This window comes from Alternaria burnsii, assembly GCF_013036055.1.
Source record: "Alternaria burnsii strain CBS107.38 chromosome Unknown 697, whole genome shotgun sequence".
In the NCBI taxonomy this organism is placed as follows: Eukaryota; Fungi; Ascomycota; class Dothideomycetes; order Pleosporales; family Pleosporaceae; genus Alternaria; species Alternaria burnsii.
Window position 1 is genome coordinate 581,739 of NW_024066120.1, and position 115,217 is coordinate 696,955.

The 115,217-nt window shown below is 51.6% G+C and overlaps 37 protein-coding genes across 37 annotated transcripts in view; 22 read left to right on the top strand and 15 right to left on the bottom strand.

Annotated features, from left to right (window-relative positions):
• Positions 1 to 3,427, bottom strand: part of GT037_009014 (nuclear migration protein) — a gene marked incomplete at both ends in the record, with an annotated part of 4,013 nt that extends 586 nt beyond the window's left edge. Inside the window, 2 exons of the mRNA XM_038934061.1 lie at positions 1 to 277; positions 328 to 3,427. The exon at positions 1 to 277 is cut by the window's left edge and continues 586 nt beyond it. Of these exons, the coding sequence (XP_038783406.1) occupies positions 1 to 277; positions 328 to 3,427 (3,377 nt within the window). The remainder of the gene's footprint in view (positions 278 to 327) is intronic.
• A 2,778-nt stretch (positions 3,428 to 6,205) lies between these two features.
• On the top strand, positions 6,206 to 7,471 carry GT037_009015 (uncharacterized protein; the record flags this gene model as incomplete). Its single annotated transcript, XM_038934062.1, has 2 exons — positions 6,206 to 6,662; positions 6,753 to 7,471. 2 exons carry the CDS (start codon positions 6,206 to 6,208, stop codon positions 7,469 to 7,471), a joined length of 1,176 nt encoding a protein of 391 aa, XP_038783407.1.
• A 1,191-nt stretch (positions 7,472 to 8,662) lies between these two features.
• On the bottom strand, positions 8,663 to 10,001 carry GT037_009016 (uncharacterized protein; the record flags this gene model as incomplete). Its single annotated transcript, XM_038934063.1, has 2 exons — positions 8,663 to 8,703; positions 8,765 to 10,001. 2 exons carry the CDS (start codon positions 9,999 to 10,001, stop codon positions 8,663 to 8,665), a joined length of 1,278 nt encoding a protein of 425 aa, XP_038783408.1.
• Positions 10,002 to 11,145: 1,144 nt separating this feature from the next.
• On the top strand, positions 11,146 to 13,816 carry GT037_009017 (shmt-domain-containing protein; the record flags this gene model as incomplete). The annotated part of the gene is made up of 6 exons (XM_038934064.1): positions 11,146 to 11,286; positions 11,339 to 11,395; positions 11,458 to 11,551; positions 11,604 to 11,741; positions 11,791 to 12,896; positions 13,202 to 13,816. 6 exons carry the CDS (start codon positions 11,146 to 11,148, stop codon positions 13,814 to 13,816), a joined length of 2,151 nt encoding a protein of 716 aa, XP_038783409.1.
• A 149-nt stretch (positions 13,817 to 13,965) lies between these two features.
• GT037_009018 (mitotic spindle assembly checkpoint protein mad1) lies at positions 13,966 to 17,630 on the bottom strand (the record flags this gene model as incomplete). Its single annotated transcript, XM_038934065.1, has 3 exons — positions 13,966 to 16,142; positions 16,207 to 16,219; positions 16,548 to 17,630. 3 exons carry the CDS (start codon positions 17,628 to 17,630, stop codon positions 13,966 to 13,968), a joined length of 3,273 nt encoding a protein of 1,090 aa, XP_038783410.1.
• Positions 17,631 to 17,825: 195 nt separating this feature from the next.
• GT037_009019 (dna-directed rna polymerases i) lies at positions 17,826 to 18,638 on the top strand (the record flags this gene model as incomplete). The annotated part of the gene is made up of 3 exons (XM_038934066.1): positions 17,826 to 17,906; positions 17,963 to 18,045; positions 18,098 to 18,638. The coding sequence occupies 3 exons, from the start codon at positions 17,826 to 17,828 to the stop codon at positions 18,636 to 18,638; spliced, it is 705 nt and encodes a 234-aa protein (XP_038783411.1).
• A 1,140-nt stretch (positions 18,639 to 19,778) lies between these two features.
• On the bottom strand, positions 19,779 to 27,088 carry GT037_009020 (uncharacterized protein; the record flags this gene model as incomplete). Its single annotated transcript, XM_038934067.1, has 11 exons — positions 19,779 to 20,205; positions 20,257 to 20,715; positions 21,154 to 21,349; positions 23,300 to 23,541; positions 23,803 to 24,055; positions 24,149 to 24,458; positions 24,570 to 24,699; positions 24,755 to 24,781; positions 25,082 to 26,449; positions 26,786 to 26,816; positions 26,866 to 27,088. 11 exons carry the CDS (start codon positions 27,086 to 27,088, stop codon positions 19,779 to 19,781), a joined length of 3,666 nt encoding a protein of 1,221 aa, XP_038783412.1.
• Positions 27,089 to 27,606: 518 nt separating this feature from the next.
• GT037_009021 (uncharacterized protein) lies at positions 27,607 to 28,720 on the top strand (the record flags this gene model as incomplete). The annotated part of the gene is made up of 4 exons (XM_038934068.1): positions 27,607 to 27,711; positions 27,763 to 27,927; positions 27,987 to 28,065; positions 28,113 to 28,720. 4 exons carry the CDS (start codon positions 27,607 to 27,609, stop codon positions 28,718 to 28,720), a joined length of 957 nt encoding a protein of 318 aa, XP_038783413.1.
• Positions 28,721 to 29,138: 418 nt separating this feature from the next.
• Positions 29,139 to 31,724, top strand: GT037_009022 (vesicle-fusing atpase; the record flags this gene model as incomplete). Its single annotated transcript, XM_038934069.1, has 3 exons — positions 29,139 to 29,434; positions 29,488 to 31,339; positions 31,392 to 31,724. 3 exons carry the CDS (start codon positions 29,139 to 29,141, stop codon positions 31,722 to 31,724), a joined length of 2,481 nt encoding a protein of 826 aa, XP_038783414.1.
• Positions 31,725 to 33,471: 1,747 nt separating this feature from the next.
• Positions 33,472 to 34,166, bottom strand: GT037_009023 (uncharacterized protein; the record flags this gene model as incomplete). Its single annotated transcript, XM_038934070.1, has 3 exons — positions 33,472 to 33,556; positions 33,608 to 33,760; positions 33,838 to 34,166. 3 exons carry the CDS (start codon positions 34,164 to 34,166, stop codon positions 33,472 to 33,474), a joined length of 567 nt encoding a protein of 188 aa, XP_038783415.1.
• Positions 34,167 to 38,191: 4,025 nt separating this feature from the next.
• On the top strand, positions 38,192 to 39,811 carry GT037_009024 (cytochrome p450; the record flags this gene model as incomplete). The annotated part of the gene is made up of 1 exon (XM_038934071.1): positions 38,192 to 39,811. One exon carries the CDS (start codon positions 38,192 to 38,194, stop codon positions 39,809 to 39,811), a length of 1,620 nt encoding a protein of 539 aa, XP_038783416.1.
• Positions 39,812 to 40,088: 277 nt separating this feature from the next.
• On the bottom strand, positions 40,089 to 41,168 carry GT037_009025 (uncharacterized protein; the record flags this gene model as incomplete). Its single annotated transcript, XM_038934072.1, has 1 exon — positions 40,089 to 41,168. One exon carries the CDS (start codon positions 41,166 to 41,168, stop codon positions 40,089 to 40,091), a length of 1,080 nt encoding a protein of 359 aa, XP_038783417.1.
• Positions 41,169 to 42,319: 1,151 nt separating this feature from the next.
• Positions 42,320 to 42,916, top strand: GT037_009026 (uncharacterized protein; the record flags this gene model as incomplete). Its single annotated transcript, XM_038934073.1, has 1 exon — positions 42,320 to 42,916. One exon carries the CDS (start codon positions 42,320 to 42,322, stop codon positions 42,914 to 42,916), a length of 597 nt encoding a protein of 198 aa, XP_038783418.1.
• Positions 42,917 to 43,131: 215 nt separating this feature from the next.
• Positions 43,132 to 47,120, bottom strand: GT037_009027 (dead box helicase; the record flags this gene model as incomplete). The annotated part of the gene is made up of 5 exons (XM_038934074.1): positions 43,132 to 43,652; positions 43,703 to 43,783; positions 43,838 to 46,263; positions 46,311 to 46,842; positions 46,988 to 47,120. 5 exons carry the CDS (start codon positions 47,118 to 47,120, stop codon positions 43,132 to 43,134), a joined length of 3,693 nt encoding a protein of 1,230 aa, XP_038783419.1.
• A 2,158-nt stretch (positions 47,121 to 49,278) lies between these two features.
• GT037_009028 (uncharacterized protein) lies at positions 49,279 to 51,249 on the top strand (the record flags this gene model as incomplete). The annotated part of the gene is made up of 4 exons (XM_038934075.1): positions 49,279 to 50,293; positions 50,344 to 50,446; positions 50,500 to 51,019; positions 51,070 to 51,249. 4 exons carry the CDS (start codon positions 49,279 to 49,281, stop codon positions 51,247 to 51,249), a joined length of 1,818 nt encoding a protein of 605 aa, XP_038783420.1.
• A 1,261-nt stretch (positions 51,250 to 52,510) lies between these two features.
• Positions 52,511 to 54,091, top strand: GT037_009029 (iron reductase domain protein; the record flags this gene model as incomplete). Its single annotated transcript, XM_038934076.1, has 4 exons — positions 52,511 to 52,559; positions 52,637 to 52,864; positions 52,926 to 53,467; positions 53,522 to 54,091. 4 exons carry the CDS (start codon positions 52,511 to 52,513, stop codon positions 54,089 to 54,091), a joined length of 1,389 nt encoding a protein of 462 aa, XP_038783421.1.
• Positions 54,092 to 59,479: 5,388 nt separating this feature from the next.
• Positions 59,480 to 60,666, top strand: GT037_009030 (uncharacterized protein; the record flags this gene model as incomplete). Its single annotated transcript, XM_038934077.1, has 2 exons — positions 59,480 to 59,707; positions 59,758 to 60,666. The coding sequence occupies 2 exons, from the start codon at positions 59,480 to 59,482 to the stop codon at positions 60,664 to 60,666; spliced, it is 1,137 nt and encodes a 378-aa protein (XP_038783422.1).
• A 1,007-nt stretch (positions 60,667 to 61,673) lies between these two features.
• GT037_009031 (histone) lies at positions 61,674 to 62,262 on the top strand (the record flags this gene model as incomplete). Its single annotated transcript, XM_038934078.1, has 3 exons — positions 61,674 to 61,683; positions 61,908 to 62,045; positions 62,099 to 62,262. 3 exons carry the CDS (start codon positions 61,674 to 61,676, stop codon positions 62,260 to 62,262), a joined length of 312 nt encoding a protein of 103 aa, XP_038783423.1.
• A 256-nt stretch (positions 62,263 to 62,518) lies between these two features.
• On the bottom strand, positions 62,519 to 63,232 carry GT037_009032 (isochorismatase family protein; the record flags this gene model as incomplete). The annotated part of the gene is made up of 1 exon (XM_038934079.1): positions 62,519 to 63,232. One exon carries the CDS (start codon positions 63,230 to 63,232, stop codon positions 62,519 to 62,521), a length of 714 nt encoding a protein of 237 aa, XP_038783424.1.
• A 792-nt stretch (positions 63,233 to 64,024) lies between these two features.
• On the top strand, positions 64,025 to 65,709 carry GT037_009033 (gaba permease; the record flags this gene model as incomplete). The annotated part of the gene is made up of 4 exons (XM_038934080.1): positions 64,025 to 64,109; positions 64,161 to 64,353; positions 64,403 to 64,489; positions 64,539 to 65,709. 4 exons carry the CDS (start codon positions 64,025 to 64,027, stop codon positions 65,707 to 65,709), a joined length of 1,536 nt encoding a protein of 511 aa, XP_038783425.1.
• A 776-nt stretch (positions 65,710 to 66,485) lies between these two features.
• Positions 66,486 to 69,960, top strand: GT037_009034 (uncharacterized protein; the record flags this gene model as incomplete). The annotated part of the gene is made up of 2 exons (XM_038934081.1): positions 66,486 to 66,795; positions 67,340 to 69,960. 2 exons carry the CDS (start codon positions 66,486 to 66,488, stop codon positions 69,958 to 69,960), a joined length of 2,931 nt encoding a protein of 976 aa, XP_038783426.1.
• Positions 69,961 to 73,129: 3,169 nt separating this feature from the next.
• Positions 73,130 to 74,182, top strand: GT037_009035 (uncharacterized protein; the record flags this gene model as incomplete). The annotated part of the gene is made up of 5 exons (XM_038934082.1): positions 73,130 to 73,258; positions 73,317 to 73,361; positions 73,418 to 73,956; positions 74,011 to 74,057; positions 74,109 to 74,182. 5 exons carry the CDS (start codon positions 73,130 to 73,132, stop codon positions 74,180 to 74,182), a joined length of 834 nt encoding a protein of 277 aa, XP_038783427.1.
• A 1,614-nt stretch (positions 74,183 to 75,796) lies between these two features.
• GT037_009036 (uncharacterized protein) lies at positions 75,797 to 77,636 on the top strand (the record flags this gene model as incomplete). The annotated part of the gene is made up of 4 exons (XM_038934083.1): positions 75,797 to 76,122; positions 76,189 to 76,849; positions 76,920 to 77,488; positions 77,549 to 77,636. 4 exons carry the CDS (start codon positions 75,797 to 75,799, stop codon positions 77,634 to 77,636), a joined length of 1,644 nt encoding a protein of 547 aa, XP_038783428.1.
• Positions 77,637 to 77,845: 209 nt separating this feature from the next.
• Positions 77,846 to 80,438, bottom strand: GT037_009037 (sister chromatid cohesion protein eso1; the record flags this gene model as incomplete). Its single annotated transcript, XM_038934084.1, has 2 exons — positions 77,846 to 80,008; positions 80,409 to 80,438. The coding sequence occupies 2 exons, from the start codon at positions 80,436 to 80,438 to the stop codon at positions 77,846 to 77,848; spliced, it is 2,193 nt and encodes a 730-aa protein (XP_038783429.1).
• A 152-nt stretch (positions 80,439 to 80,590) lies between these two features.
• GT037_009038 (fungal specific transcription factor domain-containing protein) lies at positions 80,591 to 88,042 on the top strand (the record flags this gene model as incomplete). Its single annotated transcript, XM_038934085.1, has 12 exons — positions 80,591 to 80,723; positions 80,780 to 81,265; positions 81,319 to 81,368; positions 81,424 to 81,478; positions 84,473 to 84,623; positions 85,046 to 85,175; positions 85,228 to 85,249; positions 85,307 to 85,403; positions 85,457 to 86,357; positions 86,405 to 86,454; positions 86,615 to 87,378; positions 87,429 to 88,042. The coding sequence occupies 12 exons, from the start codon at positions 80,591 to 80,593 to the stop codon at positions 88,040 to 88,042; spliced, it is 3,453 nt and encodes a 1,150-aa protein (XP_038783430.1).
• Positions 82,128 to 84,570, bottom strand: GT037_009039 (n-terminal fungal transcription regulatory domain-containing protein; the record flags this gene model as incomplete). Its single annotated transcript, XM_038934086.1, has 6 exons — positions 82,128 to 82,788; positions 82,840 to 83,057; positions 83,171 to 83,300; positions 83,359 to 83,678; positions 83,736 to 84,428; positions 84,508 to 84,570. 6 exons carry the CDS (start codon positions 84,568 to 84,570, stop codon positions 82,128 to 82,130), a joined length of 2,085 nt encoding a protein of 694 aa, XP_038783431.1.
• A 311-nt stretch (positions 88,043 to 88,353) lies between the features above and the next one.
• GT037_009040 (uncharacterized protein) lies at positions 88,354 to 89,578 on the bottom strand (the record flags this gene model as incomplete). The annotated part of the gene is made up of 4 exons (XM_038934087.1): positions 88,354 to 88,868; positions 88,929 to 88,955; positions 89,022 to 89,457; positions 89,549 to 89,578. The coding sequence occupies 4 exons, from the start codon at positions 89,576 to 89,578 to the stop codon at positions 88,354 to 88,356; spliced, it is 1,008 nt and encodes a 335-aa protein (XP_038783432.1).
• Positions 89,579 to 90,509: 931 nt separating this feature from the next.
• GT037_009041 (glyoxylate reductase) lies at positions 90,510 to 91,614 on the top strand (the record flags this gene model as incomplete). The annotated part of the gene is made up of 3 exons (XM_038934088.1): positions 90,510 to 90,930; positions 90,978 to 91,459; positions 91,513 to 91,614. The coding sequence occupies 3 exons, from the start codon at positions 90,510 to 90,512 to the stop codon at positions 91,612 to 91,614; spliced, it is 1,005 nt and encodes a 334-aa protein (XP_038783433.1).
• A 1,046-nt stretch (positions 91,615 to 92,660) lies between these two features.
• GT037_009042 (mfs quinate transporter-like protein) lies at positions 92,661 to 94,422 on the top strand (the record flags this gene model as incomplete). The annotated part of the gene is made up of 4 exons (XM_038934089.1): positions 92,661 to 92,784; positions 92,835 to 93,196; positions 93,248 to 93,727; positions 93,781 to 94,422. The coding sequence occupies 4 exons, from the start codon at positions 92,661 to 92,663 to the stop codon at positions 94,420 to 94,422; spliced, it is 1,608 nt and encodes a 535-aa protein (XP_038783434.1).
• A 1,260-nt stretch (positions 94,423 to 95,682) lies between these two features.
• Positions 95,683 to 98,521, top strand: GT037_009043 (uncharacterized protein; the record flags this gene model as incomplete). Its single annotated transcript, XM_038934090.1, has 2 exons — positions 95,683 to 98,242; positions 98,292 to 98,521. The coding sequence occupies 2 exons, from the start codon at positions 95,683 to 95,685 to the stop codon at positions 98,519 to 98,521; spliced, it is 2,790 nt and encodes a 929-aa protein (XP_038783435.1).
• Positions 98,522 to 99,246: 725 nt separating this feature from the next.
• Positions 99,247 to 100,348, bottom strand: GT037_009044 (uncharacterized protein; the record flags this gene model as incomplete). Its single annotated transcript, XM_038934091.1, has 3 exons — positions 99,247 to 99,284; positions 99,585 to 99,936; positions 100,004 to 100,348. The coding sequence occupies 3 exons, from the start codon at positions 100,346 to 100,348 to the stop codon at positions 99,247 to 99,249; spliced, it is 735 nt and encodes a 244-aa protein (XP_038783436.1).
• An 820-nt stretch (positions 100,349 to 101,168) lies between these two features.
• GT037_009045 (heme-dependent catalase) lies at positions 101,169 to 103,110 on the top strand (the record flags this gene model as incomplete). The annotated part of the gene is made up of 4 exons (XM_038934092.1): positions 101,169 to 101,407; positions 101,462 to 101,627; positions 101,679 to 102,842; positions 102,895 to 103,110. The coding sequence occupies 4 exons, from the start codon at positions 101,169 to 101,171 to the stop codon at positions 103,108 to 103,110; spliced, it is 1,785 nt and encodes a 594-aa protein (XP_038783437.1).
• Positions 103,111 to 103,253: 143 nt separating this feature from the next.
• On the bottom strand, positions 103,254 to 105,369 carry GT037_009046 (cutinase transcription factor 1 alpha; the record flags this gene model as incomplete). The annotated part of the gene is made up of 2 exons (XM_038934093.1): positions 103,254 to 105,120; positions 105,176 to 105,369. The coding sequence occupies 2 exons, from the start codon at positions 105,367 to 105,369 to the stop codon at positions 103,254 to 103,256; spliced, it is 2,061 nt and encodes a 686-aa protein (XP_038783438.1).
• A 211-nt stretch (positions 105,370 to 105,580) lies between these two features.
• Positions 105,581 to 106,537, top strand: GT037_009047 (uncharacterized protein; the record flags this gene model as incomplete). The annotated part of the gene is made up of 1 exon (XM_038934094.1): positions 105,581 to 106,537. One exon carries the CDS (start codon positions 105,581 to 105,583, stop codon positions 106,535 to 106,537), a length of 957 nt encoding a protein of 318 aa, XP_038783439.1.
• Positions 106,538 to 106,696: 159 nt separating this feature from the next.
• GT037_009048 (zip-domain-containing protein) lies at positions 106,697 to 108,229 on the bottom strand (the record flags this gene model as incomplete). The annotated part of the gene is made up of 3 exons (XM_038934095.1): positions 106,697 to 107,861; positions 107,908 to 108,009; positions 108,066 to 108,229. 3 exons carry the CDS (start codon positions 108,227 to 108,229, stop codon positions 106,697 to 106,699), a joined length of 1,431 nt encoding a protein of 476 aa, XP_038783440.1.
• Positions 108,230 to 109,511: 1,282 nt separating this feature from the next.
• Positions 109,512 to 110,522, top strand: GT037_009049 (major allergen asp f 2 precursor; the record flags this gene model as incomplete). The annotated part of the gene is made up of 2 exons (XM_038934096.1): positions 109,512 to 109,914; positions 109,966 to 110,522. 2 exons carry the CDS (start codon positions 109,512 to 109,514, stop codon positions 110,520 to 110,522), a joined length of 960 nt encoding a protein of 319 aa, XP_038783441.1.
• A 1,025-nt stretch (positions 110,523 to 111,547) lies between these two features.
• GT037_009050 (uncharacterized protein) lies at positions 111,548 to 112,193 on the bottom strand (the record flags this gene model as incomplete). The annotated part of the gene is made up of 2 exons (XM_038934097.1): positions 111,548 to 111,790; positions 111,855 to 112,193. The coding sequence occupies 2 exons, from the start codon at positions 112,191 to 112,193 to the stop codon at positions 111,548 to 111,550; spliced, it is 582 nt and encodes a 193-aa protein (XP_038783442.1).
• Positions 112,194 to 115,217: the final 3,024 nt, after the last annotated feature.

Consider the following 115,217-nt stretch of genomic DNA (forward strand, 5'->3'; position numbering starts at 1 on the left):
TCCTGAACCCGGCTGCGGCGGAGTGTTGCGCCCTGCTGACGTTGTGGTTCATCGACTGGCGGTGGTACAGGTGGCAGAGATCCAAGATCTGGCATCGGTGCGCTCGAGTGAGCGAGGAAAGAAAGTGCTGTCAGCCACAGGTAGTGCCTTTCGCGTGTGGAGGTAGTGAACTTGAGTGCACGGGCAGGAGTAAGGATAAGAATGGAGCGGTTGAAGAGTGTTTCGTTCTTGGGAGGAGGGCAGTTGTCGGCGACATCGAGAACAGACTGGATGACGACTGAAGATTTGTTAGTATAGAAATATTTGTGACCAGTTTCAAAAACTCACGTTTGCGACCACTCTTCCCCATCAAGGCAGAGCCAGTGGTTGGCTGCTTACTACTCCACAAGATGGCTCTTTCGTATGGCGAGATCCAGACCCAGCGCTTATGCCTTACGCCATGGTTGGCCAATGAAGCCTCTTCTGCGGCGCGACTGACGTCTGCAGGCGTGTCAGGGCCACCAAACGCCTTCCTCTTACGAACGTATTTCCACATGAATTCTCCAATCATAGCTGCAGCAATGGCATCGACCACACTAGTGTGCGATACTGCGCTGTTGGTGGACCCGTTGGCGGACCCGTTGGCTGTGAAACCAGTTGCTGCAGTGGCTGTCGATAGTTGGTGTCGGTGGTGGAAGCCGCTCGCGCTCACAATGTCGCTGGGTAGCGGAGGAATTGAATCTGTGTCGGCGTTGCTTGGAGTCGCAGGCATTATGGGCGATCTGCTGCGAGAGCGTGCGCCCTTTGCTACGGGAGCAGCAGATCGTACCTTGCGTAGACTGTCTTTCCGCTGATGCTTCACGCCATACGGACGGCGGCCGGCATACGAGCCACTGTTGCGAGGGGTTGGGCTCTGCGAGCCTTCGCTCTTGCTCAATGGCTTGTTGCGCGAGCTGGATCGAGTAGGTACTGGGAAGGGTGGCTTGGGTATGTGATTACCAGAACCTAGACTTCCAATACTGGGGCTACGGGAGCGGCTGTGAGCTGCGGTACCACTCTGGATCATGGCAGATCGTCGGATGCTGGGCTGGCGACTGATCGAGTTGCGCTGTGCTTTGCCAACCCTCGAAGGCTTCTCCATCGAGCTACGCTTGGACGCTAATGAAACGCTATTAACAGAGTCAACAGATGGCCTGGACATGGGTGTGGTCTCTTTGTCTTCCGGAACCGGCGTGGGCGGGTTCACTGGTCGTCCACTCTTTGCATTACGTGACGACAGCATCGGAGTAGAGTACTGTAGGCTCCTGTAGTCATCGTCACTCAGATCAGCATCATCATCCTCTTCGTCAGATGATGGACCGTCGAACCCGGCGAACAGACTGCTTGTTCTGAAGGGTCGACTCAGTATGTCTGAATGAAGCTGGCGCGACAAAGGTCCATTGTCGTTGTTTCCGGGGTAACGATTCTCAATCTTCTTCTCACCGGCCTTCTCGAGACGAGTAATGAAATCTTGACGGGTTGTCGACTTGAGGGCAGAGTGTTCTGTATCGCTCGAAAAGTCCTTCTTGATAACCTTGCTGTCAGCCTCGGGAGTTCCAGGCTTGGAGGAGATCGCAGAAGGAAGGAGATGCGCAGGAAGCTTGATAGCTCTCTGATCGATTCTGATAGGTTCAGTCTGCATTGAAGTTGAGCGCATTGGAGCTACAAGATCGCCGCTTGTCTGAGTTGATATGGTCTTAGTGCCTGGAGGAAGGATAGGGGCTTTTGGCGATGAAGGAGCGGATGTAGGAGCATGGATGGCAATCGAAGGGATTGTGATCGGGGTCGGTAGCGGAGACTTCTTGGGCGTCTCAGCCACAGCCTCAGGCTCGACCATAGAGTCTGTTTGTGTGGCTGTAGACACAACCTCGGTCTGTACGACAGGTGACAGAGTTGCTTTTTCTGCAGGCATAGGAATCCTGGGAGTAGGCGGCGGGCTAAGCGGCTCAACGGTTTGTACCGAGCTTGACGTCGTAGTGCAAATTTCAGGACTGATTTGGCGTGATGGACTAGAAGCCAAGGGCACTGAAACACGCTTTCGGCTCTGGTTCGCCTCAATCTCAGCAGCGGTAGACGAGAATTCACCCGACTTCATCGGCACGGATGGCTCAATCGTCTGCGATGCCGCTTCGACCATGACAAGCTTCGTAGGCGAAGGCGGTGGCGATGGTTGTACGCCGGTGTCAACATAGATAGGACGTGTTGGCGGAAATACTAGAGTGATATCGCGAGGCGTGAGTGTTACAGATGACTGTACTGTTTCATACGACGACTTCCGCGGCTCGGTATCATCGGCTGTCATGACAGGGCTATCCCGGGTACCCTGTTGGGTATCATTACTCAACCCTAGGATGCGCTTTGCTTTTTCGTCTGGTAACATCGACATCCGGGATTCGCGAGCTCTTCTTGCCCGCATTTCATTTTCAGGGAAATCATCCGAATCGAGCTCTAGTTCGTCCAGCTCCTCCTCCTCTTCGTCGAATATAAGCTCGTCTGCTAGGCTCATACCATTGCCTCGGAAGTGTCCATCAGAGCTCATCAAAGACATCCGGTAGTTGCGTCCAATGCTCTTGTAACTGCTGCTGCTTCGATTCCTTGAATGGCGTGCAAGGCGAGTGGAGGGTCTTCGCCGAGGTGACGATTGTACGCTTCCTGCGTCACTCTCTGGTATGCCAGTATCCCGGCTTGGATCGTCTGCCTCGCTCTCGGCACCAGCGTCCTCATTGGCAGCCTCGTGTATAGCGATCTCATCCAAAAGCATCTTTAACCGGGTTTCAGACACATGAACACGTCGCTCCAGCATTCGTTTTTCCCCCGCCCACTCTTCTTTTTCCCGAGCCCACATATCGTGCACCTTGGTAGAGTCATCATCTTGGCTTCGTGTTCTCTTTTCTGCTGCTGCTAGCTTCTCCCGTAGATCGGCGTTGGTTTCCTTGAACTTGTCTCTTTCACCTGCAATCTCTTCTAGTGCAGCGAGCGTTTCGGTCTCAAAGTGCTGAAGCTGGCGTTTGGCTGTCTTGCTTTCCTTAGTGGTTGATGATAGCTGTTTTGCAAGAGTGTCGTTGTCGGTGCGCGCCGTATGCAGACTGGTTTCTAGATCGTCGATGAACTTATGTTTCGAATCTAGCTCCCGACGGAGGTTCAAGATCTCTGAAACCAGGTTCGCATGCAAGGTTGGAGTAAAGCGGCGTGGGTCCAACACCGAGATGTTCTCGTCGTTGGCAGCATCTTCGGAGCTAAAACTATGATCTGGCGGGAAAGGAGGCGGTGAACTAGGAATGTCGCTTCCTGGAGTGGTGTCATATCTCGACGTCGTCCGGGACAAGGAGCTGTATGGCGTTCCAACGGGTGTGGGAAGAGGGTGGTTGGTAAGGAAGGTCTCCTGATCCGAAAAGTAATCGGTAGACATGATATTGAGCGCGTAGCTTAGATGTCGGTTGGTTTATTACACACTCAAAGATTCAGAACCACAGTAAAGTGGTGCTGTATGTATATGGAATCTAACACATGCCTGTAACGCCATTAGCATTTGATCGAGATCGGGTCGGTTGCCGTCGGTGCTGTAATCAGGATTGTCTTCACGACCTCTTCGGCGGCGCGTCTTTACAACCAAGATGTACCATTGAGACAGTATCGACCTCCAGCATACGTGACGGTGAGCGACGTACCGGTCGAGCCCTTTGTACTACAATCGGGTATTGGAGTTCCAGCCACTTGAGAAAGGACGAGTCGTGGTATATAAAAGTATAAAGCGTCGGACCGTATTACGTGGGGCAAGTATATCGACGAGAAAGCAGCGTTCAGATGGTCTCTGTTCTGGAGCGAAGGTCAGTACGGTGTAACTTCAAGCAAGAGACGTCCAGAGACAGCAATCGAATCACGATTACAAATAGACACTTACAACCGAAGGAATGACGTTATGAGTTGGTGATGGTCGACAGATTCAGAAACGTTGCTCAATTCATTGATACATGCGATGCGAACGAGATGAAGAAAGCGACTAACGGCGCGGGCTAAAACACTTTTGATGGTAAGAAAAGAACTGTCAAGCAACGGGCAGTGGGCCCTACGAGAAAGATAGCCGTGTGTCGTCAACGGCACGGAGCGTAAGGAGGAGAGGGAGGGACAAGGCACAACTTGAGCATGAAATCGCTGTGATCGCCCATGCATCAGCTGGGATCCCGGAACGCAGGCACAAGTCCGCACAGTCCACTGGGGAGGCGGGACTATGCCCAAAGACACGAATAGGATTCATAGGATCAATCAAACCCCATCTGTGCCTGTTAAATTTGTTTCGATGTCCGAGTCCATTTGCTTATGCACGTCTCCGCACTAGCGAGCACAAGTATCCCTGCATGCAGCTGAGCCGAGGAACCCCTGTATTACGACCACACTATTGGCTCGAGCCCACCCGCCTTCCGCTTTTCAGGCAAGCTTCATTGGCTGTGCATTTAGGTCCAACGTTCCCTTAAATGCGTCCCGCGACGACGGCCAATGCCTTAGCGAGGTGAAGGAAATGACCCGACAAGGGGTAGGTGGTAACGAATGCGGGTGGTAACGGCGTTGATGAAGGGGGTGTGATGATACGCCTCAGCAGCATTAGTAGATGTGAGGCGCATGTTCTTACCATATCCTTGGGGGCAGCTGGCTTCAAACAGACGTCGCGGCCACGGTAATTTGCATAATGATTATTGTCGCCGTCCAAAGGTCCACAAAAGCCTCGCCCTATCAGTAACTCTGGACTACCTTTGGCGTTGATGATGAGCCGTGACTGGGAGTTTCAGCCTCTTGACCACGCCGCACACTTAGCCCACCGAGGAAAGCATTGGACAAAGTGGCACGATCATGTCCCGGCCCGAGCTATCAAACTCGCGATGGCGCCCAACGATCGGGTGCGCCGGTGCGAGGCCGTTGTGCTGTAGCCTGCAATTAGAACTTTGATCTTCATACTTTGATCCTGTTTCGGCCTGACAATTTTGGTGTCTCTGTGGTGTCTCTGTGGTGTCTCCGAGGTGTCTCGAAAAGGAGACATATGTCGACTGCCGAAAAGGTAGGCAAATGCATGAATGAGCAGCCTGATCCTGTACTGCCGAGTCAGGTGTGAGAAGAGGATTTCCTACTTCGAGACGAAAGGATTTATCCGTGCACTCTTGGCGGTGCAAAGGAGCCGAACTCGAGTCCAGATCGACGACGCAATTCTCCAAGCTAGAAATGCCAAATGACACCAGCCTCAGCATTCTTCTTTTGCAAGATTGTCTGATCACAATGCCAGAGCAGAGACGTGATGGCTATCAGTCATGACCCGCCAAGGCATCTAGGCGGAGATGTCGGTACATGTGAAAGTTGAGGATCCCAGCATCATCAAGGCCGTCCAGCTACCCCAACAAAATGAAGAGCCGAGTAGGCACCTACCATGACCGTTGACCAGGTTGAGCTTGTTGATTGATTTATCCCCCACAGACGGAATAGATACAGTTCGGAAGCGCGTTCGAGACGTGATGAAGTGACGTCCTGTTGAGCGCCTCATAATAAACAGACTTGCCAGGTGATGGAGATACTGGGGATCCATTATTCGTGAATCACATCGGGCAAAGTATCGATTCGGTATGCAGGCTGCGAGAATCACAAGGGCAATGTGATCCACCAGCGGAGAGTGGACCTGATGTGCGGGCAGCTGCAGGACGCTACACGAAGGTCTGGCAATCAGCAGAACATTCCATAATGCCCACTGATGCGCGACATAGCAGCTCACGATCCAACAGCCGACGATTGTATGCCTCGTCAGGTGTTGTTCGGTATTGCTCGGCGCTATTGAGGTGTTGTCGTCTCAGAAAAGCAAATAGGAGACTTGCGTCGTAATCGGCTACCGCTCCCTGAACCTTCGGCGTCGACGGAAAGCTTAGACGGTATAGCATGACGCGGAAGCGCCGGTGCCGGCCCATCTCACTTTAGCGTGCCCCTCTCGTTGTCTGCGCCATACCTCCTGGCTTTGCTGGGTTGCCGCGTTCTCAGTGGTTCATCTGCTCAGGTCGCTGGCAGCCAGTGATGGCCGAAATCGTGGGTCAGGGTTCGACAGCCCCGCCCAGGTCTGACTAAGCGACCATCACCGAAAATTCGACCATACAGTCATAACAAGCATATCGTGAAATTGCAGACAGCGCATATAGACGGATCGATACAGGCAAACATGGCGCAATCAGATCAGAATGGACCACAGGCGGTGTCCGCCGAACTACCGCCAGCGATGGCAGAGGTCAAGTCGCAGAGTGTGGACGACTTGATGAAAGAGATGAACCGCATGCCAATTTTCATGACAAGTTTAGATGAAACAGACGGCGAGGGAGGTGAGAACATGGCGCTGGAGGCGTTGAAAGCCATGGCGTACGAAGGAACCCGTGCCGAAATTGCTGAAAACTTCCGACAACAAGGCAATGAATGCGCACGGGCGAAGCAGTGGACAGACGCGAAAGAGTTCTACGACAAGGCGATAGCAGCGCTCAAAGGCCCACAAACCAACCCGGACCCCGATGCAGAAGGGCCAGATGTCATCCCTGTCGAGCTCGATGAGAAGGAGGAAGCGGAGAAGGAAAGAGTGATTGGCGAGGCCGTCTATGTCAACCGCGCATTATGCAATCTCGAGAAGAGTGAGTACGGGAACGAAGGCACGATCCACAAACATGCATGGCTGCCTCTTCACAACACCAGTTCGACTACAGAATGCTAACATGCAGCAGAGAACTACCGCTCCTGCATCCAAGACTGCATAGCGACACTCAAGATCAATCCTGCCAACATCAAGGCTTTTTACAGATCAGCCACTGCTGGTCTTGCACTAGACAAGTTGCAGGAAGCAGCCTGGGCCTGCGACCGAGGACTAGCTCTAGATGCTTCCAACGCCCCTCTCAAGGCCCTCAAAACCAAGATTGATGCTCGAAAGCAGTACATAGATTCCGTCGAAAAGGCACGCCGCGAACGAGAGGAGAAGGCTGCATCAGAGCGAGCAACAATGAAACTTGCATTGCGCAGCCGGAATATCTTGACGCGGAGCACGGAGAAGCCCCCAGATCTGGAAGACGCCACGGTCAGGCTGGAAAACAGCTTGGACCCCTCTTCAACACTCGCAGTACCGGTTATTCTGCTTTACCCAATGCACTCGCAATCGGATTTTATCAAGGCGTTCTCTGAGAAGGAGAAGCTAGATGAACATCTCGACTATATCTTCCCACTCCCATGGGATGAGCAACACGAGTACACAATCGACAATGTCGAATCATACATGGAGACCGCAGCGGGTGGTTTGATCAAAGTTGGAAAAAAGATGAGCCTAGGCAAGGTACTGGGAAGCGGGAAGCCGGAGATCGTCGACGGATTGGTGACGATAAGCGTGGTGCCGAAAGACAAGGCTGCTGGTTGGATAGAAGAGTTCAAGAAGCGAAAAGGGAAAACGGCATAAGTTGGCCAAGGGTCATGGCACAACAGCGCGTCTGACCCGACTGCTCCTCGGGCCGAACGATGACGATGTCTAGATGAATCGATGAATGAATGAACAAAAACACGCAAGCTACAGGCGCAACGCGTCCACAGCGCGCCTCACCCATCGCTCATTAGCAAGTTCGCAAAATCTCCGTATATGATCGCTGACGTATTCGCCGCACCGACCATTTCAACGTGCATCGCGTATCCTCACTGCATCACCCCGGCTGGGAAGCTCATCGGGTTAACTGGCTATATCACACCAGTCTTATGAACCTCGAACGCGGACTTGCTCAAATAGTACACAGAGGCTAAATAGGAATCAACATCCCTTCTGGTATTTGACCACCTGCCTGTCCAGATCGCGTTCCCGATGCCTGGTAACGGGACATATGCAAATGCGGCATTCAAGGTATATTGTCTGCATACAAAAGAAAACCTGGCAGCGGCTACGTGCAGCAACGTTTCACGTAGAAATTATTCCCGCTCCTACTTTCCAGGATGCATTTTGCCCTGCAGCTACCAGTACACATCGCGTACCAGGGAAAAGTCGTTCGCACGGCTCGCTTATGCATATGCAAGGTACACTCCGTGTCCTATGGTTCACACGTTGCGCGGCTGGCTGAACGATAACTGGTAGGGTGGGGGCTAGGGTCATACCATTTTAGCCGTTTGGCAATATTGGTGGCCTGGACGCATTCTATTGGTGGTAATATAGAGCAATGTCACTGAGGGGTTGGACCAATCACTATAGTTGTTGGGAACAGTTTTCATCTATTTTCTAAGACTTTTATGTTGGGAAAAACATTTGTGTGATGTGCTGCATGAAGTGGAACTATCATAAAAGCCAATACAAGGGTTGGCAATGTCATCCGTGAACGGTTAACAAACATGAACCCGGGTGTGAATTGTACAAGATCAGCCTTCAGCATAAATGATGGTCCTTAACGCCCAGTCTCTGTATGGCTTGCCCATTGAAGCAGGTGTGGGTGAACGCTAGATCTGTATGATGTATGTAGAAACATTCTGGTCTGAGAGATAAGCACCGGTAAAGTGCGGGTGGTGGAAAGTGAGAGAAGTTAGTAGCCGTCATCTCCAACAAAACTGTATCAGAAGGTACACATGATGACAGTCTACCGTGAATTGGACCAAGACAGCCGTGAGCGCTGAGCTACTCGTTCTCGTAAAGCTTCTTTTTGCGTGTCATCATGTCTAAATGTTGGGATTCAAAATCAGCTTGTATCTTCCATGCAGTCCGTACAGCGACACTTACCCTTCAGATTATTCCAAACGACGTGACTCATGTATTTTTCAGCACTTCGGTAATACCTCTCGCTTTTCCGCGACACCTCGTCTGCCTTGACCTGCTCCAAGTAGCCTAGGAACCTGACATCGGTGCGGCCCAGTTGTCGACGCCCACCAAAATACATCGAGATCTTACGGAGCTTGGCGTCCCGGAGAATTCGCAGACAGTTCATCAGGTAGTCATCGTTCAGATAGCGACGCTGCTCGTTGGAGGTGAGGTAGGGTGTATCTTTGGGGCGTGCATCATCGAAGATGAAATCGACATCGCGCAAGTATTGGATGTTCTCGGGTCCAATTGTTCTTAAGAAATGCAAAACATCCTGATAACCGATCTCTTTGGGTACCGGCTCCCAGTACGGTCCACGGGTATCGTAATGACGATGGAAAGAGAACGTGTTCTCACCATAGAGGATGGAACAGGCTTCGCTGTGCACTAGCTTACAGCTTCTGAGGAACTGAGCGGACTTGGTCAGGCTGTTTTTGGGATCAATGCTTCTCAAGGGGATTCTAAGCCTTGAATCTTTGTCCTTGCGGGCGAACAGATGGCGATATATAGTGTTTCGGAGCTCGCCTGGTAGATCTGTGAAGCCTCTGAGACGCACTGCAGTTGTTCTCACCTGCTCCGGGCTCACAGTACATAGCTTCTTCGACTTGCCTGGCTGCATCTCATGCAATTTGCCATGCTGGTTGATGTGTAGGAGGGTGCTATCAAGCTTAACGAAGAGTGGACCGTGAAAACCTAGCGGTACGTTGAACTGCAAGGTCATTGGTGGCTTCTTAGGGTCGTTTCGATGAAAGGCGCCGCCTTCTTCGTTGTCGGTCAGGTCATCAAGCTCTTGATTGTTGATGACAGGCTCTAGGTGAGGGGATGGAGGCGAGGGACTGCGTTTACGCTTCAGTGCGCCCTTCTTGTTCTTCTTTTTCTTGCCCGAAAGACTGAGTGGATCCATGTCGTCTTCGTCGTCTGGCTCGCTCAGCTCGCTCAACTCGCTGTCGGTCAAGGCGTCAAGCTCGGCCTCCTCAAAGTCGACGTAACCCGCGACCCTCTTGATCTTGCCCGCGCTTTTGCGAACAGGACGGCCTGTCTTTTGGTTGTATTGCGTTACCTTGGAAGGGCTGCCTAGTTCCGGGCTGGTATCGCGACTGTGAGGTGATGCTGATGACGCTGGAGGTGGTGGGTTCGATGTCTTGAGTTTGGGTGCCATGATGGAGTTTTTTGTATGCGAACAATCAGTTGTTGGCGGTGTAGTGAGTGCATGCGTGTAGAAGCAGAGGTTGCGGTCAGGATATGGTGTAGGTGAGTAGACGCGGGGTCGATAAACAGAGAAGCGCGTTCAAGGAAGTGACGGTCATTGCGACGCGCGCTTTCCTGGTTCAATGCTCCAGAGGCTATCACTAGTAGCCTTGGCGGCTAGTTGAAGGAGGAGGAGCGACAGTGTGCTCCATCTCAAAGCTCGTGAATTTCCATGACTACGAAAGGTCGAGCCACTTGTAGACTGTAACCAACATGCCGTTGACGGGACCTAGCTTCGCAAGCCCCAAGAGCTTCTGATGATCTGGTTGCAATCCAGGTTCCAAAAACGCCTCAGGTGGCCCTGTGTCGTGCTCTTATCGTGATGGACACATTGTCTGGGACGGAGTCACAGTACCTGGAGCGTGTGGATGCAGCCGCACCATCCCAGATCTATGTCGCAAGCCTTTGTATAGTACCTTCGGCTCGTTGTGGTGGCATCGTTCGCCTGTTCGTTCCGGATGCACAAAGGTCTTGTCAATTATAATCATGCTGGGATGTAGCTATGACGTTATAGAACGCCCTTCACGCAGAGCGACAAGAATGGTTTCTGACACTGACGATTACATTGGAATGCTACATACATGGCGACGGACTCCGACAGCGGCATTGAAGTAGAGACACTAACATTTCGTGTTCCATTCCAATGCGACGCTGGACAGAGCACAGAAACATCAACAGATGGTTCCTACGCAACGTAGCCGATCATAGATTTTTTCGTCCCCCTAGGTGGTGGGTGCCGGGGCGTGTCAACAGCTCCCACGTCGGCCAGCTTGCGCCAGCCAAGTGAGGATGCAGCTGAGTTGAAAGCATTCATATCATCTCGGGTTTAGTTACGTGAAGAAAAGAAGAGAGGTCGCGCGACGGAAGCGTTCATATTTTACCGCCGGAGAACGGAGAATCGGCGCCGAGGCCATGACCCCTGCAATGCCGCCGTAGCTCCGTGATTAAGCGGGCGCATCGTTTCGTTGCCTCATTGAGACTACGAGTCCGGCTGGCATCAAGTACGTTTATAAGGTCGCGTCACGCTTCTGCCCTGCCTACCAGACTGAGAGACTATGGCGAACCTCAGAGCAGCCTGCAGAGCGCCTTTGCGCCAGCTCACTTCCCGCTCCACAGCTTCAATTGCCACCAACCATGCAAGAATACAGAGGCAACAATGGCGGGGCTATGCGACGAGTATGGATGCACAGCAGAAGGTATGCTTCGCCATGACAGAAATTCACGACTGGCAATGCTAACAAGTCCTAGATCCTCTCCCAGGATCTTGAGCAGGCCGATCCTACCGTCTACCAGATCATCAACAGGGTTCGTTACCACATGTTGAAGCTGTACATGCGAAGACGAAGCTCACGATACTTTTATTGCAGGAGAAGAACCGCCAGAAGCACTTCATAAACCTGATTCCTTCTGAAAACTTCACATCACAAGCTGTGCTCGATGCGCTCGGCAGTGTTATGCAAAGTGCGTTCTGCGTATTCTCACACCACAATTCTAAGCTGACATGGCACAATAGACAAGTACTCGGAAGGATACCCGGGCGCGCGATACTACGGAGGAAACGAGCACATTGACGAGGCCGAGCGTCTATGCCAGCAGAGAGCGCTCAAGGCATTTGGTTTGAGCCCGGATGAGTGGGGTGTCAACGTCCAGCGTGAGTCAGTCGACAAAAATGCTACCATCGCCCTCTAACACAACTCTAGCCCTCTCCGGATCGCCCGCAAACCTCTACGCCTACTCCGCCGTTCTCAACACCCACGACCGTATCCTCAGTCTCGACCTTCCCCATGGCGGCCACCTGTCGCATGGTTACCAAACACCTACCAAGAAGATCTCCGCCGTGTCCAAATACTACGAAACCCTCCCATACAGGCTCGATGAGAAGACCGGTATCATTGACTACGCAAAGATGTCGGAATTGGCACATCTGTACAGGCCCAAGGTCATCGTTGCGGGTACATCGGCATACAGTCGGTTGATCGAGTACGAGCGCATGCGAAAGCTGGCAGACGACGTTGGCGCGTACCTTCTCTCTGATATGGCTCACATCTCAGGTCTGGTTGCCGCCGGCGTCATCCCTTCTCCATTCCCCCACTCCGATATCGTCACAACTACAACACACAAGTCGCTTCGAGGCCCGCGAGGTGCCATGATCTTCTACCGCAAGGGTGTACGGAAGGTCGACAAGAAGGGCAACAAGGAGATGTATGATTTGGAAGGCCCAATCAACGCATCTGTGTTCCCAGGCCACCAGGGAGGACCTCACAATCACACCATCACTGCTTTGGCTGTAGCCCTGCAGCAAGCCTCAACCAAAGAGTTCAAGGACTACCAGCAGCAGGTTTTGGACAACGCCAAGGCTCTTGCTCAGCGTCTTGGTGACTCCAAGGAGAACGGCGGTCTCGGCTACAACATCGTTTCAGGCGGCACTGACAACCATCTTGTCCTTGTCGACCTCAAGGACCGCGGCGTAGATGGCGCACGAGTCGAGCGTGTTCTGGAGCTCGTCGGCGTCGCATCGAACAAGAACACTGTTCCTGGCGACAAGTCTGCCATGAAGCCCGGTGGTATTCGTCTTGGAACTCCCGCCATGACGACTCGTGGCTTCCAGACCGAAGACTTTAAGCGTGTGGCCGACGTCGTGCACCGCGCGGTTGGTATCACCCAGAAGTTGGACAAGGATGCTAAGAAGAAGGCCGAAGACACTGGTCGCAAGAACCCCACCAGCGTGGCTGCATTCAAGGAGTACGTTGGCGAGGGTGAGGACATCACCGAGATCATCGAGCTCAAGAAGGAGGTTGAAGATTGGGTATCTACGTTCGCCCTGCCGTGGGACAAGGCACAATGATGACGAACAATATAATGAAAATATATGCGCTGTAGCGGGGTTTTGGCGTTGGAGGTGAAGGGGAAATTCCATGTACATATGATAGGCTTCTTTCCACTGCTAAAGGACAATAGCATGTTTGCCTCCACCCCAATTCATGCTCACCATCGTTCCATGTCCATTTGCAAGTTTCTTTTTGTCTGTTGGATATCGGATTTCCAACACGATGCTGTTCCCTTTCTCCTTTGTCTTTGTTGGTCCTCTCACTGCTCTATACACACCCTCAGTCATTACCAACACCGTTCATCACGGCGAAGCAGACGCAGCTCGACATGCTATGGGGAAGAGATTGCATCATTACGGTTGTGCGCACTATTGTCACGCTCCATCTCTTCGCCAACTACACCGGAGCCGCATTGGTGCTCGCCCAGAACATCACCGTCACGTACACCTCTACGCTCACTTTACCCGTCTTTGAATGCCTTACTCATCTACCAACCACTACGACTTCGGCAGTATCACCAAGAATGTTTATCGCTACGACACAACCTATCTCGACAACCATCGCAGTACTATGCCAAACCGCTCCACTTACACCAGTTTCCTCACCTCCGCCATCCACAACCACAACAGAGCCGACTTGCCTTTCTGATATCGAAATATCCATTTACAGCACACCGAGATACCCTTTGGGGATTCAACCTGCGACTATATCACTCCTGTGTTATGATTTCGTTGTCATTGCGGCGTTTGCGTGGTGTTGGGTTATGGGCCGGTTTTGGTGGTGGAAGAAAATCGATAGGAGGGATGTGCAGACGGCAAGAGAGACGGAGGAATGGAGACGAACGCTAGTGGTGAACGAGGAGTTTGAGAGAGAGATGCGGAGGTTGGGCATGGTATGATCTTGGGAAAAAAATGAGAATTGGACACACGGACGGATGAAATCTGTTTTGAAGAGCTCTCCACCTTGTTTGTGAGCTATCCATTGCTGCAGAAATTGTTCATTACATCCGTATCCACCAGATTCATTATGTACCACAACTCTTCCTAGCTAGCCATGCATCGTCTGCCCACCCGGCCCCCTCTCCCAAAACTCCAATGTCAGCGCGCTAAGGAAACATGGTATCTCCTTCCTCCCCTCGACCCAATACACGATCTGATCGCGTATCTCGCCTGCAAACTCACTTTGCTCTCCACCAGAGACCTTCATCGTCCCGTTCTCCCCATCAAATACTATGCTGTTCTCCCCTTCCTCATCGGCAGGCTTGAACATACTGGTGACCTTGACCCGTCCGTTAGGCATAAAGTCCAGCTTCCAGCCCAGAATGGATGCAACAGCTTCTCTGAACTCGAGGGATTTCGCTGTCCAAATTTGCTTTAGACGTACAATCTTCTTAGACGAAGAAGCGAGTTGAGCTTTCAGTTCTTCGAGCTCGTCCCTAGCCGCATCGAGTGTGGCTAGAGGGACCGTGGATGGTGGTGTCTTTTGGTTGTCGAGCTGGTCGAGGAGCTGAGCGTTGGCTTCGCGGAGGTTGCGTACGGTGCTTAGTTTGAGGGCTTCCGCGTCGGCGGTAGGGTTGGATTTTAGCTCTAGGACTCGTGTTCGAGAAGACTCCTTTAGCTTCTTAAGCTGTGAGTGCTGAGCTTTGTATTCGGCCTCGACAAGCTTCATCTTCTTCTGCAGCGCGCTGAGGTCATCTTGTAACTGGCGGTTCTTTCGGCGCAGCTCGCCTACGCGTTCTTCGTTCTCATCCGTATCAAGAGCGCGCTTTTGGCCTGTTGTGGCAGCAACAGGCTTCTCTAGGCTGTTGAACTCTTTTTGTAAAGTATCAACCTCTTTACGGTATTGGTCGACAAGATCTTCTAGCTCCTTTATTCGTTCAGTCTTTGCAGCGTCAAATGTGTCAGGCTGCATCTCGCGCTCTTCGTCGTCGAAAGCTTTGACTTGGGCACGTAGGAAGTCGACTTCTTTAGTCGCTAACGCCTTGTGTCGTTCAAGCCTGGCTCGTACCTTTGCGTCGGCACCATTCGACGCGGCAGTGTTTCCAGCTGCCTTGAGCTGCTGAATCCCGGCCTGTAATTTGGCCTTCTCCTCTTCGAGTGCTTGTATGTTGGCCTCTTTGACGATGAGCTCGGGCTTGATCTCGCCAAGTTTGTTGATGAGATCAGTCCTTTCTATGCGCTCTTGGATGAAAGCTCGTGCAAGGTCTTGAGGTGTTTCAAAGAGCACTTCGCCGTGTATCTCTGCTTCTGCCTCGAGGTACGACGTCCACGAATGGCGCTCTTCTTCTAGAACCTGCTTTCTCAGCTCAGCCTCTCCCAGTTGCCGTTCCAAGTCATCCATCGTGCGCAGCTTCGCCTGTAGTGACCTCTTCTCCTCCTCGACTACCTCAATCGCCTTGTGTTGTTTCCGATACTGCTTAAGCTCGGTATTCTGCTCCCTCGTCAGGGTCTCGAGCTTCTTAATGTGTGCGACCTGGTCAGAAAGCTCCCTCTTGATAACTGCCAGTGTCTCGGCATCTCCCGTAATTGCTTTGAGGCGCAACACCTCGGCCTCCATCTGACCGACTTCCTCCTCCTTCTGCGCGAGCTTCTTCTGTGCCATTTGCAAAGCGTTGACCTTGGCTTGTAGATCTGCCTGCACCTCCTCGACACTTTCCTTGAGCGCCTTGTGTTCCGTTTTTAGCGTGTTATATTGGTGCTCATTCTGCCGTTGCGATGTCGACAACTCCTCTTTGACCTCATCGTATTCTTCTTGTAGCGACTGCGCTCTTTCTTGACACTCGCGCAGTCGCCTTTCCAGCGCCTGTCGCTCGTTGGCAGCTCGTGTTTGTACCTCAGCCATTTCCTTGGTCAGCGCATCGTATTTCTTCGCGGTAAGAGTGTTGGATGCCTCGACCTGCTGCGCTTTACGAAAGTCGGCGTCGGCACGGTTTTGGGCATCGCGGAGTTCTTGCGCATGTTCCAACTTCATCATTTCCTTCTCCTGTTTCGCTGTTTCGAGCTCGTATCGCAGGGTATTGAGTTGGGCGCGGAGATCCTCATTGATGGGGTCCGAGGGCACAACCGTGTGCGGCGCATTCTGCGAGGCTCGCAATGTGGTTCGGAACGTTTCGCGGAGAGGTTCTCGTTTGGCGGTGGTAGGCGCAGGTGTCGGCTCCTCTTCCTCGCCAGTGAGGAAGTTGAAGGACGGCTGTGTGGTGTTGCGCACTGCCATGGTGGCAGCGACTCCGTGTTGTTTTGTTTGTTATGGAGAAACTGAGTTGGGGGCGTGTGCAATCGTTGTCAGTACGCTGAGGCAGCGACTATGCCATTGTGTATCGTTGAGTGATTTCTGCTTCTTCCAGCAGTGGCGTCGAGTTCGGGCGAGTGGTGGGTGAATAAACGTTGTTCTTGTTGTCGCAAGCATCGTGTCTGGGGTTCAAGGCGCCGCCCGGACAAAGCCGCCTTGGGCCTAGCGTGTGAGGTGCATTCGGCGCGCAGGCACGTGGCTTTCACTTTACACAGGTCATGTCACAACTCTCGAGTATGCTGCAGACATAGGCTCCTTGGTCGTTCTCAGAGACAGGGTGATTATTAATACGCTCATAGCTGCATCTCAAGTGAAGATTCTACCGATTCCTACTCCCTTACATCCGCCCAAGCCTTCGCAAAGACATCGCTTTCGCCGTCTCTCCAGCCCCATGCGACGCAGTAATGCCGGAGTAACATTTCCAGTTCCTCCAGCTCGTCCAGGAATTCCAAACCAGCGATGCGCTCCTTCTCCTCATCGCTAATCCATCTTCGCCAGATAGTGTTAGTATCTGCGACCTTGGCTCCGTTTGTCAAGCCATAGCCCTGCAAGCGTGCGCGTTGGTCGCCCAACTCGGGATACGCCGTCAATGTGTGCAAGTGGATGTTTCGGCTTTGGAGGTTCGAGATCATGGTCCGACCAAAGGCATCTTGGGGTAGGATAGGCTCGTAGAGTATGAGAGAGGCGGGCGTTGCAGGGTGTAGGTAATGCGTCAATAATGATGACACTATCGATTTTACTGTCGAAGGCTGCAGGTAAACCAGGCACATCTCGGACAGAACCAATGTAGGTATGCTCGGGTCCAGATTTGGTATTTGAGGTAGGGGCGTCTCTTCTGACGAACTTGCCAGAGACCGTAAATCAAGCGCATGAAGGTTGTACGTATCGGAATAGTACGAGGCCAAAGTTGATGGCATGTGTAATAGCTTCTGATGCAGTAGCGGTTGCTTCTGTATGGCGGCTATCTTGGCCTGTGTGTTGGTAGGAAAGTCGATCTCATGGTATACGAGGCGCGTCTGAGGGTATAGGTCGAGAAGGCGGAAGAATCGCGTGTCAGTGCCAGCACCGAGGGAGACGATCTGCTTCGCCGACGACGGGTGGGTAGTGAGGAACTTGGCGATTAAGAGGTCGATGGCCGAGGTGCGAACATAAGTGCCCCGGTTGAGCAACGGCAGTTTCCTTGCCGTCTGCTGTGTCGCAAACAGCTTCGCATACGGGTCGTGAAGATAACCAAGCTCTACACAGCTCATCCTGCTCCCCGCCGCATCTTGATCGGTAGCCTTGACGGCGTTGTCGAGAACTTGTGCCCGTCTCTCGCTACAAGTACCAAGACCGCCTCTTCCACGTCCTCTGCCTCGTGATGATCCGCCACGGCCTTGTCCGAGAAGTGTTCGTAGGTTGGGGATTTCGTTTGAAGAGGCCATGTTCAGGTTCGAGATGGGCGGAATTGGTGGGGGTCCAGCTCCAGGTTCCGCGCTAGCGCTGCATGCCAAGCCGACGCCCGGCCTGCCCTTTGGGACTTCTGGAGATTTCTTTGACGCGACCGACTTCACTCACCTGTTGCGCCGACACCCCAGCCCTGCACCCTTACTCCACAATCAACGTTAGCGACGGCAAACATGGAAGGCGAAAAGTACGGCGCGTCTCTTATCCGCCTGTGGAGGGTCTGGCGGACAACCAAGGAGATGATGAACGACCGGGTGGGTTGCGCATGCGCTTTGGAACACCATGGACTGCGCGCTGACTGTACACAAAGGGCTACATGATTGTCGAAGACGACATGACCATGTCGCTCGAAGAGTTCGCCAGGAAATATGCGCGCGAGGACGGCGAGCCTGAGTATGCGCCAAATCATGCCCATCTCCAGGCCCCAGTACTGACCTTTTACCAGCCGCTCGCGCCTCAACTTCTCCTGCCAGCCCTCCGAAGATATGCTCGCAAAGTACACCGACGCCCCGACAAAGAAGAACCCGAACCCCCAGCCCAATATCGGTACCATCTGGATCGAGTTCAACGCAGACGAGAACGTCGGAATGAAGCAACTGCGCGACTACATGTCCCATCTTGTCAACGGTTCCTTCCACTCCGGCATCATGGTCACCGTAAAGCCCATGACAGGTATGGCCATTCGACTCCTGCGCGGCGCGACAAGCATCACCGATGGTCCCAAGGGCGGTGTAGAAGTTTTTGTTGAGCAAGATTTGCTCGTCAACATCACAAAGCACGAGTTGGTGCCCAAGCATGTCCTGCTGAGCGACGAGGAGAAGCAGCAACTGCTTCAGCGATACCGTTTGAAGCAGACACAGCTGCCTAGAATCCAGTCCACCGACCCGGTCGCCAAGTACCTAGGCCTGAGGAGAGGCTCTGTTGTCAAGATTATCCGAAAATCCGAGACAGCCGGTCGATACGCCAGTTACCGATGGGTCATATAAGCGTTCGGGGCATGGACAAGATGCAGTGCAACAGGAGAGTATTGTTTGCGTACAGCGTAATGTGCAAGCTAAAGCGCGCATGCGTAATTCCTCCAACCGTGCATAGGCACTCAGATTGGAGCAGGCATCGAGACTGATGTAGCATTCGGCGAGGCGTTTGGCGATGGAAAAGGACTTGGTTTTTGACACATCACTTTTGTACTATCTGAGAAGAGCGGCGAGGACGCGCGAATCAAAGTTCAAAGTCTTCAGCTTGACCAAGTGCAATACCCTACGGCGACTCGAGCTCGTGAACTGACAACCAGAAATGCAATAGCACATGCGGCACACACGCATACACCCTGTATCCTCCCATGCCACCAATAAAACAAATGAACCACAAAATTACACCCTACCCATCCATGTCGCCCGTACCGTCTCGCCGAACCACGCTACAGCTGCATATTTCGAACCCTTGGGTCACCTACGAATTATACCCACTCCAACCTTCCCATCCAAGTAACTCTCTTCAAAAACCATGGAAAGCTGTAACCCAGCATTGCCCTGATCGGTCAGATACACCCATCATCCATTCAAAGAAGCAATATCCTATTCGGGCATCTGCTAACTAGAAACACGGTTAACGCGGGGCGCTTAAGTACCTTTGTACCGTTCCTTCACCGTTCAGCGGAGTGCGGCATGTGGAGCCGACTTGGCTTGGCAGTGGTTCGAGAGGGGTATGTGGTGTTGAACTGGTCGGAGAGCTGGTAATGGTGATGATGATGGGCGGAATTACCGGTGAGCCCTGGTGGGGGTTGGTAGTGGTGCTTATTCTAAGCAGAGTGGGCTGGGGCTGAGATACTAATCTAGTTCGTATGCAACATGCCAGATTAGGTAGTTGGTAGTGCTGGAATGTCAATTGTGCTTGTCTCGAATACATCACTATGACAGTATGAGTGTGATTGTTATAGACAAAGATGCATTGTGCCCGACTGCGGGTATCATGCTAACTACACTATGCGCCTTGACTATGCGGAAAACAGTAATCGTACACGAGACCAAGACATCGACAAGGTATATAACATGAAAGCCGAATGCGGAAATGATTAATGACGAAATTGAAAGATGAATCGCAGTCGACAAGCCTGCTGTATGTCTGCCTTAGGACTCGTCGTCTTCCTGCTCAAATGTCTCAGAGAAGTTGATCAGGGAGGTGAGCCTATCCGGTGACTCCTCAATACCCAGGATCTCTCGCTTGGCCTTGTCAGCTAACCACGTATGCGGTATTAGCATGATGTCGCCCTTGTTATTCCTGGCGAGTCGTGTTTTTTCTTTCTTCGTAGATAATGGCTCTAATGACTTGGTCGTAGAATCTGTGGCAGTGAGGGCATCACTCCGTCTAAGGCGATGCTCAAGGATATCAACATCGATCGTCCGTAGCGCAACCACATGGTATATGTGCACTTTCTTCTTCTGGCCATAACGGCGACTTCGGGCGATCGCCTGCGCCATGGCAGAATCGTAGTCATATTGTGTCTTTGCTAGGAAGGGTGACACGAATACGACGTGGTTGGCGATTGTAAGATTGCTGCGAAAGGTCAGTAAGAGGAGAGTGTCTAGAGAAACAAAGAGGACCTACACGCCAGCTGCAGATTCACTCCCAAGATTGAGTATGATAAGCTTCTTTCTTGTCTTTGGATCTTTGTTTGTTTTAAACTCCTCCATGAGCTTAGCTGAGGCAGTGAGTCGACCTCGACCTGGCGAGTGGTACGAAACGTCGTAGTGATCGAACACAGTTTCGAGAATGCTAACAATCTCTTCGTTCGGCGCAAAGATAATGCCCTGGTCGGAAGCCGGCATTCGACAAACAATTTGAACTATAGCCTCGAGTTTATTTCCATAGCCTTGCCCAGTGTCCTCACTTTCGTTCGAACCGAGATCGGCCATTCGGATGAGGTTGCCCTCGCTCGCATAAGAATTGCAGCCAAGATGAACGCAGGTCTCGTCATTAGTCCGTAGTTCAAGACACTCTTTGCATGCAGTATGTCCGCAGTATGGTATAGAGAAGAGCATTTGAAGATCGACAGTGCCTTTGCAACTAGAAGAACTGCAGCGAAGAGGCTGAGTCTTATCAAGGGCTGCAAGTTGTAGATAATCGCGGATAGATACGACAAACCGTTTTAATCTCGTCCTATGCGCGAGTTCAAGAGAAATTTCGCGGAGTTGCGAGAGCTGCTGTTTAATCATTCGCTCGCGTTAAACCTTCGATGTCTCTTCAAGAGCAGTAGTACCTCTCCTTGGCGTCTTCTAGGCTGTTCCCAACATCGCGCGAACACGTTGGCTGGATTCATCATCTCCAAGCCAATTGTACTGCGTGACGTCCTTCTTGTAATGGCCATACAGCTCCTTAATGCCCGATTCGGTGTTTGAAACCTGTTTCATTAAGCCCTCAAACTCAGATAGCAGTCTCAACAGTTCTTTCTCAGTGCTGCGGAGCTAACGCGAGCGCTTCTCAATCAAGACTTCGAGCGCTGACCTGCCCTCTTCAGTCTCAAAGAGCAACGCACACCTTAGCAGCGCTTCTTCAGCACTTGCAGAGCCCTCTAGGCTGTCATTCAGCCTGCTGCTCCTGTCTGAACCTGACTTCTTGTTAAGCTTCTTAATCTGCATCTTTTGGGAGATAAGGTATTGCGAGAGCTCCAGATAGAGCGCGTGGTAAGCGACATCTAGATCTACAGGCAAGAGCTTTTCTGAGCATTAAATATGGCGGAGCTCGGCTTTATTCTGTCTCATAAAGTTGTCGAGAAAATCTTGTGCGCGTTGATGCCTGCCTTCATGCCACTGTCGTAACATAACTTCGGTTTGCGACAAGAAGCTCTCAACATCTGTCTAGTCCAGTCTCGATATCTTTTCCGCCGAAGTCGTGACAGTGCCGTCACCACAGAAATATCGACCAAGCTTGACACCAAGAAAGGACGCCAATTGATTAACATCAGAGAAGTTGGCCAAGGTTGGTGTTCCCGAGAGGCACCAGCGTTTGTGTGCAGCTATTTTCTTAATACTCGTGGCCACAAAGTTACTCCCAATCTTGTTGTTGTCGTTAAGGTAATGGTACTCATCAACAATGATCCGGTTGAACTGAAAGAGATGCAACAGTGGCGCCAAGTTTGACGAGCTATCTGCTTCAGATTTGGCTTTCGTCTTGACTCTTTTTGAAGGTCGTGACGGCAGCTGAGTGCTGAACGACTCATATGCAGCACCATGGAGAATCTTAACAGGTAGTGTCGCTTGGAATTCAGGCTTCAGTAGCCGCTCGTCCAGGAGTTGCCCCGTCAGCTTTTTGAAATGCTTGTAGTCATAACGCTAGTACACTGCTAACTAACTTGGGATCTCGCTAACTGCTTTATCTAGCCAGCAACTAAATGCACGGCGATTGGTCTTGAGAGGCTCAGGCAAGGCCGTGAATTTTGCCAGTTCCGAAATATAACCTTCCTCAGAGAATAGCGTCCAAGAAACGATGACAATCCTGCTTTATAGGAAATCTTCGATGGTAAGACTCTTCAGCTAACTGTAGTTCTCTATGATAAGGACGTTATAGTCGTCAAATTCCTCTGAACCCAGGAATTCTTGAAGCTCTGTGCTCCATTGATGAGTAATATGTGGAGGACAAACGACTAACGTCGCAGCGGAGTCAAAACGTTGGGGTTGTTCAGCTGCCAAGGGTTGGTTGCGCTTAATAAGTTCCTCAGGTGTGACCTGATAGAATTCACTCTAGATAAGTCCTATACTCGCAACAGTCTTGCCGAAGGAAGGTTGATCAGCCAACACACCACCTCGAACGATCTTCTCTGTCTTAACCTGAGCTTCTGCTCTCCAACCCAAACCTAGAAAAACAGACTCTTCTGTCTCACAGATAGTTATTGGTCTTCCTATCTCTTGCTCTGCCATCCATGCAACAGACTTCTTCTGTGCACCACGTAGGTACCCTAGTAGCTTAAATAGGGCATCACGAATGTCGTTCGAATTGCTTTGCAACCAGAATTTCGGAAATAGCTGCGAAGGTAAATCAGCGTAATCCGTGATTAGCCTCCAGGAAGTGATTGCAGGATCCACCTCGGGAAGTCTCCCTTAAGCACGATGGACCAAAGACATGATATTGACGCCCACCCGAATTCGTGTTCCTGATGCATCACTTGAAGCCTCTAGTTGGACTATAGCAGGGCGTTGCTTAATAGCACGTTCGAATGTGGCAGCGGCTCGACGATCCTCGTGTGCCGTCGCTACACCGTTTTCAACGTTCCAAAGTATCTCTGGATAGATTGGCGCGCAAGAGCACTCGCCCTGCCAGTCCAAGTGCACTGCTTGCCAAGATAGGCATTGCGGCAGCGTCTTGGCACTCTCCAATACCCATAAGTAGTCTGCGAAAGTTTAGACGGACAGTTCGTCGTAGAGAAAGACGTCTAAGCAGACAAGCGTTTGTAAGCAATCTAGCACAACACTATCAACCAGACGTCCTGCTTCAAGAAAGTCCGCGTGCAAAGATACAGCCGCTAGTACTAGTGTCATCATAGCAGGAGTCCAAACGTCAAGAGCTGTGGTTGCGATGGCGTGTATACGCCCGTCCTCCATATGCCATGGTCGCCAGGATGGATGTACGCGAGCAAGGGAACTACGGCTCTCACCATAGTGTTTGCGGGTATGGTCACGACTGAATACGAAGCTGTCGTGCTCTGGCCGGCCAATGGGGTCGGGGTCGAGAAACATGTACATGTCGTTTACTGACATTGATCGCTTGTATAAACTTGTAAAAGCAGTTCCGCAATGTGGTAGGTGCTTATAATCGCCGACAATGGCCGTCAGACCGTCGCTTTCAATCTTGATTCTCTTTGGCACGGTTTCTTCTTTGTAATCCGAGAGGCCAAGTCTGCTCCTGCATAAGCTAATCTTCTTAGACGAGCCGCTCATATCAACGACGAGATCCTTGGTAGAGGGTATGCGCACTCTCTATTTAATGTTGAGAAGTGAATCTGCAACGGTAGCTTGCGCGATTGGATTACTGAGGAACTTCCGCAAGGTACTGTTCCTAGGAAGATGTGTTGGACACTTGACAAATAAGGACTACTGTATATGGTTACCTACCACTAGCTCAACTGTAGCCTGGTGAGAGCTGTAGGTGATCTTCTACTGGTTGTAGTCTCTGGAGAATTCGCCGATGCAGAAATACTGAGAGCCTAGCTGCGCTTCCGAAACGGTAGCTAGATACTCATCTAGTACTGGGTCCTTCGAACCTAGCTTGGAAGCCAGACGACCGATGTTAGGAAAAACGTTGAACTTTAACCGTGAAGGTATAAGTTGTCTCCATCGCCTGATGAATTCGTCGGGTGGCGTTGTTCGGTGACTGGCTGGTACGATTGTCCTGTAGACGTGCTTAGGGTTACCTGCGCATGATGAGCAGGCTAAGTGTCCGCACGCTGAGCAGATCTGAATTGCGGACTTGCTTATAGCCTGTTTGCCTTCGCAATTATACATACGCGCACTCGACTTGGCTTCTTGCTGGAGCTTGACAAGGTTGAGATCCTCGTAAGTGCTAGGCTGAACGAAAGTACGCTTTAGCATGCTAGGCTCCGTGATCATGTTACTGCCAGGTGGAGCAGATAATGTTTTGTCTCCTGACTTTGCCTGATATGGGCGGAAAGCTTTGCATCCAACAATAAGAGCAGAGATAAGAGAGGCCCTGATTACTGTCGTGGACATGGCATTGCCGGCAAGATTCTGCAAGTCCTTTTGGGTTTCGTTGGCGAAAAGCAACCTATTAAGAGGCATCCCCTGGAGCATTAAAAGCTGGCTACTGTTAAGGGCATGTTGCCAGTTGCTCGCAAAGTCCTGTCCACCTAGGGTAATACACAGCACGATTCCCAAATCTGCTTTAAACCAATCCACGTTCTAGCTAACGTCCCACAACGCCATCTTGTAAAGAGAATCGTAGCCTTTCGCTGCAGCTTCCAGATGAGCAATGTCTATCGCATCGTGTACTCTTGAGGACTGCGAGATATAAAACTTCCTGTCCGCGAAGTCAGGGGGTCTGTACAACTATTAGTCTGGGTGTCATTGACGACAGCAGGATTACATGAACTTACAGAACGGTGCCGTTATCGCTGCGTCGACTAATAGGACTTAGTATTCCCAGCCTCTTCTCTGAGCGAATGTAATCATTTCGTAGTTTGCATAGAGCCCAATCTAGCTCATTCTTCAATAAGCTGTAACCGCTTAACTCTTTCAGCGATTCTAGGAGGAACGCTTCGTATGGAGAACTGCACTGTCTCTCCAAATTTTGCATCAAGTCTTTCCACTGGCTTGTTGCGCTCTTGACACCTTTTCCGAAGAGAGTACGCTCGATTGCCATCATATACATACGCTCTCTGGTTTGAGGTAGGTAGTAGTTTTTCGTGTCGCAATAAATCCACTAGGCTTCGTATCCGATTCTGTCGAATCTGCGCACAACGTCGTCCCATGTCTTCTTCTCGTTCTTAACGTTCTCAAGCAACACTATGCTTGGGCGGAAGCGATCCGTGTAAGCATACATTCCCTGGAATGTGTCGCCTGACTCGCCACCATCATCCAACGTCTTTCCCCTATTGTTCAATCTTAAAAGGTCTTTGCAGACAAAGCCTGCAACAAGGATGTCTACATCTGTTGGAATATCCACTTCTGCGCCATATGCTGTTACTGCTGTGGTGGCGGACTCGCGAATGAAATCACGGACATCTCTGAACAACCGTTCTGGGGCAAAGTTTCTCTCTATGTAGCCCTGCTTGAATACTTCAATTTCGGCAGAGAACTCTTGCTGAATTTGCATCCGAGTATGACCTATTGCCACCAAAGCTTTCGAGATCTCGTCAAGCGCAAGCAAAGGAGATTCTGTGCCAGAACACATTGTGGCAACCCTGATGGGTCTTTCTCCCAGACTTTCCAAGGCTTCGCCAAGACCAAGTTGCACAGCTTTGGCAGTCATGTCAGACATGCACTCCCCAATGCTGGAAAGTGGCGGAAGGCTTAGGTCGATGCCCTTGCCGGCTCGAGTAGATTCGCCAAGCTTGTGCTGTCTGCGTGGTTTCGGTTTGGGGTCGTCATCTTCAATAACGATGCTCTCTTCATCCAGCATGATGTCTAGCGACCCAACGTCGCTTATGGCTGATGCTTCGTCTTCGTCTTCGTCTTCGGAAGAGACAACCTCAATGTCGGCTTCGCTCTCTTCGTCCGTTGCGGGGGACACGTAAACATCGGATTCGGATTCATCTTCAGCTGTGAGGTCCACCGGGTCATCGGGGAACTGCTCAACGTAAGATACCCTTGGCCGAGCTCTGATGGAGCGTCCACCAAGACGAAGGCTCGATGTGCCGCTGCCTTTGCTTTGATCGATATCGGCTTCCTCCGTTAGAAGATCTTCACCAGATACTGTGTCAAGCTCGAGATCATCCCTTAATCTGAGATCATTCGAAGTTATAGGCGAAGGTAGTCCATCGTCGACATCTTGTGTGTGGCCGTTTGCGTCTACAAGTTGCTCTGATGTCCTCGTGCTTTCGCGCAAACTTGACCCTGCTGGGCTTGACCTCGGGCTAGCAACTTGAGTATACTCATTAGGTTTGCTGTCAGGCAAAAGCTTTCTGCGCTTCAGTCTAGCCGTGCCGCTGCGTATAGTGCTGCGTTTGGGCTTCGCGTACACATTTTCTGTAGTGTGCTGTGCGTCATCGTAGTTGGTATGCCTGGTCTTTCGACCTCTGGTGGGATTCTCTGGGGTGACGTCTCCAGATTGTGGAGTGATGACGCTTCGCCTGCATGAGTTGTCAGGCCGCTTCTTGTTCTTCTCGGGTAGTTTGCGACAAAGGTGCGCGGTTTTGTTTCGCGTGCAAGTATCGCAAGGGTTTCCTCCATTGCATGCTTTGAAACCTCGAATTGTGCAGCGTGGACAACGAGCTGCGATCGCTGCCGATTCCTGAGGCGTAGGCAGTCGACACTTTTTCCTTCTGTCCCGTATACAGCGTGTACACAAATCTTCTCCTTCTTCCTTACGACATTCGTATGCCGCATTGCCTCCGCGGGTAAGGCAAAAGTAGCAGCAGTCTTGAGGAATGACTAAGTCGGGACCATCGTTTATCTCGGGGAGTGACGTCGGATTGTTGGGCGCAGGAATCGAATTATCTACGCTGGGTCAGCTCTTGAAGTGGTAATGGTAAGATGAACGGCATACCATTGACAGGCTGGGCTCTGCATGTGCTACGTGTGCTACGTGTGCTGCGGACTTGATTGCCTCGCGTCTGAGTCTCAGTCAATGCAGTGCACTCGGTCTGCCCTGTCCGAGTTTTTGTGCGACGCGTGAGGACCTCAGTGGTGACGACATCCCACTCAGGCGCATCGCGTGCAGGCGAGAGTTCAGCCACGCGCTTGCGTTTACGCGACTTCTCGGGTTCCATGCTGAGAGAATGTGGGTGCGAGACGCAAAATTCAGCATGGAGACAACAAGAAGTAAGGCTATATAATAGTGAGGTTGCTGAGCATGCTCACGGCATGCAATTCAGGGTGGGGTGCATCGAGTTTCATGCGGCATGTTGTAGCCCTGGACATGGCAGGTACGTAGCGCGACGCGTCCCGCGCTGGTGGAGCGAAAGCACGTGTTAGCCTCCACCACGGCATATACCCCGCATGCCGTCTCTCACCATTGAGCGATATGCCCTAGGAAAGACGGCTATGATTCAGATTGATAATTTGGCGAGTGAAGGTACAGAAGGCTTGTACGACACTATTTGGAGTACGTGTAGTCATAGCGGATAGGCTACCATGTTGGGAAAGGTGATATTCCATGCAGCGATGTCGCAGCTTGTATTCTCGCCGTCTTGGTATGGTACTTGTCTCGTCCTCTGCAGCAAGATCAAAAAGAAACATACAAATCATCAGGTTTCTCCCACCTCACGACTGTTAACGAAGGAGCATCATGTCTAATCAGGCGGCCAACACTTTTGAGGACCTCACAGGTGTCTCAACTTCCTCATTCAGCAATCCCTACGACGCACTGATCGCGGCATGCGAAGACGATCCGGTAAGATGCTTCTGTACTCTGTATTCGCACTTACTGAGCACGATTTTGCAGACGCGAATCCAAGAAAAGTATGAGCTGCATCGCACCACGAGGAACCAGCAGCAAAAGGCGAAGATGCTCGACGCCAACTTTCAAGGCGTCAACATAGATCCAATTCTGTTAAGAGTCCATGATACCACTGTCGAGCCTGGATACAAAGACCCCCGCAACTGCTTTGTGAGAACCCCAATATACGAGCCGGATGTGAGACAGAAACTGACTCTGTACGCGAACAGGTCTTTTGGGGAAGACCGACACAGCAAGTCAAGGATATGATCAACCGAGTGCAACAGGAATTGCTGACGGTGGCACCTAGTATGTAATATGTCGTTGTTGTCAAAGTCAAATTCTAATACGAACAGATCTTTGGCTCATGCCACGGGATAACCTCCACATCACGGCATTGGAAATAACGCATTCGAAGACGGCACCAGAGATTCAGAAGCTAGTAGATGGGGTACGAGATAAGATACCTGCCATAACTGACTTTACCCACGACCATCGTACGCGCCTTATCAAACCGCTCATCGGGTACGACGCTTCAGCCATAGCATTGAGCTTTGTACCTGCAGCCAGCGAAGGTCTACATTCGGGTCGCACACCAGAGGACGACAAATTCACTTACCATCATCTCCGCCGGGACCTCTTCTCCATGTGCCGTGATGCAGGCCTTCAAGTTGAGTCACGGTACGTTGTGCCCTCAAGCCATCTCACCATTGGCCGCTTTATCCATACCAAGGACTTTGAAGACGGGACTGGCTCGCCTGATGCCCAAAAGACAAAAGCTTTGATCGATAAGATCGAAGAGATTAATGCTTGGCTTGAAAAAGAGTATTGGCCCGAACACAACGAAGGTAAGATACCTACGGGTGGAGAGTTCAACGTGGGACAAGAAACAGGTCTGCACTGCAGGACAGGTACTTTGTGGTATGGCGGGGGCGAGGTAGTGCATATTGGGAAAGGCTATTGAGCGGCAAACATCAGTTCAACAATTAATCTGAATCTTCATCATGGATCGTGGAGATATTGCAATCAGTGTGCATGGTCACCCCTTGGCAGTGGCGGCAGGTGCGGAGCGGCGGGGATGACGTGTGGCTTGTGGCTTGGTCCAAGCGCGTTCCTGAAGCTCCCCACGCGGCATCTCAGACCCTGACGGTCAAGTTGTATCACGCTTGTTTCTGCTTTGGCTTGCTTAGTGGCGGCATTTGGACCGGACAGATCATCGAATAGTTATTGCAGCGAGAGCGGACCAAACTCGTCCCCATACTGCAGCCTAGACACGTTTGCGACCCCGTGAGGCCTCATTACTTCTGCCTCTTCCAAGACCATACGTGGCATACATCACTCCCTACACTCTCGAATTCGAAAGCGACTCCCAGCCGTCAAACATGTTCAACCGCGACCGACTCCCAGGCCTTCCTGGAAGCTCCCCTCGGCCAGCACCACGCAACGACGGTTACGGACGGCCACCGCAACAGCAACCACCTCAAGGGCCTCCGCGCGGACAAGACACAAGAATGGGCGGCTACGATGACCGACAACCACAAGCCTATGGTGCTCCACCACCAGGTGGACAGCGTATGCCTGCAAGAGGCCCACCAGGAGGCGGCGGAGGGGCCGGGCCTGCAAGACAGTTACGGCCCATCAAGAGCCCAGGAGGCAATGCCTATGCCTTTGGCAACATGTAAGTACAGTCCACAATCACCCCATTCCAAAGCCTCTGCTGACACGTCAAAGTGTTGCAGTCTCGCCTCAAGACTTCCCACCAAACCCCGACGGCTCCGATGTCTACATCCTCGTCAACGGAAACTTCGCCCTCTCTGCTCGGCCTACACAAGGATGCAACCCAGGCGAGATTGGTCTCACGGATGCACAACGAACATGGGCTAGCATATCACTTGGGCCTCAGGAGCTTGTCATGGCAGCACCTTACGACCACTTTGCTCAGAGCGGCGGAAAGTCATACCTGGGCGCAGTTGATGTCGAAGTCGGATTTGCAGGGAGGAAGACCACTGAGACGCCGTATGACCAGGACGAGCTCGCTACCATGCTCAAGAAGAGTTTCGAGAACCAGATCCTTGCGCCAGGCCAGCAACTCTTGATGGATATCAAGAGTATACCACTCAGGCTATCCATACGAACTGTCACACTTGCCGATCTGTCCATGGAGAAGGACGACACCAACGCGCCCTCCCTCACCGACCCGCGTGCTCGTGGAATCCTCACCAGACATACTCAGGTCGACTTCTTCAAGGACGCTCGAACAGACATTAAACTAAAAGCATCAGCGCGACGCGCAGCGGCAAACTCCATCATCCAGCCAGGTTTCAAGTTCGAAGATATGGGTATCGGTGGCTTGGATAAAGAGTTTGGTGCCATCTTTCGACGAGCTTTCGCCTCCCGTATTCTGCCTCCGGGCATTCGCGAGAGAATGGGTATCGATCACGTACGCGGTATGCTTCTATATGGACCCCCTGGTACTGGTAAAACTTTGATTGCTAGGCAAATCGGAAAGATGCTGAACGCCCGGGAGCCCAAGGTCATCAATGGCCCTGAAGTACTAAACAAGTACGTCGGAGCTTCGGAAGAAAACATCCGAAAAATGTTCGCCGATGCAGAGAAAGAACAAAAGGAGAAGGGCGATGAGAGTGGCCTTCATATCATCATCTTCGACGAACTTGACGCTGTCTGTAAGCAGAGAGGTTCTGGTGCAGGCAGCGGTACTGGCGTAGGCGACAGTGTTGTCAACCAGCTGCTATCCAAGCTCGATGGTGTCGATCAGCTGCACAACATCCTACTCATTGGTATGACGAACCGCATGGACATGATCGATGAGGCCCTCTTGCGTCCCGGTCGTCTCGAGGTGCATCTGGAGATTTCCCTGCCTGATGAGTCTGGTCGAGCCCAGATCCTCAAGATCCACACTGCGAAGATGCGCAAGAACGACGTTCTTGCGCCCGATGTCGATGTCGAAGAGTTGGCTAAGCTGACGAAGAACTTTTCTGGTGCTGAAATCAATGGTTTGGTCAGGGCTGCCACATCATACGCCTCCAATCGACATATCAAAGACGGCACCACTGTTAAGGCAGACGTGGAAGACATCAAAGTTATGCGACAAGATTTCATGACGGCACTCGATGACGTCAAACCGCTTTTCGGTGTCGCTGAAGAGGAACTCAGCAAGCGACTACGACACGGTATCATCCACTACTCGTCATTCATCAATGATATCCTGGAGGACGGACGCCTGTATATCAATCAAGTCAGGAAACCAGAATCATCGCCGCTACTCTCTGTTGCACTACACGGACCACCAGGTTCTGGAAAGACAGCTTTGGCTGCCAAAATGGCCATTGATTCAGGCTACCCGTTCATCAAGTTGATTTCAGCTGAAGATATGATTGGCTACAGTGAAATGCAAAAGGTTGGGCAGCTCGACAAGGTGTTCCGAGATGCATACAAGAGTCCATTGAGCGTTATCGTCATTGACTCAATTGAGCTTTTGTTGGATTGGGTACCAATTGGTCCCAGGTTCAGTAACACGGTTCTGGCTGCTTTGAAGGTCCTGCTTGGCAAGGAGCCACCAAAGGTATGCAGAATCCCTGTATCACATCATCCATGAAATCCTCTAACAGACCTAGGACCGTCGCTTACTTATTTTCGCGACAACAACCGAACGATCGGTACTTACACAGCTCGATCTCTTCGCCAGATTCGATGCCGAAATCGCAGTCCCGAACGTGAACACACAAAAGGAGCTCGCCAATGTCCTGCAAGAATCCGGTGCCTTCTCTGATTCCGATCAACAGCGTGCCATCAGTGAGATACAGGAGATGACAGGTAACACTGAAATCGGGGTCGGTATCAAGAAGATCCTCACCGGTATTGAGACCGCGAAGCAAGACCAGGATGTACCTGGCCGTTTCGCTCGCGTCATGTCTCGTGCTATTGCTGCGAACCGGGGTTCGATTTAGGCTGGCAAGGGTTCAAAATCAACGAACTACTTGTCGGACCATCAGAATTGAATTAGCTAGACTACCTGTAGATGTCTTTTGCAACAACTGTGATGACAGCATTTGTTGTGGAAACATAGAGTAATTATTGAGAAAAGATATCACACCGAAATGTCGTCCTCTGATAACTCTGTTAAACTTGCACTCAATCTCACCTCAAAGTCTGTACACCACTCGCCTCACTTCTACTCGTATCCCTGCTCACTCGCATCAAAAGCAACATTTCCAGTTCTCGTCCGGAATCTAACTCATTCCACAACATGTCTTCGTCTCCTCATACTGCTGCACAACTGTTGGTCGCTTGTCAGGCCGCTTTTCAATAACCTCACATCTGACACCCGTCGGTGCCCTTGGTCTCACAACGCAGCAGGCAGACACTGCTTCATCATGTCAGATCCCTGCAGTGGAGTCAATTACGCGTTTGCTTCGGAGCTCGCCGCTGCTTTCCTTTTCTTCTCCCGAGTCGTACTTGGGCCGCCTTGCTTCCGATTAGGCGGATGCGAGATGGTACGTGGCGTTTGGGCGGGGGTAGATGCACGACATACTGTGGCTTAGGGATGTACGGCATGAGCTTGCATCATTGGCAAGTTATGAGAATGATGGGCTGAGATGTACAGTAGGGGTTTCAGGTTGAAACTCTAAACTGGTCTTCTTCGTTGGTCGGGGTGTGGCTTGCTTATGGGGGAACAGTGGGGGAACTTGTCTTCGGGGTTAGTGCAGTTATGTTCAATGCAGGTAACTTGCGGAGATACATGTTTCATGTTTCAGTTGGCCCGGCGAGAATTGACGCCCACTGGCTAGGTTTAAGGATGAACCGTCACATGATGTTGCCACTACATTGGGACACGGAGCGGGCTTGTGCAATCAGTTGGCTTACGAGTGGACCTTGCGGATCCACTATAATGGCACGTTCAGGCTGAATGAGAACCAGAATGGCTTTATATCTCCTAAGCTGCGACTCGGTTAAAATATACAGCATTCATGTGCTTGTGGGTGGACCGCTGCGCTGGGAGATGGCCGCAACGGTCATACAAGCCGTTACATCAACATGTGAGTAATAATAGAGAAGTCACACCAAAGAGCCCCTTGCAAAAAAGACTATTCCTTCTCCAGCCTCATGGTATAGTACTATCATGACGTCGACCCAAAAGCAGTCCAATTCCCAAACCAAGGAGACGAAAGGAGAACACCCAGCCGGATCCAACGCCCCAGTACTACCCGTCAAGTTCCACCGTCTATTCGTCAACGTTTGACGAATGAAGATGCTTACCAGCTTGCAGTTCGCCTCCGGCCCATCGACGGCTGACAAGGGATCACGCCAGTGCCGCACTATCAGGTCCCGCAAGTCGATTGACTGCCGCCATTCGTTCGCTAGCTATCGACAAGCGCGTAGCACTTGCATCAGGCAGCGGGCCGGACCGCGTCACATTTGCTGGAAAAAGTAAAATGCCGGCGTGTGGGTTTCGCTAAAGCAGCGAGGCCGAGAGTGGAGCGGAGTGGAGCAGGAAACCGTGAACGACAGTTCGTAACTTGACGCGTACCACATTGTTTGTGGTAACGTCGTGATATATAACAGAAACAGAAAAATCTGTAGAGTCCAGAAAGTTGTAAAATAACCGTGTGCCGCCCGAATCTTTGTAGAAACCGAAAGTTGTATGTTTGAATCATCCACAGAGGCCGTAAGGCACTTTTGTAAGAATCCGTGGTACTAGTAGTCCACTGGTGCTGGGTATTTGCCTTGTGCAGTGCGGAATTGATCTGGATATTTGCGTGCCGCACGCTCGTTGAGTGAGCTATCGAATATGTTAGTTTTACTGTTCACTCTAGAATCGCACTATTCTTACTCTACTCGCTTCTGTGTCCATTGCAAATCTCTCTGCACTTCTTTCGCAGCTTTCATGCCATCGGCAAAGTTCATGCGAGCACCGGCCAATCTGCGCTGAGCAAGTTGCTGTAGTTCAAGGAGTTCTCGGTGTTTAGCGTTGAGTTCACCAGATCTGGTTGTCATGTCAGCTCTGCAAACACGGTCGAAACCTTTTGATCGGCCTCGCAGCAGGGGGGCCTTTGAACATACGTTTGCGCCTGTCTCGCCAAGCTGCGATCTAGCGGCATCGGATTGAATGAGCCGTTCACACGGCTGCCCATGTAATCGAGGAGATCCACGCTGGCGGCGCCGCTAGTTGACTCGTAATCACTGGCAGATCCGGCGTAGTTGCTGGAAGTTGCTGATGGTTCGTATGATGGAACTCCAGATGTTGTGACACTATCGTTGGCCTCAGGTGGTGACCCTGCCACACGTCCGTAGCCATGCTGTTGCTGCGGATAGAAGAAGCCTGGCTTCTGTGGCATGCTGATTGGGTAAGAGGACTGGGGGTATTGGTAGAAAGAGTGGGTAGAAGCCATTCTGAATATTGGTTGTATTCAAGATAGGTGTTAAAGGGTACTGAGTGGTGTGCTAGCACGAAGCTCAAATGTTTTGATGTTTTGAGTGATTGCTAGGAGCACTGAGGCTTGTAATGCTTAGACAAGGGGCAAACGTGATGTAGCGTAACGATATTTAGAGAGGTGAGTGAAAGAGAAACAGAAGAGAATCTCGTTGAGCCTGTGAAAAGGCCTCTTTTTATACCATTCAGCCATAGACATGCTAGGAGCATGCTGATCAACGGGGACTGGCTTTGACCCCTTCATGCCGACTCAGGCTCCTAACCCCGCCCTGGTGGTGATAAAGGTGCATAGTCTTACGTCCATTGACGTCTCTTTCCGCTAGAGCCGGTCTTGAAAGCGTCATCTAGACTGGGCTGGATGAATGCTCTTGGCCGTAGGCCGCAGCCGATCAACGATGCCTCGGAGCGATACTGGATACTCAAAGTGCCAATTGGTCGGGACAAGAGACTAGTGAATAAAAGCTCAGCTCGTATCAGTATAGAAGGTTCAGCGGAGCGAATTGGCGTGCAATGGCAAACGGTTACGACTGTAGAAGCAGTGCCGTCAATGACCGGCATCAGCGCGTGCTAAAGGCAGCGAGGCAGAGTAAGCGCAGCAGACGCGGACACCAATGTCATGCAAAAGCAGCGCCGGTGGAGCTATGTACATGCATGGGTAGTCTGCCGGACGGACATGCTAAGTGTTGTCAAGTTGATGCGCTGGCTCGACAGCTGCCAGCGCTTTTGAGCATGCAATCTGGAACGGGATGCGGAGGATCAGATAGTGCATGACACCAGTGGCGGGAATTGTTTGCACGAGATTGTAGGAGAAAGATTGCGCGCGCCGACATGCAGCGCAATGGGAGGACGACATTTCCTGGACTTTGTCATGGTCACGGCCATGGAAGGTCGTGGAGGAATATTCGGGTCCTAGCAGCGCCCCGCCTGCTCGTGCCCCTCCTTGGGTCGGTGCGTCATCCTTGCGAGCAGCAACAAAGACAGGCCCTTTCACCGGCAATTGGCTGCGGACGCGAAGACAACGCCTGGCTGCAGTACAGACTTGGCTCTTTGATGCCTGAAGCCGATGTGCAATCCCTGCACTGCGTAACCACGCACGACACCTCACACGCATCCGTAGACGTTCCAATTACAATTCCACCATAAGGTAAGAGCATGTGTAGTGGCGGTGAAGGATTTTGTCTAGCTCCATCTGATGACATGTGGTCATCGCGGTATGCCACTAACGCCCTTGCATATACTGCCCAACGTCCTCTTGGTGTGGCGGCTTGCACTATGCAGCCATTCCTGGTAAGCTACCTCCTCCACAGCTCCACCTCATGATCGCAGAAGCTCATCGAAGGTCTCAGTGTCAATGATATGCGCACGAGGCATTATGTCGAGGTCATGGTAAGCTTGTGCTCAAAGAGACGGTTACATTGGCGCTTCAATTGCGCTTTGCGATCCGATCCGGTGCTACAACTGTCAAAGGCAGCCATGTGAGCTACGCATGGTAGCTACTCCGAGTCACTGTCGTACAGAGTGCTCAGTATCTGACCTAGCCACGGACTAAATCTTCGCCAATGGAGCAATGCCGTGGTTTTTGGACCACTCCCATGCAGGAACTATGCGCCGAACTTAGTATGCGACATCGGTAATACTGTATTACTAGCATAGATGCGCTACCAGGATAGTCTTCAGGAAGCGCGACCCGTCGTTCGGGTCATGTTAGGCACAATGTTTGGGTGGCTAGCTTACTGTATGGCAGTTCGACGATCGTATCCATGCGTATGAATTGGCGCTCGCCTATGTCCACTGCATATGGATAAGCTCACATCTGACAGCGGGAGCCACTTGAGGTCGGTCGCAGTGGTAGAAGCCTGTCTATCGGGGAATTGACGCACGTTCGGGCGCGGGTCTCTCCGCATAGCCGGGCGTCACTTCTGATGTACCTCGTCAAAGAATCGAAGTTCAATCTTCTCACAATCAAACTCGATTACAAGAGTCATTAAACCATATGTCTTTTCATGACATCTTCACACTTCTCTGTAAGGCCCTACTACAGGTATATATATGAAATGCCATACTGGCAAGCTACGTTCCTCTATCCAGACAAAAGGAAATGCTTACTACTGGCCCAGATTTGCTGCCCATACGTCTAAAATTTGCAGTCAGTTTAAGTCTCTTCTGAGGCGTATACCAGAAACCCTGCGGCTGGATCATCTATCAGAGCCTCCACTTCGATACCACGCCGCTTTAGTTTGCTGCTATTACCTCCAGTGTAGCACTTAACCATAGGACGACACTCAGCATGGAGCTCAACCTCGCACAGCTTTGAGGAGTCGCTGTGTTGATGACATGTAAAGAAAATACTACATTGGACATCTCAGATATTGCTGATCGTCCCATCAACATGAGCAATGGGTGGTTCTTCCTACGCTGGTAAATGGGTATAGTATACCCTGTGATGGATATTAGTTTGGTTGTGGTTACACGGGTCTCGGGTATAGGTTGGATCAGGGTAAACTCTAGCGTGGGTATAGGTTTGGTTGGGCTGGTAGGAGTGTGGATATAGGGTTCCATCTGGGTTAGCTATAATTACACGTGATAGTTGCTTTAGACACAGGTGTATATACTTGGGTATACTTGGGTATACTTGGGTATACTATACCCAGCCCCAACCCAATCTATACCCATGCTAGAGTCTAAAATCACGGGTTAATGGCTGTGGTTGAATTAGGGTCTTACAAATCCTACCCAACCACAACCCAACCCTTACCCGTTTACCAGCGTAGAGCTCCTTCCAGAGTGGGATGCAAGATATTGCCCGCCTGTTCTTCTGGTAAACGTAGAAATCCGCCTGCAAGCAAGAAATCGGGAATTTCGTAGTGATATAGCTTGGTAAAGTTGCTGTAATCTGAATCGTCAAGGAGCTCAGCGTAGACTCAGTTCTCACAATACTTTATTGACAGGTTCAATACCAGACGTCGTAGTGTGATTGTTGAGCCCGAGAGCTGCTTCCTAACCTTATCATGTAGGGAGTAATCTACAGTATCGCCTTAGTACGTTCAACTTCAAGACACCACGGTGTACTTTCTTAGATATGAGCGTGACCTTAGTAGACTCGCGTAACTATAGTGTCTAGGGAACCGGTTCTCTAGATTCGAAGATCTCTAGGTCAGGCGTCTGCTTTAGGATCGATGCGAATATTGCACATTCATGGACCTTCAATTGTACGGGGTGAGATAAGCAAGACTCATTTGGAAACAACAGCGACCTTTGAGTTTGTAATATCCATAGGAGTTGACCTAGTTTCCGTTACGATGAACAGGACGAATTCGAAACGTCAGTAACATGGTTGTCTCGATAGCTCTTTCGATGCCATGGTCATGAATGATTTAGCGGAATCGCCCTTCACGATGACGGATACGCGTCCCGCATTCTCGAAGGCGGGCACCTTGGAGGTTACCGACGGCGTTCTGTGTGGCGCAGAAAATGATACCATGCGCTTTAGTAGTGACAAGTCAATCAGAATCAGCGCACAGAGACGGCGTGCGTAGGTGTAAAGTTGCGGGTGCAATCGCAATCCTCCTCTCTTGTCCCGGACCTTCCCCGCAACGCGCTAGTCCGGGTAAATTACCCCGAGCGCGACATGTCATCACTGTCTCTCGCCAGCAATCATGACTTTGAACTAATACCGTTTCGAAGATTCTCCAAGGCAGGCTTAGTTCCATTCTCATAACGATGCATGAGTGGAGAGAGCAGGCCGACCGCTAGATGGTGGGGCGGCTCTTTGGCATGATGAAGGGATGAGTGAACGAATAAGCACCCCGCATCCTCCTCCCGCCATGGATCGCGGAGCAACAGTAGCGAGCAAGTACAACTGCCGAGCATCACGTTGGAAGCTGTAGAAGCGCTCAAGTCCGATGTCGCGAGTACATATCGCCCTCCAAGTGCTCGACAGCCCTGGATAGCATCAACGTCTATCCTCTGCGCACCCTTGTTGACATGGCGCTAGATTCTCTCCTTCACCTACCACCCTACTTGTGGCTTTCTATCGCCCTCGCGGTACCCCTCGCGACGCTTCTCCACGATGTCTGGGTGTGGCTCCGAATGCCTCCAGGTCCCACGCCTCTTCCATTCCTCGGCAACAAACTCCAACTCCCAAGATCAAAGCCCTGGATCCATTTCCAGGAGTGGTCCAAGAAATACGGTCCCATTTTCACGATATGGATCGGCCGCAAGCCTACTGTCGTCATATCCGACCCCAACATCGCTGTCGAGTTGATGGAGAAGCGGAGCACAAAGTACTCGTCGCGTCCGCGTATGGTGGCTATGGGCGAGATACTGTGGGACAATGCTAGTATACTCGTACAGCCATATGGCAAAGAATGGAGTGTGCGGAGGAAGCTGCTACATCAGGCTTTGACACCCAGGGCGCTGAGGTTGTACAAGCCCGTTCAGACGGCAGAGGCATCGCGGCTTTGCCAGCAGCTCCTCGATAGCCCGGCCAACTGGGAGAAACTCCTCGAACGATTTACGTCCAGCATCGTTTTCTGTGTCGCATACGGACACCGCATCGATTCGCTCAATGCCAACGTCATCCACCAGCGCTTCAAGTTCATGCATGTCGCCGCATCGCTGAACGTGCCTGGAAAGTACCTCGTCGAGTCCTTCCCCATCTTGAAGCATGTCCCAGATGCTCTGGCGCCTTGGAAGGCTGATATAAAAGCGCGTGGTCGCGAGGAAGCAGCTGCGAACATGGCCTTGGTCGATGTCGTACGCTCGGATCTTGCGAGAGCAAAGGCCCAAGGTGACGATATCCCAGATTCACTATGCAAGCTCCTGCTCGAATTACGAGAGACGGAGCATATCCCCTTGTCGGATCGCAATTTCTCCTACATCCCAGCATCGCTTTTCGGCGCTGGGTCTGATACTACGGCCTCGACTCTCTGCACTGCCTTCCTAGCGTTTGTCACGCATCCCGAGACCCTACACGCCGCCCATCGCGAATTAGACACCATCATCGGCACTGGCCGTAGTCCTACGTTTGAGGACGAAACGAACCTGCCATATATTCGCGCTCTGGTAAAAGAAGTTCTTCGCTGGCGTCCTGTTGCCGTTCTCGGAGGTACACCCCACGCCTCCACAGAGGATGATCGTTACGAAGGATACTATATTCCTTCTGGCACCACTGTTCTAGGAAACTCATGGGCTATAAACCTCAACGAGGAGTACTATCCGAATCCACACCTCTTCGATCCCACACGCTTCCTCGATGAGGCGCTTGTGGAACGCTCCAAAGCACCAACACCGCTCACGGGCAAGCCCCATCCAGCGAAATCAGGTCACTCGTCGTTTGGCTGGGGAAGGCGCATTTGCCCTGGTGCCAGTCTTGCGGAGAACAGTCTGTACATCGCGCTAGCGAAGATTCTGTGGGCCTTTGATATTCAGCCCAAAGCAGGGGTGAAGTATGATACTTTTGCCTATACCGAGGGCTTCAACATACGGCCTCGGAAGTTTGAATGTGAAATCAGAGTTAGGACTGAGGCGCACAAGCGAGTACTGATGGATGATCTGAAGGAGGCTGAGAGTGTGTTGGAGAAATTCACGCCTTTCCAAGAGTAGTTGAGTATGCATGATGAAGCAATATACCTATTGAAGAGAAATCGAGTTCCTTGATTGATGAGATCGTCTTTCATCGTAACGTCATATCTATCTCTATCTAAGCTACATATCCAGACGTAGCGAAGCGCGACGAAAACGCGCCGCGTCTTTTGTTCGTTCATCCAGTACATCCTAATCTGAACATCCAAAATCTAGGAGTTCCAAAGACCTAAACGCCATCGCCATGCAAATAACCATTGTTGCCGCAATATCCAAAACTAATCTCTCTTGTCACTTATTAGGCTCCAAAGATAACAGCGACACCGACTGCCAAAACCACAGCCAGTAAGCTTCCCCTCTCTCTGACTCCAGCACCAGTACTTTGCACCAACGCCTCTGTGCTGAGACTCTTTCTGCCCTGTGCGCCACTCACGCCGTTGGCGCGATCTACACTCGCAATCGCAGGTCCGACGTTAAAGAAGTCCACCATGACAAAACTGGCCGGCTTTCCATAGATACCCTCGCACTCTTGTATCGATTCGCCTAAGCTTCCAAAGCCGGTCTCCGCATTGGTGACATTGGCATAGGTCTCATTAGGAGATTGGATACCAAAGAGCTGCGTCTCATACAAGAAGTGGTTTTGCAGGAACATGCGACCAGACTCTAGAGCTGTAGAGGGGTTTCCAGCAACGGCTTCCGGGCGCGATGGGTTACAGGAGTAATTTGAGGGAGAGACGTTTTCGTAGTCATTTTCGAACATGTACACGAATTCGTCCATGAGGTATGGGTAGTCTGACGAGGGGTTCGAGAGGCTGGCGACGAAAGACATCAAGCGGGTGTTGTTGCCGATTAGTGTGTCGAGCGTGGGCCATGTTTGCGGTGTGGTTGTCAAGCTTGGAGGCGAGTAGGCGATTTTGTCGAGTCCTGACGAGGAAAAGACTCCGCCGAGGTCTGCGGGGGAGGCGTTGTCGGAGTTTACGAGGAGGAGGGTTACGACGTCGTTTGTGTTGGCGTCCATCCAGGTTTTTATTTCACTGAGCCAGCTTTCCAGAGTTCCAGCGTCGAGTAGGTCGCAGCTGCTGTGGCAGAGATGCCATGCATCGTTGCCGGTGCCGTTGGCTTTGTGGACCTGTCCTGAGAGAAGGCGCACGCCAGCATCGAGTTGTGTTGTTGTGTTGTAGTAGTGGTTTCCAGATGTAGAGAACGATGTCTCTTTATTCCTTAGGAATGGAGAATTGTGCGCACCCAGGTATGTGATGTTGTTGTATGGGCGGGTACATAGGTCGGGCGAGTTGTTGCAAGCGTTTTGTGCGGAGGCGGGTGCGTATAGCAAGGGCAAAAGAGCCGAAGCTTGGAGTAGTATGCTTCTTGAAAACATGTTGGTGTGTGCGTTGAGTGTGTAGGATACGTCTCGAACAGTCAGCTTAGCTGCGCTTTTCCGTGGTCGTGGTCGTCGTCAAATGGAGGTCGTCAGCCGTGTACTGAAGAACAATCAAGCAATCTATGCAATATCCCCAAACAATGTCAAAGGAACAATGTCGTTCAATGATGTAAACCCGTTGGGAAAAGCAAAAGTAGTTACTCTACAATCATCAGGACTGGGGATCACAATGCTATTATACTATTACGCAGCAGTCGTCTCAGCCTAGCCACCCAAGCCTGTATACGGTAATCATGGAAACAGGTGGTGACTGGGCGCAGGAAAAAAGTGGCGCGCTACCAACCATCAAACTGCCACAAAGAGTGGAGCCTGGCAAGCACTTCGCAAACGGTGTTCTCGTACTCACTGCACAGCCCACGAAGCGACGTGGACAAACTGGTGCAAGAGTTTCAGGCCTCGTCAGCCCCCGGCCAACCGAGAGCCGCCGCGACGCAGTCGAAACATGGATTACGATGCATTAACTGGCAACATCGGCTTCTAGGAAAACCGCAGATGGTGGGACAGACAGTCGAATTTCGCTGGCCATGGACAGGGCGTTACGCGTCGGAGGCGGGCAGGCGGGAAAGGTGATGTCAGGTTATTCGATTTTTGATGGACCCTGGGGTGCTGAGGCGAAGTTCGGAAGTAGGTAGGACGATCTATTGTTGGAGTGGCGGGATACGGCTGGTGGCTTGGCACGTGCCCCCGGTTGCGTTGGCTCCCGGTAGCGTCGATCTGTTAGCCCTGTCGCGTTGTCGAGTGCTGATGAGAGACGCGGTGGTGATGGAAATGATGATGTGTTAAGTGTAGATGGGATCTACAGCTGATCAAAAGCAAATATGAAGCATATAGTAGCTTCCAAGTACCCGTCTCCAGACGACTGACATCGCGACAGCTTTGCGACTCTCTTGACAAACGTCAGACCGCTCCCCCAGCCACGTCGAAAATTCGTTGTCCGTCCAACCTCATCAACACCCATCGTCAACAATTGTCAATCGTCATCATCATCTAATACCCACAAAAATCTCTCCAGATTCCACGCGTCCATCTCCACACATACATCACCAAGCACCAACCGCCCTTACTCCACCAAACAAAGTCATCTCACCATGGTAACCCTCCGCGCTCCATCGTCTCTGCCGTCCACCGAACCCTCCCCCTCGCTCGCACCGCCCACCTTGTCATGGCTCTCAGGCTCCTGGAATGTAACCCACTCCACGCTGCCCATGTGGAAGAAATCGCGCAACGTGCGCATCACATACACTCCCATTCCCTCCACACAGCCCGCTCAGATCGACGACGTAGTCACGTACCAATCTCTTGGCGCTAAGAAAATTAAGACTGTGCATGGAGTTGACAAGCCGTTTGATGTACCAAATACAGCCTCAGCGTCCGGTACAGAGGCCGGAGAAGTGGCGAGTCTCGGCTACAACTGGCGGGGCAAGGGGTGGTTGGTGATTGCAACGAGCAAATGGGAGATACTAGGCTATGGCGACGAGGAGGGCACTGACAACAGTTGGGTCGTGACGTACTTTGCAAAGACGTTGTTTACCCCTGCGGGCGTAGACTTCTATTCACGGAAAGGCAACTTGACGCCACAGACGATTGAAAGTATCAAGGCCGGACTTGCGGGGCTTGGTGGTGATGTCGCAAAGTTGGCAGGTGAAGTGTTCGAGGTCCAGATGGACGGGGACAGGAAAGATTGAGCATAGCAAAGATGTTGAGCGATCTGAAGATTTAGCTATATACCCCGGACACGAGTCCTTTGCGCTAGAGTTGCTATGCATACCTTCTACCAACGCCCTGTATCGATGCATCTTCTCCTAGTTCACGTCGATATGATTGCACATAACTATCCACCGGTACGTTTCAAGCACGAACGTACTAATCACACCAAAACTCCATTGTTGCGTATAGTCATTCAATCTAAAAGGTTGACGTAGGGCTTCGCAGCATTTGCATATGACCGCGGCGTTTGGGGATGACTCTCTGGAACAAATGGTTCGACGTCAAGATCAAGGAGCAAGTCCGTGTTTTTGGAAACAGTTGCATCCTTTTCTGGCAACAGCTCAATCAGATTTCTGTCTGTAGTCTCGGTCACAGGAGTAGATGCTCGATGTGCATAGTATAGGGTTTCCTCCTGCATCTTCGCGTATGCACGTGCATCATCTTCCTGTACACCACCACCATTAGCGTAGACATCCCACTGTACCGTAGTGCAGTCTGATAGACCCGGGGTCATCATGCGTTGAGTGGGCGCATAGGTCTGGACACTACGTTTAGAGGATCCAGGGCCGGGTAACGTGTCTTCGAGCATCAAGCTTCGCGTGTTTGGCCGGGCTCCGCGAAACGGTGCCGCCCCGTTTACTGGTTTCAAAGTCGATTTGACGCCACCACTGCGACGGTCGCACATATGACACTTGCACGGGTCGCAACACTCCGCTAAAGATTGTCAATAAGGGGTCTTGCTTGCATTTGAAGGCAACACGTACCGATACAAGGATGACCACAAGTCTCAAGGCGCCTGGAACATTTCTGCGTGCAGTTGATCCTGTGATGTTCAAAGGGATGACCTAGTAAGCGATTTAGTATGCGCCTCCATATCGTTCGTATGTTGGCACACTTACATGGGTATGGGCAGCGATGTCCGCACGGCAACGACCCTTGGCACTTGATGTCACATCCACCCTTGATAAGTTCAAAGTCTTCGGGCTCTTCGCACCATATCTTGCGTCCATGGTTGCTGCATTCGAGCGGGAACTGATAACCTATCCGCCGCTCTTGGCCTGTCGTCACCCTGACCTTCTTATTCCTCCACATTATCTCAATGACTGAAGCCCAAGTACCGCTTTCACACGCAAGAAGCTCTGCATTTCCGAAGATGTAGAAGCCTCGTTTGGCTCGGGAGAGGGCGACACACGCGCGGTTCTCAGAGTTCAGGAACCCTATGGAATGTTTGTGGTTTGATCGTACCAAAGAAAGTAGGACGATATCGTTCTCCTCGCCTTGGTAGCTGTCCACGGTTACTACCTGGATATCATGCACTCCGCCACGTAGATTCGGATGCGCTCGGAGCCTCCGCATGATCTCCTTGCGCTGACCGTTGTAGAAGGTCAATACCGTAATTTTGGTAGCATCGACACCGTTCAGAACCAAGTAGTCGAAAAATTGGACTATCATATGTGCTTCCATCGGGTTCAGCGCCGACATGTAAGTATCGCGGGTCTCTTGCCAGTCGTGACAAAAGAAGAAACTGTTGTTTCCACCCATGCCTTCGACTGGCGGGCGGTTACTAAGATCCTTTACACTCTTGTGGTCCTTGAGTGTGTCCTGATAGATGGGATATAACAGTCGTCGTATCTCAGGTATCATACGACGTTGTCGGGTAAGCGTATCGAAGGCGACGTCATTACAGACTAAACGCTCGAAGAGTGACAAATTCAGGAAGTATGGTTTGTCTTCAAAGGCACGCACCTGAGTGTGAGGGCGCAGCTGTTGGTGATCACCGACCAAGACGAGGTGCTCGAGACTAGGGAAACAAGCAGCGGTGACAGGAGCCTCGAGTGTTTCTGCCGCTTCTTCTACAACACAAATCCGAGGTCGGAGAGCGCAGAGTAGAGCACGATACTTTGCGAGACCGGTCGTTGTGCAGCCGATGATGCGTGCCTTGCTGAGAACACGTACATCTTCTTCCCACATACCCACCTTGCGCTGTATAACTGCTTCTTGATAAAGTTTCGCGAGCCTGCGGATTTCGATAAGGATGAGTTTCTTGGCTTGGCGCTTGAAGTAGTTGTAGATCGTACCGCGATCAGCGACACGAATTATGTATAAGTCATCCGTTTTTCGTAAGACATCTTCGATGTCGGCGTTGCTCAGCAGATTCCCTGTACCCTTCCAGTTGTCGCTGAGTTGAATCAGTGGTCCGGGTAATGCCTCGATATCATCGTCATCCTGAGCCACGGCTTCCGCCTCAAGCTCTTTCAGTTGTTCGACCTCGAAGTCGTCTTCTTCATATCCCCAGTCGAACTGTTCTGGACCGATTGGCCGATCACATGGAGCGAGACATCTACCCAGCCATTGTTCCATTAGAATCCCTGGACTATCAGAGGGTGAAACCCCCATTGTGCATTGTGATTCCATCTCCAGTGATTCGGCTTGATCCTGGGTGATCAGTCCAAGACTTCGTAGGAGCTTGTGATCAAGCAGCACTTTGTTGACTTCCAAAGGCGCAAGCAGAACCTGAAGCTGAGTAGTCAACTTCCTTATCGCAATAGTGGCTTGCGCCTTCTGACTGCCAGGCTGCTTTTGTCGAGGTAGTTCTGAGCGAACTTCGAATAATGTTCGTTTCTTGATTTCCTTGTCCTTGCTTCTGCCTCCCAAGCGAATGTAATTGGGTTCAAATTGTGACGTATGGCGGAGCAATTGATCAAGAGCGTGGTTGGTCTGAGCTGTAACAATGATAGGCGCATCCTCTTTGTGCAAATTGTTGCAGGCAATTTGGAGTGCTACAACAGACACAAACGTCTTTCCTGTTCCTGGAGGTCCTTGTATAATGGCCAATTCGCTTGTTAGTATACGCTTCAATGCCCTGCTCTGAGAGTTGTCGAGCGAGTGCGAGGAAGCTGTGGGCCAGTCCTCCAGTACATTTACGTCCTCGTAATCTCCACCCTCCTCGATACTTACAAGCGAGCTCAGATTGACGTAAGGATTGTGTTTGATGTAGGCCGGAGGGTCTACCTCTTTCTGAACGTGGACCAGGTACTTGGACATCGGAAATGGTTCCCTCATCAAGTGTTGTAGAGCGAGCAGTGTATGTTTGGATGCTTCGAAAAAGCTGCTCCGACACTCTACCATAATCCACTTGCGCATAGGATCTATTTCCTGGTCCTCTGGACGCGCAAAGAAGAGATCAATCTCAGGTGGGTTCTGCTCTAGTGCGGAGAGAGGGCGAGCCGCAACTATAGCGAGCACGCATTGGGTCTGGAATGCATCGTCGGTAGGGGATAAGGCAACAAGAGTGCCAGTGATCAGCCTCTTCGACTGCTCCCATCTAGATTCGTTAGTTAGAGTTAAAACTGTATCCACACCTTGGCTTACCGGATGTACTTCTTGACCCGGCCGAGGGAGAAGGCGACCCGCGTTGCTAAGCCTCGTGGTGAAAAGACGAGTGACGTGATGTACACTGGATCATAGACTCCAATGCTCTGGTTGTTGTACTCCGCTTCATTCTTGAATGGATCGGCACGAACCTCGTCGATAGCTTCACGGAGCGGTCGAACAGTATCTTCACGTAGAAGCTCGTACTTGGTCCTCAAATAGTCTTCATTGTCATCGTATGCGCCTTCGGGTTTATGTGGACGAATTCTCTCGTCAACCTCAATGAGCGCCTCGTCGTTCTTAGATTCGGATTTTTCGCACAGAACCTCCGAAGGGTTCGGGATCTCTGGCATATGCAGCCATGCCCCTCCAGTGACAGGTTTCTTAGCTAGTTCGAAGTACTCTCTGATGTCGTTGTTGGCGCGGAATGGTTCAGACATGGGGATATCATCGTGTGGAAAAGAGACATTCTTGGAGGCGTTGAAGGGCATGCTGCGGAAGCGCTCTGTAAGATTGGCATTGAGTTCTCCATCTGCCAAAAGATCAGCCATTTTCATAACGATTACTACTAATCCAAGTGAAGATAGAAACTCCGCAACTCCGCAAATAAAGGATATGGGGCTTCTTTGCTACGGCAAGATACCATGGGCTAATGCGAGACACAAGACAAGCCTTACATTCACAATCCAATTGCTCTAGGCTCTCATATGTATTGTTGAACGGTGGTGGTTGTGAGCCTCTGTGAGAAGCCGTGCCGGCGCCTGCCCGCTTGTTGGCCCGGTTTGGTTTGTTGCGAGGGCCTCGCGCCATGTTTGTCTTGCGATTGTATCTAACGTTTAGAAGTGATATGTGCTGAGACAAGTAGTGATGGGAGATGAGAGAACACAGAAAGAATTTTCGTCGTGGCTCGCGAGGTGAAGTTCGCGCAGTGAGTTGTAAACACGCAGTCACCGTGAGGAAGGAGTGGTCTAGCCACGGCAAACGGATCACTCGACCAATCAAGCAATTACTGCGACGCGCACAAGTCGAGACAAATAGGACTGTGAAATGTGATAGAGACAACTAAATGTTACTGTAGAGGTGATGCCATCAATGGGGCTAGGGACTCGCTGTGTATGCCTGAGTAAAGTAATGAGAACATTTTGGAGAATCAGATGAACTGAAATAGAATGAGACTGGAGGTGAGACATCGAAGCTTTGAAGTCACGACGAGAATAGCAAGACAACCAAGGCTCGACCTTGCATCTTGTTCAAGAACTCGACGTGCTTGCAGCTTTCCACTCAGTTGCCAATCTTACAAGCGTGTTTGCCTTCCAGCGACGCGATTGTATCTGCCATAGTTGCTAGAAATATCGAATACTGTAAATAAACAAATGGACTTGCACTTGACATGCAAAAGTCGCAGGAGATGGAGAGAAAGGGCGAACTAACGGACTCTGCTGTAGTACTTCTGAGGAATGACGCAAAGGAGACGGCCGTATATGAGTAGCAAATTCCAAGCGCAGATCAACATGAAGCAATTTCGATCGACCCATGAGGGGGTAGTGGTGATAAGAAGTCAGAAGGCGTTGGGTTTTTGATGGGTGGAAGCTCGTGTTCTTAGCGTAACTGTCTCGTGGCAGCCACCACCTGGGCACCAGGCGCCTGGACGTGGGAACTGTTAGTGTAGCCTACGCACATGCATGTGGGACTTTAAGAACTACTAAAAGTTCCGAACATTATAAAACAAGCAGTAAGATGCGAAGATGATATGCGAAAGTTTCAATGCTTTTCTTTTTTGGAGGGTTGTCGCAATACCGCAGGAAAGCCCCACGTGGCACTACCCGTCCGCATCGCTAGGCTCTTCCTCTCGTCGCCTCTCGCGATGTGGCGCTGAATATTGCCTTGTAAGTCTTGCAGATTTAATTTTTGCTTATTGGCTATGACCAGAATGTCTTCGAATGCCATCGCTTGCTGGGGAAATTGCAGTCCAAGGTAGTATGCCCGAACAACGTCATCTTGCATGGGGTGCTGGGCAAGAGACGGATCTTACCAGGGGCAGCCAGCACGAGAATCAAGTCACAAGCCGAAGGTTTTTGATGCTGCGCGTGAGATGTTTACATACTGAAGGGGTATCCACGAGAAGAAGCTGATGCCGAGATAAGAAGATTTGCAATGTGGTACGAGCGGGTCGTCTCGCGCCGTCGCACACGCTGTTGGGCATGAAGATCTGATGAGATTCACCAACGACAGAGTGTCGAGCGCGCCGATCAGGCTGCCCCAGCTGGGTCCAAGTTGCGTAGTAATAGTGCTCCCGCAGCTGTCGTTCGATCAGGTAGCGACTCCATGTGGCCGCCTGAGCTGTACCTGACTCCGACCTTGAATTTGGGTAAGTTTCAGCCTGGGGTCGCGAAGATCCAGGATTAATCGGCGCGTCTGCGTCTGGGGCTGTACTGTGGTAAGACTGGCACAAGCAGCCCCAGAGAGCCTCGTGGAGATAGTTCTGAGCGTGCCCAGTGACACATGACAGAAGGACAGATGTCGAGCAGCCTGGCCAGCCACGTCCACTCTGGAGCCAAATCGAGTCGTCAAACTCACCGGCAGTAGGGTTGCATGCGATTGCTTCTGCGAACTGGGCCAGAGGTGCAGCGGCTTTGGCGGCCATTGGGCAGGAAGGATCCTGGTGATCAGGGTGGGTGGTTTAGTGCAGCGTGAAGGTTACGTCATTGCAAAAGAGCGAGACAGCGCCCGACCTTGGTCCTGCTACCAACCCCACTACTCTCGCCGGGGAGTCAACTGGGCCAGCCTTCTCGATAACGTCAGGCCACGGCACAAGTTCATTCTTCGCTACCTTGATAACCCTTCTTCTTTCCTCTTCGTGTACTTTGCCCGTGCCCTTTCTTCCACCCCATCTGCTGTCTCCTGAGAGCGGCCCATCACCCCACTACCATTCCCCCCATCGTCGCTCACTTGTCGCTTAGCCGCACAAATGTCGCGACGCTACCCAACCGCTGAGCTGTACGAGGAGCGTGAGCGCGATTTCTACCGCAATGGAAACCGCAGCGAGCGCAACTATGAGGAGCTCGACCTCGAGCTGCGGCGTGGCGTAGGCCCTGACCCGCGCCGCAGCGCCCCCGACTTCTTCCGCGAGGACTACAACCGCCCGACTGCCGGGCCCATGGTGCTGAGAGGCCGTGACGAGGACAGCTTCTCCCGCGCAGGACCCCGCAGCAGCCGTGGTGGTTTCGACGACGATGTGCGCTCAACTCGAAGCCGTCCCCCGCCTCCGCCCTCTGCTATGCGGGGCATGGAGCGTGACGACATCAGCATCCGCCATAGCGAGGCTCCAACACGCCGCGGCCGGGACGAAATCGACGAGACAGACATTACAATCAAGCGCCGCGAGCAGTCTCGAGGCCCGCCCGAGCGCGATGACATCGTCTTCCGCCGTGGTGACGGTCCCCCAGTCCGGTCCGTCAGCCGACCTGCCCCGCGTCAGGTGGATGACGACGACGTGCGCTTCCGGGGCCGCGGTGGAAACGACATCGACTTCCACGCTTCTCGCAGCGAAGTCAGCCGCCACGGCAGGGACGTCTCTGCTGAGCGAGGCTCCATCCGCTTCCAGGAGCGGGACGGCAACTTTGAGATTCGCGCCAACCGCCGAGAGTTCAGCCGCGATGGCAGGGATACAAGCAGAGAGAGGAGCTCCTTGACCATCAGAGGTCGCGAGCGGAGTCTTCCTCCCCCAGCACGCAACCGCGGCGACCTGGTCGCTAGGGAGCGCGAGGAGTTTGTCATCCGTCGCCCACGCGCCGAGTCTCCACCTGCGAACAACCGAGAAGTCATAAGAGACGAAATCATCATCAGACGCAAGGAGGAACGAGCACCCACTCCCTCTCCCTCTCCATCCCCGCCTCCTCCACCACCACCGCCAGCCCCTGAGCCAGAGATCCGTCCTCCCATCATCCAGGAGATCATCACACATCACAGACACATTGACCATGGTGAGCGATCTGGCTGAAAGCATCTGCAACCAATACTGACAGTCGTACAGGTGTCGTCAGGGCGCGTTCGCCAACACCCCCTCCCCCACCTGCGCCACCGTCTCCTCCCCCTCCACTAAACGAGACCCTCGAGATCGAGATCAATCGACGAGAGTGAGTACCCACTTTAGATGCCATCTACACAACGCAATCTGACAAATCTCCAGGAGCCACAGCCGTGGACGTGGCAGGAGCAACTTCGAGGAGCTCGATATTGATATCAACTTCAACCGCGACCAGGTACGTCACCGCGAGCGGTCGTTTAGTCCCCCAAGGCGTGTGCACACAGCCCCTATGCCCGATTCGGACTTTGATTTGGAAGCCGATTTCTACAATCGCAAAGCACTTGAGCGCGCCTACCCGGGTGAAGCTTGGAATGGAGTAACCAAAGACTGGTCCATCATCGACGTGCCGCCCGGCACCAGTCGCGTGCGCATGGATGGCATCGGTGGTGCTGCCCAAGAGATCACCTGGCAGCGCTACAATGGCGTTCGCAGATCAAAGTTCATCAGCGGTGACGACGAACATACCACTGACATTTACAACCAGGGATCGGTGAAACAAAAGAAGAAGGACATGTGGACCGAGATCACAAAGGACCTGGTGATTCGTGAAGCCATCGACTCAATGGGCTATTCGTGCGAGGAGACCGACGACTTCTTCTACGTCATGGAATACCTGCGATACGTAAGTTTATGACCATGCTCGCCATATGCAGTTTGCTGACCCTCATCCAGGAGGACGTGTTGCACCTCGTGGAGATTTCTGATGAGATTCGTCGCAAGCGCAAGAGTCGCATCCGGGAGATTGAGATTGAGCGCAAATCAATTCACGACTCTCGCCCGGCGTCAGCCTACGACGACCGGTTCTACGAGCATGAGGTATCGTTTGACAGCCGTCGCAGCCGATATCGTTAGATTCTGGATGTGAACGAGAATCTTCGTACAGTTTTCATTTGATGCCGGACCTGCGGGTTGGACTCGAGGGTCCTTCAGAGAAGTCTTGCATCATCATCATCGAGCCTGCGACAACCCGCATCATTCCATCTCGTTGGGCAGATTTTTCGGTTCGACCAGCATGTTCTGATGCGTCTTTGCATCCCCGACCAACGCTCACGGGCTTCCAGCGCGCTTGTCGGAGAAAGTCTCAACACGACACGAACCGACTCACAAGATCTCTACGACCTGCAACGAGGATACGGCCTGTAGCACTAACGAATATGACGATTATGACTAGCATACCCGGAGCGAGTGAGGAAGAGGCGGTTTTTGCAGTTTTTCTTTGATGCTTGTTCGGATGTGGGAATTGATCAAAGTGGCAGGTGTTGGGGAGGTACATAATTCTCTTTTTTCTGCTGTTCCCAATCAAATTCATGAGTTCATTGGCGTTCACTGTGTGATCTGATACTTGCAAACTATCGATAAACTCTATTCTGGTGCGCTGTGGGGTTGAAGAAAACTGCTTTTAGTGATGGCAGTGTGCATGCAGCAAAAGCAAGGACGCATACGAGGTCAGACCACAAGTTCATTGAAACCCTTGCCCTTTCAACCCACTGCCATTGTAATCGCTTCTCTGCGACATCCGAATTCAACGTTATGTAATGTTTCTCCAAGTATCCATCTGTCTCTCATTGTGTCCTATATACAGCACGAAAACGCCTGTGTACTAAAAATACTAACGACGCCGATTACCCCGCTTGGCACGTCCCCCCTGTCTTTACGGGCGCTTCCACGACTGTTACACGACACGCAAACACGATGAAACCCCTGTCGCGAGCGCGCCATCTCCCTAAGCGCCCACTCCACATGCTCAATCTCACTTGGTCTCGCCCTGCTGACTGGCTCAGTGCCCATAGGTACTTTCCAAGATAAGACATTTTAAGTTGACTTTGCCGCAAGGCGAGTGGTTGGATGCGGTGATGGGGTCGCTTTTTTGGCTGTTTCATGTGAGCGATGGGGTAGCATGCGGTATGGCGTGGTTGAGTGACGTTTGTACGCAGAGTATAAGGTCCCGAAGGGAGGCGTTGGGCTAGTTGTTAATGCTGTGATACTTTGAAACTGGAGCTGGAGCTGTTGTTACCTTCCCTCTTTGTTTTTCTTTGGTTTGCTTTGGAACTGAAGTGTCCTGTCGATCTTTGCGCGCTTTTGAGGATTGCCAGGTACTGATCTTGTGTTTGCGATGATGGATGTGAAGCAAATGTTTGGCGCAGTGATTGCGTTGCTAGCCTGTAAGTCGTTGTTCAAGTAGCCTCAGCTGCAATACAATTGCGGGTCTGTCAACGCGTGTTGCTAACTTATCTCTCAGTCTTCCCAGCGCTCATATCATGTCAAAACACAACAACAAACGCCACAACCGCATCAACCTTCTACCTAGATCGAACGGAAACTCAATTCTCAATCAACATCGCAGATGACTCGGACGACATCTTTATCTACTATGCTAGTCCGGCATATTCGTGGGTCGGCGTTGGACTCGGTGAGAAGATGGAAGGAAGTCTGATGTTCATCATGTACCCCAATGCGAAGAATGATAGTACGCACTACTCCATACTGACGTCAAGTCAAGTCGCAAGATGGATATTAACAGGTACCAGACGTAACAATTTCACCGCGCATCGGCTCCAAGACTTCCGAGCCAACATTTAACTCCTCGATATCTCTTACTGTCCTACCAGGAACCCGGATCGACGACGATATGCTCATCTTGAGAGCGCGGTGTGGTAACTGTCGTTCCTTCATCGACACTGAGGCGACAGCCCACCCGATGATTTTCGCCTTTGGTCAAGCACAAAACCTGCAATCCAACTCGCCCTCTGCGAACCTCAAACGACATATCCGCTTTGGTCACTTCACCATGGACATGACGGCGGCAACAGGTGCGGGCGGTGTGCCAGTTAAGAGCAATGCGCTAAATGGTGTGAGCATGGTGGGTGAGATGACAAGAGACCATGATAGAGCGAATCTTGCACACGCTGTAATCGGATGTCTCGCGCTTTTTATACTCTGGCCGCTCAACATGCTCATCGTGTGCTTGTTCAAGAACATCAAGGTACACGTTATACTCAGCGTCATCATCATGATCTTCCTGATCGTGAGCTACACATTGGGTGGGATCACCAGTGCAGAGTACAACCGCGTAAGTTCTCTGTGACCATCAAGATTGGCATCTCCATACTAACGCAACCCAAAGTCAAAAGCTTTCAACACACCTCACCAAATCCTCGCATTCACATGTCTCCTCCCTCTCCTCTTAACCAGTGCCCTCCCATCTCTGAAGCCCTACCTCCCCCGCCTCCAAAAGGCTGTCCACACGCCACTCGTTTCGACCTCTTTTCTCCTGCTCGTCCTAACCGGCGGCCTGGGTCTCCATCTCTCTGGCCAGACCCGCCCGATAATCCTCGTCTACACTGCTGTATCCATCGCCGTTTGCGTGTTCATCTTCTTACTGCAGTCGTGCATTCGGAAACGTGGATCTGCGTACTCACGCGCTGTAAAACGACAAGATCGCGGCTCGGGAGAAGAGAGCGATGAGATGGTTATGCTGGGTAAGATGGAGGAGGTGCCTGGATATGGGAATTTGCCATATGGGTATGGTGCAAGTCAAAGTGGAAGTCGGGAGTTTGGTGCGGATGGCCAAACACAACCGCAGCAGCATCAGAGGAACCAAAGTCGCACGCACTATGGTGGCGGGACGATGCCGGGTCCACAGTACTTGCTCAACATGCATCCGGGAGTACCGGTGCAGGTTAGTCGAATGTAAGTGTAGCGATGCTTAGGCCTCATGATGTTACGATCAGCATGGCGTTTGGTTAGTTACAGTGTCTGGGCTTTTGTACATTAGATCTTTGTTGTTTTAGGACGTCTTAAAGCGAGAGATACCATGGGGGTGTTGAGTAGGCATTTTTGGAGTTGACTAGCTACGTTTTGTCTGCAATTGCATTATCGACATATCTTTTGACGATGTCATTCGAAACCTGCTGGCTATCACGTCCGAGCCGAATGCTATGTCCTTGATGTAGCTTTTCCAGCTTTGCGTTTGGATTAAAGAAGGTCTTGAAAAGCCCAGTCTGTGTTCATTAGTCACGAATACCACCAAAGTTCCCTGCGGTACGAGCCCAGACCACCCCACACAGATATATATTAGGGGTCTCTGCAAGCACCCTTCCCATTTCTTCTTCCTGTTATCACACTACTGGCATCGAAACCCATCTTCCATCTCAATCACACGACCAAAAACTACTAATATCCATCATCTTCACGACCGTGCCGACTATAACAACGTCACCACTTCGAGCACTTCGAAATCCAGGTGAACATAAAGCATACCATTATTGCTTGTGATGTCCCTTGGGACCCTGACTTCGGTTCAACCCTCTCTACGTTGTGACCGACTTCTTCTGCGCCGATCCGCTAAAGCAACACCTCTTCTACCGTGAGAGCGCAATAGGTTGAAAGCAACATGTCTTCGTCTATCTTTTACAAGGCACGTAGCTCGCTTGCCAGAAGAGTAGCACCTGTCACCCTGTTGGAAGCATTGAAGTTTAGTCAAGCAATTGAACAGCCGCTTCGTTCTGCGCTACCCCTAACACGGTATTTACACAGTCAAATACCGGCGAACGAACCTTCCAATTGCACTCGTCGTCCGCAACGAAGACGAGAAGCAATGACTCGGTTGCGACGGTTACCAGGCTACGGAACGAAAGCGCACAACGGGCGATATGAACTCGACAACTCCCGTATACGACCAGTCGCTAGATGCAGGCATTGTCGAGAGCAGAGAGCCGATACGACCAACACAAGCCACTGCAAGGAGAGATTTCATCCAGTATGGGCCGGACTTCTAGGAGCCATTCTCATCGTGGAGAGTCTGAATCCAAATTCTCGTCCCATGTACACATCAACGGAAAGATTGTTCGACTGGCTCGGGTTGAATAGGTCGAATGAGCATGAAGCACAAGAAGACCATACAAAGTCAAATTCGTTCCACCATTGTTTGTCCGGGCTCCCTCACTGCGCCTACTGCGATGAGCATATAATACCGGTCGACAATGGGGCGAGAAGTATTCGCGATGGACGCGAATCAGATGAATCGGTGGCTAAGGATGCTAGCGAAGGACATGAAGCGGCCACTCCAATCGACAAGGCAGGCTCGGGGCTCCCTAGTTTATCTACCATTCGTCTTAGATGGGTTTATTGGCCAACTTCAGAAGACTAAAAAACGAGCTGTTTGTGTCAAATGATCGATAAATTCACGTAAAAATCCATGAATTAAGAAGCCATAAGTGTTAAATTGTAGGTTGGTGCCGCAGAAATCTGATGGGACAGCCTGGACTAAATACCGTACAAAATCTTATACAAAGGGGTCCGAGATGACCCATATGGCGTTTTATCTATTTGACACACCCCCTCTAGAGTTGAACTAAGCGTAGCGAGTGAGACTCCAGAATAGGAAATGTTGATACGCCGTGAAAGAGTGACTGTTTAATACTCTCTATAAAATAACATCTTTGCGAGCGCTTTCAGACACCGTTGCACATTGTTTAACACGGTCCAATAATGCGCGTACTTGACAAACTTCGCGACAGTCGCGCCATTGTTCTGTGTACTAACACTAGCTGCTATGCTGTTGCCTGATCTTACTTCGCTCACTCCTTTGGCCATCAACTAGTTCGCTCAAGTGTCATTATACGGCTGCTTCATTCATGCCTTCGAACGTCACACGCCATTCGAATGTTATTCTACGGTTACTTCATGTATGCCTTTGATATCACACTCACTACTGCGGTGCCATTTTATGGCTGCTATTCTACAGCTGCTTAGTCCATATTCTCATTCACGCCCTCAATTTTGGAACACGGAGCAATGCTCCAGCCTTGCCAACCATATCATCGAAGCTCGGTAACTCGACAACAACGACAAGACGTACAACTTTAAGCCACCTCCTCTCATCAGAGAATGGAACTCCGAGTTTGCTCGTTGCTACAACTCTGATTCCACCGGCTTCATCAACTTAAGACTTGTTTCATCATGAGGCACGGAGCGGCCCTCCGAATTCTCGGTGCTGGCCTTGCCAGTCATCTCAGTGAAAAGTCTTTGTCAAACTTGACGTCAGCTCCCTTGGACGTCTTGAAAGCCGCAATGATACCCAGCTTCTTTCGTGACGAGCCCGCGGGCCATCCTCGTCATCACTCCGCCATCTTCTTACCTGCTCTTGTCCTTTTCGAACTCGTTTTCCTGGATCACCTTCCGTCCCGGTAGCAGCTCGACGAGCTTCCAGGTCTCGTTGGCCTGGAGTGAACTTGCCTCGTCTTTCATGGCCTGTCAACTAACGCACTCGAGTAAGACATCACGGCTACTTCGACCAGAGCCTCGCTCACAACGTCGCCGAGATCTTTCTCACTTCTAGGTCTTATCAAGCAATCCTCATGCGGTACGATACTCGGCGGCTCCATCTGCACCTTTGATCTCTCTCACCTAAACTCCTCGAACATCGTGCCCTAGGGCTGCTCCATTCACGCCTTCGGTCTTGCCACTACAAATTCTTGGGGTACGACCTACAGCAGCTTCGTATATGACTTAGATCTTGTTCAGTCAAATTTCTTGGGTGCCATCGCGGCCGTTCAGTTCATGTGTCAAAATTGGGCCAGGAGAGGACACTTTGCACCTTTAGGTGATGTGAGGGCCATGTTGGTCTTGGGAAATGCGCAAAGAGCTTGTTGAGGCATCGGAGCATGAGACCTCGAAGTATTGAGGAGACATGGAGGCACGGAGGCATTGTTGATACTTTGGTACTTGGGGAACTGGATGTTTGGATTTTTAGGTACTTGAGTGCTTGGTCATGCTGTTGGATGCTGTCAAAGGTTACTGGATGTTCTTGAAGCTTGAATGCTCTCTTTAGTGGATGATATCATGGCTCGTGTGCCTATTTGAAGATAATAATCGTTGAGCTTGAGTAGATATACCTTACAGCCACAAAAAATAATGTGACAGTGTATAGATGACTTGTATTCAAAGCGTACGCAACATCGTTCACTTTCGACCCGGATGTCAAAAATAGAACTTTAACCGCGCAAGGGACCAAAAGCTAAAGATCAACATCCAAGTACTTTTATTAACCGGCAAAGAAGTAGCGATTACCTCAAATCGCCGGTTCTCGTCCTCGACCACTATGTATATCACTTTATACGTCGCTCTCACGTGACTACACGTGGGATGCTAACCTTCGCTGCCTTCGACCTCCGAATCTACGGCCACCGGTGTCAGGACGTGGCAAAGCTTTATATAGGGTCTAGTTGTGAGAGCAACTGGACTTTGTCCTTTTGCTCAACTTCGGACACATTTTGTGTTCTGAAGACTAGCCACGAAACTACCTGGAAGTATAAGTACGCAAGTAGTTACGAAGAAATCGATGTCTACTACGAGAAGACGAGACAAGAGGAATGGAGTTGGACCACTCGCACTATCCCAAACAGTCCTTCCAAAACCGATCCTCCACCCAATCATACGCACACTGATTTGACAAGACCACTGAAGCTTGAATAGGCAACACGAACGGGCAAATCTTTGCCAATCCATTAATTTCGCGAGCTTATGACCTGGGGCGAACACACAGGTCAAACGATCATGTCAAACAACCCGGATCAGACGACACACATCAGTGAAATTAGTACAGATGACAGCCTAAATCTGACTCTCGGGATCCAATGGCCCAAAATTAGGCCACCGATACTCTGGAGTCGCTCAAAGAAGAACATCCAGTAATCTGGTCTAATTTCAGGCAACTTGAGAAACGGTCAAATAGTCAAGGAAGCATATCTCGATTGCTAGGGTTACCTACCGCATATATTGTAGGGCATTGTTAGTCTTGTTGACATTACCAGATGCAACAACTATAGACCCAGAAGTATCTCAAGCCATCTTTGCTCGCTTGCTCCCCACAGAACTCGATCTTCTTATACCCAGCTTTGTCTCGCCACGAGCCTTTTACCATCTCCTCAAATGTGACCTCCTCATTCGCGCTGGATAGTCTGTTGTGAGCTTAGGCAATGTTTATTTGTACAACGCTGCCATAGTTTTCCTTTGCACCGAGTTTCTATTATATTGTATTAAGACCATTAAGCTGTTTTGAAGTATCGAGAACCGCTTTTTTTTTTGAGATTCTGTATATTGAAATGACTGGTATGATGTTAAGTAGTAATCTTTATCTGAGTGATTTCGATCCGTAAAAGTTTTGAACGAGCAACTCATTTTCCGCGGCATATGCCACCCTTTTCGTAGGGCGTTGTCTTCGGTGGTGAGTCTGTATAGTGCAGCAAGTATCCACCCAGATGTATTCGTACCCGTGCTCGAGGGCTTTTCGACATGATTTTATGATCTTCTGGTAGCCATGACTGTTTTTTAGATAGTGATCATCCCTCAATGATGGGTCCGTGAACTGCTGCAGTGTGACTTCATCAGAGCTCCAGGTATGGGATAGAATGGCATATTCTGGTAAATGAGAATCGTCCATAAAGCTACATAGCTCAAGCCGACTGGTATGGATGAGTCGCATTATTACGGGCGCTGCGAGTCAGAAAGATGAAGGTAACCGTACATATGGGGTGTGTTGTGATGAGGTTGCGATGAAGACCCGAGGCTGCTGATGCCTAGCGAGGTTCTTGAGGGATCATAGACGCCCGTTGGGGCTATGCTTACATCCATCGCTGTAAGCCCCCAAAACATCAACATTGCCGTTGTGCGCTGTAGATTAAGCGAGGGTCGCCAGAAGATGCTGCATGCGACATCTTGCTCTGTGTGTAAATGACAATGACTGGGGACGACTGTCGGAGAAGCTCCGGTACAGCATTAATCCATGCGTACACTGTGCAGAAAGCCGCAGTGCGAACTTTTGCAATTGGAAGAACACTCTGCCAACAGGCTAGCTTTATTGGTCGACTTGTCTGATTCAACGATGGTTTCACGAAGTGCGTGCGACACATTGACAGCTAAACTTCAGGGTCCGGCCCATTCACGTGACAGATGACGCGGCGGCAATCGTAATGCATGGGCTGAGGCATCGCCTTCCTTTGTTTCGTCCACCTCTAAACTCTGTACCTGCAACATCTCTTCGTTTCCAATCACCTAGCTTTCTTCCTGAATACAACCTACAATGTCTCCTAGCAAGTTGGGCGTTTTTGCCCATTTGGCGCTGGCCGCCAGCGCCGTGCTCATCCCTTCTACCATGACAACTGCGGAAGAGCTCGGGGACGACCACGCTTTTGAATCTCTCGCCATCAACCCCAGCCAGCGATCTGTTGCGCTAGAATGTCCTGGTTGCGCCTTTGCGACATATGATGGAGAAACTCTTAAATGGAAGGCTGACGCTGGAAATGCCTTTGTAAGTAGTCGGCCATATGCATCACAGCCTTGTATGCTAACAGTCAACAGCGCCTAGACTTCGACGTTGGACCTCAGGGCAACGCCCTAAACCTGGACAACTCTCAACTATACCCGCCATCGTTTGGCTTCGCTTCTGAGCCCTACCATGTTGTACAAGTTGACCCTACCTCCGGGGACGGCCTGCGCCTACGCATCACCAGCTACGAGTTCCGCTACGATGGTGCGGAGACCATCTCAGAGGAGGGCACCGAGCTTCTGCCAATGACCTTCCAAATCACCTCGGTCGAAGGCACCGCTGTCAACCCTCCCGCGCTCCAGATCAACGTGCTGAAGAACTCCGAAGGCCGCCTTATGATCGCATCCTTCAACGAGGCCGAGTCTAGCCCGGCTACACCATCAGACAAGGAGTGCAATGAGTGGCCGCTCTACTGCAAGTGGAAGAAGATTATGGCAGACCGCATCGAGCAGATCAAGGACATGCGCAAGCCCCGCCCCGGCTGCCACAAGCGACCCCACCCTGGTGCCCGTCCCAATAACCCCATGGAGCATGAGACCATGGTTGGCAAGCCTCCGCACCGCTTCCGCCCTGGCAAGCCTCACCCGCACCACCGTCCTCACCACATGAGCCACCACGGCCACCATGGCCACCACCACCGCTTCCCCATGTTCGTTCGTCGCGCCTTCTTCACTATCTTCGTCCCCATTCTCATTGGTATCTTCGCTGGTACCCTTACATACCTTGTGGGCATGGCCCTTGGATGTCTCATTGCCATCACTGTCGCCAAGTTCCGTGGCCAACGCTACCAGCCGATTGCTCTTGACGAGGAAGATGTAGAGGATGCGGAAGAGCACGGAGAGAAGGAGGAATATGCTGAGCTCCCTGCATACGACGCCCCTCCTGTATACGAGGAGGCTACCGTTGAGGAGACTGCGAAGGAGGCCGATGAGTCAAAGTAAGATGCGCTGTAGCCTTGGACAACGGTATAAGTGGCGAGTGGATATGGTCATGTCACGCCTTGGACTCGATGAATAGCTTGCAAGATGACGCTCGTTTATGGTCAGTATTGATTAGCTAGCACGCGCAATGAATTTCTTTGTGTACTCGACTTTCAGAGAATAAGTGCATACTGTTCGAAGTGATATATACTGCTATCTCTATCCATGATCCTCTTGCCTAGATCCACACGTCACATGCTTATAACCTTGTCTTGCTCTTTCCAATCCACGTGAACGTCTAAGCAGGACAAGCTGGCAACTATGCCCAAGACGCAGATCTAAAGTTATTGTTCTGTGAATAGGCATTTGGTTCTTGATTCAACGAGGTCGCGGAACATGTCAGATATAAGCCGTGTCGTTGCTGGTTGAGGGTGGCTGGCGCAGAGTTCATGTACACGGTGAACGCGTCGTGCAGGCGGAGAGTGATGGCGTTAATGATGCTGCTGCACGCGCGAAGCAGTAGATGTAAGCAAAAGAGCGGGTAATCATGCCAGGATCCTTTTTGGTCAATTTCGAGAGACTGCAGCACTCTCCAGCCGCGTGCAGTCGGACTGCGACAAAGTCGATGTTGGTGTTGTAGTCGCGTCGGCAATGCGCGATTGAAGTTGGCGCACGGACCCAGGCCCGACTATTGCAGCAGCCAGACGGGCGCGCCTGCCCTGCAAAGCTCAGCGCTCATTTCGAAGTGCTGCTTTCCACGCTTTTGATTTTCCCCCCAAATGTGAAGGCAAGGCGTCTGATTTCATGTTCTCGCGCGCCCCACCCGGGCTTAGCGCCACTTTGTGTGATCTGGAGGCAGCCGCGCCCGCCTCCCTTTGTCTATATAACCGGCTCGCCCACGTCTTTGGGGTTTTCCCTTTCTTCTCTTTTCGCAACCCCCAGCTTTTATCTTCATCCAACCACTGACGCTGCATCAACGCGTCTATTACCAACACCCATCACCTCCATCTCACTAACTTCTTAGCAACATGACTGGACGTAAGTACATCTCTGTTACTCTTTCCCTGCCCTTGCATCCATGTTATTGTCGTTGCTGCCGCTGCTGCACATGGCGGTGAGGCGCGCTTGGTGTTGAGGCTCAACGCGTCGCCCCACTAATGTGCCGCGCATCACGACAACGTCTACCACAACCACTCTTACATCTTGACCATGTCACTCGTCTACCATCAACACAGGACAAACATGCTAACGTACCTCTCTAGGCGGCAAAGGTGGCAAGGGTCTCGGCAAGGGTGGCGCCAAGCGTCACCGCAAGATTCTTCGTGACAACATCCAGGGTATCACCAAGCCCGCCATCCGTCGTCTCGCTCGTCGTGGTGGTGTCAAGCGTATTTCAGCCAGTAAGCATTCCCAACATCGTCGCTGTCCAGGACATATCCTAACATGACTGCAGTGATCTACGAAGAGACCCGTGGTGTCCTCAAGACTTTCCTCGAGAGCGTAATCCGTGACGCTGTCACCTACACTGAGCACGCCAAGCGCAAGACCGTCACCTCCCTCGACGTTGTCTACGCTCTCAAGCGCCAGGGCCGTACCCTCTACGGTTTCGGTGGTTAAACATCTTGTCTTCTCATTACGACACATCGGCACCCGACATCGACGCCATCTTGGAGATTCTTGGTCGAGGGCAGGCCGCATGGGTCACACATTGTTTATGGATATGATCTGGTCACGGCTATCGGTCTTCACGGCGTTCTGTTCATGGGTGGGTTGGAAATGATCAATATGAAGCTTCGATCTTCATTCGGCTAGTTTAGTCAATGCATACATATTCATGCACATCGCTGTCCAAATACCTTGTTGTCAAGTCGATTCAAGCTGCGCCGTCCTGACCTTGCGCCCAACTTGTCACTGCCTGTTCTACTTCGGTGCAGCTTCCCGTGACCCCGAATAGCCCTCCTTCAACCTTGATACTCTCCAGACTCCACCTTTTCAACTCTTCACTAACACTCTCTACCCCATCCTCCACAACCAGTACATCATACCCCCTATCGCTCGCCTCCCTCACAGTACTACTAACACATGCATCTGCCGTAACCCCGCAGACTACTAAATTACTGACACCTTTTGCTCTCAACATGAGATCAAGTTCCGTATGCGCAAACGCACTCCGCCCAGGCTTATCAACAACCAATTCTCCCTCCAAAGGCTTCAGATCCTCAACGATCTCATGCCCTTCCTGACCTCGTATCAGAAGACGGCCCAACGGACCTTGACTCCCTATTTCCGCACTGTTGACCCGACTGCGGTGCGCTTCCCTACTACTCACCGTTGCTAGCGAAGCATTGTGGCCCTCCCGTGTGTGTATGATAGGGAAGCCTGCGCGCCGGAACGTAGATAGCAGGGAGACGATGCGGGGAATCAATGGCTCGAAACGTGTGAGGGAGTAGCCTTGGGAGGAGAGGTAGCCGCCGGGTGAGAGAAAGTCGCGTTGCATATCTATGATTATGAGGGCGGTCGATGTGGGGTGTAGGGAAGAGTTGTGTGGCCAAGCGTATGGTTTCGTGGTGGAGATTTGAGTTGCCATGTTCTTAATAGTAGCGACTCGACGTTGTAGTGTGAGGATGTTTTATGGTGTTGTATCATGGGTGTTCGGACAGCAACCATGTCCGCATTCAAGTGTTTTGGCACATGCGTCGCCTCTTCAAGTAATCTCAACATGGAGTCTCCGCGCAGTTCTCCATTACGTTCATATACATGGTAATATTCAAGCTTCCGCGAACACGCTTGATCCTATCGCTTCGGGTCGTGGTATCCGCTTTCGGGATCAGCAGGTACGCATCTCCACTCCAGGAGTACCTGTTACCGCCTTCTTGCCAATACAACCCCGACGTCGTTGTTCCTGAAGCTTCTGCATTGTGTTCGAAAGACTGGAACTTTGAGCCAAGGGTAACGAAACGACTCAATTTCCCGGCCTTTTACACATCGTACATCGACCTACTTATCTCCATTCCATGCACCCCACTTCTAGCCGCACCCCGGTTTCTTACAGTTCCGCTTTCGCTTGCTATCTCGGCCAATCCACTTCACACGCCCGATCCGCGATAAGACATGTGGGAGATGCATGACGGCTGCCCGAATTGGAAGCACAGCCTAAGAAAAATCGCCGTTATCTGGGTGACGCAGGGCTCGGCCGTCGATGGGCCCTGTCGTCGAACGGCTGTGGGAAGATGGGTTGACGCGATACCAGTAAAGGTATATCTAAACGGAAGGACGGCGCTTTGAAAAGCTTCTTGTCATTTGTTTGGAGATATCTGCATGCTCATAAGTGTGTTTGCTCCTTCTTCGTTTTGGTCTTCGGGACATCGAACTGGTAGACATGGCCATCAGTCCAGAAGAGAAGAAGGTCGTCGACGAGACCAACAGCGACGATGATGTGCTCGCACAACTGGGTTATACCCAAGGTAGGCTTTGTTAATACGACAGCTTTGATTATCTACTGACGTGGTTTTCAGAGCTCAAGCGCAGTTTCGGCCTACTTGGCATGGTTGGCTTCTCGTTCAGTATTGTAACTTCGTGGACTGCACTTTCCGGTGTTCTCATCATTGGTGTTGAGAGTGGAGGTCCACCAGTTATGATATGGGGCTGGCTATGTGTCTGCCTAGTCACACTTGCTGTCGCATACTCGATGGCTGAGATGTGTAGCGCGTATGAACATCGACTTCTCACTGCAGGGCTTGGCTGACCGTTTCCCAAGGTATCCTGTTGCTGGTGGACAATATAGTTGGGTGGCTATCTTAGCTCCGACGCGATGGGCTCGCTCAATGAGCTATCTTTGTGGGTGGTGAGTATCATCACTGCACGCGGTCTTCAATGATAGGCTAATGTGACAGGTTCATGCTTATCGGCATAATATGCATGGGCGCTGTCAACAACTTCGTCGCTACAAATTTCATCCTAGGCGTGGCCCAACTCAACTATGGGTTTACGATAGAACGCTGGCACACAGTTCTTGTCGCGTACCTCATCACCTTCATCGCGGCAGCGTCTAACATCTATCTGCCCCACATCCTCAACAAACTCTCAAAAGCGATCTTCATCTGGAATCTCATGTCTTTCGTCGTCTGTCTAATTACCATACTGGCTACAAACGACCACAAGCAATCAGCAAGCTACGTTTTCAGCGATTTTCAAAACTTTACCGGATGGAATGCGCCGTATGCTACATGCTTGGGTCTACTCCAGTCAGCGTTCGGAATGTGCTGTTACGATGCGCCTTCGCACATGACTGAGGAGATCAAGAACGCCCGGAAACAAGCTCCTCGGGCGATAGTCATGTCGGTTTACATTGGCTTCTTCACTGGTTTCGTCTGGCTGATTGCGCTATGCTTTTGCATTGGCGATCTTGAAGCAACAGGTGCCACTCCAACTGGAGTGCCTGTTATTGAGATCATCTTCAACAGTACAGGCAATGTGGCAGGAACATCTACATTGGCCTCTATGATTGCCATCATCGCTACAGTATGCGCAAACTCGCTCATGGCAGAAGGATCAAGAGCCGTGTATGCATTCGCACGAGACAACGGACTTCCGTTTTCGAACGTACTGAGCAAGATCTCGACAAGATCGGTACCGGTATACGCCATCCTGTTGACAGCCATCGTACAAATGGCGTTCAATTCCATCTACTTCGGTACAACGACTGGCTTCAATACCATCATCGCCATCGCTACGCAGGGGTTTTATTTGTCGTACTTGATGCCTCTTCTCTCCCGCATTCTCGCGCACTTCTCCGGGAAAAAGACTCGTCTCGAAGGCCCATACTCTCTTGGACGCTGGGGAATTGTGCTTAACATTATCGGGTTCTTGTACCTGGCATTCATCTGTGTTGTATCCAACCTACCCAGCGTCACACCTGTGACAAGCGAGAACATGAATTACACGTCTGCGGCAACAGGGGTGGTCATGTTTATCAGTTTGATTTTCTGGATCATGACAGGGAGGAAGAAGTTTACTGGACCGGATGATGGGAGTTTGCTGGATGTGGGTAGCCATGTTGCTTAGCTTTTGGGAAGCGTTGTATTGTCTCCATTCTCTTCCGGAAAGAGAATGGTTGATGGAAGAATGTATCTAAAAGTACTTTTGATTCGCTCTTGCTACCTAGGTACTGTGACATTGTGGCTCGACTTTCCCCTCAAGCAAGCCCAGGGCACATTCCTTCCGTCGTCGGGCCAATGGCATGAGACACGATATCAGTAAGGACAGCCAGAAAAGCCACCATTCATGCAACTCTCTAGTAAAAGAGTCTAAAACCTTGCCTCTGTGTACGGTACATATGCAGGGCTGGATCTCGCTACCGCGTTGCGGTCAGCCCAGATCCACACGCACCTGCATTCGGCACCATTTGATGTCGAGGATCTGACTCTACCTAGTCACTCAAACCCTGATATCGACATGAATCAATGCAAGCCTTTCTTTTGATACCATTCAAGTGTCTCGGAGAATCTGTACCCCGCACAGTCCACGATTGCGTCCTAGCGATCAAGTCTCACGACACAGGCAGTTACACGATGGCCAAAAGCAAAAATGCTTGCAAACGCGAAAGGCAAAAGCGCCGTCACGAGATGTCTAGACAAAGGTTCCGCATAAACGACGCATTCGAATGGAGGACACTCCGGAAGTCAGCAAGGCATCAGATCGCACGAGATTGCGCAACGCGGCTATGGATCTATCCTTGGATCACAGCTCCGACAGGCCGCTTCAAACGTCACTATCCAGAAGCCAGTCTTCTTGGTCTCCCTACAGAGCTTCGTCAAAACATACTCTACAAAGCCTTCGATATGACGGAGCTGAGCGACATGGTCAAGCGACCGGGGAAGAAGGGAAAGAAACTGGCTGCTCAGACCAAAGCGGTAGAGTGTGAGCTGAGACAGCGACGAGAGAAATCACTGGGTATACGCATGTCACAGTTTGAGAGCGACTCCATCACGATGCTACATCGTCGCATTGGCGACTTCTGCTGTGTGTCGCTCCTCATACAAACAGACATGGAGTATGTGGGGAAGCTATGGAAGAGAGATCTCGACAAGCAGCACGGATGGCAGTTCCAGGCACCGCTTAGACCACTGAAAGACCCTGCGGTGGGCGACAGTAGGGGACGCTTGATATATCAAACAGGAATGACCCGCAATTCGAAACGACTAGAAGGAAAAGTAGTCAAAGTAAAGAGACGTGGAAAGCACGCTGGACGGCCTCCGAAGTGTTGGAGGTGTGAGGAAAGGCACTTTGATGGCGATCTAGTCTGTCCGATGGCCAGATACAATCCGGAGCAATGGCAGCAGCTGTCGAAGAAGATGGGAGGCTGGAGGAGTGCGATACAGCCATGTTCCCTTTTCCGAGCGACGAAAATATTGTTTGCTGACGACTAGGAACCTGAAGCATTAGAATAGAAGTTGGAGAGTCATTCTGAGGACTGCACCATGCCAGAATGTCTTGTAAAACCAATTTGTGGTTGAGTGTAGCCATCGATCCCCATACACCAGGAGAAAGGTTCTGTCTGCAGCTTTGCTTCCGTCTCTCTCTTTCTCATCAAATTCTTTACTCACATCTAATCTTCGCTCCTCTAACCCAATCACAAAGGCACTTTCAAAATGCTCCCAAAAATGGTCTTTAGCGCTAGCGCCAAGTTTCATAGCTTCGGCATTGAAAGACCCTACGACACTTTGCCCGCTGAGCGGTCGACGTCTGGCGCTGGCGCCAAAAGGAGCGTGTCTTCTCGCAGGGCCGGAGGCTGGGGATGGCGCTAGTGCCGGAAGCGGTGACTTGGCGTTTGCGACAACAAAGCAAGTACCCACGCTTAAAGAGTCTGATTTGTCGCGACGGGTGGAGCAGGTGAGCAACAACATGTCTGAGAGGGGAGAAACTGCGAGTAATCAATCAGAGCAGGTTCTCAGGGAGCGCTGTGCCGCTCTCCAGCAGCAGCTCAACGAAGAGTACGATCGAGCTGGGAATCTGGAGCAGAAGAACGACAAACTCAAAGATGAGAACGCCCGCTACAAGAACGAGTTCGAAAAACTCAAGCGCGAACGAGAAGACACGGAATACGCGCTCAAGAAGAGCGAAGAGACACTCGTGGAAGAGCAGAGCACCATCAAGACTCTCGAGGCGCGCAATGTCAAGCTCGACCACGACCTCGCGCTCAAGGAAGCTGCCCTCAAAGACAAAGACAACCAAAACGCCAATCTCTTCGCCGATTACCAACAGCTTTATGCCAATTACAACGACAAGCTCGGCGAGCTCGATGACATACGCGTCAAACTCCTAGAGAAAAAGTTGGAGTTCGACGATCTGCAGGATCAATGGTCAACGGACCAGAAACGGATCGCGGATCTGGAGGCGGCTATACAAGAACACGAGGACTCCAACCTGGTCGCCGAGCTCGAGAACGACATCGCTGGACTCCACGCCATACAGGAGCAGGACTCCAGGACTATCATTGTCAAAGATGAGCGTATTAGTCACTTGGAGGGCTTGCTTCAGAAGGAGCAGCAGCGCACCCTTCACCACGCCGACGAAGCTGCTCGAACGGCCGCTGCCTCTCCAGTCGACGACCAAAGGCATATCGGCAGCTTGGGAGGCACACTCGAAGATGAATTTTCTAGCCTGATGCTCGACGAGAGCGACTTTATCGACTGCGAGCCCAGCGAATACGAGCTTGAGATACAGTCACTCTCTGCCGTGTACGTAGCTGCCAGTGTCACGCCTGTTGCTGCACGTGTACCTGAGAGCCAGATTGATATAAGCCAGGCCGCCAGCGTGGAGCCTCGCAACCCAGCCCCCGCACCGCCATGCTCTATCGTTGTCAACAAGGCTGGCAGCACTGAGCCCGTGGCTGTCAAGACGTCCATACACGCCATTGCTGTAAGCAATGCCGCCAGTGTGGAACCCCGCGATCCAATGCCAGTGCCGCCGTCCACCATCGACGTCAGCGAGGCCGCCAGCACCGCGCCTAAAGCCGTGAGGGTGCCCGAACAAACAACCGGATTCTACACGACCTTGAGCACTTCGCCTATCGAGCCGCCTCGTGTTGAACTCTCCTTATGCGACGTGCAAGATATTGTCAGCTTTGCGCCTGACCAGCCTGCTATTGCGCCTTTGAACTACTCCCTCCAGAACGTGGCCAGCACTGAGCCTGTCGAGCCTGCTCGCGTTCCCCTCTCCATTGTCGATGTTAATCATATCGCGAGCTATGCGCCTGACCAGCCTGCTGGTGTGCCTCTGGATTACTCCCTTCAGAACGCAGCAAGCACCGAGCCTATCGAGCCCCCTCGCGCTCATCTCTCCATGGTTGATGTCCATGACATCGCTAGCTATGCGCCCAAACAGCCCGCTGGTACGCTTCTGCGCCTGCATGAACAGAAATCAGTCAGTACTGAGCCCATTGAGCCAGCTCGCGATACCCTCGCTTTCGACGACGTGTACGACGTTGCGAGCTTCGCGCCCAAACGGCCTGCGTCTGTTGCCTCCACAATTTCCAGACACGAGATTGCCGACTTTGCGCCGAAAGAGCCTAGCCTTCCACTGCTCACTGTGGACGTGACTGAAGCTGCTAGCACGCGTCCGATTGCCCGTCAGATCACCAGCGCTGAATTTTCTACCCAAACCGACGCGCCTGTTACTACCAACAACTTCTCCACCCAGACCGATGCGCCCACAACCACCGAATCGCCCGCCCAGACCGACGCACCTGCGCTCACGAGCCAGCTCCTGACTCACACGGCTCTCGCAACGACCCCAATCGAACCGAGCACCCAGATTACGACTGCCAAGCCCAACAACCATATCACTCCCGTTATGGTCACTCGCGAAATCAAACCTGTCGAGCAGACTCTTCCCGAGCCCGAACCAGAGCGTCCCAATACTATGACCGAAGCTCAGGCGCATACAAACAATGACCCTGCCGAAGAACGTGTAATAGGCAAGACAACCCTTGTCATGGCTCCGCGGGCTAAAAGGGCTCGATTCGCAGGCTGGATTCCCATTTTGTCCACTGTGCTTTTCGCAGTCTGGTCACTCATTCTCCAAGCCGAGCTAGCTACCTGGAAGAACGCGAACGGAGTCGGTTTCGGTGGTGGCCATGGTAACGTGGCTAGCCGCAGTGGTGCTCACGGCAATGGTCGTGACCTCTTTGGTGACATTCCCATCGGCATGAACATTGGCAATTCATGGGTGTCGGAGCAGATTGCGCAACGCATGTCTGTGGCCATGTCATTCCTCGAAGATTGGGTTGGAATTGTCAACGAGCCCATGTATTGAGCCTGCCGGTCACTGCGCACACTTCCCATAACGACTTGCTCCTACAACGCACATTGACGACACTGCTGAACACGCCACGAACCTTGATTGGCCTTACACATCTTCTAACGACATTTACGACGTTGCGGCAAAATCACGTCTCGGCACCTACCACGATTCATTTAAACTGTTCACCTATGACGACGTTTACTCTTCTGCTTCTCTCACCTTTTAATCGCTTCACGAAATTGCATGACCCAGAACAAAATACCCATTTCTTCTTTCTTATGATACCTATGCTGGGACACGGCATCTACGACGGCGTTTTGTTTAGGCCTTGGCCTGTCGTTTCAGCGAGATGTACACCTTATACCCCCCAGATACCCCTTGATTTTGTCTTCTTATGGCGAGCCGCGAGTCGCCAACGATTGTGGACATGTAACTTCCTGATACGGATCATGATCTGTTTATCAAATCTATTGAAGGCTTGGTTGAGCTGTCGGCAGTTGGCCTCGAGACGAGAGATACGATACGATTACGACTTCAGATAGCACGTTAGACATCTATGAAAGACCTTTACGCCCAACGGGAATGTCCAAGCTGATCTCCATGCGAAGCCTGATTACGCGTCTCTGGAAGCCTTGAAGACAATGACCTCCGCAAGCCATTACTGGAGGACAGTGAACACGATGCATTTATTTAGGAAGAGTGCCCGAGGCTGGAAGGAGACACGGTTGCTTGTTCCATCCATCAGAGCCCAATACCGCGGCATTGTATCAGGCAGTGTTATAGCGTTCGAATGAGCCTTTGATATTCGTAATCGGTCACCTGAACAGAGTGAGATCGTCGTTGACCCGGAGGTATCCTAGCGGTGTCGCGGGAATCGCGTGATGCGCGGTTCTATAGGTGTGGATTTGATATTGATATTGGTATTGTACCTGCGCTATACTACATGGCAATCACTATACCCTTCGCTGCCATTAATGTAACACGTGGAAGTCGACAGAGGCGTATTCGATGCGTAGAACGACCGTAGACACGACCACCCCCACGCGCCCATATCTTCGAGAGCAGTTCCCGGGACCATTCGGGCCGCTCGCGACAAGAGCGGAAGCATCAGCGCCCAAGGTCAATGTCAACTGCACGGCCAAGCAGCGGCAGAATGCATCCTTGGGTCCGAGATGGCCGGACTGGGATGCTCTGTCATTTTTGGGGACGACAAGAGAAGTGCTGTTTGAAGTTGTGAGGTATGGTACCCCAGGTGGCTGGGATGCCACGATGGCATCGGGGCTCAACTGGTGGGTCGGGCACCCTGACGGATGCGGATGCAACGGAGAAGAAAAGAAGGTGCGGGTACCTGGTTCCACATGGGGAATGTCAACAAGCAAAAAGAAATGTTCAGATGAAACCCTTTGTGAGGAGTGTCTGAGGCTATGACGATCGTGGGAGATGGGGTTACCGCCTGACCCAAAGCTCCTTCTCTTTTCGCCTGAAGTTCTCGACCACGACTACAAATGCCGCCAAGTTTAAAGTTTACTCTGACGGCAACTTATGGAAATGACAGAGACGGTCGACGGCAATGAAGATATAGAGTTCGGTCGCGATGAGCGCTGCAGAATCGGGTGTGTCCTGGCTTGGGCAGCACGACAGGCTGCGTGTGATCAAGGGCTGCGCATCATTGTACGTCGCAGCAATGTGGTGACACGAAAACACGTGCCGTGCTGGCGGACCGCGGACCTGATGGGTGCCTGACGAAGATTGTGCTGGAGCGGTAGGTCTGGATTTTCGACTAATGAGAACCAGCCACGACGAGGAAGCACGAGGAATGGATCGTTAGTGTGCGGTAGAGGGAAGACTTCCTATAGGCGACTACGTTTGAAGTTTCTGCAAGCTCGAGGATAGGGCCTGTACATAGTTCAGTGTGCGAAGGCGATGATGCTGTGAAGAAGGATGTGCAGAGAGATGTGTGTGGGCGGTCGCATCGTGCACGCTGGGCTCGGCCGCTCTCATGAGTTGGCGGTGCCCGGGACTGGCGGGTGTGGTTTGCACCACGGCGGCATCGAGTCGGTGAAGCCTGTCTGGACCGAAGCAATGCGTCAGGCTGTGGCCTCACAACGTCACAGCTGGCCGAAGCGAAGGACCAGGGACAAGTCTTGGTTGTTGTTGGGGTGAGATGATGCAGGGCTCACCGGCGGGCAGGTAAGAAATGTCTGTAAAAATGCCAGCGGCTAGCCCCGAAAGTCTCTCCACCACGGGCGAACCTTGAAAACACCTGGGCGCTGCCCTTTTGTCTTTAATTCGCCCAATCACGAGCAAAATCGCGTTCCGTAAAGAATAATCAGCGTGCTGACAAGCGACGATGCCCGTTTGCACCACAGGTGCTAGAGCTGAGAAGGGTCAGGCTGGTCTCGGGCATCTTCGCAGTTGATGCCCAAGCGACGCCACCTGAGGGCTGCCCAGGTCGTCTCCACACTGTGCGAATCGCACCAGAAGCTCGAGCTATGGAGACGTTTGGCCCATCCGAATAATTAGATCGGCTGCCGACGGTACGCCGCTCTTTTCGTCTTCTTTTCTCTTCCTCTTGCTGCTTTCCCATCGCATCTCGACGAAACCGGCCTTCCTCTATCCCGCCAAACCAGCGTCACAAGCCTGCCGCCAGTGTGCTGCCCAACCGCTTGACCTGCGTCTTGCATCTACCGCCAGTCGCGCCATCGGCCAATCACACCCCGCACCCACTGCAAGCCATTCTTCTTCAGTTGCGGCTCTGAACGAGACACATCCATAACGAGCACTTCAACAAGTACTCTTCCCGTCGCCCGTACCCTGAGCATTGCCTGTCAGAGTGTGCATATTGCTTCGAGCGTAGTCCCCTCTACTTCCGAGTACCTGCTGTGATCGCCCCCACCAGGAAGCTGCATTCAGCCACGCCGTCAAGGTCCACTTGTCACAGGCCAGACCCCCCAAGGAGCCGGTATATTGGTCAAAACCCCGCTTCTGCGTCCTGCGTCTCTGAACATCTCTCTTCTGGAATCTCTCTGGACACCATAGACCTCGGACACCCACCTGTTTTGCCCGTAACCTTGGTGCCTAGAGCCCCTCCATCTTAGCTCCCATAGCTTGGCCCCATTTCTGGCATTGACATCACTGTCATCTTTCTTTTCGTCCCCTTTCCACACGCCTCTCAGTAACCATGTCGCGCGCAAATCAGTGGTTTGTGCCTGGCGATGGAATCGCGAGAGAAGTCATCACGGCCGACATCCAGCGCTACTTGGGCCCAGATGCGCTCGTCAGGCCTGGCACAGGCACCGGAGAGTACCAGGTCCGCACTTATTTTCTATGTTCAACGCCACCTCTACGGAAGACTAACTCTCACATAGGGCCAGCCAGGCTACTGGATAACCGCTTATCGAACTCTTACATCGGTATGTTGAGTCGCCATCGGACCGTGGTCGCGCACAAGGCTAACCCTTCTCCCTAGCAAATGATACAGGATTTGAAAATGGATTCACAACGTTGGCAACAGGAACGCCAGCCAGGCGAAATTGGACGTGGAGGTAGCCATAGTCCTCAAGTGCGCACTACTAAACCAGGGGGCCCTAACGCTTCATTAGTGGCTTATCAGGATTCCCGTACACATGCTGCTCGTCAGCATTGGGGTCCGACGAAACCGTACGAACACGGCTCGTCTCATGCGGCGGCGGATCCCTATGATCAGCCTCCTCGCCAGTCGTCAACGTCGTCTAGAGCGACGACGTATGCGTCTTCAGGCTATGGTAGCAGTGATCCCCATTACACCACGACTCCCACATCCGTGTATGGAAGCTCGCATCCAGGATACCAGACTTCACCTGCTTCTGCTGCACCCAGGACTCAGCCAGCGGATCCATACTCATCTTACCAGCAGCCCAGTGGAAGAGATTACCCTGCGCAATCTGCTTATTCCTCTTACCCAGCGCAGACTCCAGACCCATATGGACGCCAGCCGGCTACCCAGACGACTCCATACTCTAATCCAAGGTATTTTGGTTACTATGACGAACCCTATTTGGTCTATCGCTAAGCCCCAGTTAGTGCCGCAGCAGCCGCTCCTGGCTACTACATTGCCTCGGATGGTCGTCGTAAGTGATTTGGGTCGTTGCGCTACTCCACAACTGACATGTCTTGTGTAGAATATCCCTTATCGCAACAGCCACAATCATCGCGCAATCCACAGTCCGGCACCTCTAGGTACAGTACGAGATAGAGTACATCTCCGTCTTACGGCCTTGTTATTGTTCCTGCGTCGATATATCGCGCCCGGAGATACCCTTTCTTTCCAAGCTACTGGATGGTGCTCTGGAGTCTGGCCAGCCTAATTTTTTAATGGATCCATCTTCTACCATCCGGGTACCGTAAGGAGTTTGCCATTACCAAAAGCATCCGGATAGACATTTGTTTCCTTAGGATCTCAAGCCATGGACCTATACCTCTTCCAGCCCGGTTGAGCAGCCCAAAGGAACATTTACTTTCCGGTTTTCCTTTTGTGTCTGATGTTATGTACGTTAATTGGGAAATTGGGTTTCATTTCTCATTCTCCTCATACGACTGGATCTTTGCTCTGCGGGATGCGGAACCAATTATTGCCATGGATCTTATAGCCTCTATCGGGACATTCATTCCGCTTCTGGCTATCACTATCATGCAAATGCATCAATTTCCGGATTCTGCTTTTCTTGCTATGTATATACCTACGACACGGACGTTGCTCCACGAAGTCGATGTTTACGAATGAACGGTTATCTGCGCATGCACAGCATGCGTAGAAGGAAACATCACTGTGTTCGCCTATGCGATTTTGATCACGTACCGGGTTGCGACCAGACGCTTCTCGGTCCCACTCAATACACTAACGCTTCAGTTTCGTCTTCTTCGATGTGCTATCTCTAGCCTCGCGGTGAAGCCACCACTGTCGCTCATTGTGTCCAGGCTTCTTCGAATTGATTCTCAGCTTGCTTGTTACAACATGCCCAACGCCACAATGACTTGCATTTGCCGTGATGATCTCTCGTTCAGCCTCTACCCGCCGATCGACACGATCATCAGTACGCTACGGCAATCCTCTTGCGCCATTTCCTGTTTATTCCCACATGACTGTTGCAGATCTCATGCCGACAGCCGGACTGTGCCTGTCGATGTTATGCAGTGTGTTACAAGTGAAGTCTGCTCAAGTCTGTCTGTACTCACGTGAGTTAGCGCATATGCTCAGGCTGATGGTCATGTTCGTATCTTCTGAAACACAAGGCCGTGGTCGAAAACCTATGACTTGCGCGGGCTCATGAAGCCTCGTCACGTCTAGAGTCAAAGGCAGTCGTGCAGCCTCGCAGGGTGTTACGATTCATCACGTTCAGCAGGTGAAGCGGCTCGGCCCTTCTGTTACCACATGGTTAGATCTCTGAAAGCTAGTCGCGCAATCTAGGAGACACGGAACCGTTTAATCTACTCGTTAGAACGAGCTGTGCAAGCCACATCGCGGCAGCGACCGCGACTTGAAAGCTTGGTTAGTCATGCTGTTTTGTCACATCTGTGGCCACATCTGTGACCACGAGTCATAGCCTCGCCTTCCACATTGGCATCTGAATCCCGCAGTTTCCCCCGCTAGCAACACAATTATCCGGCCCTAACACAACCGCGATAGAACAACAAGGCCGAAGTCACCGTTATCTCGCAGTAGCATATGCCGAAGCCCTCGGCTTTCATGTAAACACAGCGGAGAAACTACCGTAATGCTACGCTTGGCCCGCAATCACTGCAGCTGCATCATGGCCAGCGTCATGTCGCGTGCCAAACTCTCTACCTTCTGCTCTTCGCGACATCCAGCATGATTGGAATCTCAAGGCTCTGGGTGGCTTCGGCGCTCCTGGCTGAACATGCATTTGCTCGTGGTAGTCTAGTCCTACGCAATGATACGGAAACGTATGCGACGGGCCTGTTACATGAGTCGATGGATTGGATGGACATGTATTACGATAATGAAAGAGCATATCTGTTCAGCTTGGATGCTGCTGCTCTGACACACGAGACCAGAGCGAGCGTTTGGTATGCAGCTGGCTTGTTGGCGCGCAACGAAGCCGATGACGTTGAGCAGGCAGTACGGATCGTGAAGAATGTCATCGGAGGGCAATTCAAAAACGAAAGTCAACAATGGTGAGTTTTGCAGCAAAAGAGATCATCCAGCTCCTCTTCTAGATGCCGTTGCTAACATAACTGAAGGTTTGGCGACTACCAAAAATATCCAGAGGAGCCAGCCGTAGGTACAGAACAATACCCAGCTGAGATCTACAACTCGTGGGATCCCAACTGGCGCGGCTTCATTGGCACGACTTTCGTCGTCATGCTAGAGGAATTTTCTCATCTACTCCCCCAAGATGTCCAAGACTACATGATGGAAAGCTTGTTCAACACCACCATCGGAGACAGTTACCGCGTTGGCGGCGTCGACGACGATAATCTGTACCCGGCTTACAGCAACCCCTCCATCATGCGCGCCTTCGTCTCTGGCTACGTCGGTCGCCGCGCCAACGACTCCAATATGACGATCGCAGGCGAGAACTACGCGAAAGAAATTATCGACCTGTTTGTCCGAGACAACACACTTTCCGAGTTCAATTCTGGAACCTACGCTGGTGTTTCGCTGTTTGCGCTTACGCTTTGGGCGAAGTATATGCCAAACGACAGTCTGATGGGCGAGTATGGACCAAGAATGCTTCGCGATACCTGGTCCGTACTGGGAGAATTGTATCATGCGGACATGAAGAACGTGGCTGGGCCGTGGGATCGCGCATATGGGTTCGACATGAACAAGTATCTGAGTATCTTAGCGCTGCAAATGTGGACGCTTGTGGGCAAGGAGATGGCACCTATTAACAAGAAGGTATGCATGAAGCATCATTTCCATTTCCATTTCTATTTTCCTTCTACCGTATCTCCTAACACCCTTCTAGCCGTACGCCATGGGCCATAAGGATGACTTCGCGATTGGCCCCCTAATTGCTATTCTGGCGCCCTACCATAACACGCTAGTTCCAAACGCCACGCTCTCATCTCTGTCCAAGTTTCCAGGCACACATACTGTTAGGACCTCCGCATTCTCTCCACCGTACGACTATGAGCCGCGAAATATCACGGCTTACCTCTCCCCTGATCTGACCATCGGTGCTGAATCCTTCAACGAAACTGTCGTCGGTGGCCCGGCTAAAAACCAGAACTCTTTCAATCCAGCAGTCGTGCAGTGGAAGAGGCAGGACGGTAGTGTGGGCTGGATGAGTTTGTATGCTCAGAGTTTGGCTTTGGATGTGGCGGTTGAAGAGGGAAGCTTGCAACTTGAGTATCCGGTGGGGAATGCATCAAGTGCGTTTTCATTCTTGGTGGGAACGAACGGCTGGGATGGTAAGAGGGATGTGGCAGGTTGGGCGGATGTAGAGGGTGTTCAAGTCAATGTTACCGGATCTGTGGATCTAGAACCCGATGTTACATTCAATGGGCTGTTTGGCGGAGCTGGTGAGGTTATCAAGTAAGTTCTATCAGGACTACCGTCCACACAGAGAGAAGGCTATATGCTAACCTAACACAGCGACTTTGAGTTTTGGAACTTCACGTATAGGATGCCAGAAGGGAGCGAGGAGATGCCGTGGGTAAGGCTGAACTTTGAGGTTGTGTAGTCAATCCAGTCGAATGACCAATATAAGCGTGCTCATTTGGTCAGTAAATGTAGTAGCATATGACCACTCATATGATGCGCATGTGTCAACGACGTCTCTTTAAGCTGGATGACGGCAGAATTATGTACAAGTTCTCGACGTATGAAACATTGATGCTCAAATAGTAGGTATCATCATAAACGTTGACGTATCATAAACACCCACAACTATCAACTTCCTTTCCCAAAAGCTAGCTTCGCCTGGCCCTTCTCAATCGCTTCTCCTCTTCCACTTCCCGGTGGTCGTCCCCGCCCTCTGGAAGGCTTCGATCCGCCCACACCTTTTCTTGCAGAGAGCGTAGGGAGATTTCTCTCTTCATGCCGCATCTCCTTTGACAGATCGAGCGCAAAGTGGTAGTCTTCATGTTCGGGCTTGTCCGCCAGCGGAAGGTGGAGATTACAACGAGAACAGAAATAGTTGTCGATAGATTTTTGCTGGGCTATAGGTCTGGAACGAGGGACTGGTGTTACCGGGTCGTGGTTCTGTGGTGGCGGTGGAGGAGAGGGAGAAGCAGGCTGAGGTTGAGCTGAGGGCGGTGTTCCTAGGGCATAAAGATCCATATCCGAGCTTTGGCGCTCCAGCGTCGGTGTTGAAGGTCGGTCTAATTCATGACTTCGTTGTGCGCGGGATGGATCGTGATCTTCCCCTGTCTCTTCTGCCTCGTCCCCACTTCCATCTCGCGTGGACTCGCTATGTGCTTTCCAAAGGACTGCCCTCGCTTCATCAAAATCTTTCTTCTTCTCGTCCCTTGGGCCGAAGAAGTTGGCAATATTTCCTTTTGTCCTTCTTCGCTTTGCTGGAGGTTCGCCTCCACCAGTCATAGCTCTACCAGTCGACATCATGGCCTTTGCTTCCTCACCCCGAACTAGAAAACCACCGATGCCTTTGTTGTTCGTGATACCATCTTCGAAGCCTCCGACGCTCAAGGAGAGATTAGCACATGGCCAGGCTCTCCCATCAACGACTACTTGAGCCAATAGATTTTTGGCGAGATCGAATAGTATGGTTTCTGATAGTGGTTTGCCCTGGGGTATCGGTGCTTGTCGACTCCGCGTTTGCGCACCTTGGCGGTGGTGCAGGTTGATGCTCTTGGGTCTTCTCTTGTTCTCCAGCACACCCTCTTCTACGCATCGTGAGAATATGTCGGCCACGAAGATGCGCAGCCACCTCACGCCCTGCTCGAATGAGTTGATAGCGGGTCTGAAGGATTTTGCCGAAAGCATGCTTTTGATCTGAGTACGCGGATTGACCTCGCTATTATCTTCACCTCTAATGATGGAGTATATCCAACTGCCTGTGTCATCACCTAGCTTCTTCAATTGATCCATTGGCTGTTGCACAAGGTCCTTGACTTTATCCGTACCAAACATTGCGACGACCTCATCTCCTAGTTTACCTCCTAGCATTCGGATTTTGGTAAACTTTATATCGGAAAGAAAGTGCTCGATAGCGCGGTTCCGGATAACAGTCTGTTGATTCGGTTTCTTATACCCTGATCCTAGTTTTGACAGCATCTTGTTCCTTGCGACTCCCCCAGAGCACGTATAACCCAGTGTTTGTTTGATCTGTTTCCTCACATCTCGTACAATCTCGGATGCGATGACCATGCACACGTCATCCCAATCTGGATCCCTATCTTCTCCGTCTTCTTCACCTGTCTCAACAAGCGCGTCAGCCGCCCAATCCAAGACGGTTGTAGGTACTTTGGGCAGTCGTTCTGACGAGTCATCGTATGGCGGGGGTCCTCTCAATTCAGGATATCTCTCCAGCAATATCGTGTACACTTGGGCACTCAGATCCATGAAGACCTCGTCGATACTTGCTTTCTCTACGCGTTGTTCCTTTTCTGGTAAAGCATCCTTTATGCATTTCAAGATCTTGCGACTCTCCATGCGATACGGGTCCAGGCTGACCTTGTGCGTTGCCATGTCCTTGAAGCTATTTTCATGGTATGCCCATTTCTCGTCGCCCTCCTTCCATGTCGCGACATGTTGTAGTATCAGGTCGGGGCATTGCTTCAACGCTTCCGTCGAAGTGACATGTCGGCTTAGTCCAAATGCGCGTGCGGGGTAGTTGATTGCTATAAGGCCCTGCCATTGCTGGACTGCGAGGGGCTTGGAGGGATCGATGCCAAGGCGGACGGTTTCGCATTGCGCGTAGAAGGCATCGAGGTCGACGTGCGCGATGACGCGGAGGGGTGTCTGCGGGTTGTACGTCTTGAGCTGGTGCAGCTGCTTGTACGTAAACGCGGACTTGGGTATGCGACGCGGCGAGGTTATCGAGAATTGCGACGAAAGGAAGTCGGGCGATGGTGACGACATGGCGGATGACGACTCACATCAGATGAATGAGGCAATCTTTGACAAGGGCAATGTGCATCCTGAATAGAGGAATGCGATGCAGACGCGACATCCAGAAGGCGCGTGTTCCCGCGGTCCCGTGCATGCGCGTCATTCATCCGCGACATCGCGCTAGCCGAATCGGACTCACTGTGTTAATCAAACGGTGCCTGAAGATCAAGCCAGGGCGCGGTTGAGGAACAGGGTTGGATTCCAATGATTGGCCGCGGAACTGCATCTCGAAGGATAGCCGCAAAACAACGAGTAGCATGTACGCACACGCGTGCTTTCATTGCTACGATGCACACATCACACTGACGACAGTGAAGACTTGATGTTTCTGAACATAACCCACAATCCTGCGAGACGCTTTTGACATGTTGCACTGCCATACCAAGACTGTTTCCAGAGTCATTGACGTCATGGTGAGCCCTTGATCCAATAGGAACATGCGGCTCAGTCTTCGTGGCAGCAAAAGGGCGAACAGCTAGGGCATTTCTTTTGATCTTGCTGTCTTTTGTCTCTTGAGAACTCCTCTAATTCACCACCAAAAAAGTTGCCGTTATGATTGCAAAAATGGACCAAATCAATGGACATGCGGAATGTGGGGAAGACGACAGGGTACCTGTCTACTCGATCCACAACGTACCCATCACCGAAGAAAGGAAGCCATATATCAGTAGCAAAAACTCTCGTCTACAACACGCAGGTACGAATAAGCGTGTTGCGCTATTGCTACTACGCCATTGTACTAATTGCAAATAGCGGTTGCGCGCGCAAATCTCGCCCCGTCGGAAGAATCGCCTGAAGGCAGTACGCAAGACGACTGGGCAAAGAAGCATTCGCATCAAACAGTCCTGCAACAACACTGCGACTTCTTCGACCGAGATCATGATGGTATTCTCTGGCCACAAGACACTTTCGTCGGTTTCTACCGCCTAGGCTGCGGGCTTTTCTTCTCGGCTTTCGCCGTCTTGGTCATCCATATCAACTTTTCGTATCCCACGTGTTCAGGATGGCTTCCGGATCCTTTCTTCCGTCTGTTCTTGCACAATGTGCATAGAGCGAGACACGGCAGTGATACGGGCACCTACGATGCAGAAGGAAGGTTCATCCCTTCGAAGTTCGAAGAAATTTTTACCAAATATGCCGATGGGCGAGACTATTTGACCGTGGGAGACTTGGTCAATGTGTTGAAGGGGCAGAGGAATATCAATGATCCGATCGGAATGTGCGGCTTCATCTTCGAATGTAAGCTTTGTCCGTTCTTGAGCGGCGTGAGAGAAAATGTTAACCTTGGATAGGGACTGCAACGTACATCACGCTTTGGCCTGAAGACGGTCGGATGATGAAGGTATGTAACACATCGGATCATCTATTGGTTTGATCTCGATACTAACAACGACAAGGAGGATATTCGTGCAGTATACGATGGCAGCATATTTCAACGAATAGCTGACAAGCGTGAAAGAAAATTGGCAATGAAGAAGAAAAGCCAATAGGGGGAAGGGAGATGCCCGCAAGATTGAAGATAGTGCTGAATCAAACCTTCATTACAGACATGGCTCGCTTGCGACACCCTGTGATTGCGACGTATATAATAGAACCCGGATTCGCATCCGGAAATAGCCAGTCTCCAGACCCTTTCCTACGGAGAGTTGGGCTCTTGCGCTGCACATGCAGAGATATCATCGATACGCCTATACAGCTATTTTGAGACTGCAGTTCGCTACAATTCTCTCGATTCGAATTAACAAGATAGGGTTGAACAGCGGAGCAAAGGTTTTGTGACGGATACCGGTTTTGTACTTGCGTATACGAACATACTGTTGGCTCCGGTGTTCGATCCGGCTGCGTGCAGAGTGCATGTAAGAGTTTGCCACGATAATCTAAAAGACCAGTCGCGGGCAAGGCCGCCCATGATGACTGCTAACCAGGAAGTGGATTTCTCGGGTTAAGAACAAAGTTCAAGCGGTTCTCGAACGTGTGGCAATGAGCAGATACAACAAGAGCGTATTGGCGTACCAAGACACTGACAGCCAAAGTCATAACTGGCATTATGAATAGTATATTGTGTACTGTATTTGATGCTGATTATGTATGCTATCTAATCTTATCTGAGCGGTGGGAATACGATGCTTCGCCACGTCCTCGATGTTCTGTCTTGCGGAGTTGGTTCGGCGGTGTCGTTAGGGAGCTTGAGGTCACCCATGGACTGCAACAGCCCATTGAGACGTCGGTCAGTAGGATCAGAGATAATTGACTTCACATTCACAGGGTACTCGCTATGCACGTGCTCTAGCACCGACTTTTCCCTCTTGTTTTCGCCCTCGATGCGTGCCCAGTCCTTGAGCAACTTCACATCAATAGGGTTCATCTTATCTTGTAGGATGTGGAATACGAGTTCGGATAGAAAAAAGTTTCGGCCTTGATCGCGCAAGCCCTTAGCGCACAATATGAGTGTGGCTCTGGTGGCTTTCATTATGGGCGGAAAATACTCTTGCTGCGCCTCCGGAGTACGCAGGCGCTCTATCGAGTCAAAGCCCAGCTGAACGAGGATTGGGAGTAGAAAGATATAATATGCTTCGAAGCCGTGGCGGTGGTAAAACATGTGAAAAAGCGTTTGAAGACTCGCTTTGGAGGCGGCATACAACCGTGCTGGGCTGAAACTGGCATCAATCTCGAATGCTCCTCTATTGTGCGTTTGGTCGAGAGGGGTCCCGTGCTGCAGGAACGGCTGAAAAGTCAAATTTACAAGGTTATGAAACTGCATACTGTGACACAAAGGTTAGTTATTCTCCCGTGCAAGAGAAGTCAAATCTTACTGTAGGAGAATTTGTGATGGCATGGCAATATTGTGAGACTGCAGCGGCTCTGGCAGATCACAGAACCATTGGACCAGCATGGTGTGATAACGGCCGGCCTGCTGAAGGCTGAGATGGTTCTGTCCTTCGCCTTCTGAAAGAGCCTTTCCAGCTATGTTATTCATGATGCATCTCAGCTTGATGAGCGCCAGGAAAGTCTGACCCAGACAGATGGGGGTCTAGTAGTTCGTTAACAGGACTGAAAGGGCAACATGGGGTATATCTTCAGGGTAAACTTCAAGTGATGAGTACAACTCAAGGGAAACTAGCTCCTTTGGAGATTACGACATACCAGATGTGTTACAAGAGGGTATTTGACCCAAATTTCGCCAAAGAAATTCTGTGCGTCTCGATAGTCGGGCAAGCCATCCTCAGGCGGGATTCGGGACAGTGGGGGCTTCATGAGGTAAAAGCAAGAGAACCTGAACCTTTATCAGAGAACATCACGAGGGGAAGAAAAGGGGTCGGGTAAGTCTATACGCTTGCTGAGAAAAAATGCCCCATGCTGTAAGGGTCCTTGAAACGCGATCCTTTTCGGTTTTGTATTCCGCGACCTTAGCAAATAACTCTAGTCTATCTGCAAGCTCTAGCGCGTATGTCCATGTCGTCCAACCCATCTCATCCATACCATTGGCAAAATGAATTCGGCCTAGGATGGTCGCTGCCTGGGCGGATGTGAGGTTATACACTTGCTGCGATTTTTGCAGCTCCCACAGTCGTCTGGTCTCAGCCAAGCACCGACAGCTGTAGGTGTTGGGGTTCCAGAACTCAGATCTCTGCTTGAGCGAACCCGCTCCGAGCTGTTCCACATGTTAACTCGCAGTCAAGAAGAAAGAGGAGACGAAGGTGGAACATACGCAGGCTATGGTGAGAATGGCATTGACAAGAAGCGGTGAACAGTAATCATTTCTTCCAGTGGCCATGTCGTCGAGGAAGTGATCTTTGTGGAAGCAGGGCCAGAGAGGATACTCGTACAGGAAATAGTCCTCGAGAAGGCGGGTAAGAAAGACGTCGTCATGACTGATCGGTGTCCATCTAGAGGGCTTCAGGGACTCTGGGGACATTCGAGGATCATATATGCGGGCGCCGGGATAGGGCACGTGGTAGATGGCGTGGTATGTATGCTCTTGGATTTCGGTGCTGTGGTGGGCAGTGTCGTGCGACAGGGCTTTGTACAGCCTTGAGGTCAGATACGGGTTGTCTGTGCTGTCAAACAGTGGCATCATGTCAGCAAGATAGGGCAGGGTGAATTGGTAAGTCGTATCCGGGACCAGCATGAGCTGGAGGCGGAGGCTGCCATACTCGAGGAAGCGTAGAACCGCATGCACGTCGGTGCCGCGACGAAGTAGGCCAAGTATCTCATGGGCGATAGGCCGGGGCTGGGTGCGCAGGTGGGCAAAGATGCGCTGGTGTGCACGGCTGGCGTCCGTAGAATGCACCTGGCCATGGTGTCTGCGTCTGGTAGCGACGGGCCGGACCGGAGGCTGAGTGTAGTTGCATGGAGTGTGTCGCTTCTGACACTCTGAGCATTGGGGACGTTCGGTCGAACACTGAACATGTTAGATTATGTGCAGGTCCAAGTACGTTTTATCAGGTAGCTCGCGCAAGATCAGCAAAGGCCTTACCTACTTTTGTGATGCGGCCGTGACAAGCTTCGCAAGCTCCTGTGCCCACAATATGCTGCAGGCTCATGGCAGGACGCCGCCGAAGAAAGGCCGCGCGCTGGCTGCGAGGACTGAGGAGGGGTAAGTTCCAATCCATGGACAGTGGCTCGCCTGCCAGACACGAGTGGCTTTGCGTTCTGCAATCTGTTGCTATATGTGGTGTGGTCCAGCGCTCTCGGAGTTCTATTCTCTCGCCTACGAGCCTGCTTACTTGTACTCAGCATGACGTCGCCATCTTGCCGCTGGGTAGCCCACGGCCTAAAGGACCGCACCTAATCAGCGCCTTCCTCGACCCGGAAACTACTCAGCAGTCCCATATATGTCGTCGCATAGAGACGTCTGGCACTGCAATGCTGCGTTCCGTCACCACGACACATTTCCCTAGTCCTTCTCTTGTTCCATCAGGCTGATACCGTGTCCGTGCGCGACGTTGGTGTCTTGCACGTGCTCTGCATCTCCTCTCTAACAACACCATAACTGCAAGCAGAGGAAATGAACCACAGCCGCTATCCGCCCGAGGGCCCCAAGTCCGGGGTGCCAAAGGTGGCTATCCCGAGAATACCTGGCCAGAATTATCAGATCCCGCCGTCCACACGAACCCCTCGAGCCCGCAGCGAAGTCGTGAGCAAAGCCGTAAGTAAAAGCCTTTGACTATTTCGATTGGGCCGGGACTGACTTCCGCTAGTGCACTCAGTGTCGCAAACGAAGTGGGCCTGAACTCTTATCTATATCTCGCTCAGCTCCGGCTTGCTGACCATACCCAGAGATCAAATGTTCTGGTGCTCGTCCGCGTTGTGACAATTGTGACAAGCACCACCATAGTTGTCACTACGATCTAGAGCGCAAGGACCGCCTCAAAGGGTCTGTCCATGTCATTGCCAATCTGCTCTACCTTTTTGTCTGACAAGTAAAAGAGCGCAGCGTAAATCGCACGCATTGACCGAGCTCTTGCTCGATCTCAGCGGCCAGCTCGACGAGGCGAGCCAGAAGAAGATTGAGGAAACATTGGCATCCTTCGAAGATGACACGCCTCCTCCTCCGCCAACTCCTGCGCTATCACGTGGTAAGCGGGCAAGGAGAGCTTCATCATCTCATGCCAATGGCGACGCTCGAAGTACCATCTCTGCAGAGGGCGGAGAAGCTCATGTCTCCGCTTCTGTCGGCTCCAACGAAGACCTAGATTTTGTCCAAGAGGACATTTTGCGCACCGAAGACGCAGACAACACGGGCTACATGGGGCGCAACTCGCAAGTCCAATGGCTCCGAGCCCTTGAAACCAAGATCGAACATCCCGAACGCGAGTCCTCTGGTTTGCCATATGGGCCGCCTGGGGTCGAGGGAGATGCTTTCAATCAGCGTGCTAAAGCACTTCGTGAGCGTCAAGAGCACGGCGACAACCGGCAATCCCCCGACAACGACCAATTCCTTGGCTACTACTTCTATCTTGACAAATCCAACATCGACATCGATATTGGTGACCCACATGTCATACCTTTTGCTGATACGGCCGATCGTCTTTTCGACTACTATAAAGCGGTCGTACGTAGCCCATTCCCAATCCTAGATGACATTTTCGAACATCAGCTGCACGTGTTTTTCACGAGAGATCGAGGTGCTACATTGGCCGTATGCCCAAAGTGGAAAGCTGTTATGAACCTCGTTTTCGCCATCGGTGCACGCTACTCACACCTTGTCGGTGCAGAGTGGCGGGCCGACGACCACGACCATTTAGTGTATATGTGGAGAGCAGTACATCTTTTGCAGCTCCAGTCCCTCAACACATTAGTCGCGCAACCAGATCAAACAATGATACAGGTAGGCTCCTTTCGGGATCATAATGAGTAACTCTGATATCAGTCCAGGCGTTCGGACTTCTCTCTCTGTACTATCTGACGATTGGACATGTCAGCAGGTACGTCTCACTACGACCACACAGAGAAACTCACCCTCAAGGTATTCGATCTGTTTTGAAATCAAAAACGACGACGTAACATACAGCGAATACCTTTAGGGTGCGCATAAAAGCCCAGTCAACTATGCGACATATGTGCGTGCTGACGATGAGGTTACAGGGCTTGGTACATGATCGGTATCGCTATCCGCCATGCACAAGCTGCAGGTCTGCACCTGAGACACGAGGATCCTTCCATATCTCCTAAGAGGAGGAAGACCCTAGCTCAGCTTTGGTGGTCGCTTTACTCCATTGAATGTGTCCTTACTTCGATAACAGGACGTCCTCGCACTGTAAGTGCCATAGACTGTACAGTACCGCCACCGGGCGCGAAAGGAACTGAAATGGAGACACCTTTACGTGAAAATGCGATGTCATCTACAGGAAGTCGAGTCTCCGAATCTTCTGCTGGTGGGACCACACCCAACGCAAGTGTGGATCCATTCGATGTAGCCTACATTAGGCTCGACATTCTTATGGACAAAATCCTGTCTGGTCTATACTCCGCGCGGAAGTCTGCCAAGTCTTGGAAGGCTGCGCAGAAGGAGATCGCCTCGCTATCTGACGAATTGGAAACCTGGGCTTTGCGTTCCCTGTCTCGAGATCCAGCCGCAGCAAATGCCGATGCGTCAGGGTACGATCTGAATCGAGAGCAGCTGCTACTGTATTTATACTACCACAGCGCTAAGATCTGCATCACTCGGCCCTGTCTGTGCCGGCTGGATTTGCGCATAAAGGGGCAGAGCGAAGAGTCAATTCGATTCAACCAGAAAACTGCGGAGGCCTGCATAGGCGCAGCCCTGAATATTACGTCCACATTGCCAGATCCCCCAAACCCTGCGTGGTATTACGAGAACGGTCCGTGGTGGTGTGCTGTTCATATGAGTAAGTCTGTCCGATCCATAGTCATCGACATGGCTAATCATCATGCGTAGTCATGCAAGCCCTTACGGTCCTACTTCTTGAGCTGTCGCTGGACGGTGTCCACTTGACAGTCGAAAAATCACATGTCACATCCTGCATCGACAAGCTTATACGATGGCTGAGTGCGATGAAATCGGTCGACGCAGTCAGCGAGAGCGCATACAACGTTGTCGCTAGAGTATTGAATAAGCAGAGCAAACAAGAAGCGGCCCATCGGCAACTACCTCAGCCACAGCCAACTGATCAGCATCAACAACAACGCCAGGCACAAGACACGATCCTGGAGTTGCAGCAGCAATATCAGTGGTACAGTCAACCTCTTGCATTGCAACAGTCGGGTGTCGTATGGCAGACCACTGATGCATTCAATAGCAACGACTTTTACTCGCAATCCAACACAGGCAACTTCTATTCCAACAATGTCTCCGGAAGTGAACACTTGAACGATTCCAACGCTGACTTAATGGATTTCGATCAGCCACTTAATATGTTCTATAGAAATCCTTACGAGGCGACTTTCGATCAATGGGAATGGGACCCGGCGGCGTTCGAGGATCCCGATCTAGGGCAGCAGCGAGGCCCGAGCGGGGACCAAGGCGGTTATCAAGGGTACGGTGGTAGCTAATTGGAGTTGTACGTTGCGTACGTACAGAAGCATAGTGTAAAAGAGATACGGACATGGGCCGCTTGATAGCGGTCATCCCAAGCGATAAATAGATAGATAGCGGCATTGCTGATCAATCAGCACCAGCAGTCTCACTTTACGCTTGAAAAACATGAAAAAATACACCACAAAGTATGCGAAAGCTTTCTCTACGAGATTTGTTTTTGCTCCTAATCCTAATCGATATCGTCCCACTTTGTTGTCTCCTTCTATAGCACAGAAATGCTGATGATATCACAAGCCTGAACCACATGATGACAGTAGTGTACAGTTCAAATGTCGCAAGCCTCCACGTTGAACATACCCTGGACAACTTGGCACTCTTTTCCATATTGCTCCAGCGCATCCCTTGCTGCGTCCTCCACCTGCATGGTTTTTACACCAACAATCTCGTTCTGAAAAGCCTGGCCAAGATGCTTCACATCGTCCTCGCCTCCGTAGAACTGATTAGATATCGCTAGTCCCTTCATTGCTTTGCCCATTTGCGCTTTTCCCTCTTCTTGCTCACCACCTTCCTTCCACTTCTCCAGCACGACCAATGCATGCCTATGAATCTTCTCAACATCAACATGTTCAACGCTGAATACCGCATCGAGAAGCTTTTCCAGGGTGTGCAGCAGCATGTTTTGCGTGAGGTGGGGGAAGGGATAGATGAGAATGGGCCGGTTGACGATAGGAAGAGGGTTGCGGAGCATGTTGCCAGCTGCGAGGCCGATTGTTGAAAGAGGGGTCCAGTATAAGGGTTCGTTTCCAGTACCGTAGATACGAGCGTGGCGGTTGGGTATGTCTGGTACGGAAGGTGAGTTGATTGGACTAGTGAGTTAGATAGATGAATAGGATGGCTTACCGAAGCCTGCAGGTCCCTTCATGAGCCCTGTAATAGATGGTTTAGTATTATTCTTACAGAAAGCAAGGCCTCTATGCCCAGAGGAAAACCTACACATATCGAAGAACGGCCCTCCATTCAAGCTGGACCACGCCATCTTCTTTTCCCTACCCAATTCCTCTAGATACTCCCGAATCCTGCACTTGGAGCCTACAAAAGCTTCCGGCAATCTTGTAAACTCCTTACGTGTGATATCTCCAACAAATTCATTGGCGAAGAAGAATTTGACGCCTGCAGCAACCGCAGCGTCGATGATGAGCTTGGATGGTTCGTAGTGCGTAGCACTGCCCGTGACGCAATTCACTACTGCGTCTTGGCCCTGAAATGCGGCTTGTAGGGAGGAGAAGGAAGTGTAATCTACAGTTCGGTGGGTGATGGCCGTAGAAGGTGGTGTGTAAGACGATGTTGAGCGCGTGATGGCTGTGATGGTGAATCGGGCTCCGTCTTTGAGGAGTTCGGTGATGATGGTGTTGCCCACGTTTCCTCCTGCCTGTTTTTGCGCTAACGTTAGCTTTGAACGGCTTGCAGGTCGTCTGGGTACACTGGGGTGAAGGATAGTTCAGATAGGTAAGTAGACATACCCCGAGAATTGCTACGTGCTTGAGCTCCATGTTCAATGTTCCGTTTGTGATGAGTGTTTTCCGGATGTAAGATATGAATTGCTACCAATGAACTTGAATACTACATTATCATGGAACGAGGTGAGCTTATATGCTCACTGAGGATAGGACTGAAGTGCTCGCCCATCAGGCGCTCCAACAGTGTTCCACGCATACACGCATCTCCTGTTTTGTGAGTTTCTGCTCCTCGCTTGCAGCCAGGCTGGAGTAGGCAGCGCATGTCCATGCCTGCCTTGCTGCCTAACGTACTGGAAGGCGTTCGGTGTGAGTCTGGAAGCTGCATCTATTTCGGCTCGGGAGATGATGGATCGCCGATGCGCCGAGACGACGCTTACACCCTTCGGTCATGGCCGCTGGGCTCGAGGTTAGTATGCTCACGTGATTTGTCGGCGTTTGAACTTTTGTATGGTCTTGTGCGTCAGATGCCGAGGTCACGGGTTTGGGCTCCTTTCGACCTGCAAAGCTGAAAGAGCCTACGAAAACAACATGTGTTTCTGGGGGAGCAGAGTGAATCCTCTATGCGCTCTAGATATAGTTCTGTTTAGCTGACTGTCTTGATGATTGGGAGCTTTTATTTGACCTGGGAAATGACGATGGCGGGGCAGCCGAGGCGGCTATGGTGGGGTTGCATCATCGCCATGCACGATGTTCGTAGTAGCACAGTTCTTGAAACGCCGTGAGATAGCAAACTGCCATGCTGTCAATTGAGCGAGGTAAATTACCACGCTTAAAATCTCCATAGTACAAAGTTCGGTCCGAAATAGACCGGTCGGAGCAGTGGATCTGGGCAGCGCGCAATAAAAGGTTACCAAATGCCGCTGCGCTCGAGACAACATTACCCGGCAACTCCTTCTCCTTGACCCCTCCATCCTTTCAAAGTACTCGATTACATCGTCACCACTTTCACAAACATACATTTACCATGTCGCAACGAGCGGCACTTCTCATCGGCAAACTGTCACATGCCCAGAAAGAATGGCAGCAATGTTCAGAGGTAGCCTCGAAGCTGCACGAGTACCCCGATGGCAACCGCGAAGACTTCCTCTCAAAATGCAAGAGTGGTGAATTCGACGGTATATACGCCCTTTACCGAAGCAACGACTCGAATCCGATTACCGGAGACTTCAACGCGGAATTGCTTGACGCTCTGCCTAAGAGTTTGAAGTATGTCTGCCACAACGGCGCAGGATACAATAACATCGACGTCGCAGCCTGCACAAAGAGAGGAATATCGGTATCAAGCACACCGATAGCGGTCAACGACGCGACTGCAGACGTTGCCATCTGGCTCATGCTGGGCGCGCTCCGAAACATCAAGCAGTCCTACATGGCAGTAAACAATGGTTTGTAAGCTTAAAGTTGTTCAAATCAAAGCTGACACTCCTGGTAGGCAAGTGGCGCGGCAACTTCTCCCTCGGTCACGACCCCAAGAACAAGACACTCGGCATCCTAGGCATGGGTGGTATCGGCTCAGCGGTCGCACATCGCGCAAAAGCATTCGGCATGAAGATACAATACCACAACCGTCACCAGCTACCAGCTAGCGAAGAGAGCGGTGCAAAGTACGTGACTTTTGATGAGCTACTCAAGACATCCGATGTCCTCAGCCTGAACTTGGCGCTCAACCCTTCGACCACACACATCATTGGCAAGGAGCAATTCAACGCGATGAAGGATGGTGTGATCATCGTGAACACTGCACGAGGTGCATTGATTGACGAGGCAGCTTTGGTCGACGCGCTGAAGAGCGGCAAGGTCTGGACATGTGGACTGGATGTGTTTGAGGAGGAGCCGAAGATTCATCCCGGGCTACTGGAATGCGAGAACGCGGTACTGCTGCCTCATGTTGGAACGGCTACATACGAAACACAGGTAAGCCGCGCTGTCTAGTGAAGTGAGAGCGACTAAGAGCTAACTATTCCTAGCGCGACATGGAGATATTGGTTTTGGACAACTTGAAGTCGGCTATTAAGAGCGACAAGCTGTTAACGCAAGTACCTGAACAGAAGGGCAAAGCGAACCTATAGTTGATGATTGACGGATCCTACTTCACGATTAGAGACACTTGTATTCCAACCCGAGTAATGAAGAGAATAACAATATCAGCACGCCTGTAGCCTGCCTATCACCTCATGCGTCTACTTTGTTGCACTCGAGTGATATTTTCACGACCATATAGAGTGCTACTGATACTACTTTTATAACTGTTCTAACGATCGTACGTCGGCTTGTGGAGATCACGGCAAGTAGTGTCGGAGCTGACGAGCTGGCTTCGGCATATGGACACTTGGTCGCTAGGCCAATGAGAAGCCTATCGCAATTCCAATCGCCTAGCTCCCGTGCGGAGGCAAGATGCGGAGGTGAAGAATCTGGGGTCGGTCTTTGAACGGAATGTGGAGAACAGAACAAAAAGGGTGATTTGAAGGTCGAGTCGGTCTTTGTATTGCAGTGCATCGCATATCCAAGACAAGGTCGGCTGCTGTTCTAGTGTTCACATGCACAAAATAAGCTGATGCACAAGGAGCGCTAAGCAAGTGCCTAGCCTGCCACCCGGCATCTTCGCCCCCTGGGCATCCATCTCACACACATTCCTGCAAACGCTGCATCCGCACTGTACAGCCAGCGATTCATTCTACTTCTTGGCCATGCAAACTTTTGACTCGTCTCCATAGATACTGCAGACGAAGGAAGCACACAAAAGTCTCAACACAATAACGGCGACGGCGTTTGAATGGAGGGATAATTACCATCCGCTATGCCGACCCACTAGCTATGGGGCTCTCCGCCTGTAACTGGCACGTCTGGAGTCCCCACGAACGAATCCCCACGTCATATCCCCGACGTCGCGTTGCACTATGCCGACAGCCAAGGCAACTGGTCGCCTTTTGCCAGCGGGTTTTGGTCGGGGTTCGCTAACTGGGCTCTGCGAGGCAGGATAAACTGACGATATATATTCGGATGTTTGCCGCAGTGTTTGGTTGATCGACATCACCGACTTTGAACGTTCGTCGTGTCGCATCACGTCGCATTCGCCTGTGCATCTTCTCCGCGACATCTGATCCACGTTGCCATCATGGCGAAGCTCAACATGTCCGAGGTGTGGGCCGACATCAAGACGTATCGTCGAGCCTACCTGCTCACCGCTGTGGCATCCTTTGGTGGAATGCTGTTTGGTTGGGACACAGGTCTCATCGGAGGTGTGTTGCTGCACGTGCATATGGAATGACCGTCGCTAACCGCATTGCAGGTGTCTTGACAATGGATGCATTCCAGCACTCATTCAACCTCGACAAGGACAGCAAAAACTTTGCCAATCTACAGGGAAACATTGTTTCTGTTCTCCAGGCAGGATGTTTCTTCGGCGCCATGGCCAGTTTCTACGTTTCCGACACCTTTGGTCGTAAATGGGCGCTCATCACGGCGGATATCATTTTCATCATTGGATCTTTGATTCAGACCCTGTGCGGGATTGGTACGACAAGCCTTGCCCAGCTCTACGTTGGACGTGTGATTGGCGGTTTCGGCGTTGGCTTGATTTCAGCCGTCGTCCCGACGTACATTGGAGAAAACGCGCCCAGGGCGATCCGAGGACGCTGCATTGGGTGCATGGTATGTGTTGTCTACACCGCTTGATTGCATCAGTCGACTGACGTGGAGCAGCAACTTTTCAACGTGACTGGTATATGTCTGTCCTTTTTCGTCAACTACGGCATCTCCCTCGACATTACTAGCCCTACGGACTCGACTAAATGGCGCGTGCCATTTGCCCTGCAGATGCTCCCTGGCGCTTTCCTGCTTGTAGGCATGCTCTTCATGAACGAGTCTCCGCGCTGGCTTGTAGAGAAAAACAAGCTAAGCCAAGCCGCTAAAGCTCTGGCTCATGTCCGCGGCAAGAGCGTCGAAGACGCAGAGGTAACACAGGAGTTGGATGAGATTATCGCAGACTTCAACGGTCACGAGAAGATGCCGATGGTTGCTCAACTCAAGGCTGCCTGCTCGAACAAGAAGATGCTGTACCGCTCGAGCTTTGTTGTTATCCTCATGTTCTGGCAACAGTGGACGGGAACAAATTCGATCAACTATTATGCTCCTCAGATCTTCAAGCAAATTGGCCTTACTGGTAACTCGTCCGGACTATTCGTAAGTAGAGTGTAAAGAGCGCATGCATGCATCACGAGCTAACGTGCAACTAGGCAACTGGAGTTTATGGTATCGTCAAGATCGTCGTGACAGCGATTGGCCTGATGGCATTTACTGAGCAGCTGGGACGCAAATGGTCGTTGATCCTCGGATCGATTGGCCAAGCGTTTGCGATGTACTACATTGGTGTCAACCAAGCAGTCCACCCACCCACAGGCGAACTTGATGGCAACGCAATCTTTGCCATCATCTGCGTCTATCTCTTTGTTGTCTTCTATTCATTCGGCTGGGGCCCGATCCCGTTTGTGCTGGCGTCCGAGTGCAGTCCCAACCACGTGCGGTCTCTGCTCATGGCGGCCTCGCTGATGACACAATGGCTCTTCAACTTTGTAATCGCAAAGATTACGCCCCTGATGCTGGACAACATTACGTACGGAACGTTTCTTCTGTTCGGGTCGCTATGCATTGTCATGGGTATCTGGACGGTGTTCTGCGTGCCTGAAACCAAGGGGGTGCGGTTGGAGTCTGTGGGAGAGTTGTTCGAGGGCAGCATTATCAGGGGTTGTATTCGGGATACCATCCCAAGCAAGTCGCGGGCGAAGCAGCTCAGACATCATCACGCGACGGACGATGCCGACTCGACCAAAAGCGGCGTTGGCAAGGCTGCGAGGGTGGAGCAGATCGAGGATGTGTAGAGCATCGGAGAGAGGAGGCGAAGGCAAAAAGCAACAGGTGGCCAATGTTCAGAGCTTACGTTGCGGCGCGTCCGGCGGATTAGTACCGCGAGAAGTGTTTCGGTAGCTGAGAAATGCCGAAGTCATGATGTGAGGGCTCGGTGCCTATGCCATGTTTCCAGACCAATCGATGGCAACGATCAAACTACAGTGCGCATCAGGATCTGTACGACGTGTTCATACAGCGAAGATCGTGAACGGAACGGGTTGCTTGAGTCGGCCCGCCCAGGGCAGTCGCACCGGACGAGTCACGAGGCCATGGGCAGTCCTGGCGGTCAAGTTGGGTAGCACAGGGCTATCCTGCCTAAGCGGGGTCAGTTGGGCGGCGGAAGGCGTGTGTAGCAGCTAGAGAGAATGCTAGGCAGCGGGGCGACGTTATTGACAGGCCGGAGTGTGCGTGCGGATACCAAGGTGCTGACGTGCAAGTGGCAGCAGAGTGAAGCGCGAGTGTGGGAACGTGGTAACTGCTCGGAGCCATGCAGAGAGTTGCATGTAGCTAGGACCGGTTTTAGCTATTGCTAGTAAATCTCTCGTGCGACTAGCGAAAAAGCCAAAAAATGCAGAGAAGCAAGCGGACCCTGTTTCTGAGCCACGAGCCAGGGCTTGTGCTGAGTGGCTGCGTGCTGCAGGGTTGCGCGGGTCCAAGCGAGGGCGATGACATAGTGCAATCTGACTCTCTCCACGTAACCTCGAAACCAGGCGGGCGGCTTGATGCGCACGCTCTGTACCCGACCGAATCCTCACCCTCCTCGCTGTCTATCCTTACTGTCCATCTCGAGTCGAGCGCTGCAACCCATCGACGCTCCAACCTCTGCTGCCCCGTCGGCCGTTGCTCCTCCCCACCGCACTTGTCCGCCTCATTCGCTGCCTCGCGGTCCCCACCACCCAGTCCATAGTATCCTGCTGGGCACACCCTGGGAGCCAGCTGCAAATATCACGTTGGTTTTACACCGTGCCCTCACCCCCGCCCCCTGTCACCACCGTGGCCGGGGACCTTGGGCGTATCCTGCATCCTACAACCATCGGCCAACCTGTTCGCGCTGCTAGTCGTCGAGCCAACTTGGCTGTGCCCACCGGCTGTCGTCCGGTGTTGAAACGCCCTTATGTACGTCGAGCTGCGACTTTGTTCTGCCTCTTCGCCAGGCCTAATTTCTAATTCCCTTTCGTTTGTGCCATTTGCTCTCTTTCCCAGCTTCTGAAACCGACCACTGGGCTGACACGATGTTGGGCAGCGTTCTCCTCCCCACTAAGCCGCCTGGCCTGAGGAAGCACAATACTTATTCTAGCACCGTTGCGCCGCCCCTTCCCCCACGTCGAAACTCCTTGTCCACCACGCCCGCCGCCAAAACTGCCGCCAAATCCGCTCCCCTCCACGTCAAGACCGTCACTCTCTCAGGCGGCATGGACACGCGCTACAACCGCCCCTCGTCCCCGCGAGGCAGCCGCTACTCCAACCCCGCCAGGTCGTCGACAGGCACCTTCTCCGACCCCTACTACTCCTCGTCTTATTCGGGCTATGGCCGTCCCAGCTCGCCACGCTCCAGTGTCGACCGCCTCGGAACTTCCCACACTTCCCACACTTCCCACCACACGCCCTACTACACGCCCACCACCTCGCACACCTCGCACTCCACCACCAAATACGACTCGTACACCGGACGCCCGCGACGCAACACCAACGATCTATCCCGTCCCAACGTGAGTACCAGTGCCTTGCCGCAGACCTCGCTGCCCCTCCGCACACCCTACTCGTCACACACTCATACCGACCGCCCACGGAGCCCCCTGACCCCTTCCTACGCCAAAGCGCCCGATACATACATCACTCCAGGCGCTTCATCACGAGGCCACAAGAAGGTCTACAGCGTTGACGACACCAGCCACTTGACTAAGCTCGTAGCTGAGGTCCAGCCTTCGTCGCACCACCACCGGGACCATGCAGACCGGGGCTACAGTCTCACAAGTGGCGGCCGCAGCTACCATGACAGCAGCAAGCCCCCCTCGCGCCTTAGCGACCTGAGTAACAGTGATGGCTACTCCTACACCGACCCAGCGAGCATGTACCGCGACACAGAACCAGCCTGGCGGAGGCCACGTGCTGGTAGCTTGGAACGTAGCTCTCGCCCCACCAGCATGATCTCAGATCGCCCCGCTCGTGCCTCTACCCGCGAACTTGGCCCTCCCCCCTCCACTCGTGGCTTCGATAAGATCAACGGCATTCCGCGCCCTCACGGCAGGTCATCGTCCATCGAAAGGGCACGCGACATCCCCAAGTACGATCCCTACCCAGACACAAGCCTCGGACGATCCTCTTCCACTCGCAATTCTCGCACTCCTGCCGCTATCCACCAAGAGCCTCGTCGAGACACCTATCGCGACGACTACGATCGCCAGAGCCGCGGTGTCGAGAACAAGCGCCACAGCACTGCCTTTGAGGACCGTGAGGTGACTACCCGTGGCTTCGGCATTGCACCAGGCCCCCCAGCCCTTGCACACGACCATCATGCTTTGGACCGACAGCCTCTATATCCCCCGGCCGAGCCTCCTCGACCCAGGCCACAGGAGTCCAGCAGCCATTACTACCAGCCAGAGCGTGCGGAGGCACGCATGCCCGATCCTCGCGCCTCTCGTGACAGGGATATCGCTCCACCCCAGGATTATGACAAGCGTCCTCGTGAGCGTGAGCGTGAGCGTGAAAGTCGATCTGAAGAGAAAGGTAGCTTTGTGCAGACTGCGGCTGGCGCAGTGGCTGGTGTGGCAGCTACCCTGGCCGGCGCTGGTTATATGAAGAACCGTGACAAGGACCGTGGTAGCGACCGAGACTCCTCAGGGGAGCGAGAGCGTGAGCGCCGGAAGGAATACGATGAGCGTGACCGCCGCGACCGGCCTGACGAGCGACGGGAGAGAAAGTCTGAAGGTCGTCGCAACTCCCTCCAGCCACAGCAACCACCGCCAGCTGCTGTCTCAGTCCCAGTCCCTGCTCCAGCCCCTGCTCCAGCTCCAGCACAGATCGCAGCTCCCGACTATCCTCCCATCGAGCCCGAGCGCAAGCTCCGTGAACGTCGATACGAAGACGACGACAGGGAGAAGGTACCCTCGGTACCCTCTCGCAAGCCACCTTCTTCTGAGGGTAGCGGCGATGAGCGACCGCGTCACTATGTCGACCGCGATGCCGAACGCCGGAGGGAACCAGCACCCCAGGAAGCTACTCTGGACCCCGACGAGGAATACCGACGACGCGTCCAACAAGAAGCAGAGCGTGCTAGCCGAAGTACCCGCGACAGAGATAGTGACTCTGACCGCGAGAAGAGCCGAAGGAGCAAGAAGGATGAGCGTGACAGGTCTCGAGGCCCTGAAGATCGCTCTCGCGCGTCTCCCCCCAGGGATCGCCCCATGAGCGTCTACGATGGTGGCATGGTACAGGAGCCTGAGACGCTTGACAGGGAGTCTACAAGCAAGAGCGTACAGATTGTCGAACCTCCCAAGGAACCTGTTGCGCCTGTTAAGGGAATCCTTCGCAAGCCTACTGAAAAGTTCCCTGAGGACCCTGAGCCTATCCGCGAGGGAGTTGCACCACACAAGGACGCTCTAAAGGGCAAGGACATTCCCGTCGGAGCCCGATGGACAAGGATTGATCGTCGCCTCGTCAACCCTGAAGCTCTAGAGCAAGCCAAGGAACGTTTTGAGGAGCGAATGGACTGCGTCATTGTCCTGCGTGTCTTGACCAAGGAAGAAATCCAGAAGCTCGCTGATCGTACCAAGAAGATTCGCGAGAGCAGAGGTAAGTCCACATCAACTTCTGTCCATGAACCATAATAACAAGGCTGTAGAAGAGGAGTACGATCATGACCGACGCGATCGAGATGACCGTGACAGGCGAAGCCACCGCTCCAAGGACGATAGGGATGACGAAGACCGCGACAGCGACCGAGACCGAGACCGTCGTCACCATGACCGTGAGCGACGTCGCCGCTATGACGACGAGAGCGACTACGACGACCGCGAGCGAGAGCGTGAACGCGACAGGCCCAGGAAAGTTGAGATCGACGACGGAAGGTGATCACAATGAGTGGCTGGGCGCATGGCGTCGCATGTTGTTGGTCAAAACAGGAATCAGGCGCATGCGCTTATGATGCTGGGGTTGTAGAGAAGAACGACCTCCACAGGAACAATAGATCATGTCTTCGGAGAAGTAACAAGGATGATGGAGTCATCGGACATGGTGCCAGACCTCACCTATCGAAAACCCATAAAGAAACACAGCAAAGAGCGCGTTGGAGCATTCTCCGCCCATCTGAAGAGCACAGGCCTCGCTCCTTCACTCTGGTGTTGCTCTTTGAGATATCACCACCGAAGTCGCAGTGCGCCGGGGTACGATATCCTACATTCTCTCCGTTCTTGGCGCAAGGTGTTGATAGCACCATATACAAAAAGTCGGGTTCGCAGAGTACTGGAATGGTTACGAAAGTACGTAGCACTCTTTTGATGATAGACTTGTGGCGCTTGGGCGGGCGTTGGTGGAAGTTCGTTCATGTCTTTCGTTACGCATAGCGAGGTAGTAGCATGGCATGGCGTGTCAAGAGCGAAGGACAGACCTTCTTTTTGTACAATATTCTTTATTTACTTCTTCATGTGAAAACACTTCTGGCAATGGCAAAGCTTCAAATGACTACTTCAAGACGTTGGCTCCCGTGTGATGTCTGGCAATATCTGTATGCTACGATGGCATGTGTTTATGGAGTTGTTGAGCAAACCGGGGTGGATGTGTCTTTGATCGTATCCGATCTACAACTTCATGGAGCCGGTTGGTCTTGTAGCGTTCTCTGTAAACTGTCTTCACAGGACGTTTGCACAATATGTCACGAGACCTTGATCATCGAGTTGAGATATGTACAAGAATCGGAGAATTGACAGGTGACATCGCACTAAAGCTATGATTACACATCATGATCTTTGTTACACATTTTTCCAATACCAAAACGACAACGTTAGACATTGGGCTCCGTTTAGACTCCTTCACCATTCCGCTCACAGGTCGCCCATGCAGCTGTTCACCCTCACTCTGAATATCGGCGTACAAGATCAGTATATGCTTCAGATTCAGTTCGTAGGGAGGTACTTACTCTTGCTGGGATTCGGACTAATAGTGCCATCGGGAAACTTGCGGAAGATATCCGCAATGTGGTCAATCGGCGCAGCCAACATACCCATCGGTCCCTCGAAATACGGATTCTCTCCTGCACTGGGATGGCTCCTCGATGGCACAAAGGCTTTCGTGCGAGCAAAGTTCTTGGCCAAGGATTGGGAGTTTCCGCGGTTCTTCTCAGAGGAAAGGGCTTGTTCGAGGGCAGGTAGGTCATCTTTCTCTTCTTCGGCAATGTGGCGCTCGAGGAGGGACCAAATCTCTTTCAACTTGGGGATGTAGGTTGAGGATGCTGGGTCCATGTTTTGGAACTCCTTTAGTAGGATTTTCACCTATTGTGGCTGTTTTTAGACATGTGTTCTCGGAATGCAAATTGTAATTGGAGATATGTTCACGTACCTCGTGATGCTGTTTCCGATCAGACTCTGCGTGCTGCTTTCCTTTTTCTCCCATGTACTTCTCCATGGCTGGATATACAAGAAGTTCCTCGGCGACAGAGTGGCGGGCCAGCTCCCATGTGAATTGATTGCCATAGCGTGTAATGTGGTCGATATCGTCAGAGTTATCGACAATCTCATTGTAGTATGTCTTTAGCTCTCGGTGATCATGTGTTATGGCTTCTGAGATTGTTGAGTTGAATGCAGCTTGGATGCGAAAGTAGGCTGGTCTGGCAGCAACACGAATCGTCTGTGGCCTGAATGCGGCTCGGGTAAGTGGTGATACGATGGCACGGGGAGCGAACATTGTGATGCTGCAAGATGGAGAGTGCAACTGAATTGTTATTGGGAAGAATGCGATATGGCTCGAGCAGGTGTTCGCCAGCTTTTGTTATACATCGCGATGGTCACGATACGTCACACGTTCGCCAGAGGCACGTTCCTGCACCGTCAAAGCGTTGTTTGCTTCCTCGAGCTGCGCGCGAAGTTTGTCACACAACGTGCTCGCTGACGATTATCTGTTGCATCATTGGCCGGGAACGGGTACCCGTTCACCGTGTGTCAACGGTAATGTAGCCATAATACTGGAAGGTGGAGTGGCGTTCCGCGGAGCGACGTACTGATGATGTATGGAAATTGGACCGTTGTCCGCTGGCCAATCTTGGCAACGTCAGATTGCTATCATGCCGAAACATGCAAAAGTCCAACATTCCCATACCTGTAATGCCCACTATGCTCCACAGCGCCCGCGGACTGCAAACGCCGTTGCGAATGAGCGGCCAAGAATTGGTGTTATCTTTTCAAAAGAGGAACCCCCACTAAATGCGTGATTAAGAGGGAAAAGGTCCCCAGCGTATAGCCCTTCCAGCCTCTGGATGCAGGAGACACTAAACCTCAAATCACCATTCCTGCTGTCACTTGTCCTGCACGTGAAGTCGTGGCATCTGCTACCCCTCCTCTATACGCGTCAGAGACGCATCACCCTGACAATATGTCTAAACAGCGGTAACACCCGTGCTCCGTTTACGCGGCAATGGTGTGCCTCCATGGTGCCCTCTTAAGCTCTCACGCGCTGTTGCTTCTCCATGAAAATCCCTACGTCTCTACCTAGCAAATTCACCGCAGCCATGTCGACCGGTGCAAACGCCTCCCAAAACGACCCGATGCAACATCCCCTCGAGGCCATCTCTCAGGGTATCCAAAGTGTTGCTGGAGAGAAACGTGCGCCAAGGCAAAGCCATATGGGCTCAGCCAACGAAGGACCTGCCGATATAGCTGCAAAGATCTCTGGTGCTGTTCAAGGCGGAAAGCGTGAGGATGATGGGCCTTACTTTACCTCCAATGAAGGTATCCCATGGATCGACCCGTGAGCTTTTCAACCCTCGATTGCCTCCGAAGTATCTCCGCTAACGTCTTATAGAGCACACAGCAAGACCATCGGCGGTATACCCGTAGCGAGCGATGTGTTCCTTTTCCAGAAGCAACAGACTTTCAATCGTTCCAAGAACCTGGAGCGAATGGTACATCCTTGTGGTTCTGGTGCGTTTGGATACTTCGAGTGCACCAAGAAGGTTGATTCTCTCACAGTATGTTTGCCACAGTCACTCTCAGACTGAAACGTACTGATTTTTCTCTAGAAAGCCAACTTCCTCTCCAGCGTAGGTGAAAAGACTCCTGTCTTCGTCCGATTCTCGACAGTCACCGTTGGTCGTGAGTACCCTGATGAAGCTCGCAACCCCCGCGGTTTCGCCATTAAGTTTTACACCATGGAGGGCAACTACGACATCGTCGGTCTCAACTTCCCCATCTTCTTCTGCCGCGATCCCATCCAAGGACCAGATGTCATTCGATCCCAAGCCCGTAACCCAAGGAATTTCCTTCCAGACTACGATGCGCTATTCGATTTGCTAGCAAATACCCCGGAGAGTAACCATGCAGGCCTCATGTTCTTCAGTGACCATGGCACACCGGTCGGATGGCGATTCAACCATGGTTATGGCTGCCATACCTTCAAGTGGGTCAATTCGGAGGGCAAATTCGTTTACATCAAGTACCACTTCATCGCCAAGCACGGCCAGAAGCAGTTCACACAGCGAGAAGCGACACAGATGTGTGGTGAAGACCCAGACTACTCGAAGCGTGACCTGTGGGAAGCCATCGAGAATGGAGAAGAGATTGAATGGACCGCCATGGTTCAGGTCATGGAGCCCCAGGATGCGGATCCCGAGAAGCTCGGCTTTGACCCCTTCGATGTGACCAAGGTCTGGCCGCGCAAGCAGTTCCCTATGCAAGAGTTTGGTCGTCTGGTTCTAAACAAGAACCCCGAGAACTTCCATCGCGATGTCGAGCAAGCCGCTTTCTCGCCCGGCAGCATGGTGCCTGGTATTGAGGACTCGCCCGACCCATTACTCCAGTTCCGCATGTTCTTCTACCGCGATGCACAGTATCACAGAATCGGTGTGAACCTGCACCAGATTCCCGTCAACTGCCCCTTCATGTCGAAGTCTTTCTCGCCTTTGCAGTTCGATGGCCAGATGCGTGTCGATGCCAACCACGCCGGAAACAAGCAATACGTACCCAACAGTTTTGCACACAAGTTCCGCCCTGACGTCGCCGAGGCACCGTACCAGGTCTCAGACAACATCATGAGCCGCAAGAGCCATTATTGGCATGAGGCCAAGAAGAGCGAGTACGACCAGGCAAAGGAGCTGTGGACTAGGGTCATGTCGCCCGAGAAGAGGCAACACACCATTACCAACACTTTTAACATGCTGAAATTTGTCAAGTATGCCGACATTCAGGTAAGCCATCCCATTATTTCGAGTCAAATGGCCCATGCTAACGCCCAACTAGAAGAAGTACCTCGCACAAGTCTACAACATTGGTCCCGACTACGCTCAAGGGATCTATGACCTCCTCGCAAAGTCTGATTCCAAGCCTGAGTTTCCCTTCTCAGAGGTTGAGAAGCTAGCTGAGTCTGCACATGTTTGGTTCAAGGAGGAGAAATTTCGACCTTCCAATGGTGAGAGGCTGACTGGATATGCGCCAAGTGGACCCGTCTACAACTAAATGTTAGGATAGAAGATGCGTAACTGCGGAGATACCTGGCGCTAAAGTACCCTAATGAAGATAATGAGCCATGACCTGTCGTGCTTTTGAGGCTGCTTGATGTACTATGTCTTGAATTAAATTCTCGAAGTATGCCTATTGTTTCACTCCGTGGAAAGCAAGTCTTCGGGACACCATTGCTGCAAGGCACCCTCTCCAAAAGCAAAGTCGTTTTCGATCTGCGTGAAGAGATACTGGTCGGCTTCATCCAAGGTCCACGACCAGGGCTTGGGACTAGTGGTGGAAGATGCAGGAGCGTCGAGATATTGCATGCTACGAGTTGGGACGTTATCAGCACCCTGGTGTTGCAACGGCGGTTGCGTGGTAGTACAGGCTGAGGTGAACTGGCCAGTGGCAGTCGAAGAACCACCATCATCCGCTTCCATAGCCAACCTCGAGGCTGTTTCTCTATCGAGGTATTGAAAGAACAATTGTAACACCCAATTGGTCACCTCCCACGTCTTCTGGAGTTCTTGCAAACCCAATAAACATAGTTTGGCTCGATGTTCAGCGAGGGTGCGATTGATGCCGCTTGAGCGCCTGAAATTCACAACGTGAATACAGAGTGTGTTGAATAAATTGGTGATGACATGCATCTGAGCATGCCCAATGTTGCCGCCAGGCAGCATATCTTCGACTATACGCGAATTACGCGCTGCAGCCTGGAGCGCGACATTTCCGTCTGTTGCTGTGTTGCTGTTCTCGTCCAGAACGAAGCTGGTGCGGTAGAGTAGAATAAGTAGGTTGTTGTATGCAAGATGGAGCATACTGGCCTGAAAGTTTGGCGGATCACCGGCATCGGTTTGCAACTGCATGACACTCGGGAGGTCTTGTCTCCATTTATAAAGCTCATTGCGCAGCTTGATCCTTTCGTCAGGCGCGAGCGTGCGCTTCGGTAGATAACCAGCGTCCACCACCCTGCCCAAGAAGACCGCCAGCTGCACCATGCTTATCGCGTAGACAGTGTAGCGATGACGGTCTTCGACAGATGTTGTTGAAGCAAAAGCAGATGTGAAATCGGCGGATGATAACGGCTCGATATCGCAATCTTTGTCACGTATGCGGCACGGTAGCCCTAGAGCAGATGCGCATTGCCGCTCACGAACATAGATAGCCCACCAAAGCCTCCTTTTAACCCTCGTTAGACTCTCTTCGGTATCGCCTCCAGACCGATGTAGTGCTCTTGTCTCAGAGAGGCTGATAGCTGTGCCTAGCCAATGTCGTGCATCCTTCTCCAATAACGCACCGGCTCGCCAAAAGCTCATGAGAAACAGAGCTTGTATGACAATGATCTTGTTGGTCTCGAACGTAGCATCATAGATATCCTTAGCTCTGATGTAAAAAAACCATTTCGCTCGATGCCGGTTTCCCCATCCAAGACGATAGAGCGTCGACTCCTCGCAGTGGATAACTCCGATGAACATCATAGCTTGTAGTAATAAGGCGGAGAAATTGAACTCTCGGTACTCGGTCCAAAATTCTTCTTCGTCTATGATTGGAAAGTGCGGGTGAAACCATTTGAAGTATGCCTGGAACAGCTCAAGTCGGACTTCAGCAGGAGGAAAAGAAAAGGCCCCTTCTGCTTGCAGAGCCTTTTTGCGTGCAACACGTCGTTCAGATTCCCATTCTGGCACAAGTGATTCGGCCCTTGCAGCACTAGGGACGGCATGCCGAAAGCAGGACTGTCGGCGTTCTGCTGCAGCTGCAGATGGCTCGCCTGTCGTCACATAGCGTAAGGAGCTGGATTCCCCAAGAAAGACGGCATCTTCTTGGTGGACAGAGCTCGCTTTTGACTGATCACTGTTGAGATCCGACGGCGCCGACGGGGTTGGGAGGTGATGTTGGCCCCCAGAAGCGGGCGTGTGGGTGTTGACAGGGCTGTGGAAATTTGAGGATAATGAGGCCAGAACGTGCGACGCAGCCACCTCGTCTTCGTGTCGTTGTGGGCTAATAGCTGTCACACTTGGTGGACTCCGTTGGATCAGCACTTGTCGTATGGCGCTTCAAATACATTTGTCCAACTCACGTTTTGCTGCGCACTTCAGTCTCCGCTCGTGGCTTCCTAATATGCTTTCCACGCCTCGATTCACGCGTTTCGCACTCGACGTTGCCGGCTGCACAGTTGCTGCAAGGATGTCGGTCAGTGACATCACACTTGACGCGTCGCGCGTTGCATGTCACGCAGGCCAGCTTTGCGCGTTTCCGTGGCGGTTCGGACATCTTGCCGAAGCTTGAGCTCGATTTGTTTGGAAGAAGCCGAAGTCGGTTACCAGAAATGTTACGTGAAGGATGACGTTATCGATATCGGCTATCCCTCGGCATCTTCCAACATCTCCTTGATTGTCAACAAGCGCCCATCGCACAATAGCATCCATCTATTGAATTGAGACACAAGGAGCTCTATACTCAGGGCGAAAAGAACAGCTGCATCATGAGCCGTGTAGCCCGTCGCCTGTTTACCACAACCTCCTCTCGTCGCCAAGCTTCCGCAGCAGAAGCATGTAACGAACTCCTCACACGCTTTCACAGCGGGCCTGTTTCGATCCGTAAACAGCTACTTGATGCGAATCAACTCCAGTTGCTCTCTATAACACTAAATCGCACGCCCTCTTCTTTCAACCCACCACCGTCCGGCACACCGATCCCGCCTGGCTACCACCTCGTCTATTTCACGCCTTCAATTATTGAGTCCGAGTTGGGCCTTGATGGTACAGACCGCACTGTGAACCCGCTAAGTCCTTATACAAGGCGAATGTGGGCAGGCGGCGAGTTGACATGGGCACAAGACCGGAACGCGCTACTGAGAGTCGGCCAAGAAATCAAAGAGACAACGAGACTACTACGTGCTGAGCCAAAAACATTAAAGAATGGCGGTGAAATGTTGCTCGTGGGGGTTGAGAAGACATTCTCGAATGATCATGGTATCGCGCTAACTGATCGCCGCAACTGGGTTTTTCAGCGTGAGCTTACACCAGAGAATCCACTGAAGGCACCGCCAAAGCCAGAAGAGAAAGATCTACCGACTGCGCGACATCAAAGAGATTTCTGTCAAACACCTACCTCATTGTTTCGCTTCTCGGCCCTGACTTTTAATGCGCACAAGATACATTACTTACCTGAGTGGTGTAGAGAGGTTGAGGGTCATAGAGATGCTGTTGTACACGGACCGCTTAACCTCATCAACATGCTGGATTTGTGGAGAGATGTGGCCAAGGAAGGGGATACGGAAGCAGTACCCAAGTCGATAGCGTATCGCGCAATGAGCCCACTATACGTTGGTGAGCAGTATCGCATACTCTTGGACCACAAGTCAGGATCAGATGGATGGGAAGCAGAAGTGTGGGACAGCTTTGGCAAGCAGAGTATGAAGAGCTCCATCTTGGAATAAATACTCTCTTCCATAAGTCCAGCGTAAAGGGTATAAGCTAAGTGACAGTCCAAACTATAACCAGGTCTAAGTAAAAGCCAAACACGCACCTCCCAATGCACAACTACGAAATCATCATTTCAACATCTTACAGACTTGTAACCCTCCAGAGCGGCTCGACTAAGCCCATTTTCCTAGAACACTCATGAGGATAAGACCGCAAATCAAAGCGAACATGGCGCAAACAGTTCTAACCGCACCCGCATTGAGCAACTTTCCGTGCATCCAGTCTCTGGCCAACATCTCTACAATACCGACCCATGTCAAGATGCCTGCAGAAAGCGCATCGAGCGTTCCAATAGCGATGATAGTGCTAGGGTCGTTTCCGTTGAAGTGGTCTAGGGTACCAATACCAATGGCCATACCGATAGGCGTGATGAGGGCAAAAGTACCGCACATGAGGAGCTTTTGTGCTGTACCAGCAGCGGCCTTGGGAAGCTCCGCAATGCAGGTACCAAGCGCAATGCCTTCAAACATCTGGTGAAAGAGAATGACAATAAAGAGAGTGATGAAGAAACCATCGCTCGCTACGACCAGCGTGATACCGATGAGAATGGAGTGGAAGATGATACCGGCCTCAAGATTCATGACGTTGATCTTCTCTTCCATAGGGGTCGCCTCACGCATGGGACCATGAGCATGAGGAAGACCATGGCTGCGGTTGAAATCATGGCTGGGTTCTGCAGAAGGGGAGGCACTTCCAGACTTGTCTCCGCCAGTTGCGACCTCGGTATTGGGAGCAGCAATTTTGCCTTGACGCCACTGGACGAACCGCGCACCAAGGTAGTCGACCAGGAACGACAGCATCAGTCCGGCCATGAATATAGCAGCGGTAGTGGCCTCGTATTGCAACACACCAAGACATTGGTTCGCAAACATGAGTTGGGCGTGGGTGAAAAGGTGGACGAAGGCAGTGGAAATGACGATACCGGTTCCGAATTGCTTAAGGACAACGAAGATGATGTTGTTGGCGCCGATAAGGTTGAACCTTCTAGTCAAAACCGGTGTGAAAACACCAAGTCCACTAGTGAAGAGGATGACGAAGAGAAGGCCGACTCGTAAAGGGATATTGTAATCGCGTTGAGGAGCATCGCAGTTGACTTCCTCAGCACTTCCACCAACACAGTGCTCAACACCGGCGTGGTCGTGGCAATGTCCCTTGCTTCCAGCTGGCTCAGCCTCAGACTCAGCAGGTGACTCTTCTTCAGTGTGTGAGGAGCTGTCTGTTGATTCTGCAGCATCGACCATGATCAGAACATCTTCTCCAGCGTCATCAACGCAGTATCTGAACATGTCAATATTCCGCTGTTCACGTTGATTGTGTCACTCACGTCTCTGAGCCATGAGTGTGGCACCCGGTATATTCCGATTGGAATTCTTCAGTGGCGGTAGGCCCGGATACCTGGTATTCTTCTTCGCCGACCATGCACCAGCTGTTGCATGTTAGCGCCAAGATATAGGAACCAGGAGCGAACATAAGAACACGTACAGGACAGTGCTATGAGGGTGGCAGTCCGATACCGCTGTGATTGAGGGAATCCCGGTAGTGAATACTGTGGTAGTCGCGCCAGCTTGTGTGACGGTGACAGTAGGGGTCTGCGCAAACACAGAGCCCACGAGACATAGGACAGCAGCGGAGAGGGTAGAACGCATGATGGAAGACATGATCAAAATCTACCGGATATGTCACACGAGCGAACCGACGGGTGTAAAGCTGGACAAGATTATACCAGCGTAGTGCCCTTGATATATCGACTCCGTTCAAGCTTTTCCTGGTGTCAGCGGAGCGGAACGAATGTACGGTGATGGTGCAAGAAGACCCCACAAGGAAGCCGCAAAGAACTCTTCGGTATCCATTTGTCTGCAGTACTTTCACAGAAAGTGCCACGGCCATTCTTGGCATTGAGCACCTTGCTGGATGGTTTGTCTTGGCACAAGTCTTGTCTCGGGGCAAACATCGAATTAGGAGCCAGTGAATCTGGGTTGTTGCTTTTAGGTAGGCGGCCTCGTTAACGTATGCGGTAGGTGAGTGGGATAGTGCCATTATTCAACGTGGCGGGAGTCTTGGCGACGTATGTTGGGGACGTACTCTAGCCATGACCTAAGAGGCGACTTTTCGGCGCTCAACACCAACGTTACTTCGTACAGTCGGGTGTGTATCCGGACGCTCATATCTCTCTTTTCAAGACTTCTGTTTTGGTCTTGACTGCCTCGTTCAGCCTTGGGCAGATAGCAGTATCTCGGCTTTTGGTCAGCCTGGCCAGAGTTGCCGAACGATACAGAACAACATGTCTATAAAAGCCAAATCATGCAAAAGATTACCCGAACTTCTCGAATCCGCATCTCTGTTTACGTTCAACATGACATACTGCGTGGGAGGCTCGTGCCGAGACATAGCGACCATCCACGTTCATGTCCTCGGTCTTCCCGAACGCAGGTAATCCTCCCGACGATGTGTACCTTGGATTTGAGAAATTCTCTTCATTGGGCGCCCATCATGGTACTTAGTTACCCATAATTCCACGCTCCGGATCGAAGACATGTCGTCCAGTCCCCCATGCACCTCCATGCCAAGGTTGACTATTCGCTTTCTATGTCAAGCCAAGATGCGGATCAGCCTCCAGACCCGTACAGCGTAGCATTCAGATCTCTGTATGGGTGATAGACCGGTAGTAGACCGGTTGATGTACCTGCGGCTGCAACCATGAGGCGTTTTCTTCAAGTCTCGGCGGTCAGGTCTGCGTCGATGTCGGTAGATGAGCACCGAGAGGAACAGTTGCCAGTGGTGAGATGCTATTCCGGTAGAATATAAAGAGGCCCGCAGCTTGAATGCAAGTACCTCCATCCAGCATCCAGCTTCTCGGGACACTCACTGAACACCAGTTCGGGCCTCAAATCTCAAGACCTCTTCACAGTCCTACAGGTCAATATCAAAATGGCTGCTCGTGCCTCTGCTCTTATGCTCCTTGGAGCTTCCGCTGTCATGGCTGGACCCCTCGCTCCTCGCCAGGCCACCGTCACTGTCACTCAAACCATGGAGGCTGCTCCTGCATCCACCGCATGGGACACTGGTGCCGTTCGCGAGTTCCCTATTCACGCTTCTTGCAATGCCACTCAGCGTAGCATGATCAAGAAGGGCCTCGAAGAGACCTTGACCATCGTCAGCCACGCACGCGACCACATCCTTCGCTATGGCAACTCCTCCGAGGTCTACACCAAATATTTCGGCGAGGCACCAACTGGCGAGCCAATTGGCTGGTTTACTAAGATTGCCGATGGTGACAAATCCGGCATCCTCTTCCGTTGTGACAACATTGATGGCAATTGCGACCAAGAGGGTATGTACTGTCTTCGACCATCGAGAAACAATCTCAACTAAGCAACAACAGGTTGGGCTGGTCATTGGCGCGGCTCCAATGCAACCTCGGAGACCGTCATCTGCGACCTGTCCTATGAGATCCGTAGGCCTCTCTCGACCATGTGCATGCTCGGATACGACGTTGCCAACGGTGCGACCAACACTTTCTGGGCTTCTGATCTTCTCCATCGTCTTCTCCACCTTCCCCAAGTTGGCGAGGGTGTCGTCGAGCACTACAATGACGAGGAGGAAGAAAAATACCCTGGAACCATCGCTCTCGCTGAAAACAACTCCACCTACGCTGTAAGGAACAGCGACACTCTTCAGTACTTTGCTCTCGAGGCTTATGCTCACGACATCATTGTTCCCGGTGTTGGGTGCCCTGGCACTTACACTCCTCTCGAGGAGTCCACTGCTGCTGCAACCAGCACCGCTTCCGCTACCACCTCCGCATCTGCCACTCCAGTGCAGCCCTCTGCTTCAGTTACATCGTCTGCCGCTGCCGCACCTGCTGAGGCTTGCGAGCCTCACGACGACCACTGGCACTGCCCTCCCGGCGTCCCTGAGCCTACCTCTCCCCCTGCCTAAGCTTCACCCTGCTATGATGGCCGCAAATATGGCTACGACTGACGGAACTAATTGACTTTGGCATCAGTTCCTGCATGAATCAAAAGAGACTATGATAACCATTAATTATAATCCATATTCCCTCAAGATCTTGATCGACCTGTGCTTGGAATTGTCGTGATAGGAACACCAATTGGATCATGCCTATGAACCCAGGGTCTCTACACCAACACCTTCATCCTGATTTCATATCAGTCCCGATAGACTCAATACATGTATGCTCATCATTCTCTGTGACTCAATTCCACAGTCGTATGTTTCCCTTCTCTCTAGCCCGTAGCGATATGTCCCAAAATGCTGTAAAGTCTAGGTGTCGGATCAGTCGTGCTATTGTACTAATTAAATCTACAATAATAGGGTATATGATGTTGAAATTATAGACGAACTCTAACTTCTAGAGGGGACGCGGAACGACTGTAAGAATTGCAAAGGGTTCCCTCGATCACGGTTTCGAAAGTAGTATCACTTCTTGATGACAGCAAGGTTTTCCCACCACTTGAGTCACTCAAATGCATCTCGGGCGGCAAATATGGCTGTCAGGAACTCGCCAATTATTAATACTCGCCGCATATACCAAGATACTAGAGCTGAACAAATGTCGGCCCTCACTGCCAGCGGCCATTCTTGTTCTGACGATTCTATCATCATCTACGGACACCCAGACGATGAAACAAGCATACAGGCAAGATTCTTTCGCAGAATAGACGTTTGATCAAGACTGACTGATTATGATGTTTCGAAGGCTCGATGCTATGAAGTGCGGTTAGCAGGTACTAGGCATAGGACAGCCTGATGACTCTAAAGAAAGCGGAATATGGAGAAGCGAACAGAATCAATGACATTTATGCAAATACGCTAAGCAAGCAATGACATATGCTAAATACCAGATGCCGCCTGCAAAGTATTTGTGGTGTGACAGAACTTTCTAGTCCAATGGATCAGCCCTATCGTCCCAACTGACCCTCTTCAGCAAGGTCATCACCCAGCTAAGGAACCTGTACTTGCTCTCGGGAGACTGTGGGCGTCCGCATCTTCTCGATCTGATCGAGATATGGCTCCTCATTTTGCAAGACCAGAATAGCACCCGGCTGAACCTTCCACGTTTCCTTGGAGTCGAGAATGAAGTCGATGGTGTCGATCGCACAACAGTCACCAGTAGCTGCTCTCATGTAGCGCCAGGCCTGCGCACTAGGTGCTTCGCGGTTCGGCGACTCGAGGCAAAATTTGATCTAGAGCAGGCTAGGAGTCAGTATGTTGCGTGTCGATACCACTACCATGCTGCGGTCGACTTACCCCATATGATGTGCTTGGTGGGAGCTGATGTCTGTGAATGGCCCATTCCGCCATCCCTGTGCCTAGCCCATAACGGCTGAAGGCAAGGTCGACAGCGAAGTAGAGGCCAAAGGCACCCAACATAAGGACGGAAAATGCACACCAAAAGCAGCAAAATGTGGCTAATTCGCTCACAAACGATCGCTTGTTGTACAATGAGTCTACCTCACACGAACTCTTAGTCTCATCCAATTCGCCCCAGAAGCCGTATTTCGATTCGTCGTCGGTATCGGTGCGAGCCTGCAGTTCGTAGGTGCCGGTACTACTAGTCTTCTCTGAGGGTAGATTGTGGTGATCCATCTTTTCGAGAGCAGGTGAATGGTTGCCGAAGTATGGTAGCAGAGAGGTATAATGAGGAAATGTGACGTCGACATCTGTGTGAGGGACCGACGTTCTGGTCATTGATATGATGACTGTAATGCGAAAGATGCGTATGTATAGTGCGTGATCTGAGAAGCCAAAACTGATCGATACAGCAGTGCCAATTTGGACGATTTGGATGTTCTGAGCGAGTTTTCGACAAGAAGAAGGGCTAGAAGATAGCAACATGTTTTATTGTGTTTACCGCTCCATAACTCAGCACGGCCTTTGCATGCAGAGAAAGTGCGTTGATCCTGTGCAAAGAGTTCGTAGAAGGTATGGACACATTTAAGTCGGTCGCGATGGGGTAATTGTTGCAAAGAGTAAGTGTCCAGCGCCCCTAGGTATCATTGCACGTGTCGAAGTACCAAAGAGGAAGCCATCTACGGACGTCATTTACAACAAACCCAGAACCAGAAAGAATAAGGAAATGCTATAGGAAGCTACAGAACTAACTCACCTGACGTGCATGAATGTTCAAATATGCTTGGTTCAGTCTTCAAGTTATCCTGGGATTCTGTAAAACGTTTCTAGATGGTTGGCTCTTATGTGCATTACCACGATTGCGTGGAGGTGAATGAAGTTGGCCAGGCTGACGCTCTTGGCTGACGATTGTCGCGTTGGCTACGCATCTAGTGTGCAGTGGTGCAGGGTCAAGCAAGAGCGGCCCGCCGCAACCGGAAGCGTGAGGGAGCATCTTCGAGCCCCAGAAACACGGGAACCACTGTGAGATACAAAATTATTGCGGAGAGTAACTCAACTTTCTCAATCATGTAACATGAAACTATTCGGCTTCGGAGATTTAACGTATGCAGGTGTCAGCGCGAACCACGCTAGCGTTAGGGCATCCTCGGATCCCCAAGACTATGACCGTCCTATATCATGCCTTGCCCCGCCCGATGCCTGCTGTGCTGTCTTTCGACTCTCGATCAAAAACTCCCAGAATCTCGAGGAGTTATTCACGGGACCTTTACGCGATGATGGCCTTACCGCAACCAAAACCTGGATAACATCCATGCATCATGATCACGAACACGTTCAATCGACCTCTCGGACATGACCACCTCCCCGCTCCTTGGTGTACCCATCCATTATCCTTGTCTATGGTCAATCTCTACGCTCTCGTTCATCCCATCGAGCTCGGAAATACGAATTCGGCACCCTCCAAAGACATGTATTCGGAATCCTCTATAACTTCAACGGACGGGCTTAAGATGCGCAAACTCTAAACCCTACTGGATAGAATTTCGAAAATCTCCTTCCCTGAGACCGGTCTTTGGCCCGAAACTCTTTTAACCTGGATACGTAGATATGAAAGTACTTCGTTCGGTCCAAGTCAACCATGCTCGTCACCTGCGAAAGGTACATTGTGTCTCGTCCATGTACACATGTGCATGCCAAAAGAACATCTGGAGTGCTGGGTATTCTGCTGCGGAAGGTGTGGGGAAGGGAACCTCAGAGAGGTGGTTGATGGGTTGCAGCGTGAGTTAAGTCACTTTCCGCGCTAGGTCTGTACGGCTGAAGAGGGTGAGTGCTGGCTGGGCCATCCATCATGGAATTGCTCCGACTGCGTAAGAGATCGGTAAAGCCGAGTGGTCTTTTCCTCGAGGTTAAACTGCTAAGATCGAATTCCAAGAGTTGGGTGTCGACATTCATGAGTAGCTTGTCGAGTAGCTTCTTCAACGGAGTGGAGTGACGACGGTGGCATCGTCTGTGCACAAATCCACTAGTATCGGAGTTACCTCTCGACGAACCGCTCCGGTTGACGACTAATTGAACGGTTGCGGCATGGCTGGCGATGTTCGAGTGGGCAAAATTCAATGGCGGAAGTTCGGTACGAAGGAGACAGGGTCAGCTCTAGCGATGGTTGGTTGACGACGCGTGAGATTGCATCGCACCCGAGGAGTTTGCCGGTGTTGGAATTCGAAAAGTCCGCAAGGAGGCTACAAGAACGTCAGACGTTGCTCAAATCAAAGACCCATGCTCTGTTCTCGACAAGGCTGTGGAACAACTGGGAATAAATGATGAGTACTAAGCATCATAAGATACAAAGGGTGCTCCGGATCCATTCTGCGTAACCAAACCTCATCGCCAGCTTATACACTGTCACATTCTTTTTCCTGGGTCACACAAACATCGAGCGTTCAACGGTGTCCCACTGCAGATCCCGCTACATAGGGGCGTCCCGCCAAGCAGTACAGGGTAACGATAGTGCTGAAGTACAACAACAGTCGGCTGGTTGCCCATTCTCAACCATCACCACGCTCAACTCGAATACGATTCCCGATGTTTAGCACGGATTTCTTCCACCTGTTCGCATATACCGGCTATCGTTCCAAATCAATGCCGCCATGCTGCTCACACATTTAGAAAGACGACTGCTTGGCGCATAGTGTACTAGTTTCGTCGCCCAGCAACACAGCCACGTTCAAAGCTATTCCAGCAATGCTGTCGATGGTCTTCAACAATGAGAGCGGCTTTGGCAAGTAATTTTCGATCGTGGCACAGTAGTCGATTACTGTATAGATACATTTGTATATATCTATCACTGGCTTTGCCTCGGGTACACTGATGTACAGTGTTCATCATAACTATCTCTGCAAGTTGTATTTAATTTAAGATTCGATCTACCGCGATACTTTCTCGCGAGAGGTACGGAGTGATAGATGTTAGGCAATTCATGCGTGCATTACAGCCAGACATGAAGCCAACCCTCAAACAACAAAGATCGAAAGAAAGCAAAGAAAGCACCCTCGGCCGTCAACGTACGCTCCTCAGTTTATAAGTACCAGCCACAAAATACCGGACGAAACATTCATTTGAGCACTATAGCAGTTCCGAATCTTGTATCTAACATGGTGCATGATCGTCATCTTGATTTCAAAGCCACATACCAATAATCCATGTAGATCCCCCTCTGCCATAAGCAAAATTCAAGGAACGGTCCGAAACGGTCGCAGATCC